Source organism: Ctenopharyngodon idella, chromosome 15 (genome assembly GCF_019924925.1).
Source record: "Ctenopharyngodon idella isolate HZGC_01 chromosome 15, HZGC01, whole genome shotgun sequence".
NCBI lineage: Eukaryota > Metazoa > Chordata > Actinopteri > Cypriniformes > Xenocyprididae > Ctenopharyngodon > Ctenopharyngodon idella.
The window spans coordinates 26,567,282-26,711,460 of NC_067234.1; the positions used below are offsets into that span (position 1 = coordinate 26,567,282).

A 144,179-nucleotide genomic window follows, 5' to 3' on the forward strand; every position below is an offset into this window, starting at 1 on the left:
TTCACATCTTACACACCCAAAATCTGTGAATTTGACTGCCAAATCAGAAGCGCAATAGAACAGTTTTTTAAATTAAGTCACCAGTAAATTGTATGGCTCCTATAGTAAATGTTGTATTGTCTTATATATGTTTTATTTTACCAGTTGTGGAATCTAACCATTCAACCATCTGAGGTAACGTAGTTAGCCTACTTTATTGAGTATTTCCATTTTATGCAACTTTACACATTTATTAATAATTAATAAATTTAAGATCATTATGTTTGCAGCGAACGATATATTTTAGACCTAGTGGAGTAATAGTAGGCTAATAATATCTAGGTCTGAATTGAAATAGGCTATATTGTACGTTTTAATGGATCACGCTACAAACATAATGATCTTATAATACATGATGCATTGCTGTGTCCGTTATCACATAATTCACACTTTTGTACACTTTTGCTTTAACGGACATACAACACTGCAAAATCAAGCTGTTATATTCATATATTTATTGTCCAACATTCCCAATTTTTCTGATGCATGTCCTTAATTTAATTTCATATGTTAGTAATAATTCAGTGTTTATAAGCCTTTTATTTAGCCGATGTTGCAAAGGAACGTTCTATTAAGTATTGCTTCTTGTTAGTGTATATTCTTTGGTTCCGGTCTGTTCTGTTTATGCGGTTTTTCTTTGGCTACCTTGTGAATCGACGCCCCCAGGGCATGGTTGCCACCTTGTGGATAAACTAATTACTGCAAAAAAAATTACATGCGCAAGTGTGACCTGCATGTACAAGTACGCGCGGTTACAAAAATCCGGCGGTGCGTGTACTCTTCTGATGACGAAATTCACGCCACGCGCATTGTACGCTGACGTAAAAAGTGAACTATACATTGGGCTTAAAGGTGCGATGTGTAAATTTTAACTGCAACTAACGCCGCACACCCCTCATACCCCTCCCTTTTGAAGAAGCTACGGTGGCTGTCTGGCTGACACAAGACAAAGATGTCATCGTCTGAGACAGCAGAGAGTAGCCTGTGTGAAGCAATAAGGTTTCTTCTTACTTCTAACAAACCAGACGACTTCTACTACTGCTACAACTTTGTATATATTCAACATAGTGACGATGCAAGCTGCCTCTAAAAACACAAACGATTTAGAAGAACAACAACATAGTGACTAAACGCGTGCTGGAGAGTGTTTGTCCGTTTAGGGCTGCTGTAGAAACACGTCAGCGCATAATGGCGACTTGACAGTCAAGGGGCGGTGTATGAGACAGAAATGGCTCATTCTAAGGTAATAAAAACATAACGGTTCATTGTGTAAGGTCTTTATACACCACTGAAAACATAGTTATGTATATTATATTGCATTTCTGTCAATAGATCCTACAAGTTTCAGGCTCCAGCGGGTCGAATAAGATCAGAGTGAACTCACCGAGGTGTGTCGGTTTTTCCTCTGGCCTGCAGTGTATCTGATCATCTACGCCTCCTTCTGATTTTTTGGTCATGATGAATCTTCTCAGTATTTAAGAAATAGATTTCTGCCTGTTTCTTATTCTCTGCCATTATTCAATCTTACAGACCTCTGAGTTCCAAAATACATTCCACCGCGTACTAAAATGAGTTCAGAGGGGATTTGCGCTTTGTAAGGAATGTTCTAAGAGCACTTTAATCAGCGGGACTCTATTTGCCTTTCTTCTGTCCCTAATCTCTGAACTTTGAGAGGCAATTACCAAACAAAACAAAGAATCATTTTTAATTTAAGATGCGCGCACTCAGAAGCACAGCTCACTTGCACATATACTGTCATAAGGAGCCCCAGAAGGACACATCAAAGGATGTTGACACAGGGAGAAGACGGATCAACGCTGAGGTAAGAGACGCTTGCAGCACCTGAAAATGAACCTAAATGAATTTGTTTTCAGACGTTGTCTCCCGGGACCACTTTACAAATGTCAGCCCCAAGGCCGAGAACAGAAGTTGGTCTCTGTATGTGTGGAATAAGTCTATTGGATGGATTTTTCCTTGAGAGTGATATTCTAGGACCATGACCTCACAAAGCAAAAGCTGTCGCTGTAGATCCATTAAACGTCATATAACACTACAAATCATTGTGAGAGAAGTCGCTTACCCGCAATGTTTTACAGTGGTATTTTTTGTCGTTCTCAAAATAAAAGCACTGCACTCTTGTGGTCAAATAACTCATAGCAGAAATATGTCTGTAGTTGTCACTTGTCAGTTTATAAAGTATCCTATTAGTATTTTTGGAAACTTTGCAACAGCTGAAATTGAACTTTAAATAGCCTACCAATAAACCATAAAACGCATATTTGTATTGTGTAGGGGGAAAACAATTTCCACTGTTAAATGTTACATATTTGTTTTAAAATACATATTTAATTGAGTTAATTTAGAGACATTTCATGTGTAACAAAATCTGCATAATAACACCATACATTAAAGAGGTATCCTGAGATGTAACTGCAACAATATAAAATTTTAACACAAATAAAGTGGCTATATTGAAAATATAGATTTTATTTAACATGTAAAATTAAATTAAATTGTTAAAAATATATTTGATTATATTTTAAGAAAAAGGAAGGATTCTAATTGCGGACCACTTTCTGTGTGGTCATTGCAGGTGATGGTTGATCAGAGGGGTACATGGTGAATTCATTTTTTTTTTCTTTCGTATTAATTTTGCTAAAAATCAGACAATTTTATGTCACACTTCTGTGGTGTCCGTGGTTTTACACTCATAAGATTTTACCTATTTCTATCTAAATTTTGATATTAAATATTTCCAAAATGTCCCAAGATTTTTTAACTTTCGTGATGGCAGTCCACATTTTCGATAAGTCTTGATGTACTAATTTGTCCGTGGTGTACTGAAAGTTTTTTTCAATTCATCTATATTTGTATACCAAACATCATTTCCAAAGCAAAATCATTTCCAGTTTTATAGGCCCTACTGGTTTAAAAGATTAGTTCACTTTAAAGGCCAATTCACACCACAAACACAGTTGTTGGGTTTTGTCTGATCAGTGTTTACCCCTGTTGGCGTCTGCTGGAGTTGGTCGGAGTTTGTTTTCACCTGACTGACCATGTTCAATAAGTGTTTGTTGGTGCCTGTTGGGGCAGTGCGAACATAACAGTTATTTTTCAACTTGTTTGTTGGCGTTTGTCTGTGCGGTGTGAATTGGCCTTAAAATGAAAATTACCCCAAGATTTACTCACCCTCAAGCCATCCTAGGTGTATATGACTTTCTTCTTTCTGATGAACACAACCGGAGTTATATAAATAAATATTCTGACGCATCCGAGCTTGATAATGGCAGTGAACGGAACCAATGAGTATGAAGCTGAAGATAGTGCATCCATCAGGCCAGACTGCCTTCCGTATTCAACTTACGAAGAAAGTGTAATGCCTCTCGCAGTTCAAAACTGAATGTATCTACTTCCTACGCCTTCTGTATTCAGCTTACGAAAAAAGCATAACTGACGCAACGTTAGTTGAATACGGAAGGCGGAAGCTAGATATTTTACTTCATTTTTTTTACACAAATGCATCGTGTTGCTTCAGAAGGCCTTTATTAACCTCTGGAGCCTTGTGGAGTACACGTTTATGATGGATGGATGCACTTTCTTCAGCTTCACACTCGTTGGTCCCATTCACTGCTATTATAAAGCTTGGATGCGTCAGGATATTTATTTATATAACTGATTGTGTTCATTAGAAAGAAGAAAGTCATATACACCTAGGATGGCTTAAGGGTGAGTAAATCTTGGGGTCATTTTCATTTGAAAGTAAACTAATCGTTTAAAAACCAAGACAGTATTTTTGAATGAAACTGCTACAGTTAAAGATGCAGGTATGCTGTTACTGCCTCCCTTGGCAAAATGTAACTAAATTTAAATATATAGGAATACATTTTATTATTATTAAAAACACACTGAATTGAATTAAATTGTAATTATCACATAAATAACTATAAAAAACGTCCACTTGAGTCAACGGCTGTTGCACTGTATGGACTACAGAGGGAGACAAAGACCAGTTGTTGACAATACAACACGCCATCTTTGTTCAATAACGGTATTATATATTCATTAGGCCTGTAGAATATTTGTTCAGTGTGTATCATACGGGCTATGCAAATACTTTAAACATGATCAGTGTTATAAGACAAAGTTTACAGATTATTTTCAAGTAATGCATTATCCTAAAATAACGGCCACAATTTTTTTGTAGCCTAAGTAACACTATACATGTGATTTGTAAGTGCACCCATGACAGCCTTTGAGAAGTGTGATTGTCTGTTGTTTTTCAAAATCTTGCATGCTTTTTTTTTTTAAATAGTTTTTTAATGTTTTTTAGCACCTAGATGCAATGTGTTTAGGCTGAGGGAGAAATGTCTCTAAATAATAAGCAGTCAGGCATCTTTTTTAAATGCATTAATTTAATACACATGACAAGCTTTGACAAGTGATGAGCAGCTCCATTATAACAGGGTAGAGCAAGCGCAGTGTTTGTGTGGTGGCAATGACCTATATGAAACAATGCAAAAGGCAAAGTTAACAGTGAATCAAGCCTGCACCACTGTAAAAAAAAAAAAAAAAAAAAAAAAAATCTATATATTCATAACAGCAACAGTGAAAAAAGGAAATACAACCACATAGTCAAGTGTTATTTTAACAGCTGAGCTGAATAGATTTTGTTACTACTTCCAGCCAACTGTTCAGTCAATCTGAAATGAGTCTGTAGAATTATAAAGCAGATGTTTAAGGTATACAGATCCCACAACTGCTGCTGAACACCACTGAACAAAAGCAAAAGGTTGCAATGTGGCTACTGCCATTGTTGACAAAGCATCCAGTGTTATAATGTAATAATTATGCTGTTCTGTCCAATGACTGATGAATCTTAATCCCATAAACTTGCTTTAATGCAACAAGAATGTCTGCTATGACAATGTAAACACGGATGACAGCATGTGTTCAATCACACAAAGAGCATTCACTGCTGTACACAGTATGTCCTTATTACAGCTGTTTACCTGCCAATTTTACTTATTATTGATTGCAAAGTGGCAAAGCTGAGTGACTTGAACAATTTTTAAAAAATAAAAAACAATAATAAAAAAACAACTAAATACTATAATGAGATTCCTTGTATAGAAAACACGACAATAAAAACCAAGTCTAATTGTAATCCAGACTTATCTTCATCTATTTCTATCAAAAGAGTAAGAACAGCATATACCAAAGAGGGAAAGGCTAACATGGGCATTCTGACGATAATGATTGCCATTTGGTTAAGAAAAGTGCGTGTATAGGCAGTATGATAGCTCTTCAGCTCTGGGCTGCTGTATTTGTGTCTCTACTAAGGCAAAAGTTGAGGACAGACACAGACACATACAGAACCTCAACAGTCTGAGATAAGATGTGTGTTAGTGCGGACTTCCACTGAGTCAGTGGGAGATAATGGACCAGTCGAGAGTTTGTTCCACACATAACATTATCAAGACGAGAGGGATTTGATTTGGCAGGTCTCCTGGTTTCTCAGAGCAGCTTTCAGAGCTTTCAGTGCCTGTTCTCCATTTTAAATCGGTTCCTATTAAGACTCGTCAGTACCTGAAACAGAAAGCAATGTCCAGATTTGATTAGAGTGTATATTTGTAACACAAGTCTTCCATGGTGATGTTAACCAAGCTAACAAAAATACAGTATGCTCTTAGAATGTTTTGCTAACATTCCCATTAAGTTATGAAAATGTTGTTTTTTTAACATTCATTTAAAACATTTTAACATTCATTTAAAAAAAAAAAAGTATTAAAATTTTTTTTTATTGGTTTATGTGAACGTTAGAGGATCATTCCATTCTATCATTTTGAAAAAACATTATTTCTGAAAGTTTTCTGGACGTTCAAAACATCAGTTTTTTTAATGTATTAAGAACGCTTTTTCTTGTTTTATGTGAACATTAGAGGAACATTAGCCTACATATATTATCTATCATATTGAAAATGTTATGAAAACATTATTTCTGAATGTTTTCTGTTTTTAAATGTTTTAAGAATGTTTTCTCTCAATGTTATGAGAATGTTTATCAAGGAAAAAGTAACATTGTAAGGACGTTCTATGAACGTTGTTTTTCGCAAAGTTCTCTTTACATTACAAGAACATTCATTAAGTACAAATTACATTGTAAGGACGTTCCATGAACGTTTTATGATAACATTATGAAAACATTCAGCAAATAATAACATTATAAGGATGTTCCGAGAATGTTATTCTAAAATTCTAATTTTCTCTCAACATTATGAGAACATTCATCAAGTACAAATACATTGTTCTAAGAACATTTTCTCTCAACGTTACGAGAACGTATATTAACTACTAATAACATTATAAGAACATCACTTTAAGAACGTTTTGTCCTATCATTTAAATAACTTTTAAAGAACGTTAGTCAAAGTTAAAGGGTTAGTTCACCCAAAAATGAAAATTCTGTCATTAATTACTCACCCTCATGTCGTTTCCACACCCATAAGACCTTCGTTCATCTTCGAAAAATTAAGATATTTTTGGTAAAATCCGATGGCTCAGTGAGGCCTGCATTGCCAGCAAGATAATTAACACTTTCAGATGCCCAGAAAGCTACTAAAGACATATTTAAAACAGTTCATGTGACTACAGTGGTTCAACCTTAATGTTATGAAGCGACGAGAATACTTTTTGTGCGCCAAAAAAAAAAGACTTTATTCAACAATATCTAGTGATGGGTGATTTCAAAACACTGCTTCATGAAGCTTCGAAGCTTTACGAATCTTTTGTTTCGAATCAGTGGTTCGGAGCGTGTATCAAACTGCCAAAGTCACACCCCCCAGTGGTGAACCATTGACATTTTGAAATGCTTATGACATAACGAAGCCACATTTGCTGAAATCACGTGACTTTGGCAGTTTGATACACACTATGAACCACTGATTCGAAACAAAAGAGTCGCAAAGCTTCAAAGCTTCATGAAGCAGTGTTTTGAAATTGCCCATCACTAGATATTGTTGAATGAAGTCTTTTTTTTTGGCGCACAAAAAGTATTCTTGTCGCTTCATAACATTAAGGTTGAACCACTGTAGTCACATGAACTGTTTTAAATACGTCTTTAGTAGCTTTCTGGGCATCTGAGAGTGTTAATTATCTTGCTGTCAATGGAGGCCTCACTGAGCCATCGGATTTTATCAAAAATATCTTAATTTGTGTTCTGAAGATGAACGAGGTCTTACGGGTGTGAAACGACATGAGGGTGAGTAATTAATGACAGAATTTTCATTTTTTGCTGAACTAACCCTTTAAGGTATTGTTCCCTGTTAGCTGGGAACTTTTCTGATATCCCAAAAAAGGCAGTGTTATCTATTTTTTAAGAATAGTTGGCTTTTTTGGGATATCAAAAAAGTTAACATCATTATGGAACAGCATTTTCATATTAATCAAATCGTGTTTCTAGAACATTCCATACTATCTTCCATCAGAAGAGGATGTTACATAACCCCATTGACAACAAAAAGTCGTCCTCAAATTACAAATCACTCCAGTTCTAGTAAAACATATCAGATGACACTGCAGGAAGCTGCCTAGAATTAAAAAAAAAAACAAAAAAAAAAAAACATGGCAAATTAAAATAAATGGATCCATGTCATTTCACAACTATCTATGCATTCTTATATTTCAAAACACTTTAAACAATGTAAAATCATCGATCGAGGAGTTTACACAGAGAATAAACCCTGACCTCAGCATTATCGCTGCTGTACTTTACCTCTATTGAGTTATGTTGTGAGATCAGCTGAGATTAGTAATTGCTGGACAGATATGGCAATGAACAGAGGAGTGGCATGTGCTTGAGTGGATGAGAATAGAGATCCGGTGATGTTAAGAGAGGATGTGGAAAAGGAAAGAGAGAAACAGACCGTGATGGTGGAGGGGCTCTAGTCAGCTACTCGGGATGAGTGGGGAATTATTGATGATGTTTCTAATTGAGAGGTAAATTCAAAAATACCGTAATGGTGTGAGACTTTTATTCCGTTACAGCAGGGCCCGGGTTTTCTTTATTTTCAGAGGGAATGGCTAAGTAGTCTGTCCTGTAGACACATGGGTACAAAAGAAAAAGGCAAAAACTAAGAGTTGAGGGTGCACTTCTGCACCACCTTAGGTCCCTTCAGCAAAGCAGCAGTCAATTACCATCACCAAATTAAAGGGATAGTTCAACCAAAAATAAAAATAACTCATAATCATGCTTCAAACCTGTATGGTGTTCCCCACCAGAACACAAAACTGAACATTTTTAAAGAATCATTATTCAGCTCTTGCACAGTAAAAACATGTTAACATGTAATTGTTAGGAGCAACCTGATCTAACCCCTAATTTGTTAGGGAAACCTAGTATATTTAGGTTGATTCATTGATGTTAAATAATAAAAAATTATATTATATTATATTACAGTCTTAAAGGAACACTCCACTTTTTTTGCAAATAGGCTCATTTTCCAACTCCCCTAGAGTTAAACAGTTGAGTTTTACCGTTTTCGAATCCATTCAGCCGATCTCCGGGTCTGGCGGTACCACTTTTAGCATAGCTTAGCATAGTTCATTGAATCTGATTAGACCGTTAGCATCTTGCTCAAAAATGACCAAAGAGTTTCGATATTTTTCCTATTTAAAACTTGACTCTTCTGTAGTTACATTGTGTACTAAGACCGACGGAAAATGAAAAGTTGCGATTTTCTAGGCCAATATGACTAGGAACTAAACTTTCAGTCCGGCGTAATAATCAAGGAAATTTGCTGCCGTACCATGGCTGCAGCAGGTACAATGATATTACGCAGCACCTCTCACAAATGTCTCCATGGTTGCAAGGCACACTCCCTGTGCAAACAGGGGGTCACAGGCGCTGCGTAATATCATTGCGCCTGCTGCACCCATGGTACGGCAGCAAATTTCCTTGATTATTACACCAGAATGAGAGTTTAGTTCCTAGCCATATCGGCCTAGAAAATTGCAACTTTTCATTTTCCGTCGGTCTTAGTGCACGATGTAACTATAGAAGAGTCAAGTTTTAAATAGGAAAAATATTGAAACTCTTTGGTCATTTTTTAAGGAGATGCTAACAGTCTAATCAGATTCAATGAACTATGCTAAGCTATGCTAAAAGTGGCACCGCCAGACCCAGAGATCGGCTGAATGGATTCGAAAACTCTAGGGGAGTTGGAAAATGAGCCTATTTTCAAAAAAAGTGAAGTGTTCCTTTAAATAAAATGTTTAATGTACTGTAGATGCTACCAAATGAAGCACATTTTAGGTTAACATTTTTTTTTCAGTGTGCCATATAAGGACAGTTCATAGTGACCAGGTGCTCCAAAAACTACAAATAGACCCTTAAAAATATAATGAAAGTAACAATTTAAGTCCAAATGTAAGTCATTATTCAATAATAGTCACTATGTGGTCGTTGTATGACAAGAGCTGCACAATGATTCTTCACAAATGTCTGAAACACCATACAGATCTGGAATGACATAAGGGTGGGAAAACAATGACAAAAATTATTTTTTGGCTAAACTATTCCTATAATACTTAATGACTCTGATTGAATATTTATGATGCTGACGTTTCAGGGATCTCAGTGTTTTCTTCTGCAGGCAGAGTGAGGACAGCAATATAAATCACATATTCATATGACTGACAAACAAATCAACAAGAAATGACTGACAACAAAGTAAACTATGGTAAAGAAAGAGCAGGAAGAGAGGGTTAAAATGACCCAATGTTGTGTCAAATGACAGTCAGAGATCAATAAGTATCAGTTTGGAATCTGATTATAACCTGATGTGCCACCACTTTATTTTCCATCTGCTGTACATGACTGATGGGATTAGGTCACACTAATGCACGCTCTTAAAGCACTTATGCACACATTACCCATATGTGTGTGTGTGGATGCCTGTGTTTGTGCATTATGGTAGTCTATCAAGTATCCAAACAACTCAATAATCTCCAGAATACAGCGTTAAATTCATCACTAATGATTGAACTTTCAAGTTAGTCAATCATGATGAATGTCATGTCTGAGTAAGAACATGTTTTATCCACCTGTCAAACAGGCCGTACATACGCCTATATTTCCATTATGCTTGGAGTGCATTGAATAATGAAGTAAACTATAGAGACTGGAAGTAAAATTTTGATTTTGATTAGAGTTTTCTTTCACGCTTGAACGGACAAAAACACAAAATTATGCCAAAATGCCGTTTTGTCGAGTATCTTTGTAACAGTCTTAAATGAGATAAATAAAGTCTTAAATGAACGTAAAGAGTTGGATGTGTCAGATCCGCGTCATGTACTGCAGGTCTTAAAGTGACAGCAGCCTAATAAACCTGTTGCAGTCTGTCAATAAAGGATTAGTTCACTTTCAAATGAAAATTAGCCCAAGCTTTACTCACCCTCAAGCCATTCTAGGTGTATATGACTTTCTTCTTTCTGATGAACACAATCAGAGTAATATTAATAAATATCCTGACGCATCCGAGCTTTATAATGTCAGTGAACGGGACCAATGAGTATGAGCTGAAGAAAGTGTCTCCATCCATAATAAATGTACTCCACACGGCTCCGGGGGGTTAATAAAGACTTTCTGAAGTGAAGCGATGCGTTTGTGTTAAAAAATATCCATATTTAAACAAGTTATGAAGTCAAATATCTAGCTTCCGCCAGACCGCATTCAACTTAAAAAGAAAGTGTAAATTGGCGTCACGTCAGTTACGCTTTTTCCGTAAGTTGAATAGGGAAGGTGTAGGATGTAGCATAAGCTTTGTGAACTGCAAGAGTTTTACACTTTCTGCACACGTTGAATACGGAAGTCGGTCTGGTGGAAGCTAGATATTTTACTTCATAACTTGTTTAAATATGCATATTTTTTTTATACGACCGCATCGCTTCGCTTCAGAAGGCCTTTATTAACCCCCCGGAGCCGTGTGGAGTATGTTTATGATGGATGGATGTGGATGGAGACACTTTCTTCTGCTCATACTCATTGGTCCCGTTCACTATCATTATAAAGCTCGGATGTGTCAGGATATTTATTAATATATCTCAGATTATTTTCATTAGAAATAAGAAAGTCATATACACTTAGGATGGCTTGAGGGTGAGTAAAGCTTGGGCTAATTTTCATTTGAAATTGAACTAATCCTTAAATGTTAATCAAAGAACAAAAGAAAAAGAGAAAATCACTCACTGCTCTTGACTGAATAACTTTTATAGCTTTAATATGGATTAATCTATATTTAATTTATAATTTATGCAGTTAAGACTGTGAAGTATTTGATAACTGTATTTATTTCTGTATATTTCCTACCTGTTTGATAAAATATTTAAAATATACTGTCTTTATGTTGTTTCTACACTAATTTGGAGATTAAATGCGAAATTATTATAATATAAAAATATATTAAAAACTTTAATGTTAGGTGCGATTAATCGCGATTAATCACAGAAAAATGTGATTAATTTTTTTTAATCGATTGACAGCTCTAATGCATTTGATGCTTTGCACTATATATATATATATATATATATATATATATATACGCACACACACATACAAAATGGCTCAATAATCTAATTATTTAATTTTTTTTTTTTTTTTTATGCAAATCATGTTTTTGTAAACTTGTGTCTTAGGTTATAGTGTTAAGTTAACATGAAAATGTAATACACACGCAGTGTCCTGCGCCTGTTCATCAGATTTGGAGATCTTCCTGTAGCAGTAGACCATCTCCACCAGCAACCAGAATGTGAGGAACACCAGGAGCACATACATCATGATCTCAGAGTACATCGCCGCGGTGTCTTCACTCGCTGAGAAAATGAAAATATGCAATCAGACAGAATTTTGTACAATTAATTGAGCAATCAGAGGAGGCCTGCCAGACCGATACTGTGCTACTAAGGATGTTTGTGATGAATTCAGTCTTACACTCAAGTGTACTGAGAATGAGGACAGAAGTGCAGAATGCATAAGTGGGCAAGTCAAAATATAGCTGCACTCAAAGCTATTTTAGGTCATCAGGAACTATAGCAGTTAGCAAAAACAAAGTGCTACGTCACCTCAGAGATGAGCAGTCATGCTTTGCATCCAGGTGGTACATTTGTGAGCAACTGGTTTCATATAACAATTTTTTAAAAAAAAATGTTTTAATCCGTTTTATTTTTATTGTTATATGAACAAAAGCACAAGACTACAACAGCATGCATATCAGATCTATAATCAGAATGAATTCACTGCTGAATTTATTTAAATTATCTATGAATTTGCAATTGATGTTTTTTAAATTTAAGTCAGTAAAATCAGTTAGGTGTTAGAAATAGATAAATCTATATTTCTGCATGTCCTTTAGAAGACCCATTACAGTAATTATTTGCATGCAAACACAAAACCACGCAATAATACAAACATGCTCAGATACTTCATGTCAACTTTCACTTGGAGGACAGTGAGACTCAAAAGTTATATTACATACTGTAAGGCATGTAACTGGTCTTTAAAAAGATCGACACAGAGTGACTGTGTGATCAGAGGTTCTCAGCTTCACCCTTCTGAGCAGAAGCCCACCCACATTGATCTGATTATATTCATAATGTATCCACCACAAACAGTTTTGGATTTGAAAATGGGATTTAAAAGGTGAGAACCACTGTGTATACATAGACGGTAGTGCAGCGCATGTGACATTTTAGAGAAAAAATAATAATTGTGTACGATTGTCAAAAAAGATTCTAAAAAGTTTTTTATTATGTATGTCTCATGCACTGCAGTGAATAGATCTAAAATGGCATGAAATGTAAAAGCAGAGTTGTACTGTAAGTTTGTGGTTCTGGAAAGCTGGTTGCAATTCAAAATATCCTCTAAACCCATCACTTAAATACAACGTTGTATATTTCTATCTGCGAATCGAGACACTCACAGATAGAGATGATGCATTGCGGTTGCATGATTAAATATAGACAAATATACATTAGGTAAAGTATATTCGATTGAAGTGAGAGGAAGTACTCTGCATTCAGCAATCTCAGGCATCCAGAGAATAGCATACAAACCAGAATCTTTACATTACCCCTTACAACAGATAGAGAGGTAAGTAGTTGCTTAGATAAAGCCCTGAAAACAACTTCCTGCCTTCCAATAAGTAAGCTTAAATAACAATAAAAACAGAACAGAGCACACCATTACTAGAACAACACAAACAACATGTCAGGACATCGCATTGAAGGAACGACACTGTACTGAGGTCAGCAGTATCTGATTTTCGAGTTACAGCATGTTTGAAAATGGCCTATAGCGCGACCATCCAAAACACTGCAGAGATGAGGTAATCAGATTGAATATGGCTAGACAAGGTACTGTAATTCCAGCGTGACAAATGTCTAGTGTTGTGTATGCTCACTTACCTTTCTTTTTCACCTCCAGTTCGATTTCGATTATCTTGATGGCGGAATGCTCGAATGCATCGAACTTAAAGAAGCGGGACACCTTACATTCGTATTTGCCAGTGTCGTTTAAAGTGACGTTTTGGATACTAATGGAGAGGTCCTGCAGGTCCTTGCTGCCGTTCCACATCAGACGGCCCTTCCACTGCAGTTCTACATCCTCTGGCTCTTGTGGCTTATTGTCATACAGATAGATCTGTAATGGAGAGATGATTATGTGTCAGATATACTCATTTATTAAATACAACATGCACAAAAAAAAGCTAAGAGGTGACCTCACAGGCACTGTTTTATTATCCGGACCGGTGTAGGACCACACCACTTTGGTCTCGGCGGAGATCTCCTCTCGTTTCATGCAGTAGATGCAGGTTAACTTCATGACATGACCTACAATGGCCTCTCTGTCTGAATCCACATCCACACACACCAGCCTGACCTCCTGCACTGAGGAAAGCACAGAGTGTTACTACATACACACATGCAAACTCTGTAAATCAATCAATCCATCAATCAATCAATCTATCTATCTATCTATCTATCTATCTATCTATCTATCTATCTATCTATCTATCTATCTATCTATCTGTCTGTCTGTCTGTCTATTAGTCCAATTATCTATCTATCTATCTATCTATCTATCTATCTATCTATCTATCTATCTGTCTGTCTGTCTGTCTGTCTATCTATCTATCTATCTATCTGTCTGTCTGTCTGTCTGTCTATCTATCTATCCATTAGTCCAATTATCTATCTATCTATCTATCTATCTATCTATCTATCTATCTATCTATCTATCTATCTATCTGTTTGTCTGTCTATTAGTCCAATTATCTATCTATCTATCTATCTGTCTGTCTGTCTGTCTATCTATCTATCTATCTATCTATCTATCTATCTATCTATCTATCTATCTATCTATCCATTAGTCCAATTATCTATCTATCTATCTATCATCTATCTATCTATCTATCTATCTATCTATCTATCTATCTATCTATCTATCTATCCATCTATCTGTCTGTCTGTCTGTCTGTCTGTGTCTGTCCATTAGTCCAACTATCTATCTATCTATCTATCTATCTATCTATCTATCTATCTATCTGTCTGTCTGTCTGTTTGTCTATCTATCCATTAGTCCAATTATCTATCTATCTATCTATCTATCTATCTATCTATCTATCTATCTATCTATCTATCTATCTATCTGTCTGTCTGTCTGTCTGTCTGTCTGTCTGTCTGTCCATTAGTCCAATTATCTATCTATCTATCTATCTATCTATCTATCTATCTGTCTGTCTGTCTGTCTGTCTATCTATCTATCCACTTGTTAAGTCGTGACGTAAGGAACGCGTTTCTGGGTCCAAGCCTTGACTCATTTCACTTGAGAATGGCATCTCCACGGCCGTTTACGAGCGCTATTTATTCATATTAAACATTTAACATTTTAAAGTTAAACATTTAAAATACTTACAGTCTACACAACAGTCTCCGTGCTCACAGCGTCACAGACATTAATATTTTAACAATTTATAAAAGATGAATCACTGTCTGGCCATCTGGGATTTTGGTATGGAGATAAAGGTTATGATTATAATTTTTTGGAAGTATTACACCACATCGAGTGTCTATATTAGCACCATTTGTTGTTTTCTTGTGGTATGAGATAGAGCGTTTGGACCCGGAAGCGCTGCAGCGTGACGTCAGACTTAACAACCAAATCTGTCTGTCTGTCTGTCTATCTATCCATTAGTCCAATTATCTATCTATCTATCTATCTATCTATCTATCTATCTATCTATCTATCTATCTGTCTGTCTGTCCATTAGTCCAATTGTCTACCTATCTATCTATCTATCTATCTATCTATCTATCTATCTATCTGTCTATCTATCTATCTGTCTGTCTGTCCATTAGTCCAATTGTCTACCTATCTATCTATCTATCTATCTATCTATCTATCTATCTGTCTATCCATTAGTCAAATTATCTATCTATCTATCTATCTATCCATTAGTCCAATTATCTATCTATCTATCTATCTATCTATCTATCTATCTATCTATCTGTCTGTCTGTCTGTCCATTAGTCCAATTGTCTACCTATCTATCTATCTATCTATCTATCTATCTATCTATCTATCTATCTATCTATCTATCTATCTGTCTGTCTGTCCATTAGTCCAATTGTCTATCTATCTATCTATCTATCTATCTATCTATCTATCTATCTGTCTGTCTGTCTATCCATTAGTCAAATTATCTATCTATCTATCTATCTATCTATCTATCTATCTATCTATCCATTAGTCCAATTATCTATCTATCTATCTATCTATCTATCTATCTATCTATCTATCTATCTGTCTGTCTGTCTGTCTGTCTGTCTGTCTATCCATTAGTCCAATTATCTATCTATCTATCTATCTATCTATCTATCTATCTATCTATCTGTCTGTCTGTCTGTCTGTCTGTCTGTCTATCCATTAGTCCAATTATCTATCTATCTATCTATCTATCTATCTATCCATTAGTCCAATTATCTATCTATCTATCTATCTATCTGTCTGTCTGTCTGTCTGTCTGTCTGTCTATCCATTAGTCCAATTATCTATCTATATATCTATCTATCTATCTGTCTGTCTGTCTGTCTGTCTATCTATCCGTTAGTTTTGCTATTAGTCCTGCACCTTTGAACCACATGTAAGGCATACAATCATGCCTTGCTTGGCCTTTCCAAAAACGTAGCTTTAATCTGCATATACTTTATGGAGGTCAATTAAATCTGAGGCAGAGTTTTCTCAAGGGAGCACCAGAGAATGAGAAAGAGAGAGATCATTATCCATTACAAGCTCCAATTCCAGAAAGAGCTCACAGCACACCCTACTCCCGGTCAGACAAAAACATACTTTAAAGTGCACCGATTACTGCAGACACATGCTCAGTATTGACGGCAGAGAACACCTCATTGAGCAGGGGCCGGGACGAGGCCTCAACGATGTGAAGATTGTTCTGGAGTGTTCACTCGACTGTGAACATAACCTCTATGCCATTGTTGAAATGGAGGCCATCTTACATAACTCACAGCCCTAAGCACAAGCTGTCAACACTGATCGCGCCTTTTCTGTTTGAAGAGTCATATGGACCAATGGAAACACCAAATGTAGTTGTCCAGCCCACAACCATACTGTAGATGATGCATAATATTGATTAGTTGCGACATATTTCGACACTAGTCAAAGAAATGTGAACTTAGTGGTAGATGAAATACAATTCTAAATCTATTTCAAAACTTAATATTCTGATGACATCAGACTGCCAAAATCTGTGAAAAGAGGCTGTGTGAGTCATTGACACTTATGTTACTGTTTACAGCTGAGTCAATGCCATCTCTGTATGTAGGGATTGTATTTTTTGCGGATATGTAAATTTGTGTCTCATAATGTTCAAGAAGTAACGCTAACGTTCTGATGTATAATTAATTGGGTTAAATGGTTTCTGTATTCTAGGAGATACAGACATTTAAGAGGCTGGGGGAGTGAGTTAGTGAGAATAATTTCTGATTAAAAAAATATTGGGGGTCCCTGCAAATACTCAAGTGTATTGATATAAAAACATCTTTATCTAAAAGCAATATAACAGCATGCTGTAAATAATACCACACATTTATGTCTTTTGCATTTACATGGGAGATACAAACTGTAAAATCAAAAACAAATGCAATAAAAAAAATCTGATAACACATTCGGTTCCTATAAATATATAAAACTGTAATAAAAAATTAATTAAAAATAAAATTATCTTTCTTTCTTTTAATTTTTTAAATGACAAAAAGGTGTCTGTTATAAAAATACTCATTATATATCATTCGAATTAGACATTTAAAATATAAAAACACTTACCAGCAAATAGAAACAGCAATAGCAAATGCAACACAAGTCTCATTTGAGTTGCCATGCTGGGAGTTCTAATAACAGGGCGGCGTCTCAGATTGAGTCTTCCTGTTAGTACAGAGAGAAAAGAAAATCCGACACTGAAACTTCATTTTGAAGAGGTTAAAACCTTGTTTATATATATATATATATATATATATATATATATATATATATATAGACAGATAGATAGATCTATATGATTGATGGAATAGGGGTTTCAGCACCACTGACAGCGCCCAATCGAACGCGATTGTCAATTACTTACTATTTACAGCAGATGTTTACATCACTGACACAGAGAGGTCTGTAAAGATGACACACCATGACTTTAATAACAAACTACTAATGAAACAACTCGGAGCTGAGGTTTACGGGACGGAATGCACGTTTTCATGTTTCTCAAGAAAAAGTTTGAGGTTTCTTACCGAGATACAAACATCCGTAAGCGACTTAAACTAGAAGCGGATGCTGCTGTTCCATGGCGATGCTCGTGAATCTAAAGACCTGTGGATCTTAATGATTCCTGTAGAAAATTCGCGCGAAGTAAAGAAAATCCGGCGCCTCCAAAACGAGCTGTTTCAGAAGATATCAGTAACAGAAAAGGATTACGGTTTCCTTGTGTTTCCTTTTGCATCCATATGAGCAGTACAGATGCTCCATCGTCAAACCTCTGCAGCTACAGAATAAGAGACGCCTGTCTTTGTTTTCTTACTAAGTAGCCACTTACTCATGACAGACATGCTCAGTGCGCATGCGCGGCTGGGTCCACGTTCAAACTGGCTTCAACAAACGTTGCTTAGCAGTGAACTGCAAAAGTCTTAAAACAACAACAACAACAAAATAACTAAAACTTGTTTCGCTGACAAAAAGCTGATATTTTAAAGGTAATTTTTCATATATTTTACAAGATTTATTATTCACAATATTTGCTGGCCAAACAATGGTTTCATATTTTCCATGTTACCTTTTTAGCTCTTGTGTAAATTGTTGCCATTCATAGGCTAATTTTTTACGGCTTAATTTAGCTATAAAGCCTGTACCGTAAAATGATTGTTCAATGCTTTTAAAGTTTACTGAAGTACGTTTTACAGGAAAATACTATTTCTACTTTCTACTTCAAAAGTTCACGTTTAATTCAGTGTGTTACTTGCCGTTTCTTTCTTATAATTGTGAAATTTACTAGCAATTTCTAAGTGTAAAAACTGTTTCTACACTGAAAGATTCTATGTTTAAAGTGCTGGTCTCAGCATTGAAGGAATGTAGACAGGGGGTCTTTTGTCCTCTGTTGAAGCTGGCATGGGTATTGTCAACTGGAAGTTGACAATATTTAGACTTGTTTTTCTGGATGTATCACATTCCTATACCATGAGCTATATGATGTACTCTCTCTTTCTCATTGGTTCAATCCATACTACACCCCTTGTACTCTTTCTATATAATCTCTGACCCAGCTAAATAAAAATGAGACTTTATACTCTCCCTCAGCACTGAGATTGTTAATTCAATTGCCAATTAAGAGGACTGGGATGAGGCACGCCTCGGGACTAATTTCCTGACATACACCAAATTGTTTCCGGTGTAGTAGAGTGTTTAATAGCAAGATTCATTGTGACAACTTACCCCATACAGTGTGACAACATGCCTCGCTATTTTCAATATATATATTTTTATTTTAGTGTTCAGTGAATTGTATAAATGTTCTAGGCAATATCACTGGAAATGTGCAGTGTCTTTTTGGACCTTCAAGAATGAACCCAAATATTCACTGGACTAAAAAGTGAGACAACTAGCCCCTGTGTCCCCTATACTGGATTTTTTTATTCAAGGTCTGATGCCTAATGTGTGATTTGTTCATAGGTGGCAGTGGAGTCCTCATGACCTGGCAACTTACGCAACAGAAAGTGACAGATATGAAGCCGAAGCTTCGTCAGAGCCCACACATTTAACACAGATCAGTGAGTTGTATACCAGCATCCATTGTTCAGTCATCAGCTCCTGTCTTCTCTCCCCTCATAAACAACATCCATCAACCCCAATGAGAACAGCAAATCATGAGCTGTGTGCATCTGCAGGCTTCTATTGTGTCCTGCTCAAGAACAGCATTTCATCATTTCAACCCACACGCTGGTCCTACTTAACCTACGCGTGGTCGGGGAAGCGCAATTACTGCAATTATTATAGTCATACCGAATCTAACCTTTCCAGCTTTCAGTCACCACATGGATGACGACTGCTGAAGAAACTGACAAATGCAAAATGGCATTTTGAGCCAGAATGTGCCATATGTTGAAATAGGCCCCAAAAAATGAAAACACAAAACTTGTAGACTGTATGGCTATTAAGTTAAAATGCTTTCAGTCACATGACTGGCAGAATATAGTGCACATAAGGACAAACACTTAATGGAAAACATCTGAGAATTAGGATAAAAGTGTTTCCTACACTCCAGTAATCCATACGGTCTGAAATACATATGCAAATTCTATATGTTTATGGTCACGATGGCTTAGCCATGCAACAGTATACATTTACGCCCATCTTGCTTTTCTATACAAATAAAATGGATTCCTCTTCCTGGCAGTACCGTTGGGAAGGATAATTTGTTGGGATTAGATCCCTGTTTCAGTATTAACACAAACATAAGATTTGTGTCTAATCTTACAATTAGAATGTCGCAATTTAATCTTGCCAAAGTAGTAATGTATGGGAACCCATGAAGCTTAGTCAGAGGTCAGAGTTAAGGATTACAGATTTCATCATTGGGATTATGGCTGCTTTATTATGTTGACCTCACAGGAATACAAAGAGCACACGATTCACAGACCTAGAATTTATAACAAACAGTCTGCTTGTTGTGTTTCCACCACTGCTTGTTTCCACCAGTCATGCTAGATGCTTTCTAATATTTTCCATCAAACAGGAATTGAATTGTGGAAGAATTTGAAAGTGAACTCTCTCAGTGTGGTGTCTGTACAGAGCTCTAATACAATAGCAGGAGTGCACTGCTTAGAGAGGGAGATGTTGCCAGCAGGCTTGGTCTCGGCACAGACTAAAAATGGCAGGCCTGGTGGTTGCTATACCCACGATACAGGGAAACCATGGCAACAGCAACGCAAAATGACAGCGTGGAGAGAGCAGGCCAGTGTAATGCTTTCATCCAGCAGTGGAGGATGAAACCCTGTGTGTTTGTTTATTAGCTTCAGTACATGGTTTACATTGTATATAATATAATATTAAATTTGACTTGGTGAAACCAGCAGAATATATAATATAATACAATATAACATAACATAACATAATATAATATAATATAATAATAGGGTTTCTGCAGTCTTAAAAAGTCTTAAATTTGACTTAACCAGTACAATATATAATATAATATAATATAATATAATTTAATATTAATAGGGTTTCTGCGGGGTCTTAAAGAGGTCTTAAAAAGTCTTACATTTGACTTGGTGAAACCAGCATGTAATGTAATGTAATGTAATAAATATTTGATATTTATATTTGAAAGTATTTTAAATTCAAAGTCCAAAAGTGTTTGAGGCCACATTTAAAATCTGCGAATCTGCGATTCAAAATGTAAAACTTACCAAAAAAGAAAAGAAAAAAAAGAAGAAAAAAAAGTTTTAGGATTTTTAAGAACGTAAAACAAAAAATGAAGAATAAATATGTCTAAACTATAAAACAGTCTCTTTAGTACATTTAGTACATTTAGCTTTAGTACATTAATATTTTATATAAAATAAAATAAAACCCCATTACTTTTTTAATTGTGTAATAAAACATATAATATAATATAATATAATATAATATAATATAATATAATATAATATAATATAATATAATATAATATAATATAATGTAATATAATATAATATAATATAATATGAGAACATATCTGGATTAAAAAAATACAACTTTAAAAAAAAAGTTTTAGGATTTTTAAAAATGTAAAACGTAATAAAATATAAAAACAAATTCTAAGTCACTAATCAAATAAGCTAATTTGTGATTAAAAGTTTGAGATTAATTTGTAATTAAACTCGAGCTGTTATAATAATATCATTTGTAATGAATAAATCATAAATTTAAATAATAATAAAAAAAAAGCAAAGTAGACATTTTCACTAATGGTCAAATTGAGTTCATACAAAGGTTGCCTTGAAGGTCAAAACCTGTTTTCTGAACCTCATAATGGGACTAGATCAATCCCAGGACAGAGCATCATGACCTGCATGATTCTCAGAATTGCTCTGCATACTGAGTAGGCCAAGAAACAGAGAGGCCATTCTGTCAGTCTGCATAAATTGAAAGGAACAGCAGTCTCTTTGTTTGCTGCTGAAGTGTTTACCAATAAAAGGATGTTTTATCAGCTTTTTAAGTTCCTGCAAGTTCCTACAAGTGACAAAGATGACGTTTCATCCTGTGCTATTCCAAGCCTCTTACTATTGCAAAGAGAGACTATTGCATATTACATCATTACTCGGTTTATGCTTTCAGGTTTAAATGCTATCAAAAACTGGCAACAGGGAACACTTGCCACATCCTACATTTACATCCTACTCCATCTCCCATGAGGAAACACTCCAGCTTTTTACCACCTACCGCTGAACCACCTCTCAATACAAACCTAAAAAAAGATCTTTTCTGACCTCCTCCCATCAATCTCACCTCATCAATCCATTCTTGACCAGTGCATCAGATTTTAACACAAATATGGAACCCCACAAATATTAGTAACCACCAGCAGCAGCTCTCATTTTTATCTGGAATGTGCTGAAAAATCAAAACTGGACAAAAAAACAATCTTTTTTTTTTGGTTTCTATTTGAAGTAGACACATTTTAGTTAACCTGCTAGCCATCTTTATGCTCTGTTATGTGTGTGGCAGTGTTTCCTATTTTATGGTCTGTTGCCAAAGAATGTACAGAGCAATTTATATAATGATGCACACAAAACAAATCACCAGGTCTCAAGAGACATTATAGAGAGCTCACATTCTTTATCACTGAATAACAACCAGGAGCAAGATTACACAAGCAAATCTCACACATCACTGGACTCAAGAAGAGAAATGACTGTCTAGCACTATACCAAGTCTGACGTTATGTGCTACATTACAAAACCTTTCAAATTAAGTCCCTCTGCTCCGAAGGATCTCTGGACCATTATTTACTGGTGCAAACCATTTAAAATAAGAAAACAGATTTCAAGAGACTTGGGGAGATTTCAGGTTTACTTACATTCATTTATGTTTACACTATTGGGAGGTCTATAAGTGCAACAGAGTCAAACTTTTTCAGCGGCGCTGGTTCCGGAAGTATTTTTCCCATTCAAGAGTTACAGTCAAACCAAAAATTATTCAGACATTTGTGATATATTTTACTAGTGGGTGCAGGACACTATAGTTCATTTATGTAAGTGAGGATAGCAAAATAAAGTAAACTGTGACGACATATACCCAAAAATTCTTCATACAGTGGACTACCAGTAAAATTGATAAAAATTTGGAACCAGAAATTATTCAGACACTTTGACCTGACCATGTTATCTGACATAATTAAGATTAATTTTTTCTGACACAGTTTAACTCTGAGATCTTATCATATTTTATTACCATTTTTTTAAACTATAGTGAATAAACTGTATTAATGAATGAAATGTTCAAATTTTGGTTTGACTATATAAGCCATGAACCAAGCCAATCGGCTATGAGGTACATGTAAATCACAACACTACAATTTTTGATTTGAAGCAAAACAGTTTTGAAAATCAAAGGTACAAGACTGTGAAATGAACAGCTTTAGTGAGGGAAAGAACTACAATCCCATGAAGCACTGCGAACAGCATAATACATTTTTTAATTTAGAAATGTTGATTATGTATATAAACAATATATTTTAAGTTTATTGCAAAATATGCGTATAAATATACAAACACTTAAGTATTTTGAGAGATTGACTCGATTCGCAGTGCTTCATGGAAGTGGGTGGAGCTAATGAGCTATTTTGGCATGTGTTGTTTTGTTTTTTTGAATCCCTGATTGGTGTAATTTTCTGTACAGCATCATGGGTAATGTAGTTTTTTTGAGGAATTCTGTTTAAGGGTTAGTTCACCTAAAAATTAAATTTCTGTCATTGATTACTTTCCCTCATGTTGTCCCAAACTCGTAAGACCTTCGTTCATCTTTGGAACACAAATTAAGATATTTTTGATGAAATCTGAGGGTATCTGCACCACACATAGGCAGCAACAACATTGCACCTTTTGAGGTCCAGAAAGGTACTAAAGACATCATTAAAACCGTCGACGTGACTGCAGTGGTTCAACCTTAATATTATGAAGCGACGAGAATACTTTTTGTGCGCAAAAACAAAACAAAAAGAATGACTTATAATGACTTAGTATTGACAGGGGACAGACGAATTTGTTGAATGAATTTTTGTTTGTTTTTGCGCACAAAAAGTATTCTCGTCGCTTCATAATATTAAGGTTAAACCACTGTAGTCACGTCCACGGTTTTAACAATGTCTTGTAATACCTTTCTGGACCTCAAAAGGTGCAATGTCGTTGCTGCCTATGTGTGGATCAGATACCCTCGGATTTCATCAAAAATATCTTAATTTGTGTTCTGAAGATGAACGAAGGTCTTACGGGTTTGAGATGACACGAGGATGAGTACTTAATGACAGAAATTTGATTTTGGGGTGAACTAACCCTTTAAACATGACTGTTTTAAAAATAAACTAAAATAATGCAGGCTGACAACTTCAGTAGAAGCAAATACCATGGATTAACAACCTTGCAGCTCACAGTAGGTCTGTCTTTAAAGGTTTAAAAGGTATTGTTCGAAATCAATTTCTCTATGGAGAAAATGAATGGAGTTTTTACTTCCGGAACCCAACTGCTGGCACTCTATAAAAAAAAGTTAAATATGGCAGCCCCAAACAATATCTTTTTTTTTTTTATAAGTCCAGCTTTGTCTAAAGTATTACAGTAGAAATGTTATCCAAAGGTTATTCTAAGAAATAAGATTGAGAAAAGTACCTAACCTATATCATATAGTTCATTTGTTTGTATTTCTCTATCAGTTTTAATGTAGACAGTTTACTAAGTGGCATTACCAATATATCTTTCTAGAAGATCAAATGGACATAATTTACTTTTTAAAAATTCATATGCCATAATATGAATAATAAATGACAACACTTACGGCAGGATGGTCGCTTAATGGACATATCAATGGATCTTCAGCCCTATAACAAAGGACAATATTTCTGCTAAATAAAACAGCGGTTCCCATAAAAAGCTACACTGCACAGTAGACTCGAGATCTGAACATGAGTTCATTATTCAAGTGGAGTCCTCTCAGGTATTGCAGCTGTTCGTTTGTAATGAAGAGAGCCAGGACAGAAATAGGTATGATCACAGCTACCTCCTCCAGAAATACAGCATGACAACCTGTTCATTAATAATGTATATTAAACAAACACTTAGAACAAGAGCAAAAGCAACTACATTTGCATTTACTGGAGAAAATACAGTGCTTGCCAAGCAGCAAAAGAATAGTGTTAAAGTTTTTGTTATAGTTATTAAGGTTAACTCAAACAGATTGATATGCACAAATAACAGCAAACACAAAAACACTGACAATTATTATTGTTGTTGCTTATAGTTGTGGTGATAATCGTTGTTGTTGCTACCACTACAATTAATATTAATATAAAAACAACAACAAAAACTACTACTACTATTATTATACTGCAAAAATTACATACAATCAAACCAAAAATTATTTTTTATATATTTTTACTAGTGGGTGCAGGACATTATAGTTCATTTATGTAAGTGAGGATAGCAAAATAAAGTAAACTGTGACATATTATACCCAAAAATTCTTCATACAGTGGACTACCAGTAAAACTGATAAAAATTTGGAACCAAAAATTATTTAGACACTTTGACCTGACCATGTTTTGCTTAAGTGTTATCTGACATAATTAAGATAATTTTTTTCTGACATAGTTTAACTCTGAGATCTTGTCATATTTTATTACCATTTTTTTTTAAACTATTGTGAATAAACTGAATTAATGAATGAAATGTTCAAGGTAATTTTGGTTTGACTGTATACTGATATTATATATTTTATATACTGATATAAAAACATTGTATCAGTGTCAATAGAGGATTTCAAAACTTTAAATGCTAAGTTTCTCAAATGAAAATGAATGGCACATCTAGGAATAAATTTAAACATCCACAAAATAAAGTTTGAATGTGAGAATAATAAGATGTATGAGGGCCTTGCAATCACTGTATCTACTTCAGCAGCAGTACACTGAGGCTGACAGGTATGTTAAGTGGAAAGTCTGCCCTGGATGCTGTTTGTTTAATCTAAGCGATAAAAGCTGACGGCAAACAGCCAATGGAAGTTTCTTGAGCGTATCAGCTCGAGGACAGAGAGTTGTAACACTGATAGCGGGTGATGATAGCTACTGCCCACCCCTCCCAATCTGTTCACAGTCTGTTCCCTCTAGAGGAATAGAGTTTAGCCCGGCTCAGAGCATGAGCATGCATGAACTGTTAGATTACTGACTGGAAAACAGAGAACAAAGTATGTCACATATATTACTGCTCAGAAGAGCATAAGGTGTTTAATTAGTAACATTTTGTCCATGTTTTTCAGATTGACTCATAAGAAATTAGATACTTTTTTAGAATAAATGTACTGAAACAAAATTTTTTCTAACTTTAGGGCTAACAATCATGTTCAAAAATGAAAATAAATACTAAATAAAAACACCTACACTAATGTAAAGTCAGTAAGAATTTTTTTAAAGAAATTAATACTTTTATTCAGCAAGGATGCATTAAATTGATCAAAAGTGATAGTAAAGACATTTACATTGTTACAAATGATTTCTATTTTAAATAAATACTGTTTTTTTTTTTTCTATTAATGACATAATCCTGAAAACTGCATCACGGTTTCCACAAAAATACTAAGCAGCACAACTGTTTTCAACATGAAAAACATTTCTTGAGCAGCAAATCAGCATATTAGAATGATTTCTGAAGGATCATGTGACACTGAAGACTGGAGTAATGATGCTGAAAATTCAGCTTTGCCATCACAGGAATAAATATACATTTTAAAATATATTTCAATTTTAATATTTCTGTTTTTACTGAATTACTGATCAAATAAATGCAGCCTTGGTGAGCATAAGAGACTTCCTTCAAAAACATTTTATAATAAAATTTTATCGACCCCAAAATTTTGAAAGGTATATTGTAAATAGCTTATATGTATATGTTAACGGCAATTTAAAAACATAAAATAAAATAAAGCATAACACTGCATCCAAGCTAATGAAAAAGCTACAGGGGTTGGACAAAATAATGTGAACAGTGAACACCCATTAATATAGGGGTTAATATCATTTGTGTAGGCTACAGTGAAAAAGCAAACATTGCGATTACCTTTTATTCATCTTTTTTGTTGTTTATATTCTCTAGCTTGTATATAAGTGGTTACAAGCCATGTGTGAAATCTTCAAAGCCCATTTATCATTTGTAACCTTAACAGCCCAATTGTGTGTTTTATGAACATCAGCGAAGAAGAATAGAGGGCAAAAACCGAAAGTGAATAATAAGGACCTTTGAACACTAAGAACGATTGTGTCCAAACAACACAGAACAACTGCAGCAAAGTGACAGCAAAGCTAAATATTCACCCTGAAGACCATGTTTCCACAAAAACTGAACACAGAAAACTTCACAAAACCAACATCAATTAAAGAGCTGCAATTGCTAAAATTTAATCTCAAACACCACTGCTAAAATGTGAAAAAGATGGTGTGACGATCATAAAACCTGGATGGTTGGAGCACTAACATGAACATAATCATCTGCCCTGGTCTGTTTATTCACCTGACTTGAATATTATCGAACTACTGTGGGAAATTTTGGAGAGAAGAGTGAGAAGCAGACATCTCTGAAACAACTGACAGAAGTTCTGATAAACAACATTCAACTGGAAACTATTCAAAAGTTGTATTAATCTATTCCAATAAGGTTGGAAGCTGTATTAAACACCTAATAAAGAAATACTGCCTATTTCCCAGGTGTTCATGTTATTTTGTCCAACCCCTCTATCTCCTTCATGTAAGTTTTTGTCATAAACAGCCATGACATCTACAAGTCACAAGTAAAAGGACATTTTGGTTTCTGTTTCTATGCCATTTTGCCCTGCTCCTCCTGTACATTAAACATTAAATATCTTCTGACTGGCTGTGACCGTGTCACAAAAGTTTCGCATTCATTGTGTTTTTAGAATCTAAATAATAATAATAATAATAATAACCATTTTCAAACATTTTTCCTCACGCAGTCACATGCTTTTCCTCATCTTTGTCCATATGCTTGCTCTGCTTTTTCTTGTTGCTGGACTTCCCTGCGGCAGGTGTCTGTTTCTCTGGTCTTGTATTGTCTGGTTTGCGTTTGCTGGGTGTCTGGCTGTCTTTCTGAGCTGCTCTGTCTTCATTAGGACTCAGTTTAGAAAGTCTGTCTCTCATCTCCTTCAGCCTCTGCTCCACCGTACACTTCTGTAGCTCCAGCATTATCTGTTGCTCCTGCAAGTGTAGGGAGTGTGAGAGACAGACAGAAGGAGTGAGAAATACATTTTACAATGTAAATGCATTTGGCACTCCCTCCCACATTGTGGGGGTTGTTGGGGTCTCCACTGGCCCTTACCTGTAGCGGTTTGTCAAACTTCTTCTCCGGTGGGCTACGTATGTGCGTTGCCCTGTGAAGTTCAGAGGAGAGCTGCTGGTAAACTTCATTAAGTCTGTTTATTTCTCTCTCCACACACAGCACCTGAAGCAGAGGTAGAGGATAAAAAAGGACATCTCCATAGCTGTATACTCTTCAGAAAAAAGAAAACATAAGATGCAAAAGTGCCTTCACTCACTGGGACTTGAGTCTTTAGGCCAGTTTGCCCTCGTCCTGCAACAATGTACACAAAAGACCCAAACATTTTATTCATTTCCCAGCTATTTGCTAGGCTAAAAATGTTTTCTGTTAAGCACCCTTCTAATACAATCAATCCCTCACCATCATGTCTGTCTTTCAGAGTTGGTTTTAGTTCCTGGAGGAGCTGTTCCAACTTGAAGTATTTATATACTTGAAGTCTAAAATCAATTGAGGAACTGAGTTAAAATGTTCTTAATGTTTTAATATGTTCTTAAAAATCAAATGCACCTTAGATTTGATACTAACCTCTCTGCCAGCAGGTGCTCTGCAAAATGGGTCTCAATAGGTATTTTTACACTGAAGAAGTTCTCTACTAATGTTCCAAAGGCATCCGGTGTGTTTTCTTCATCCATCTATGGATGTACATGTGAAAAAGTCTGTTATAGCTCTCCCTGGATTTCATATATACAGTGCACAGCATAAATGAGTACACGCCCTCTGAACAAATACAAAAGATGTATTTTCTTAATGACCATTAATACAATTCATGGAAAGATGGCAAAATTGAAATGCATTAAACATATACTTAATAAAAACAGAAAAATTTATGTCATTAATATCTGTAAAATATGTACATTCACCAATCTTGTTTAAATGAAGGATTGCAGAAATATGTACACTTTAGATTTAATTCAACAAATGTATAATATTCTAGTAATTAGTATGTCCTCCATAATTTTAAGTATACTTTTTAAACCCTTCTTGGCACAGAGTGTACAAGTTCATGATAAAATGTCACATCTGTCCTGTTTAACTCCTGGATGATGTCCTCCTTAAATGCTCTGATCTTTAATGGGAAGTGTTGCTCAACTCGTCTCTACAGAATCCCCCACAGGCGCTCAAGAGTGTTAAGATTGAGTGCAATACATGTCCACAGAAGGTTTTTCAGCTTGGGAGAACGCATCTCCTTGTCATGTTGAAAAAATGCCCAACAATGAGAATGAGGAAAGGGTAACATCTTCTGTTTCAAGTTTGTGTATTAAATTACACAGTGGTGTGCGAATTCATGACAGCATTGATAAAGCACAACTCCCTCACACCTTCAGCACTCATACATCCCTATATAAGAGCTTTACTACCACTGAACTTTACTGTGGGAACCAGGCACTTCTCACTGTACTCCTCCTCTAGCAGCACCATAACAGTTTGGATGCTGTTAGATCCAAATGGGTTGACTTGGTCTCATTAAACCAGAGTACAGATTCCCAGAAGTCTATATTTTGTAAATGTAAATATGGGCCTTGTAAAAGACTAATTGACTTTATTGTGCTTTGGCTACAGTAGGTAGTTCCAGTGTGGACAACAACCATGCATGTCACTTCTGCAGGCTGCATCTTACTCTGTGAGATAAACAGTCACTCTTTTAATAGCTTTTGCTGGCTCTGAGACACTCGCTTGGTATTTCTCCTGCTCTTTGTCTAGCAAAAAATCACTCATTGCTAAATGAAAGCTTAAAATGAAGGTGTGCCTTGTCACAATTCCATTGTTTTTGAATTTCTGTGTTACTTTTGTTATATTTTCACACTAAAAGCAATGATTTGGTAATCCTCTTGTGCCACTGTCCTCTTTTGTGCTAAGACAAGTCTCCTGACAGTTCTCTCCCAAGTGGTTTCATTGTTGTCAGCATTAAATCTGAGAATGATTCAGTGGGCTATTTAAGTTTCAGAGGGGGTGTATTCATTTATGCTGTGCACTGTATATTTCAAACAGGTGCCTTACCTTTCCTTTTCTCTGGTCTTCAGTGAAAGAGTGATGAAACAACTGCATGCTTAATGCCGATATGGCCAAGTGGAAGGCTTTAATGAAGTCGAGAGATTTTGAACCTGTAAAAATGTAAATGGCAAAAGATTTTAAATTTTAATTTTGACGCTTTTTATGTTTGGAATACATTGCAGATGTCACTGAAATGTGATACTTATATCTCTATCTGAGCTTTTATAAAAATAATAAGCATTTTTTATTTTTTTTTTAATTATTTTATATTATTTTTTGTTTGAATATTTTAATTGACTTATTTTTTGTCTTAGTATCTTTAATGATTTTTTCACTACTGTTCAAAAGTTTGAGGTCAGTAATTTTTTTTTTTTTAAGAAATCGATACTTTTATTCACCAAGGATGCATTAAATTGATCAAAAGCGACAGTAGGCTAAAGAAAAAAAATCTATTTCAAATAAATGCAAGTTTGCCATCATAGGAATAAATAACATTTGAAAATATATTACTATAGAAAACAGTTACTATAGAAAACTCGCCAAGCTTTAATTTGTGGCTCGCATGGCAGTAAATAATACTGTAATAGTATGACCTAACGTGAAAATGAGCGGGGCAGCCAGAAATCTGCCCCAATGGCTCTCTATGAGAGCGCGCTGCAGTTCCATTTTTCACCACAGATTTACGCTGGAAATTTGTGGGGCGCTGTAGAGCTAGGGAGGGCGCCACACATCCCCCGAGAGACCGTCTGCCCACGAATACAAACCTGCCGAATCCATGCGCTACATTGTAATATATCCTGCTCACTTTAGGACTTAAAATACTAGAAAATCCGAAAAACTATAAACATGAACACTATAAAGAGGAAACAGAGAAACTGCCTCACCAATGAACATCTTGCATGCCTCACAAGGATTGCAACAACAAGCTACAAATCTTTCGCTCATCCCAGCATTAAGGTAATCCTGCTTTTTTTTGTCATTTAAGGAAATCATCTTGTCTCAATTACAGATTTGACTGGTAAATGATAAAGAACGATTTTTCCCGACTTTTGTATTTATTACATTGCATATATGTTCAGGGATGACAGATTGATAAGCAGATATGCTAACACATGAAAAAATACTATAGTAATTTACAGTAAATACTATAATGTTTTTGAACCATACTATAGTAAAGTGCTTGAATGAATTTGTTGTGGTAATTATATAGTTGTTGTGGTAATATAACAACTAGGGATGCACCGATCCGCCTTTTTCACTTCCGATACCGATTCCGATACCTGGGATTCAGTATCGGCCGATACCGATCCGATCCGATCCGATATTCAAGTAATAAGAAAAGTGCTAAATTACCTAATAAACTGTATGCCTCACTTAGGGCTGTGACGGTCGGCATGACAACCGCGCCACCGCGGTCGTGGAGTGTCACCGGCGGTAATGTGGCGTGTATATAATATATAATCTCAAAGGTCGCGTTAACCGAAAATTTTCCGTCATTGATTGATTTTTTTTTTTTTAGCAGTGACGGAAAAAATCTGCAGCCTGTCCGTCATTTTGACAGATTATGTAACTTGTAACTGTAATTCCCACCCCTGTCCAGTAGGTGGTGAGTGTTGTGCTCCAGTGTGGCAGCAGAGCGCGAGTTCAGTCTCCAGAATAAAATGAAAACGATGCGTTTGATTACACGCACCCAGTTTGTCCATTTTATTATATATTATATTATAATACTTATGCTTACATAATTAAGTTTCTAATCCATTTTGTTTTAAATAGTTTGTTTTATTTTTCTTGCTGCTGACTATAAGTTTATGGTCAACAGACGTGTTACAGATTTCGGTAAGCTACTGTATCTTTCAACATATTTTTTTGATGTTCATTCATGTTTATTTCCTTCAGTAAAGTAGCAAAGAGGAAGAGATGATCGTGTCACTCACGATCCTCAAAAAGTGTTGAGATGAGATGAAAGATGAAAAATGAAAAGTGACGCAGACTTTGTTTAACTTTTTTTTCAAAATACTTTCTTTTCATAATATAAATAAATGCATAGCCTAGGCCTATTTGTTTATCCTATAAGTTTGTGAATAAACATGAAAATGTGGACGAAATCAGAAGCTATTAAATGTCTAATTAAAATATAAAAATTAAAATGATGCAGCAACATATGATAGATAGGACAAAACAAAAAAATGCTATTAACAATCTTTCATTGTGCAAAAGTATTATAATATGAACGGCTCCCATACAGAGCAGCATAAAGCGCTGTGACTGACAGCCGCAGCGGAGGGAGGCATTTACGTGAACTTTAATTTAACGACTTAAATATTTATCTGTACCTCAAATTAAACTATGGAATGGCTTCAGAACACTTGGAATATAGTGCACAGAAACTTTATGGTGCTTTGTTATGTTTTTGTGCCTTTTGTGGAGCTTAACAATAACACAGAATAGTACACGCACAGTATCGGATTTGGATCGGTCCCGTCCGGCCGATACCCGATCCGGCAAAAATGGCAGTATCGGAGCCGATACCGATCTGAATATCGGATCGGTGCATCCCTAATAACAACTATAGTAATATAAACAAATTACCCAATAGTTTTCTACAGCTATATGGTATATTATACCACAATACACTATAGTTTACTGTAGTAAAAACTAAAGTATACTTAAGTATTTATTACAGTTTATCAGTTCACAATAGTTAATACTACAGTATGCAGTAGCATTCATTAACAAAGTGTTGTAAATACTATATACAGTTTACTACAATTTACTAGAGTATGGTTCAAAAACACTATAGTATTTACTATAAATTAGTATAGTATTTTTTCATGTACTGGATGTAACTTTTGATACTTTGCAGTAAAAGTGGCTCTCATATTGACTTTGTCCTATCAGTGTGCCTCGCATGAAAAAAATAGTGAAGACCACCGGTTTGATGTAATAATATCTCACAATATTACTGTATTATAAATACAGACTTGGTAAGCTTTTGAACGGTAGTGTTTGTCCAGTATATTTTTGGTTTCCTCCTGCCAGACTGTCATCGTAAACAAGTTAAATAAAGGTGTAAAAAGCTTTAGAGATCTTTGACTAGAGTAAACATCTCTTTATGGAAGGATAGAGCAATCTCTCTTACCTGAGGTTATGTAGGCCATAGAGTGCACGAGAATGGAGATGAACTGGCCAGCATTTTGAACCTTCTTCTCTAGGATGTACAGAATTTGATTGGCTGTGTCATAATAGAAGTCTTTATGGCAGTAGGCCAGCAGGTTATCACAGTGCGAGACTGGCACCGTCCTGGCCAACAGCAGCATGACAGGGGGGAAGTCACAAACTCTGCTCAACAGACGCACAACATGGCAGCCAAACAGGAAGACTGCGAAATGCTGAGGGGAAAGGTTGTCAAGGGCAACAGGGATCAGGTGCGATGGTTCACTCTCCGCTGGGCTGATAATTACTGAAGGAGAAGGAAGCAAATGTAGATCATTACAAAACTCGGAAACATTTAGGAAACCTTACATAGCACACAAAACAGACAATTGTGAGGGGAAAAAATATTATATTATTATATAATATTATATTTTATTTTTATGTATATTTATATAAAATAGAATATATTTTATATTTGTATTTTTTAAGTTATTTTGTTATGTATCAGTATAATTTAATTAGTTCATTGACATTCGAAATGCATTTCTAGCCCACTGACCAGGATTAAAGGGTTAGTTCACCCAAAAATGAAAATTCTGTAATTTATTACTCACCCTCATGTCGTTCCACACCCGTAAGACCTTCGTTCATCTTCGGAACGCAAATTGAGATATTTTTGTTGAAATCCGATGGCTCCATGAGGCCTACATAGGGAGCAATGACATTTCCTCTCTCAAGATCCATAAAGGTACTAAAAACATATATAAATCAGTTCATGTGAGTACAGTGGTTCAATATTAATATTATAAAGCGACGAGAATATTTTTGGTGCGCCAAAAAAAAAAAAAAAAAAGCTTATATAGTGATGGCCGATTTCAAAACACTGCATCAGGAAGCTTCGGAGCGCTATGAATCAGCGTGTCGAATCAGCGGTTCGGAGCGCCAAAGTCACGTGATTTCAGCAGTTTGGCGGTTTGACACGCGATCCGAATCATGATTCGACACGCTGATTCATAACGCTCCGAAGCTTCCTGAAGCAGTGTTTTGAAATCGGCCATCACTATATAAGTCGTTATTTTGTTTTTTTTGGGGCACCAAAAATATTCTCGTCGCTTTATAATATTAATATTGAACCACTGTACTCACATGAACTGATTTAAATATGTTTTTAGTACATTAATGGATCTTGAGAGAGGAAATGTCATTGCTCCCTATGCAGGCCTCACTGAGCCATCGGATTTCATCAAAAATATCTTAATTTGTGTTCCGAAGATTAACGAAGGTCTTACGGGTGTAGAACGGCATGAGGGTGAGTAATAAATGACATTATTTTCATTTTTGGGTGAACTAACCCTTTAAATACTGAGTCCAAAAGCACAAATGTGTACTGACCGTCCTCTGTCCTGGGCGTTTGGGCAAGAGTGTGGAGAGATTCCTTTATCTCCTGCAGTGTTTTGGAGAGAGGCGTCAGAGACACACACTTGGCCAGATCCTCTTCACTCACACAGGGGATGGTGCTCTGCTGTTGACCTGACAGATGAGAGCATGTACTTTTAGCACAGCAGCAGCCCTGAAGTGAAAGGTTGCAAACTGGTTTTTAACAAGGTCAAACCTGGATCTGAGGAAGCTGCCTCTGTATCAACACCCACTTTAAACTCCGACATATCTGCAGGGGAAAACTGTAAAATGATACAGAAATACGTATTAGGATAGTTTACCCAAAAATGAACATTCTGTCATTATTTACTTATTCTCGTGTTGTTCCAAACCTGTATGACTTTTTTTTCCCTCTGTGGGACACAAAAGCTGTAAGCTTGCGTCCGGATCAGATTCAGTGTATCATTTGTAAATTAATCATTCAAACTGGCTATATGAACTAAATTAACTGATTTTTTAAAAAAGGATGCAATGTTATTTTAGTATTATTTATATACTATTATAGTATTTATTACTATTTTGAGTTAGCTTTTGTTTTTATATTTTCAGTTTTCATTTTAATTTGCTTTAATAATATTGTAATTTCAGTTTTATTTTTAGCAAGATACGATCTGATCATAAAATGATAATAGCATTATATGAGCATCATATTTAAAGAACAACATTTGTCTCAAGACTGAGCAAATAATGACAGAATTTAAATTTTTCGGTCATCTATCCCTTTAAAGGGTTAGTTTCACCCAAAAATGAAAATTCTGTCATTAATTACTCACCCTCATGTCGTTCCAAACCTGTAAGACCTTCGTTCATCTTCAAAACTCAAATGAAGATCTTTTTAATGAAATCTGAGAGCTTTCTGTCCCTCCATAGACAGCTTCGCAACTACCAGTTGGATGCTTCAAAAAGTTCATAAAGAGATCGTAAAACTAATCCGTATGAATTAAATGGTTTAGTCCAAATTTTCTGAAGAGACTCGATCACATTATATGATGAACAGATTTATTTTAGGTTTTCATTCACATAAAAACATTGATCAGTAAACATAAACAGAAGCTCAACCGAACATGTTTGACGAGTGAGAACAAACCTCTTGCGTAACGCACAAGAATGAACCTCATTGGTTCTTCCGGAAGCTCAAACGTGCTGCGTAACACATGAGACTGAACCTCATTGGTTCTCACACGTCAAACAAACATGCTTGAGCTTCCGTTTACCACAACTGATGTGTGAGTTGATGAATGTTTATATGTGAATAAAGACATAAATTCAATCTGCTCATCATATAAAGTGATCATGTATCTTCAGAAAATTTGGACTAAACCACTCAATACATGAATTAGTTTTACGATCTCTTTATGAACTTTTGAATCGTCAAAGTGTCAGTTGTGTAGCTGTCTACGGGACAGAAAGCGCTCAGATTTCATCAAAAAGATTTAATTTGTGTTCCGAAGATGAACAAAAGTCTTATGGGTTTGGAACGACATGAGGTTGAGCAATTAATGACTGATTTTTCATTTTTGGGTGCACTATCCCTTTAATATCACTAAAATACAATTATTTACATTCATAGCTTATAAACTGGCTCTGTGTTGTTTTATGGGTTTAAATAAGTAACCTGAATGTATCTGGTGGGAAGTTCACTCTCTCGGGTGTCTCTGTGGCTGTTTATAGCTGTGCTGTCCTGTTGCTGCCAGACTTCCCCATTCATCCTGCACATCACTACCTCCAAAGATCTCAGCACAGCCTCCATCAGCCCCATCCACGGCTCTGGTAGAAACACAAATACTTTCACTGACCTGTGACTGATAAGAATGCAGAAACACATGTAAAGTGTCCAAGTTAAAGTAAACTGCTGTCTCACCATGAGCAGTTTCTCTCTTCATCAGAGCTTCATTGTCTAGTATTTTTTTCAATTGGTTCAGTTTTGAGGGTTCCATATTTTCTAGTGTGTCCTAAATACAAGATGCAAAAGCTGATTAGTTATAGAGACTGATTGTGTTATCTTTTTATTTCAATTTTAATGGATTTTTTTGTCTTCCTGTTTCTGTCTTACCCTCAAAGCATCAATTTGCTGGCACATGTTCCTGTAAAACTCCTGTGTATCTTTGCGATGCTTTGCCAGCTGGGATGCCAGATGTAAATTCTGATCCTCTAACTTGTCATACAGTGTTTTCACATTAAACTCCTCCAGCTCCATTAGTGTAGTTCTGAAACCTTCACATGTTGGTTGAATATGTGATTTGACAGAATTCACCAGAAGAGTTTTTGTATATTTATCAGCTCTCCGACATTTCAGATGATTGTCTGTTACCTCCTTTGCAAAGAGCAGGTTCCTCTGATTCTGCTCCCTCTCCCACCCCTCTCAGACCTAGAGCCTCAGAGCCATCCAAACTACAACACAACACAAGCACACTCAAAACTGCACCATGTGCTCAGTATGGTATTGATCGCTTTAAATGCTGAAAGTGAACTTAGGCATCACAACATAATGTACGATATGAAAAATGGATATTCATTTTGAGATCTGGTAATGTATCACGGATATAAAACATTAAGCAGTACAACTGTTTTGCAACCTGATAATAACAAATGTTTCTTGAGCAGCAAATCAGCATATTAGAATGATTTCTGAAGGATCATGTGACACTGAAGACTGGAGTAATGATGCTGAAAATTCAGCTTTGCCATTACAGGAATAAAATACATTATAAAATATATTAAAATATAATAAATTTCACAATATAACTTTTTTTTTACTGTATTTTTCATAAAATAAAGGAAAGATAAATAAAATCTTACTGACCCCAAACTTTGATTTGTATATTGGTCAATATTTGATATTTGTACAATTTCTCACATTTTTTACATTACATTTGCCATTATTTAATGCTGACTTAAAGGGGCTATATGTAGTCAGAAACCCTTATTGTTAGTGACACCGGCGGCCGTTAAGTGAACTGCGGCCAGCAACTTAATGCTCGTGCTTGCACATGTAACGTACAAGAAACGGAACGTGATTCAAGGCCCGATATACAAGCCCTTAACGTAAAAATCAGTCTACAGGCTTTCATAAAAACCTAAGAAATTGAGGAAGGTCTCGTTTTTTACATTTCATTACTAGCTGTCCACATGTCAATAAAATAGTAATTAATACATGAAAATTCTTACATATAGCCCCTTTAATGTTAATCTTTAATAACAGTAATAATGTGATCTTTCGCAAATCTCAAAATGAATATCTATTTTCATAAGGTAAATTAACTTGTAGACTGATTTTAGCAATTTATCAGAATTGAAATACTGGTGCATCCCCAGTATTCCTGTACGTTCTAGTGAACATGCTTGTAACAAATACCAAGTAACCTGAGCAATAAGCAGCTGACTTACCTGTCTGTATAATAAACATATTCAATAGGAACACTGGGTTCACCCAAGCTGCGCCACTTGGGCTTTGGCCTCCCTTGAGCGATGAGTTTGGACCGATTAGGCCTCAAGACAAGAGCAGAGGCTGTCAACACTATTATCAACAACACCAGCAGAGACAAGATCCCTATGGAGAAATACCAAGCACAGTGTGTTAAGCATTCCAGTTAGCAAGAAAAATGCAACTTTTTGTTTCAAATGCACCCTAAGCTCCTCTTCTTGGTTCACCTGTGATGAGCCCCCAGTCTGGAAGCAGGTTTAAGCTGTGTTGTTTGACAATCCCATGTCGCACTAGCTGTGCGGGGGTCGTTGGCTGGAACGAGGCTGTGGTGGGGTTGCACTCAGAGCCTTGCTCACTCACGACTACTATCAGACTCCACTCCGGCACTGCGTTATCAAGGAACACATACTTTCCCGGCTCCATGAACACATGCGCAAATCTAATAAGACAAATCGCATGAAGATCAGATGCAGATCTTTGTTGAAAGCAAGATGTAATATATCTATCTAGTTTTACCTGCTGGAATTTAGCTGTGTGTGTATGACGAGATGCTCTAGACGTCTGAAGGCCCCAAAATCCCAACCAGGGTTACTGCTGAATAGGTGGTCCTTCTGGTACACTGGGAAGTGACTGTGGTGGCGGTCTAAATTGACAGAATGACAGGAAACATGCTAAGTTCACATACTTGCTTCTCTGAAAAACAATGCTACAGCCAGTTCTACTTTTAAATGTGTGTTCTGTGTCAGAATATCCGTTTTTGTTTTGGTCTGTGTGATCCCGCCCAGTGACAGTTTACCCAATAGTATTTCACACCCCGAGTTGCCAATTGGCGGAACACGAAGCGATGGAAGTCAGCAAACAAACTGGGTCAGAGGACGCAAATTCTTGGCAAGAAAAACATTGAAAGCACTGCAAACTGTAAGGCTCGCCACTTTCCATTGTCAATTACGCTCACTTTTGTTGCGTTTACTCAATCTGGCAACTCATGTGAACATCAGGATTGAGGGGTCGGGGAAACAAACTTTTTCCGATATTTTTGAATTTGGACCACAGTACCCAGTTCAACCGCTAGCTGTCAATATTACATAGTGCACCTTTAACTGGTTTTATAGAGTACCTCAGGGATGACGTGTTTTTGTAGGCCAACCCAGAAGTTAGCGGCGCACGGGTTCCCTCGATCAAAAGCCAATGCATTTTTCCCATAGACTTTTGGAAAATCACAAAAAATAAGCTCTGTGTTTAACAAAGGTTATGACACTTACACGTTTTGTCTATCAAGATAATCTTTACAAGTTAACACAACATTTATACATTTTGAAGCCTAAATAAAGTCATCAGATATAAAAAGCTAACAGTAGGCTATAAACGGACTACAGCACACCATGGTCGCGGATCAACGTCACCACCACCAAGCTTCCTCAAACTTTATTTAGAAAACAACTTTATTTAAAAACACGCTCGCTGATTATGATCTGTGCTGTGTATGAATACTTATCCACTTTTTCATGAGAAAAGCTGTCCAAATGTCCTGTTTGTCATGATGACGTCTAAAGTCCCCGCCAAAGGAAGTAGTCCTTTTTAGCAATTTGTTAGCAACCGCCGTTTTTAAGACACAATAAAGGTTTAAAAAAAATCACAAGCGGGTTATAACTGGTGTGTTTTATGTCATTAATCAAAACGTGAAAATATTTAGAGGCTTTGTTAACCACAGACCTTATTTCAGGCGATTTAGCAAAAACCCATTGACTTCAGGGCGATGGAACCGGAAGTCCTAAAACGCTAACTCGCTTCCGGGTTTTGCCTACAAAACACGTCATCCCTGAGGTACTCTATTGAAGTCAAAAACATTATTTAATATTGCTGAATCAACCTAATTTCATTAATGTTTTCATTTTATGGGTTAAATCAGATAGAAATAGCCCTTTAAGGTTACCACTTTTTACCAAAGACATACCAGTGTGGTTGATCGTGAGCTGAAAGATGAGCATGTCGTTTGGGGACAGACATGCTATGGGATTTGGAATCCGTGGAAGAGGCGTTGAAACCTGATTCTGATCAGCATGTCTTCTCCTCCTGTAATCTCTCTCCAGAATTTCAACTGGTTCTGAAAGGAAATACCATAAGCATTAAAGTTTTATGTCTGGACCATCTTGATGAAAGACATACAAGTTTATCAAGTGTGGGTTTGGACCTGTACTTAAAGATGCTTGGGCAAAATGTTTGAGTCTGTAGGTCAGATAAACATTGTGGTGAGCAAAAGCACTGTCAGCTTACCTGACATTAAAGAGTCAATGAGCACAGGGTCTTTTAAAATCCAACCAAACACTCCCTCGGGAGCAAACTGGACGAAGTGGATCCTTCCAATGTTCTTTACGTGAACATCAGGTCCTAGTACATTTATCATACTCTGAGTGAGGAATGAAACAAAGTTACATTTAGGATGAGTTCACATCTCTAAGCACAAGCTCTTCTATCAGTTTAACAACTGATGCATAATAATGAATCCTCATAGATGATAAGGTCCAGAACTCACCCTGCTCCAGGTTTTGCTTTCATCTGTGGTTTTGATTCTCAGCAGCAACTGTCCCTCTGTATCCAATCTGGCAGAGAGCACCGGTAGTGTGGACATGCATGAAGAGTTACACAGCTCCTCCGCTGACACGTACCTCTGACAGTGACAACTGCAGAAAAACATCACATAAACTTCTCATGCTAAAGTTTTAATGAAGGGCAGCACATTATGTGAGGGATATGTACAGTTAGGCGGTCATTATCGCAAAATAAACCCAGACAGTGTGGTCTTGTATTGTCCTGAGGGGGTTTATTTTGTGTTAATGACCAGCTGACTGTATATGATTCTGCTTATTTGAAGGCTACTAAATAAATATATATATGATCTAAAAATGATTACTATTGACCTAGGTCATTCTACTGACCTCAAACTTTTGAATGGTCTTATGTATTCAGCATAAACATCAATATTAAGTGTAAAGTGTATTGTAAAAGACTCCTAATTGGAACACTTTGTGTAGTATGTGAACTTACATGCCCATCCCTACATCCAACGTCCCTCCCTGAGGTCCACACGTAACATTACAGGAGTAGGTGGATGGGATGACACAATCCAGCGTAGAGGCCAGTCTCACTTGACCTGCCCAGCAGCGCTTCTTCACCTTCACAGAATGAAGAGCTCCTTACTGTCTTATCACAGTTATATTAAAGAGACATGGAGCTAAAGTACACATCTTACCTCAGGCTGACAGTCCAGTTCACTGTCTGCAGTGAAGCTTTTGAAGTCCAATTGATCGTAGAAGACAAAACCGGTCTTACACAAGCATGACCCATCCGAGTGCTGAAACGCACGGTTTTTGCCTATGCAGGTACAAGAGGACGCCCCTATAAAAGGAATCAAAATAAATACATTCAAGGTCATGGTTGTTTTTTTAAGAGTATAAGGGGCCATTCACCCAGAACATGTTTTTGCTTTCCTCTGTGCTGCTTCTTCACTGCTTTTCTACGTAAACAAGTGCTAGACGCTAGAAGTTTAACTTTTAGAAAACACATCTTTAGATATTGTAGAGGTACTTAGGCTGGTTTGACAATATTGACTTCTCGTTTTAATCGATTTTCATTTTGTTGAACCAAGATCTTTTAGTCTATGCTGTTTTCAGTTAATGCATGAACAAAACTTAACTGAACATTATTTGTAGAGCTCAAACCATCCAATAATCAAAATAAGCTTTGTGCTTTGTTATATTTTTGATATGAAACAAAGCCTAAGATTTTTACCTCAGAAAAGCCATTCACTGTTCATAAACTTGTTGGTCAGCTAGAACTCTAGAGAGAAGCTTTTTGTTAAATAGTATTACATATTCATTACATTGTACTTAACCTGTTGTCTCGATTATTTACTGTACTTTTAAATAAATCTGTCAAGAAAACAAGTTTTTTTTCCAGACACCATTTAAATGTTTATATTTAAACAATGAACTGGAGTAGATACATAATTATGTCTTATGTGCAATTTAAAGGGTTAGTTCATCCTAAAATGAAAATAATGTCATTTATTACTCACCCTCATGTCGTTCTACACCAGTAAGACCTTCGTTCATCTTCGGAACACAAATTAAGATATTTTTGATGAAATCCGATGGCTCAGTGAGGCCTCCATTGCCAGCAATGTCACTGAACCTCTCAAGATCCAGAAAGGTACATATTTAAAACAGTTCACGTGACTATAGTGGTTCTACTTGTGCACAAGAAAAACAAAATAACGACTTTTCAACAATATTTAGTGATGGGTGATTTCAAAACACTGCTTCAAAGTTTTGTTTAGAAACAAAAGATTCGTAAAGCTTCGAAGCAGTGTTTTGAAATCGGCCATCACTAGATATTGTTGAAAAGTCCTTATTTTGTTTTTTTTTGGTGCACAAAAAGTATTCTCATCACTTTATAATATTGAGGTAGAGCCACTGTAGTCACATGAACTGTTTTAAATATGTTTTGAGTACCTTTCTGGATCTTGAGAGGTTCAGTGACATGTTCTGAAGATGAACGAAGGTCTTACGGGTGTAGATTGACTTGAGGGTGAGTAATAAATTACATTATTTTCAGTTTTAGGTGAACTAACACTTTAAATGTTTATATACAACTCAGTTTTGTTCCACTACCCTGCTTCTTGTGTTTTTGAAAGCAAAAACATATTCTATGTGAATGTCCCCTAAGGCTTGAGAAAATGTCCTTTAGTTTCCTACAACATAGTCTGACCTGCATCTGAGGTGGACGAACTCCCACAGGGGAAACAGGCTCTCTGGGCATGTAAGTGATTGAAGGTGCCTGGTGGGCATTTGTGACATTCCTCAAGTGATTCTGCACTGGTGCGGTTTCCATATGAGCCAGGCGGGCAGGGAACAGGCTCAGAGCTGCCTTGTGGACAAACATATCCTACTGGACAGGTTTGATCACTATAATGATGTGAGCCTAGTAAACAGATCATTAAATTAGTTAACATAATCGCTCAGTGCTGCTATTGTTAGTCTATTGATTGATTGTAATATGAGAGCTCTTCAGTGCTGACCCGGAGGGCAGTGATGTCCTGGAGGGCAGAGGAGGCACTGGAGGTGAGGGGACTGACTAGGCCGATAGGTGCCGGCCCCACACAGCACACAGCTGCTCACCCGAGACTTCCTCAGCCCACTGGTGTTCAGCGGCATCCAGCCGTCCGGACAGGACAGCATGGCAGAGCTGTTGGCTGGGCAGTAATTTGGAAATGTACACCTGCAAAAAGAGATAATTTTGATTTAATCATGTTTACATTTAACAGTCTTATTAAATTACTAGTGTAACTTTAAAAGATTAACTTTAAGTGAGCATTACAATCTAAATGTAAAAATAGAGGAAAGGAGCATCACAATTAAATATCCAATATCAAAAATGTCTAATATCGCCAATAACCGATATTGCACCGATGTATTGTACATCCCTTGTTGGTTGGTGCTTACACTTGCTGTGGTGAGCTGTAGGTGTGAGATCCTTCAGGACAGTAGTATCCTGCAGGACACGGTGTGGGCTCTCCTGTTTGGGGTCTACAGTAAGAACCAGCTCTGCAAAAAATCTCTGTCACTGAGCCTGCAAGATGTATCACTTTGTTAAACTTTATAGTTATAATATGCCTTCTATGAACTTTTTAGTGCATTTGTAAATATGAATGATGCAGAAATTGCATCTACCTGCAGGACATTCGTAAGAAGCTCGGCATGGGATGCCTGCTGTATTAGGCTGGCCTGTGGTGCGAGGGTCTGGGCAGTAGGTACCAGGAGGGCAAAGCTCACACTGGCTGACAGCAGCTGCCCCGGCCTGTGCCCTCATTGTGCCTGCAGGGCAGGGCACTGGGAAACCTGTCCCACTGCACCAATGACCCGGTGGGCAAAGGAAACTTAAGAAATCAGTGAGCCCTGGGGAAACAGTTAATATAGTTTACTGATGAAAGGAACAATATATAATCTAGATAATAATTTTGAACATGAAATGAAGTGGTTATACTAGGATATCTGATTAGATATGGTATGTTATAAAAGGTTTGGGATCAGTAAGTTTCTTATGGTCACCAAGGCTGCATTTATTTGATCAAAAATACAGTAAAATAGTAATATTGTAAAATAGTATTACCATTTAAAAGTAACTGTTTTCTATTTTAATAGAGTTTAATATGTAATTTTTTCTTGTGATGCAAAACTGAATTTTCAGCAGCCATTTCTCCAGTCTTCAGTGTCACATGATCTTTCAGAAATCATTCTAATATGCTGATTTGGTGTTCAAAAACATTTCTTATTTTTATTGTGTTCAAAACAGTAGTGCTTCGTAGTATTTTTGTGAAAATCATGATCATTTTTTTCTGGATTCTTTAATGAATAGAAAGTTTAAAATTTGAAATTGAAATCTATAATGTAACTGTAAATGAAATTATAAATGTCTTTACTGTCACTTTTAATCAATTTCATGTGTTCTTGCTGAATAAAAGTATTAATTTCTTTTAAAAGAAAAACTTACTGACCCCAAACTTTTTAAAGGTAGTGTACATAAATATATGATTATATATAGTATGTTATTTATGGTATGTCGGACCTGTGGAGTTACAAAAAGTGCCAGGTGGGCAGGCAAGACAGTCTCCCTTGCTACCTGCCCCAGATGTGGGCCTGTATGTGAACATGGGACATTGTCTGGGCCCGGGCCGCCCCTCAGACTCATAATCGGCTATGCCATCACAGTAATAGCCTGGTGGACACAAGCGTGGGATGGGATCACCTATAAGTGGGCAGAAAGCAAATAGATACTTATCTTTTCATCCCAATGGATGTAGTAAGACATGTAAAACAACTATATATAAGTATATACTAAGTATACACTACTATATGGACATCTGTCAGGTAATGGGACATATTTACACATAGCATATAGCAATTGACGTACCCTCTTTACACCAGTGCCTTGGAGGACAAAGCAGACAGTCACGTAAAGCACTTGCTCCATGGGTTTCTCTTAGAGTGTTGGCAGGACAAGATAACGGTTCCTCAGTGCCTTCAGGGCAATAAAAGCCTGTACAAATAAACAGCACCAGGAGTAAACACACACTCTGAAGAGATTAAATATCTCAGATTTATAATCATATAAAATAGATCCTTAATCGCTTTATTCATGTATTAAGACTCTTCACTGGATTCACAGAAGGGCTTAGAGGAAGCTGAATAACGTACCAGCGGGACATGGTCCAGCACACTGTGCTCCCCACTCACACTGGTCTCTGTTGAGAAGAAAAGCAGCCTGAGGGGTGAACTCTGAACTGCCAGAGATACACACAAACCCAGCAGCACATAGACCTTTGACCTGTCCAGCCCTGAGGAATAATCGGACACAAAAAGTCATAAAATTCATCAAATGTTCATTACATTCACAAAAAAATGTTTCCACAAACATATTGAGCAGTACAACTGTTTTCAACATTGATAATAATAAGAAATCTTGAGCTCCAAATCTGCATATTTGAATGATTTCTGAAGGATCATGTGACACTAAAGACTGGAGTAATGATGCTGAAAATTCAGCTTTGCCATCACAGGAATAAATTTATATACATTTTAAAATATATCTGTGGCAAGCAGGGCGAGGCCGAGAGCTGTGGGAACGGAGCTCCCAGGACTCTCGGCCCTGTCCTGCTGGCCACAATATTAAGATAAAAACTGTTATTTTAAATTGTATCAATATTTCAAAATATTACTGTTTTTAATGTATATTTGAAAGAATAAATGCAGTCGTGACTCATGATAAGCACAAGAGACTTTTCAAAAACATTTTTCAAAATCTTACCGACCCCAAACTGCTACTGTAGCGAGAGAGTGTAAAGTGTGCTTTAAGTTTATTTTCTAATAGGTGAAGAAACACCCTTATATATGATCGTAGACGTACCTGCAGAACTTTCCTGGCGGACATGGCAAACACTCTCTCTCTTCCTGCAGGCCCCCGACCTCAGGTGGGGTGTATGTGCCATTGGGACAGGGCTGAGGAACCATTGTGGCTGCAAATATTATCAGAATCGGATAATGTAAATTTATTAATGACACCTCAGAGAGTTACAGCAGCACGGGTTACGGGTTACCTGCAGGGCAGTAGGAATGTGGCGGGCAAGGCCGGGGGTCTCCAATAATTGCCTCCTCGCAGTAATAGCCTGGACGGCAGGGGATGCAGTTATCTGAACCCGGATTCGGTTGGTACTGTCCCGTGGGGCAGGGCAAGGCCAGGGGTGAACCCAAGGGACAGTAATGACCCTGAGAGAGCAAAACCTGTCAGTGAGGCTGCTAGGCTCAGATTAAAAAGAGACAGAAGGGTGTGAAGGAGGCCGAACTGACCTTGGGGCAAAGGAAGGCATGTGGGGTGGTGGAGGAGAAGTCTACGGGACAGTAAAAGCCAGCAGCACAGGGCCCAGTTGGAGCATTTAGGCCCTCGCTGGCACAATAATGCCCTGCTGGGCAAGGAAGACAGCTTTCTATGGAGTAACCCCCTGTGAGCAGGTCAATAAATGGTTATACTATAAACACAAATCACTGTATATTAGTAAATAAAATATTAATGTGCAAAAAGTTCCAGAGAATATGGGAAGGGCAACATTTAGATGGATGTGAATAATTTGAAAAGTATATTGCTAGAGTACATTTATAAGAACAACTAAAGTTGAATTTGCAATATTATTTGTGCACTATTGCTACACAGACTATTGTTTTTGATAGCTCATTTATTTTGATACTCTACTGCGCTCACCCTGTTAAATTATTCATATGCATCTAAATGCTGCTCCTCTAGTGGTTTTTGTATGCGTATAATAACTGCCCTGTGAACTCAGGGGCTTTAAATGTTTTATAGATTTTATTAAAATAAATGTGTCGGTCTGCACACACCGGTGAGGTTACGAATGCTGCCTGCTGGGCAGGGCAGAGGCATTAGGGTTCCAGAAGGGCAAAAGTGACCCTGTGGGCAGGGGCCATTCCGGAGGTAGCCAGTCATATTCAGAGGTGCAGGATTTGGAGACCCTCCTTGGCAGAAATAACCCTGCTGGCACTGGCCTACAAACAAAACAACAATTAGTACATATGATACAGTCACTGACCAAAACCAGAGTGTGGTCATATGATATCAGACCCTGTGGTTGTGATGTTCCAGGTGAACTGCAGTACAGGCCTGTGGGGCAGGGCACACAGGCAGCCTCAGATTGAGCCCTTGTAACCTGTCCCAGTGTGCCCACAGGGCAGGGTACAGCTGCAGCAGTGCCAACAGGGCAAAAATGACCTGATGCAACACAGAAAAGACAGCAGATTGTGAGCAAACATAATAGCATACTGTACACTACCTTTCAAAAGGGGTTATTTTTTTAAGAAATTAATACTTTCATTCAGTAAGGATGTATTAAATTGATCAAAAATAACAAATAAATGTTACAAAAGATTTCCACCAAAAATATTATACCAAATCAGCATATTAGAATGATTTCTGAAGTATCATGTGACACTGAAGACTGGAGTAATGATGCTGAAAATTCAGCTTTGCCATCACAGAAATAAATTACATTTTAAAATATATTAAAATATGAATAATATATATCATATATAAAATATATATAATATATAAAAATATAATTTATAAATTGTAAGAATTTTAATACATATATTAAAATATTGAAATTCTTACAATTTATAAATTATATATATATATATATATATATATATATATATATATAAATATATATATATAAGATATATATAATATATGAAAGTATTATTTGTAAATTGTAAGAATATTGTACAATATTATAGTTTTTACTGTATTTTTGTTCAAATAAATGCATCCCTGGTGTACATAAGATACTTTTTTCCCCAAAAACATTTAAAAATCTTACCAACCACAAACTTTTGAACAGTAGTGTCTGATTTTGATTTGTAGCAGAATGGAAAAACATAATTAATTACTCATGATCCACCATAATAATTTCAGCACTGGGCTGGACTCACCCATGGGACATGGGGAAGGCTCCTGTGTGCCAGGGGAAGGACACATAGTGCCAGCTGGGCATGAGAGACAGTGGGCGGCGCCAGGAGCGCTGCTGTATGTGCCAGGCTCACATGGCACTTCCAATGGAGCTCCAATGGGGCAACTGTGTCCGCTCGGACAAATATAACCCTGTAGTCCATCTACTGGTCGAGCACTACGACTGCCGTTCATACACACATATCTGTGAGGGAACAAATAAGGCTACAATTTCAAAAGAAAATCATTATTTTATAACCATATGCCAAGATTTGGATGCCCAATGTATAATCCTCCTCTACTGATAGAAACGAGCCAATTGCAAAAGCACTTCACTGCCACTCCACTGTATCTGTTTTCATTACCGACCACAACTGGATAGAAACTGGATCCACATAGTCATTTTAATAAGTTATCATTTCAAAGCCATTTTCTCACTCATTTGCACTTTACGTAACATTTCAGTAACAGAAAATATTGATAATAGTTACAGCACATCTCAGTAATGGACAATAAATCTTTAACATCTGAAATCATGCCACTAAGATCCATTAGCAATGCATGAGTGCACCCGGTTGGCTCAGCTCAAGTGGGTGTGGGTGTACAGTTGTCAGATGACTGTGTTTAGCTCCTGAAATGCAAAGATATAATTACCCAGCATCACAGAGAGTTGCTTCTGATGGATGGATCATAGCAGTCTGCTCACAGAAGTACCCAGGAGGACACGGCTGGCACTGCTCTGCCCCACTCAACCCTGGGGAACTGGAGAATGTTCCGGCGGGGCAGGGGAGAGGAGAGCTGATACCAGTTGGGCAGTAATGGCCAGGCGGGCACATGTTGTTGCCTGTAGATTCAATCTGCAAATCACACATTATAAATGAGTTTAACTCTTTGTGAACACACACAGTGTCTCTATTAAGAGACAGAACTGATGATATATACCATGTTTCCAGTGCCATTAGGGCTTGTGGCACCCGAAGGGCAGTGATATCCATCCTGGCAGAACCCTGTAGGCTCTGAAAGACCATGCCGAGCACAAAACATGCCTAGATAGACAGATTACATGGATTAGATCCTTTTCCCCACATATTCTAGACTACCGTTCAAAAGGAAAGAAAACAATTTTTAATATTTTGAAAATCTTGTTATTTTCATATATTTTCAGTCTGACCTGCAGGACACGGTAGACAATCCTCCAAACTGGATGTCCCAGACTGTGGCTGCACTGTTCCTGGAGGGCAGGGGAACTGAGTGCCCTGTGATGTGCCCATGGGGCAGAAATGTCCCGGTGGACATGGAAGAGGCTCCGATACTGCTTCCCCTGCATTGTAATGCAATAGGATCTATTGTAATAGATTTATAAGAGCACAGAGATGGTTTTAAACGAATTCTCTTGTAGATAGAAATAATAACGCACCCTGACAGTAGTAGCCTAATGGACACGGCTCGCAGTTTTCCCTGTGGCTGTTGCCCATGACGAAGCTGAAAGTGCCTGCAATGCAGGCCAGGGGCTTTTGTGTGCCTGCGGGGCAATAGAAACCGGCAGGACAGAGACTCTGCTCCGGACTGCTGGAACCCCAGTCACAGAAGTAGCCTGCAGAACATTCACCTACAAGGTACAATACAATTAGACAATAATAACATATGACTCATGGTTGCATCATACAACTCCAAATTGTGCCATAACATCAGTGATTCAACAGTATTGTTATGGTTTTCAATCAGGGTTCTGTGAAACTACCTTATTCCACAAACAATTAAAGAAGCAAATAATTTTATTTAAAAATGTTTGAATTAAATAATAGAATCACTGAACTTGACCAGATCAGGGTGCAAAGAAAAAGATAAAAAATATCCACACACCCTTTATGTGATGATTAAAAATGTGAGAAAAAGAAATGTAGTTCATTTTTGTCTTTGAGACCAATTATAATTCCATGATGATTTATGAACTAATGATCTGATTATATAATGTAATAATGTAATAAAATTAATGTTTTTTAAAGTTATTATAAAATATTAGCAAAAAATATATAAAGACAGTCTGGGCAACTCTGGGTCTGTAAAGATTGAAAACCCTTAGTTGAACAGCTCCTCCACAGCAGTGTTGTTATTGTTAACTAAAACTAAAACAGTTTAAAATAATTTTTGTTCATTTAAATTAAGCTAAAACAATAAAATAAAATATAAATATTACAATAAAAACTTACAAATTAAATGTTGCTTTGAGATCTGAATAAATATATAGAAAAGATAAACAGAAATATTTATAAACAACAAAACCTAATAAAAAAAAATACAAAAGCACATAAAGTTACTAAAACTTAAACTAAAATGGAAACTGAAAAACATAAATAAAATCAAAATATTAATAAAAACCTGCTCTTATTCCCAGAAGGCAGTATGCCCCAGGTGGACACATAGTGCCAGTGCTGTTGTCAGTGGGGTTGGGAACTGTCGCTTGCGCAAAACAGAGGAATCCAGGGGCACAGGGCCCTGAGGGCTCGGAGAGACCATCTGAACCGCAGAAATAGCCCATAGGGCACACCAGGCACTGCTCTGCAATTATACAAAATAAATATATAAAACAAGCATGATAAAAGTGGAAAAATGCATGTAATCATGTTTCTCAGTTACTTTAGAGAATAAATCACCTGCTGAAATGAGGCCTAGAGAATCACTGTATGTGCCTTTGGGACATGGAACTGGGTTTCCAGGCTGAGTCTCATTTGGGCAGTAAAAGCCTTCAGGACAGACCAAAGGAGTGCTGACCCCCGTAGAGCCGCTTGTGAGGTTGATGCAGTGGAAACCAGGAGGACAGGGTTTACACTCGCTCTGACCCCTCTGATCCTGAAACTGACCTGCGGTCAAACAACAACATATAATGAGAACAAACTTTTGTATTTGACCTCTTCTAAAAAGGGTAGTAACTACGCTGAAATGGAGCCCTACAAAGTGAATGGAGCATTACAATTGAGGTCACAGAGCAGACAGTATATCTTCAAAATAGAGTATTACAGTACCTCCAGGGCAAGGCATGCAATCATCTGTGCCCTTTCCCCCACTATCAGAGCGCTGGCTTCCCACTGGACAGGGAGTTGGCACAGTGCTACCAATCTCACAATAGTGACCTGGAGGACAAATATCGCCATAAACGGCTGACAGAGGAGCTGCAGTCAGAGATCCCTCACTGCAGTAAAACCCTGTGAGAATACAACATGTCATATTAATAAGAATCTGCAAGAAGACCTGTGAAGGCCTAAAAACTGTCTGCTGTAGATGTTTGTATTCAAACCTGACAAGCAGGGTCCACTGACTGCAGTCAAGCTTGGTTCTGAGCAATAAAACCCTGGTGTACAGTTTTGGCACTGACTTATGTTGGATAGTTGATGCAGATTGCTGTAAAACAATTACTTTATTATTATTATTTTTTTATTTTTTTTTAATAGAATAAGATTTTTAAAATTTATTTAAAATTATATTTTGTAATATAAAAATATATAACATATACATATATATATATATATATATATATATATATATATATAACTTTTTTATATATAAAATTTTGGTACCTAAATGTGCCCTTGGGACAAGGTATTCCAGCAAAACTTCCAGCTGGACAATAAGATCCAGGTGGACATGGTATTCCTGTCTCATTATCATTTGGGGAAGGAGTGATGGCTCCTCCAAAGCACAAGAATCCAGCACTGCAAGGGCCAGTTGGTGACACACTTCCTGGACAAACAAACAAATATCAGCTCCACATATCAGACCAGAGTAGGATTAGCATGTTCTCTCTGGGGAAAATAATCATTGTTCATGCGTCATACCTGACCCTATACAATAGGTCCCAGGGTCACACTGAGAGCATTCAGAAGATTCAGCCAATCCAGAGCGGTTCCCATAACTCCCTGGAGGACATGGATGTTGACTGGATGCCCCAGTTGGACAATAAAATCCAGGCTGACATGGGAATGGGTGTGTCATACCTAGTACAAGAAACACATTATTAAGCAAAGGCATAAAGAACGGATATATTACATCTGTTAATTTACTGAAATTTTATGTGTACCGTTCTCAGGGCAGAAAAAGCGGATAGGGCACAGTTCACATCTGTGCTGGCCTAGACTGGGCTGAAAGCTACCTGGGAAACATGGCCTCTCCATGATGCTGCCCTGTTAGAGCGACAACAACGTGAGAATATTTTGTAAAGGTCACACTGTCATTTTAACAAACTTAAATTCATTAAAAATAAACATCAGGATTTAAATTAACAAGTCATTTTACTAAATTCATGCCATTTCACTCTTTTGTTAAACTGGCTTTTGTTGTTGTTTTTTTTACACTTTTACAGAGTTTTTAATTTTTGGGTCATTCTGAAAATGTAACATTTTAGTCATAAAAAATACTTATAAAATCACATATATAAGGCATAATTATCTAACCTAACATTTAATTAAATAATGATATGGGTAGATTTTATAATGTTATATTGTAAAAATTGTAAAATAAATAAATAAATAATAAAAAAAATTAAATATATATTTGAGTATGTCCACCATGTCTAGAATATAGCTTCTTTGACTTTTAAAGGTATATACTTTTTTATTATCCATTTAATTTTTCATGTTAAACAAGACCTAAGGAGTGAACAAAAAGCAAAACAAAATATTTTAATAATATAAATAAAAAAGCTTGTCTCTGTATTCTGGTGTCATCAAGGTTATAAATAAATATGTTTAAAGTTGTTCAAATGTGCATATTCAATTGAGCAAAAAGCAAAACATTATATTTTAATAATATAAATAAAAAATGTGTGTCCCTGTATTTTGTATAAACAAATAAATCAATACAAATGCGCATATAGTGTTTTCCACTTACCCTTTCACAGAAGTGGCCTGCACCACACACATACTCTGGTGGTCTGGATGTGTTCTGTCCTCCAGGGCAGTAATAGCCCTCAGAGCACAGACCAGAGGGCTCAGTTAGGCCTCTTTGCTCACAGAAATATCCCGGTGGACATTCGAGGCAATCTTCTGCACCGGATGCTCCAGCAGAGCCTGATGAGTATTAAACAATGAAACATTAAAGCTTCCAGAAGAGTTCAAACCAGAAAACGATAACAGACGAGAAATAAGGGTCTTATCTAGCGAAACGATCTGTCATTTTCAAAAAAAAAAAAAAAAATGTATATGCTTTATATAAACAAATGATCGCCTTGCAAGTGCTTCCGCTAGACCGCACTTTCGTATTCTTCAAAAAGCTTACGCTGTATGTCTTACACCTTCCCTATTTCACTTACGGAAAAAATGGAACTGGCGCCACGTTCGTTCCGTAAGTTGAATAGGGAAGGCGTAGGACATACAGCGTAAGCTTTTTGAAGAATACGAAAAGCGGAAGCACGTGCAATGCATTCATTTGTGTTTGTATTTGTATTTTTTTATAAAATGACCAATCGTTTCGCTAGAGAAGACCATTATTCCTCGTCTGGTATCGTTTAAAGCCCTTTGAAGCTGCACTGAAACTGTAATTTTGACCTTCAACCGTTTGGAGAGAACACTGAAGTCCACTACAATCCTAGAATGTTTTCATCAAAAACCTTAATTTCTTTTCGACCGAAGAAAGAAAGACATAAACATCTTGGATGACATGGGTGTGAGTAAATTATCAGGAAAATTTTATTTGAAAGTGGACTAATCCTTTAAACTACGCCAGAGCACATACACACCTCATGCACAGGATGCTGTGCGCAAGGCAGTTGGACATAGTGGTGTATTAGAGGTAAAAAAGCATATAAATGCTGTTCGGTGACATGCATTATAAGACTGACAGACTGCAACGGTTGGACTTAAAAATCATCATTTGTGTTCTACTGAAGAAACAAAGTCACCTACATCTGGGATGCCCTGGGGGTAAGCATATAAACATCAAATTTTCATTTTTGGGTGAACTATCCCTTTAACAAAATATCCTTCTGGGAACGTTAGAATAACATTATACAAACCAAAAACTAACATTTTGGGAACGTTAAATTAACGTTAGAATAACGTTATGAGAACATTAGATTAACTTTAGAATAGCGTTATACAAACCAAAAACTAACGTTAGATTAACGTTAGAATAACATTATGCAAACCAAAAACTAACGTTTTGGGAACGTTAGATTAACGTTAGAATAATGTTCTGGGAACCCAAAACTAACATTCTGGGAATGTTAGATTAACGTTAGAATAACGTTATGAGAACATTAGATTAACTTTAGAATAGCGTTATACAAACCACAAACTAACGTTTCGGGAACGTTAGATTAACGTTCTTGGAACGTTAGAATAACGTAATACAAACCAAAAACTAACGTTTTGGGAATGTTAGGTTAACGTTAGAATAATGTTCTGGGAACCAAAAACTAACGTTCTGGGAGCGTTAGATTAATGTTAGAATGTTCTGGGAACCAAACACTAACGTTTTGGGAACGTTAGATTAACGTTAGAATAACGTTATGAGAAAGTTAGATTAACTTTAGAATAACGTTATACAAACCAAAAACTAACGTTCTGGGAACGTTAGATTAACGTTCTTGGAACGTTAGAATAACGTAATACAAACCAAAAACTAACATTTTGGGAATGTTAGATTAATGTTAGAATGTTTGGGGGAACCAAAAACTAACGTTCTGGGAGCATTAGATTAATGTTAGAATGTTCTGGGAACCAAAAACTAACGTTTTGGGAACATTAGATTAACGTTAGAATAACGTTATGAGAATGTTAGATTAACTTTAGAATAACGTTATACAAACCAAAAACTAACGTTTTGGGAACGTTAGATTAACGTTCTTGGAACGTTAGAATAACGTAATACAAACCAAAAACTAACATTTTGGGAATGTTAGATTAATGTTAGAATGTTTGGGGAACCAAAAACTAACGTTCTGGGAACGTTAGATTAATGTTAGAATAACGTTCTGGGAACCTTAGATTAACGTTAGAATAACGTTATACAAACCAAAAACTAACGCTTTGGGAACATTAGATTAATGTTAGAATAACGTTATACAAACCAAAAACTAACGTTCTGGGAATGTTAGATTAACGTTAGAATAACGTTATACAAACCAAAAACTAAGGTTTTGGGAATGTTAGATTAACGTTAGAATAACATTAGAATAACGTTAGAATAACGTTATAGGAACATTAGATTAACTTTAGAATAACGTTATACAAACCAAAAACTAACATTTTGGGAATGTTAGGTTAACGTTAGAATAATGTTCTGGGAACCAAAAACTAACGTTCTGGGAACGTTAGATTAATGTTAGAATAACATTGTGAGAACATTAGATTAACTTTAGAATAACGTTATACAAACCAAAAACTAACGTTTTGGGAATGTTAGAGTAATGTTAGAATAACGTTCTTGGAACATTAGATTAATGTTAGAATAACGTTATACAAACCAAAAACTAACATTCTGGGAACGTTAGATTAACGTTACAATAACATTATACAAACCAAAAACTAACGTTCTGGGAACGTTAGATTAACATTAGAATTAATGTTAGAATAACGTTATACAAACCAAAAACTAACATTCTGGGAACATTAAAATAACGTTATACAAACCAAAAACTAACGTTCTGGGAATGTTAGATTAACGTTAGAATTAATGTTAGAATAACGTTAGAATTAATGTTAGAATAACGTTATACAAACCAAAAACTAACATTCCCAGAACGTTAGTTTTTGGTTTGTATAACGTTATTCTAACATTAATCTAACGTTCCGAGAACGTTATTCTAATGTTCCCAGAATGTTAGTTTTTGGTTCCCTGGTTTTGAGAGAGAATGCAAAAGTTTGTGAGCGCACGCAAATGTCTTTGAGAGAGAACGCAAGAGTTTTGTGAAGGAACGAAAATATCTTTGTGAGAGAAAAAACGTTTTGCGAGGGAGCGCAAATGTTTTGTGAGAGAACGCAAAAGCTTTGAAAAATATTTTTTCCTCCCATCCCAAATTTTTTCCACCACCATGTCCTTTTAGGGGACAAATGTACAATTTACAAATTTACATTTAATTTACAAACAAATTAAAACAAGGTTTTAGTACAAAATAACGTGCAAACCCAAATAATCAATAATTAAATTCCTTGTTGATTATTTTAACTTGACAATTATTATTGATTTGTCATTGCAGCCCTAAGAATTAAATAGTTTACTTACTCCTCATTGTGCCTTGTGGACAGGGCAGGGGTAGTGGTGTGCCTCGGGAACAGTAGTGTCCAGGAGGACAAAGCACATCACTGGGATTTGAGGAGCCTGTGGGGCAGAAGAATCCAGCAAAACAGAGGCCTACAGGAGCGTGCAGGCCAGTCTGATTACAATAAGAGCCTGAATCAGAGGGCTGGGGAAGAGACGAACCCACTGGGCAATAAGACCCTGTAGAAAAGATTAATTTAGCTTTAGCTGTCAAATTCGGTCCTGATATACTTTGAAATAGCGATGTTTTTATTTTTGGCTGAACAATCCTTTTAATGCAGTGTTAAAGACGCATTTTATTAACAAATAGATCAGTGTGAATGGTGTACCTGTAGGACACAGGTCCCCTTTGAAGCCAGTACATGATTCTGTGATTTGTAGACGTGATTCTGAATAACCATCAGACTCTGATAAATCGAATAGAGGTCTGGGATCCAGGTCAGTCCAGACTCCGGCACCATCTCCTTGAAAAAGTGTCAGTCAGTTTTAACAGGCTCATCTGTTACCATATACATGATTTAATACCATATCTGGAATCCTACCTGGAATGTGAACTGAACAGGTTATGTTGTGCTTCAGAAGGCAAAGATCATACTTTTGGAGGTGGGATGAAGATATGAGGTCACAAAAACAGGTCTGCTGAGAGAGTGTGGCCTGAGGTGCAGCAGTATCTGCACCTCCAATGCAATAGTGACCTGGAGCACAAAACCCTGCAGAAGGACAAAAATAACATGCATAACTTCTCATCATTCAGCTGAATTATTTTGTGCTTTACAGCGTAATATTTATTATCTGCCAACCTGAGGGCTGAGAGGAGCCTGGTGCAATGCAATATCTGCTTGGTGGGCAAGGGGAGCAGTCATTAGAGGAGGTGGCCCCTTTGTCCTGGAGAATATAACCGACAGGACAGGGTAACGGAGCACTGCTCTGCTCAGGGCAGTAATATCCTGCCGGACATATATCTCCATACATCTGAGAGACTGGGGCAGACTCTGTGGCTCCAGATGAGCAGAAATGACCTTTTATGGAGGGAGAACTAGATGTAAAATTAAGATATACACCACCAGAACAGACTCTAATGGGAATCTCTGTGGCACTGACCTGCGGAGCAGAGTCCGGAGGGGCTGATTAGTGCGCTGGTGTTACAGTAGAATCCAGGAGGACATGGAGAGCAATCCAGCTGAGATTGCAACCCCTCAATCATACTTGCAGTGCCCGGAGGGCAGGGAAGCGGGGTGGTGCAACCCTCCAAACAGTAAAAACCTTGCAGATGAAAATGCATATAGTACTGTTACTGTAAAAATAAGTAATACAATTCACCATTAAGATTCTTTAAAAATAAAAATATGCTAATTTTAATTTAAAGAAAACACTGTAATGAATGTTAGGATGCATTATGGTAAAGAAAATTGGGAGGTAAAATTGTCTTTAAAATGATCAATGCAAAACAGAAATGTAGACTTAATTTTCTTTATAAAGTACAATTTTTTTCTTATGAATTTGGGGAAAAATATGACCCAGACATTTCTTGAAAGTCAAGAAACCTGTCAAGAAAATGTTTAGGTCAAATTTCACTCCAAAATCTAACCATATAGATCTAAATTTTTGTTGTATTACTGTAATGTGAAAAAATACGGTATTATGGTAATGAAAATCATAATAGAAAATGAGAATAGTAAATGTAAAACATTAAATGTCAGCTTATTTTGTAGGCTTCCATTTCTGGACAAGAAAATTTCCAGGTCATACATTTAAAAAAAAAATAAAAATAATAATAATAATAATAATTTAGAAATTTTGCTTGAAGAAAAAAGATTTTAAAAATTAAAATGTGCTTATTTTAATTTTACAAATCCTTGTATTACAGTACTGTTTCACTGTAATGTAAAAAAATACCCTGTGGTAATGAGAATCATTATTAAAAATAATAGGAATAGTAAAAGTAAAATATCAGGATAGTCAGAGTAACTATAAAAAGGTATGGTAAAACATGCGTAATCGCCCTAAAATTAATACAAGCATTACTCGATGCAAAATATAAATGTAGGCTTGATTTTCTCTAGGTAAAATACATTTTCTTATTTGTTTTCTTTATGATATTGTGGTGAAATATGACCCAGACATTTCTCAACAGGCTTAGAAAGAATCACCCATATAATATTTACCTGGTGGGCATGGCTGACAGGAAGGCTGGGATGGCAGAGGCTGATAAGTACCAGGCGAACAGATGGCAGGCTTGACGCTGCCATACGGACATGAGTGACCAGACGGACACTGACGGTCTAAACAGACAGATCATAAAGGTAAGAGACTGGCAGTATAAAAATAGACGATGTCTAGACATCTCATGGCAACAGTACTAAATAATTCAGATAGCACTAGGGCAACCCTGTAGAGATGCAGTGGCTAGTCACTAAGATAAATGAAAGGAGGAAGCAGACACTGTCTCTCTCTATTTATGAAACCTGCTCAGCACTGTGAACATCCAGTAGCCCAGTTTAACTGATGCCCAGAGGACAATATGAATTTCTGCCTCGTCAGTATTGCATCCTACCAGGTTGATGTCCTGTTACAGAACCTGCCGGACAGAAGCTGCCCTCAGGACAGCGGAGCTCTGCAGAGCTCTGGCCCCAGTCTGGGCAGTAGAATCCAGGGGTACATGGATGACACTCTGTCTCAGACACACCACCACTCTGGCCCATGAATGAACCTGTAATATAAAACAATCAGAGATCATTTGGTTAAACAGCAATTAGAAAGAGACATAAGCTTATCTTTAATAGTTTTTTTTTTTAATTTAACAAAATACTGTGCAGTTGAATGTTAAAGGGTTAGTTCACCCAAAAATGAAAATTCTGTCATTAATTACTCACTCTCATGTCGTTTCACACCCGTAAGACCTTCGTTCATCTTCGGAACACAAATTAAGATATTTCTGATAAAATCCGATGGCTCAGTGAGGCCTCTATTGCCAGCAAGATAATTAACACTTCAGACACAAAGACACAAATCTTTTGTTTCGAGTCAGTGGTTCGATTCGCGTATCAAGCTGCCAAAGTCACGTGAACTATTGAAAATTCGAAACACTTATGACAAAACAAAGGCTCGTTTATTGAAATCATGTGACTTTGGCGCTCCGAACCACTGATTTAAAACAAAAGATTCGTAAAGCTTCGAAGCTTCATGAAGCAGTGTTTTGAAATCAGCCATCACTAGATATTGTTGAAAAGTCGTTATTTAGTTTTTTTGGTGCACAAAAAGTATTCTTGTCGCTTCATAACATTAAGGTTGAACCACTGTAGTCACATGAACTGTTTTAAATATGTCTTTAGTAGCTTTCTGGGCATCTGAAAGTGTTAATTATCTTGCTGTCAATGGAGGCCTCACTGAGCCATCGGATTTTATCAAAAATATCTTAATTTGTGTTCCGAAGATGAACGAAGGTCTTACAGGTTTGGAACGACATGAGGGTGAGTAATTAATGACATAATTTTCATTTTTGGGTGAACTAACCCTTTAATTATACTTCTGTAAAGCAAACTGAAGGTGACATAGTACTGTCTCTTCAAAACATTACAAGATTTGCTACACAGTCCAAGGAATAGTTCACCCAAAAATGAAAATTGTCATTATTTACTCACCCTTGCTCTTTTTTCAGTGGAAACGAAAGGAGATGTTTTGAATTACACTATATTGCCGTAAAATTTTATAATGTTTTTGAAAGAAGTCTCTTGTGCTAACCAAGGCTGTATTTATTTGATCAAAAATCAAATAAAAACAGTAATATTGTGAAAAATTATTACAATTTAAAAAACTGTTTTTTATTGTAATATATTTTAAAATATAATTTATTTCTGTGATATCAAAGCCGAATTTTCAGCAGCAATTATTCCAGTCTTCAGTGTCACATGATCCTCCAGGTATCATTCTGATATGCTGCTTTGGTGCTTAAGAAACATTTCTTATTATTGTCAATGTTGAAAAAATTGCATAATTTTGTGGAAACCTTGATATATTTTTTCCAGGATTCTTTGATGAATAGAAAGTTCAAAGAACAATATTTATTTGAAACAGAATAAGAAATCTTTTGCAACATTATAAATCTCTTAACTGTCTCTTTTGATCAATTTAATGCATCCTTCCTAAATAAAAGTACTGACTTGTTTGAACAGTAGAAAATGTGAAAGCATATAGTGGTCAGTGGCTGTCAAGATCCAAAAAGGACAAAAAAGCACAATAATACTAGTACATACTACTTGTGTGTAATATTCCAAGTCCTCTGATACCATACAATAGCATTGTGTGAGGAAAAGACCAAAATCAAGGTCGTTTTTCACTGAAAATCCTCCATTTTGGAGCTTGAAAACTCCTTGTCACTATATGCTTTTACAGTATTGTATGAAAAGAGCAACGTAAACATTCTGTTAAACATCTCCTTTTTGTCCCACAGAAGAAAGAAAATCGTACAGGTTTGAAATTACATGAGTGTGAGCTAATAATGTCAGAATTTTCATTTTTAGGTGAACTGTTAGCTTAAACTCTACCTGGCGGGCAGGGTTCTGGTCGTGCACTGCCAATCGGGCAGTAGTGGCCTGCAGGACAGACATCCCCAATGAAATGAATCTGAAAATAGACATCCTCCACTGTATGAGCCCCAGATTCACCATCTGAAACAAATTCAACTAATTACAGCTGCAATGCTTTCAGATTCATTACCATGATCAAACACTGCGGCAGGTGGAGAAAATGACCTGTGTTGTTGTAGTACTGAGGCGTAGGGGTGTGTGATCCTTGAATACAGTAGTATCCTGGACTACAGGGCCCAGAGGGTGAACTCAGCCCTGGTTCTGCACAGTGCTGTCCTGGTGTGCACGACTGACACATCTCTACGGATGCTGCTCCTATTCAAACACCGACAATGTTAGTTTCATTCATCCATATTGAACAGCATAAGTATGCTACATATGCTGGAATAAGACCTTCTAATGAGCCAAATGTTCCCAGAGGACAGGGCTCCATACGGCTGGCACCCGGTGGGCAATAGAAGCCAGCTGTGCATCTTCCTCCCGTGGAATCTCCAACTGGCTGTGAGAGCGAGGCACCCTGGATACACACATAACTGCAAAATCCAAAACATTAGCATGAGAAAACAGCCCTATATTATTCAACAGGACATTTTAGTGGACATTGCAGGAGCTGAGCTGGCTAATAAACTCACTCACCCTGGAGAACAGTGGCCTGTAGGGGTGTCCAGGCCAGAGGAGCTGCAGTATTTACCAGGGGGGCAGGGGACACACTGATCTTTGCTGGACAGGCCTAACTGACCATTAAAAGTACCCACAGGGCAGGGGAAGCTCACTCCAGACTCTGAGCCTGTTCAAAATACAAAGTATAGTGTAAAAAAAGGGTTAAAGTGTCATTATCTTGTACCCAGAGTAATTTTGTCAGTACCTGGAGGGCAGTAATATCCCCTAGGACATGGCACAGGTATAGAGGTTCCTTCTGTTACTGTGTCTGAACCAGCACAAAAATATCCAGCCGGACACACAGAACATTCTGCCTATGGATGTGAAGTAGATAAAGTATTTATCTTTCATCTTAAAATATGAAATCCCATCATACTAAATAAGATACATTGTATATTTAATGTAATCTATATTCATTTAAAGAAAGTGAAATAATCATTAACCATTTTAATATTTATCTTTTTTTTTTTTTTTTTTTTTTTTTAATATTACAGCTGTCCCACAGCTGTGGAATCACTGAAAAATAATAATTTTATTATTTTAAAAATATCATAATTTAATAAGATATTCTCAAAAACTTGTTTACTAATAAAAAAAATTCTGATCCTGATCAAGAAAAATAAAGAAAAATCAAGGTAAATATCACTTGTATGATGAATATTTTTACTGTTTACTTAAGCTGATATTTTTTTTAATTATGCAAAAATATTATTTAATTTGGATATATGTGACCCTGGACCACAAAACCAGCCATAAGGTTCACATTTTTTAAACTGAGATTTATACATCATCTGAAAAATCTAAATATTGAGAAAATCGCCTTTAAAGTTGTCCAAATTAAGTCCTTAGCAATGCATATCCACTCACAAAAATAATTTTTTTATAAATTTATGATAGGAAATTTACAAAATATCCTCATGGAACATGATCTTTACTTAATATCCTAATTATTTTTGGCATAAAAGAAAAATTGATAATTTTAACCCATACAATGTATTGTTGGCTATTGCTACAAATATACCCGTGCGACTTATGACTAGTTTTGTGGTCCAGGGTCACAAATACCATGCTAGAAAATATACTATATACGTAAGTAGTCTATCATTTTATTGAAATATTGCTCAAATTTAAATTCTACATAAACATAATTTCCACCACAGAATGATGTTAAACACAGTACAACATTTGAGATGTGGTGGAAATCAGTTTTATTATTATTTATAAACTATTATCGTATTTATTAATATTTTGAATTAGCTTTTATTTTTATATTTATAGTAATTTTATGTGCTTTTGTCATTTCTACTTAGCTTTCATTTATTTTTGTCAGTTTCAACTTATTTTTCAGTTAGTTGCCAAGGCAATATTTCTCATTTTCATTTACATTTTTTTTTACGTTTTTCATCTAATATTTATATTTTATTTATTTCAGCTTTATTTCAATTAATTTTTAATTGTTTCGATTTGAATAGATTTTTAATAGTTTCAGTTTTAATTTGAGTTTAACTTAACAATAGCAACACTAGTGGAAATGCTGAAGAAACACCTTTTTATGTCACAAATTTTAATGGGGCATTAAACAAACAATCATGCCTCTCTCTCAGCTGACCTGCCCCTGGAGGTTCTGGAAAGTCCCAAGGGGGCAGGGGATCTGAGAAGGGCTGCCAGGGGGACACATATGTCCAGGTGAGCAGATATAGTTGGCAGGCTGGCTGGAATTTTGACCCTGTGGGCAGTAGTAGCCTATCTGGCACACATGAGAAGGGGAGGAGAGACCCCTACTGGAGCAAGCAGATCCTACAAAGAAAATGTCCACAAATCAGTAGAAACAAAATGATCTAAAAGGAAGTTTGAAGTCTCCAAAAGAAGAGCACTGACCTGGAGGGCAGGGCAGACAGTCAGACAGCTTAGTGTTCCGGCTGCTGTTGCTAAAGCGGCCTAGTGGACAAGGCTCAGGGGATGAGGACCCTACGGGACAGTAGTGTCCTTGAGGACATTTACCACCTGTTCCTCCATCCACGGGTGTGGGGGACGTGGCTCCTGAGAGACAAAAGTGTCCAGCTGCACATGGTCCAGACACAGCACTCTGTCCAGAAGACTCGCAGAAGAAACCTGCCGAGAGGAAAATTTGTAGGACATTTCACGGCTGAGTTTTGACAGATGCTGAAAGCACAAGGGGCTGCAACTGAAAATGGTATTACTCAAATGCTGTGAAGAAATAAGGCAGCGTGACCCTCTGAGAATAAGAGATGCGTAACTCTGAGAAATGACTCGATAGGAGTGCTGTTGCTTGTAGAAATGGTACCTGGAGGGCAGGGTAAACAGTCTTCACGGCTGGACATCCTTGTATGTGGATTAATAGTCCCTGCTGGACAGGGGTGCTGATTTTGTAGATGGGTGCCCGTAGGGCAATAATAGCCTACTGGGCATTCAATGAGCTCAGAAGAGGAACCATTGGCAGGACAGTAGTAACTGCAAGTGAAAAGAGATAATTACTTTACAATGAATGACTTGATGGTAAAGTATGTCATTTTTGCAGTACTGGCTCCACCAAACAGAATGCAAAATTAATGACAGGCTTCCTAAACACTTCAATGTGCGCTATTGGGCGATCAAGCAAATAGCACCACCCCAAACTCACAACAGTGCAACTCTGCTTTTCCAGCGGCCTTGATTCATTTTTCCCATAGAGATTTTAAAAATGTCTTCATTAAAGAGTTATAAGCCATGAACCAGATCAACCAGCTACGAGGTCAATCACAACATTACAAACTTTGATTTGTAGCAAAACAGTATTTGAAAACCAGACAAAAAGACAAAGGTACAAGACTGTGTACTTTAAAGGGCTTTAAATGGCTTTAAAGGGATAGTTCACCCAAAAATGGAAATTTTGTCATAATTTACTCCTGGAGAAAACAACATTATCCATGATTCTGCAAAAAACAATCATGGTTGTTCACAATCTGTGTTGTTCACAATGCTTCACGGGATTGTTGTTTTCTCCCTCATTAAAGGGATAGTTCACCCAAAAATGAAAAGGTTGTCATCACTTACTTACCCTCATGTTGTTCCAAACCTGTATAAGTTTCTTTCTTCTGTTGAACACAAAAGAAGATATTCTGAAGAATGTTGGTAACCAGACAATTGACGGCAGCCACTGACTTCCATAGTATTTTTTTCCTACTATGGAAGTCAATGGCTACCATCAACTCTTTGATTACCAACATTCTTTAAAATATCTTTTTTCATGTTCAACAGAAGAAAGAAACTCATACAGGTTTGGAACAACTTGAGGGTAAGTAAGTGATGACAACATTTTCATTTTTGGGTGAACTAACCCTTTAATGAGGGAAAAAAATACAATCCTGTGAATTCCGCAGTGAAACATGATTATTTATGTCGAAATAATGTGGGCTGATGGCTTCAACAAAAGCGTATACCATCAATTAACAACCTCGTAACTAGTCTGTCTTTATAGTTATGATTCAAATTCAATTCGCCAATGGAGAAAATGAATGGGATTTTTACTTCTGAAAACCGAATACTGCATTCTATTGGTTGAGTCAAAGTTACTGTGTTAGGTTTGTTGTGATGTTTTGGGAGAATTAATCTTCGAATGTCATACTTCAAGCTGTCTCTGCACAATCTGGGATAGTAGAAAGTAATTTACCATTGAAAAAAAGATACACTTCACCTTTAAATGTTAACCATGTGTATGTATAAGTGTATCTACCCCTGGGGACACGGGCTGCAGCTGTCCTGTCTCTCTCTACTGCTGATGGATCCTTCTGGACAGGCTTGAGGAGCGCTGGAGCCTCTAGAGCAAAAATAACCTGAGTGGGAGCAGAAAACAGGATGAGGTGGGCCGGTTTGAGGGAAAGGTGGGTGTTTTTAATCTGCCCTGAATTGGGAATCTGTCATTTACCTGTCGGACACGGTCCTCCTCTGTGATCGTTGATTGGGCTGTTGGGGAGTACGGCTCCCTGTTTGCAATAAAAACCTTCCCAGCATTCTCCGCTGGGTGAAGTCAGCCCAGATATGTCACAATAATGACCAGCAGAACATGACAAACACTCTTCCTATAAGAAAAAGGTATCCATGGTCCTCCTTACAGATGTGACTGCTAGCAATAGGACTTTTAATATAAATAGAGAAATTCTTCTTACCACTTTGACCAGTTTGGTTTTGTTACTGAAAGTGCCCTCTGGACAAGGCTGAGGTTGAGTGGTGCCTTGTGGGCAAAAGTGACCTGCAGGACAAGGTCCTCCAGCTCCTTGGAAAAAAAAAACATTATTACATTTTATTTATTAATATTTTAATATCTATCTATCTATCTATCTATCTATCCATCCATCCATCCATCCATCCATCCGTCCATGTGTGAGCATGTGTGAAAAATCATTTACCATCAAACATTTTTAGGATTTCATAATATATTCATAATTTATATTCATATAAGGCAAAAACAATTTGATGTTGCTTTCTCAAAAAGTGTTCCCAGACATTTATTTTTATATATGCGAAAAATTAAAACACTGTATTCACATCTTAGAGCTTTCATTCAGAATTTTTTAATGTAATAACCCAAAATTATCTCAAATTCTCAAAATCCGTGGATGCAAACCCAGCTACCTGCAGACTGCATGTAAGGCTGAGGTGAGATGTTCCCATGCACGCAGTAATATCCCTCAGAGCATTCTCCTGTGACAGAGGTGGAGTTCTGGAGAGAGCAGTAGTGTCCTCCATCACATTCCCTACACTCAGAGCGGAAACTCAAACCAGAATCAGGACTGTATGTCCCTGCTGGACAAGGTCTCCAGTCATACCCTGTGCCTTCAGGACAATAGAAACCTACAGGCAAACAACAAATAACATCTTAAAAATATGATTGCTGGATTTGGGTGAAATCAGTCAGCATGTTTGTGTATTGTCTCTCTCCACTGTGTGGTGCTGTTCGCAATTTAATTGAGTTTCTTGAAATTAGACATAGGAAGTATATCATTTAAATGAGTCTCTTTCATATACTTAGGAAGCAATCCATTGACACTACCTTCACTACTATTCTAGCTGTATCATAAAATGGATATGTTCGGAATAGCATAGTAGTGTATAAAATTATAGTATATAGTGTACAAAATATTTTGTATAAAAGCTGGAACTAAAAAAGGAACTGATATATATATACACACACACACACACACACACACACACACAAAGCATGATTAATGCACAATAACAATTATTATTAACAAAATGATAACTGGATGCCTCGCAAAGAATCGAATAAGCAATGTGACAAGGACAGCACAGTACTGTTTAAAACATGAACAGTTGCATAATGCATACTGTTTCACATACTTTTATAAAACTGTAGGCAGTATACACTGCACAGCATCCAGTAAGCAGTACACTAGTACTCCATTCCGAACATAGCCAACGAGAGACCAAAGCACCAACCAGCTGGGCACAGCTGCCGGGCTCCATCCGCACAGTACCAGCCAGCTGTGCAGGGCCAGCACCAAGAGGCTTGAGTGACAGTTACAAAAGTCCCAGGATCACATGGAACAGGGTGGGTGGTTCCTGGAGGACAGTAATGTCCCTCTGGACAGATGTGGCCGGAGATGCCATCAGTGGGAGTGGGAGTCTCAGCTTTCTCAGCACAATAAAACCTTTTGGGGACATATGATGCCATAGGTTAAACTGGGCATCTGTGCTGCAGTTGTAATGTGCATATTGTTTGGAACATACCCAGCAGAGCAGAGTCCACTAGGTTCATTCAGGCCGGTAGAGGCACAGTAAAACCCTCCAGGGCATGACTGGCACTCCTCAGCACTCCTTAGTCCTGTACTATTAGACCACGTTCCCACCGGACAGGGCATAGGAATGGCAGTGCCTATAGTAACACAGGGAGACCTTTAAAACACTTTTATGAATGAAATCAAATTAGTAGTATACCATAAGTTCAGATATCATATTAGTATAAGATGTTCAAAAGTTCTTCACATGTTGTGAAATCTATTTAAACAGAATTAGATAAACAGCAAATACTATGTGTACAAAATATCATGTAGAGACACCATCTTTAGCAAATCTCAAATTAAACTTCCATTTTTCACACTGTACATTATTATGTTGTGATATCTAAATTTACTTGTAGAATTTAATATGATTAATATTTGTTTCTTTTTTTAATTTATGTAGACAAAATATGTTATTTAGTGATAACAAATTTAGCATATTTCTCGTAAGACAGGGCTGATAAAGAATAATTTTAGTAGCTGAAAATTTTAAAACACCTTTAGGACAGTAGTGACCAGCTGGGCATGCGGCCCCTGTAGAACCATCCACAGGACTGGGTGAATTGGAGCCCTCTCTGCACCAGAAACCAGCCAAACATAGTCCTACAAATAAGTGTTTGAAAACAGGGCTTGTAAAGCAAGAATATGGGGCATTTGTGATAATGTTATGTCTCAGAATTTTTATTGAAATGCCATCAGTCTTACCTATAGGTTCTTCAAGTCCAACATCTGGACAGTAATGTCCTGACGGACACAACAGACAGTCACTTTGGCTGTCCATGAGCTCATGGGGGTTATAGGTGCCGGCAGGGCATGGGAATTGTTTGGCAATACCAGTTCCTTCAGGACAGTAATGTCCCTTTGGACAAGGCTGCAGGACAGATATATTTGCAGCCCCAAATGTCGCATCACAATAAAAACCTGGTGTAGGGGAAAAAAATAAAAAACAGGATACAAGCTTCAGTATGAATTTCAGAAATAGAAATGTGGGAGTGTGTCACAGTTTGCTTTAGATAACCGCAGCTTGCCTGATTCACAGATTGTACAGTTCGCCTGCTTCTGCTTGTCCTGATATGTCCCAGTGGGACAAAAAATTGGGACAGGGCTTCCTGGGGGACAGTAATGACCAACCAGACACGGCAGAGCTAGGTCATCTGTCTGACCAGGCGGGCACCAATAACCTACCGAAAAAAGGACAAGGACAAGATTGTTTAAACTGCATTTTACTAGTCTGGGTTCAGTGCAGTGATGGTCTGTGCTGTTCTCACCCTGCCTGCAGGGTGCAGTAGGAGCCTGAAGGCCCATGGTAGCACAGTAGTATCCCGCTCTACAGGGCTGACACTCATCCTTGCTCACAAGGCCCACTGCTGGGGAGAAAGTCCCTGCTGGACATGGCTGTGGTACACTGGAGCCCTCGTCTGGTGAAAACGATAGATATTCGAAACTAAAAAGTATTCGAGAACATCTCAACTAAGGCTGGTTTAAGAGACATAAATCAGCAACATCTGAATAACCCAATTCTTACCACAGTAAGTCCCTGGAGGGCAGATGTTGCCTGTAATGCCATCTATAGGCCTGGAGGAAGTGGCTTCTCTCGTGCAGTAATACCCAGGAGAGCACGGCCCACTCGGCAGGGCTAGACCTGTTTCAGAAGGTCAGGTATAAACAGACAGTTTTGCAAAAGCACACAGCGAAGTCATTGCTGCTGATTACACACCGGTTGCATTGCAGAAAGCTCCTGGAGGGCAAGGTAGAGGCTCAGAGGTCCCTGATGGACAGTAAAACCCCTCCTGGCATCTGCCCCCGGTGGAGGAAGCAGGGCATAGGCAGTTAGCGTTAGTGTAGTTGTCCAGGTCAAAGGGCTGAGCGTTCCAGGCAGCAGATACACAGAACCATCCTGTGTGATGAATTCATTGGTTGAAATTCAAAATGAGTTCAATATTAAGTTGAAAATAGTCTCATCCAGGTGGTGTACTAACCAGCTTTACATTTCCCTGACACAGCGGACAGGTGCTCTTTCTCACAGTAGTGGCCTGGAGGACAGGGCAAGCAGCTGTCCAGGCTGTGGGTCATCGGCTCAGGGTTGTAATAGCCTCGTGGGCAGGGGAACTGGGTGGCATGTTTTGTTCCTGTAAACAAAGACCAGCACTGCATAATACTGAGGTGTGGTTTTTTTAATGAAAAGTGCATTTTGTCTAGCGAGACAGTTTTTTTTGTCAATTGTTTTAAGCATAGGAAAAAATCTGCCAGTGCCACAAGACAAAATAAACTTCAATACAAATCCTAAATCTTAATATTAGGAACCCACTGAATGATACTGGCCGATACTGTAAGCCAAAAAATTTTTTCATGATATGGTTGATATTAAAATATATACTATTTTATACTTTTTTGTCTAAATAAACTGACAATAAAACATTTTAAAAAAGGGCATCACATGAAAAACTGATATTTTTGGTAACACTTTAGTATAGGGAACACATAAACTATTAACTACGACTTTTCCCTTAATAAACTCCTAATTTACTGCTTATTAATAGTTAATAAGGTAGTTATTAAGTTTAGGTATTAGGTAGGATTAAGAATGTAGAATAAGGTCATGTAAAATAAGGCATTAATGTGTGCTTAATAAGTACTAATAAATAGCCAATATTCTAGTAATATGCATGCTAATAAGCAACTAGTTAAAAGACCCTAAAATAAAGTGTTACCATATTTTTAAGATATGCTAATGGCATTTAACAGTGTTATAAAATGATTAAGTGTTTTAATGTACAAATAAATACCGTTCAAATGTTTGCGGTCTTTTTAATGTTTTTGAAAGAAATCTCTTATGCTCACCAAGGCTGCATTTATTTAATCAAAAACAGAGTCGAAACAATAATATTGTGAAATATTATTAACATTTAAAATAACTTAATTATTGAATATACTGAATATATTTTAAAATGTAATTTATTCCTGTCATGTCAAAGCTGAATTTTCAGCATCATTACTCCAGTCTTCAGTGTCACATGATCCTTCAGAAATCATTCTAATATGCTGATTTGCTGCTCAAGAAACATATCTTATTATTATTATCAATGTTGAAAAAAGCTGTGCTGCTTAATATCTTTGTGGAAACCATAATATTTTGTTCAGGACTCTTTGATGAATAGAAAGGTCAATAAAACAACATTTATTTGAAATAGAAATATTTTGTAACATTATAAATGTCTTTATTGTCTTTACTAATACTATTCATTTTTGTTTAAAAAAATCTTGATGACCACATATTTTTGAATGTTGGTATAGGTATACAATATCAGCATCCTTTGACAATATATATCCAATATAATAAACCAATATATATACCAGAAAATTAAAAAATTTATAAAATTAATTAAAACTTAATATTGATTGTTAACCCTTATGGTATTGATAAATTGTGCAACCATATTTAATATTGGCCTTATCAGGTGCTATTGTTTTAATGACTAATACTATTTTACTAAAACTAATACTCTATTTTACAATATAACACACACACACACACACACACATATATACATATATATATATATATATATATTTGTTTTTTGTTTTTTTGTTTTTTTGGTATTGTAAGCAATAGTGTATATTTCATTCTGTCTCTTACCATCAGGGCAGTAGAATCCAGGAGGACAGGGGTACAGAGTGTATTTGCTGGTACTCTCTGGACAATAGTATCCAGCGTGACAGGAACTGCACTTAATCTGTCCTGTCAGGTTGGTATAAGTGCCCGCAGGGCAGGGAACAGGCACGGCACTGCCAGTGGGGCAGAAGTGCTCTTGAGGACAGAGGCCACCTTCAGAATCAGAACCTGTACCAACCATAACACCACAGTCAATAGTAGAATACAAACAGACAAAGAGCTAATGACGCTATCAAATTAACAAAAATGGTTGAATGGTCGAACCAGTGGATGACGACGCTCCGGCAGGGCAGTAGAACCCCTCTCGGCAGGGTCCAGATGGTCTACTCAGGCCCACCGAACCGCAAAACTGCCCAGCAGGACACATGGTGCACCCCGATTTCTTACTAACATAAAGACTATAAAGACAAAAAAGTAAACTGTTCATCTGTTCATTCACTCATATTTGTATATTATGATCATTTGACCCTGTAAGGTACCTGTTTGAAAGGGTGCCAAGCGGGCAGGGTAAAGGAAGGCTGGTGCCCTCAGGACAGTAATGACCCACAGGACATGGCCCACCCACCCCTGTGCTAATATTTGCATCAGGATTCTTGAAGTTTATGCCTGCAAAAATCAAGAGAAAGCACATAAACCACAACTGCTTAGATGCCATGATCCAAATCAACAAAATGAAGACACTAATTATTAAAAAGCCAGATGTCAATATAACTGGACATACCTGCAAGGCAAAAATACCCAGCCTGGCAGGGACCAGTAGGTTCAACTAGTCCCCAGTCTTCACAATACATTCCTTAAAATGATAGGTGTGTATGATGAACATTACACTACACCAGTGCTATTAAAACTGCCAAAGGTGTAAGTAAAGCAGGGGCACTGCTCTCACCAGCTGAGCACAGTAAACACTGCTCTACTTGGCTTTGTCCTGCTTTGGGGCTGTATGTGCCTGGAGGGCAAGGGAGGATGTCCTCCACTGTGCCCCCCAGACAGTAATGTCCTTCTGGACACAACTGGAGCTCCTCCCCCTCCAAACACAGCCATCCAGTGGGACAGTCACTGCATTCTGCAGCACCTGCGTTCACACACATTAACAATATAATGATCACAACTTTATTATGCTTTGAGTTGACATTGTGAATGACTTGACATGTGTATGAGCTGAAGGCAAAGAACAGACAAGATGCAAAGAGTTGTTTATAATGAATGTTATTATAAATAATAATATGAATCACAATTTGCATATTTATGCTAAGTATGAAAAGTATATGCTGCACTGGCGATGGTGAAGTACAACTTTTTTGGATATACTATAGCATCATAAAAATGTGTCTAGAGTCCCAATCATAAAACAGAAGATCACAAACTAATCCTTTATCGTAAGTTAAAGGATTGTGGGTAGTATTAACCCAAAGAACATGTTTGGCTGCATACTTCAAAAATCGATTTTTGACCAGTGTTATTTTAGTACTATTTATATACTACTACACTATTTATTAATATTTTGAATTAGCTTTTATTTTTGTTTTCATTTTAATTTTTTGTTTTAGATTAAGTTTTAGTCATTTTGTTATGTGCTTTTGTTATTTTCTATTTGGCTTAAAAATTTTATTCTTATTTCAGTTTTAGTCATTTTAATACTTCAAATTAAATTTATTTTATTTCAGTTATTTGCCAAGGCAACATTTCTAATTTTCTTTTAAGTTTTTTAAGTTTACTTATTTATATTATTATATATTTTGTACTTTATTTCAATTAATGCAAATAATTTTTATAATGTTAGTTTTAGTTAATAATAACATTTTTTAACATACTATGGTTTGAGACAAACTATTCCAATCTTGCATTCTTGTAGACAATCACAGAACAAATGACACTGTGACGAATCACAATTTGCATACTTATACTAAGTATGAAAAGTATGTACTGCACTGGTGGTGGTAAAGTACATACTTCAAAGTATTCTGAATACATCATAAAAATATGTATAAGAGCACAAAACTAATCCTCTAGGATAACATAACGGGATGTGGGTTGTGTTAAACAAAAAGCATGCTTGGATGCATACTTCAGAAAACGAGACTCTTTTGACATACCATTTTCAGAGTACTATGGTTTGAGGCACAGTAATCCTAATCTTGCATTATTGATACACCATCAGATTACAAATAACATTGTGAAGTATGTACTGCACTTGTAAATCCATGCTTAACAGCTAATATTGCCCACAACCCATTGTGCGTTGAACGAGGTTTGGATTAGAACTACAAACACAAATAAAAAGTGTTAAAAAACTACAAACATGGCGGATGCACAAGCTCAACAGTTAAGTAGAGAGGTTTAGATAAAGGTGTTTGAGTGATTAATAAGCAGTATCTAACCTGACGAAAAGATATTTGTTATCCACATTATATTTCATCTGCAAAATACTGAACTTTTATAAAGATACATTTTGTCATTAACTTTTATATGCATCATTATTCAAACACATGAGGAGAGTTCTCCGTATTAAAGACCTGTGGCTGGTTACTACATTTCTCTCCGATACGGTAGAAAATTAAATTAAATTGAATGTGGAGGATTTTAACTGTGACAAGATGATTGACAGGGCAGTTTAAACGGTGACAGGATGCACATAACTAATGACAGAGCTTGCCTACTATTGTGCTACACACTCAAAAATATGTACTTTTTCCTTCACAAAAACAGTACTTACTTTTAGGGCATAGTATAAGTAGGCAAATTGGGATGCAGCATATGTTTTTAATGTACTAGCATTTCATAAAATTGATTATACACCACCAGAGAAGAAAGGAACCAATCCTCTTGCATAACTCAAGTGGTTCTGGCCAGTATTAACTCAAAAAGCATGAATGGATGGATGCAAACCTCAAAAATCAAAGCTCTTTTGACATACAGTACTATGATTTTAAAACACATTAATCTCAATATTCTATTATACTACATAGAATGCATAATATGTTAATTGGAATTCAAACGTTCGCAAATTACACTAAAACAATGTTTGATGTTTTAAAGGAACACTCCACTTTTTTTGAAAATAGGCTCATTTTCCAACTCCCCTAGAGTTAAACAGTTGAGTTTTACCGTTTTAGCATAGTTCATTGAATCTGATTAGACCGTTAGCATCTCGCTTAACAATGACCAAAGAGTTTCAATATTTTTCCTATTTAAAACTTGACTCTTCTGCAGTTACATTGTTTACTAAGACCGACGGACCGACTATTTTCAAAAAAAGTGGAGTGTTCCTTTAAGCCTCACAGATCTTTGTTATAAACTCTGGATATTCAGGTTTAGAACAATGTATAAGTATACCTGTAAATTATTTAAAATAAATGTAAAATATACCTGTGGTATTTGAATGTGTTCCATCGGGGCAGTGTAGAGGGGATGTACAACCCTGTGGACAGTAATACCGCGCCGGACACCTGTTTCCTGTTACCCCATCATCAGGCATGGCCGTTTTAGCGCCACCTGCACAATAAAACCCTATTTGACAGAACAGCGGAGAACTCCAGTCAGTTTTAAAAACAAAAATCAATCTGCAGGGATTATGATTTGAGATTATGAATTTGTACCTGGAGCACATATTCCAGTGGGCTGAATGAGGCCAGAGCTGTTGCAGAAGAATCCAGCAGGGCAGAGCCAACAGGATGACACAGTCTGGGACCCCAGTGCATTACTCCAGGTTCCAGGAGGACAGGGGTACTCATGAGGGTGTCTGGTGCCTGCTGGACAGTAATAACCCATGGGGCATATGTCACCATATCTGGAGCTAATCTGTAAAAGAAAAAAAAATGGATCATTGAGCTCGAAATGAACTCCACTTACTAACGTGTGAAAGACAGTATGTTGTTACCGGAGTGGCAATGTGGGATCCACCAGTGCAGTAAAAACCAGGCTCACAGGGTCCCTGAGGAGCAGTTAGTCCAGGAGCGTGGCAGTACTGACCAGCATCACATGGGCCACAGTGCTGCAGATCCTCCGCTCCTGAACTTGCAGTGTATGTACCCTTCATATAATGATAAAAAGGAATTACTGTATTACTGATTTACTGTATTTTTATTCAAATAAATGTAGCATTGGTGAGCATAAGGAACTTCTTTCAAACATTAAAAAATCTTACCGACACCAAACATTTAATATACATTATTGTATATTAAATGGAAAACAAGGCTTCATACTTACAGGAGGGCATGGGTGAGCAATTAAGGAGCCAGCAGGGCAGAAGTGTCCAGGTGGACACAGGGGCTGCTGGGACAGGCCTGTCCTGTTGCAAAGTCTTCCTGATTGGCACTCGATACAGGAGTTGTAGCCTCTTCCCTGATGGAAAAGAATTAAAACTTTTAATGAAATTAAAATGTTACTTAGTGTAAATTCTCTAATGACGTGGCTTACTGGTTGGAAAGTTCCCAGTGGGCACGGTTCAGTCCTCACAGCTCCTTCTAAAGAGTAGTGTCCCTCCTCAGCTTCATGTTGGACTGGTGTGGCTGAACCTCCTCTGCAGTAATACCCCGCAGAGCACGGACCAGAAGGGGATGTAGAGTTTGTTCCTAAACAATAATAACTGAGAGAGCAACAAAAAAAAATCCATAAGAATTGGAATTCAAGATTTGAAGAAGTTTCAAGGGATAGTCTGCCAAAAAATGAAAATTCTGTCAACATTTACTCACCCTCATGTTGTTCCAAACCTGTATGAATTTCTGTCTTGTGTGGAGCATAAAAGACGATATTTTGAGAAATGTCTCAATGAGGTCTAGTGTTGTTAGGTTCCCAACGTTCTTCAAAATCTCTACTTCTGTTTTCCGCAGAAAAAAAGCATATGGTCTTGGAACGAAGTGAAAAAAGTAAATGGTGACAGAAATTCATTTTTAGGTGTACTATCCCTTTAAGAATGAGAATTGAATGTTTATTTATAATAATACCCTGGAGGACAGCGGACACACTGCTCTGCATGTTGAAGACCCGTGCTGTTACTGTATGTTCCTGAAGGGCACGGCTGCGGGTGAACTGAGCCCGGTGGGCAGAAACTTCCAGCAGGACACACCCCCCCTTTACGACCATCAGGAGGAATCTGTCAAGGCAAGAAAAGAAAGTTTGATTATTAAAATGATCAAAAGCAAATTAAATTAAAGTGAATGTTTTTTTGTAATAATCTTACTGGACTTCTAGATCCCTGTCTACAATAAAATCCTCCTTCACAGTCCCCCGTGGGCTCAGATTTGCCCAGTCCTGTGCAGTATTTCCCTCCGCTACATAGGGTGCACTGTGATGCTTTAGTCAAGGCTGGCCGGGATCCATACGTGCCCTCTTCACATGGCTCTGGGACTGAGCTCCCCTCAGTACAGTAGAAACCCTGACAATTAAAGCAAAATGAAATGCATTACATACAAGCTGAATTTTTAGCAGCCAATACTCCAGTCTTCAGTGTCACATGATCCTTCAGAAATCATTCTAATATGCTGATTTGGGGCTCAAGAAACATTTCTTATTATCACAAATGTTCAAAACCATTTTTTGCTGCTTAATAATTTTGTGGAAGCCATTATTTTTTTCAGTATTCTTTACTGAATAAGAACAGCATTTACAACTTTTTGGTACATGACAAATGTCACTTTTGATCAATTTAATGCATCCTTGCTGAATGAAATTGTTCATTTCTTTCGGAAGAAAAATATCTTACTCACCCAAACTCTTTCATGGAAATGTATAATGTTAAAGAGTAAAGTAAAATGTTATGGCATGCCAACAATCTTATGCTGGGTACACTAAAAGATTTTTAAAAACTTATAAGATTTTCAAAGTGTGAGAGATTTAACCGTTTTGCTCCTATAGTGTGTGGTGTGCCATGATGTGACAAACACAGCACACCACACACAAACAGATTTTCAACCAGAGTCCCGACTGTGAACACGAGAAATCTCGCAAAATCTCTCGAGACTTCAGAATAAACATGACGGACGATATGCAGGAAGAAATTGCGTTGATAGTGTTTGGAATGATTTTGGTATGTTTTACAAGACACTTTGTATAAATACTTGTGCTGTTGCCACAAATCGTCAAGTTGATCCTCCATCTCTGCTGTCCAAATCCATTTAACTTTATGTTGCGCCATAACTGCGTTTGTTATGCTTCTGTCTTCTGTCAGCTCGCTTTCTGATTGGATATTGTTTCGTTTCACATCATAATCTCCATAGCGTGTGCGCGTTTGTCCTCGGGGTTCCCCCCACACTTCAGGATTTCTGATTCGCGATCGGGGCGCCTCCGACGTTCTTCCGAGCAGATTCAGCCACTCTTAACACACCTCACACCACAGGAAAATCTGATAAGATAATCTGTAGAACCATCAAGATAATCGGGACATACCTAGGAGTGTCGGAAGGGGAGAAATCGGCCCAAAATCAGCCCGATTATCTTGTAGTGTGTACCCAGCATTAGTTACATTTACCTGTGGACAGACTGTAGGAGTGTGTGTGGCCAGAGTAGGACAGTAGTGACCAGGAGGACATTCCACACAAGCTTCTCCTCCATGCCCATACGAGTCATTCCTGAAGAAACCCGACTGGCATGGAAACGAGTTTGGATGTCCGGTACCAAGAGGACAGAAGTATCCATCAGGACAGTTTCCTGTCTGATAGGAATAATATACATGTTAAAAGGATAGTTCACACAAATCCAACTCTTTTCCATACAATGAAAGAGGATGGGAACCGACACAGCCGTGGTCACCATTCAGTTACATTGTATGCAAAAAAAAAAGAGCAGCTTGGACATTCTTCTAGATAACTCCTTGTTTATTCCAAATAAATAAATGAAGAGCTTGTGTGCTCGAAACATTACTGCTGTGAGAGTCCATTATTAAATTGTTGTATTTTTTGAGCCATGGTGTTTTACTTTTTAAGAGTAATGCGTTACAATAATGTGTTACTCCCTGAAAAAGTAACTAATTGTGTTAGTTACTTTTTATGAAAAGTTATGTTATGTTACTTTTGCGTTACTTTTTCTCACCTGGGATGGGCTTGCTTGTTTGTTTTATACTAATAAAACAAAATCTAAAGGACCTTTCACTCCAGGAGCCAGATTTACTATCCCTTTAATACGTTAAATAAATCAACAAACGGGTTTAAATGGTTTATATGGAAAACTACAAGGGAGCCATACTGGTTCAATAATGGGCTCTTCCTGGGGATTCTCTGTGTAGCAGTATTTTCCCTCTGGACACTTTGTGCAGTCTGAAGGGTCACGTAGACCTGGCTGTCGACTGTAGGTCCCTTTGGGGCATGGAACAGGATTAGGATCCTGAGTGGGAGGTAAATTATAGAAAAGAAAATAATTGCTATGTTTCGTGCCATTTATCATCTGACATGATGATCGACGATGGTTGTAATGTTTCTGACCCTTGAAATGATACTTACAACACTTCCACCAGGACAGTAAAAGCCTATTGGGCAGAATACCGCTGAGCGCTGGGGTTCTCGATCCATGCCCTTTGAGCAGAGGAAACCCGGAGGGCAAACCATTACTCTGAGCATGGCCTCCTCACTGGTGGTCTCATCGCTGCAGTAGTGACCTGGCAAACATGGCAGACACTCCTCTGATCCCTCATCCTAAGAAAAAAAGTGCAAGACAGAGAACCAGAAGAGAGGGAGATGGATAAATGAAATGTAATTTATTTGTTACAGTAAGACAACACGCATTCGATTACAACGACCTGTCTGGCTTACAGAATAACTTCCTGTTCCACAGACTTTTGGGCTGATTGTGGCTGGATGAGGACAGAAGTAGCCGGCAGGACACACAGAACAATCTTCTGCTCTCCGTCCCCCTTTTATCTGACGAAATGTTGCACTGGACACACAGGAAAAGTTAAATCCACTGAACTCTTACCCAGCTTTATTTCAGCCAATGGGACTGTTACTCACGGTGGACAGGAAGTGGGTTTGGATGTACCCTCTTTACAGTAATAGCCTTCTGGACAGACCTGACAGTCCTCTTTTCCACCATTACCTATCTTTGTGCTGTAGGTGCCTGGAGGGCATGGGTGCTGTGAGCCATATAATGTACCTGTAGAGATACACACACATACACTATATAACATCTCAAACGACTTCAGGGGTCTTCAGCAATATAAATGAATACACTATATACTATATATATATATATATATATACACACATATACATTACTTTAAAGGTAATGATTATTTTAATGGCTTTGCAATGAATACAAATACATTTTTATGGCTCTATTCAGATGTTACTGTAGGCCAGTTAAAATTAAGTTGAAATTAATGTTTTTCTTCAAAGAGGAAGAACATTCAGATATTTCAAAAAGCTTTAATACCTTCAGGGCAGTAGTGTCCAGAGTGGCATCTTCCAGAGGGAGTGCCCACTCCTGCTAAACAGTACCAGCCTCTTGGGCAAGGCCGGCACTCGCGCTCTGACTCCAGTCCACTTTGATCATTCCAGGTACCAGCAGGACACTTGTGCTGAGTGGGGAACATAGTGCCTGCAGGACAGTAATGCCCAGGAAAGCAAAAGAGTGGAGGCCTCTGGACACCACCAGTACCTGTAAAGGCGTGAAATTGTTAAATAGTTAAAAATTAAAGGTAAATAAAACTTATAAATGTATAAAGTACATGACATTAAACTCTGAAGGTAGTCCGACACCTCTAAAACAGGCAAAACGAGCAGGACACCGCTGGCACTGGGAGAGGTCAGTGAGGTCTGTGCGGTTACTAAGGGTACCAGGAGGGCAAGCATTGGATGGGTCGTTTGGTCGGGCAGAACCTGGTGGACACACAAACCTGAAGAAAAAAAAACAAACACATTTTGATCAAAAAGCAGATGTTCAAATTCTGCTAAACAGCTTTCAACCAGTTTTCATCAGCCTGACCAGACCTTTAAACCAAGTACCTGCCCAGAACATCCAACCAACACTGGCCTGAGAAGTCTGAGAAACAAGCTTAGGCTGGTTTTTAAAAAAATTCTCATGTGTGAAAGGCACTAACCCTGGCATACAATCCACATCAGGAAACTTCAGTGCAACTTGTGTGCATGCTTTGCCCGGGTAGCAAGGTCTGCAGTCTGCCAGAGCATCCTGCCCCTCCAGAGGGTTAAAGGTGCCTGGCTGACAAGGCATCGGGTCACTTGTTCCTTCTGGACAATAGAAGCCCGGTGGACACTTTAAACAGTCCTTTACACCTATGATGAAAAGAGAGACAAATATCAACCCAACAGCAGATTTATATGTATGTGCTTTAATGAGATTAAAGATTTTAAGAAAGAAATCTTACTCAGTGCCCCCTGATGTGGGGTGAAGGTCCCTTTTGGGCATAAGATCTCACTGAGTGTGCCTGCTGGGCAGTACCTCCCACGGGCACAAAGCAAACCAGGACCTGCAGAACCTAAAATCAAGGAGGGTTTAAAGTGTTCTGGCTTTTAGCAAATGTCTATTAGCTTTTGAGGATAATGTACTCTTAAAAGTTGACTTTAAAACTCAACTCTTATTAAAAAAAAAACATATACACACATGCATTGTGTATACACACACACATATATTTAAATAACAACTAGAAATCAGTTACTAAATACAAACAGAACTTTAATACAATGCCTTTAGTTTTATCTACGTTTAGTACAACAATAAATCATATAAACAGAAATTGTGGTGTTTTAGCATATGATGAAAAACATCGCAAACAACTTTTCCATCTTCTCTGCACTCCTGACCCACATCACACACTCTCTACAGCACTTTACAGTCAGGAAACAGCTGAGGGCAGGAAACGGTTCAACAGCAGTCGTTCTTGTGGGTTTAGGAAAATAAAAGCTACATTGTACTGTCATTTTCGCTAAACACACTCATAACATTTAACGATTTAGACTGTTTCTACAAACAAGTATTTTTATGGAAAGCCAGTAATCTATCACAGATAATGTAAAGACAACAAAAAGCAAAAGATAATGTATAGTATGCATGTGTGTGTATAAACATGATCATGCATATGTGTGTAATGGGTTCATGCCCTAACCTGAGGGACAGTAGCGACCCTCTGCACACCTCTTGCAAGCTGCCCTACTTGTCTGACCCAGTTGTCCTCCTGCGGTTCCAGCAGGGCAAGGTGACCCGTGCGGCACACCCGTGCCCTCCTCACAGTAATACCCTTGTGGGCACAGAAACTGAGAGCTCGGCCTCCGAGAGGTGCCCTCCAAACAGTAAAATCCTGAGAAGAACAAAACATTTCCAGCTGTTATCATGCATATTACGATATTACATATTATCTAGTTCTGGTTCTCGAATTTGATTGGCTGGGACGTTTGTCTCTTTGTACCACTCCTCTTGTCTGTTTGCATGTTCCAGAATGTCAGTCTGCCTGTTAGTGGTGGGGATTTTACAGCGACTCTTTCTGCAGGTTACATCGTTACGCCAGTAGGTGGCGACAAGTGAGTGAGTCATTGAATTCAAACAACCGATTGGTTAAAAACACTCAAGATCACTTTATTCAGCAACAAAACAGCACAGGGACGTGTATCTGTTCATCGTGCTTCAACTTTGTTTGGAACAATTTTAGCTGGCGGAGCAAAAAAGACTAAAAGATGTTCACATTAGTGAAATTTCGCTGGCAAAAAATTCAAGCCACATTCAAATAAAGCAACAGTCTGTTGGTCAACACAGCGAATTTGCGTGAAAAACCTGTTGCAAAATCTGCATGTGAAATTCCTGATCACACAGATTCCAATTAGAATCAGTGGATTTCACTCGTGAGTTTTTGCCACGGAATGGTAAATGTGAGCTCACCTTAAAGGTACAGTCACATTCCCAAAATATCATTGAAATTTCACCAGCAAAAAAAGTCCATGCTGTACCTAATTTTTACAGCCCATTTGGACAATCAAACAAACAGCATGCCATGTTATATTGCTTAATTGTGATATCAGCAAATAGACACACAGGTAAAATGAAAACTGAGATCACTAAATATAAGTAAAGCTGTAGAACAGTATTAGTACCTGCAGGACAGATTGCACAGTCCCTCTCTCTCTGTAGCCCCTCCTTTGGTCCATAAGTTCCTGCCGGACACTGTATCGCAATATTTGCAACACAGTAATGTCCTGCAAAAAAAACATTACCATTCAAAATGTGGTATTGAATGTGAAAAGCATGCAGCCCAACCTGAAATACTGACTCACCTGCAGGACACACAACACAGTCTGATCTTTCTCCGTCTCTGTATGTCCCAGGGGGACAGGAGATAAGCTGTCTTGACCTCTGACCAAGATGAGACTGTCCCCTTGACCAGACCGGAGTCACTGTACTCCTGCTGGCTGAAGAACCATTGCATTTTTTACACTCAGTCTGGCCCGGCATGTATGAATAATGGCCCACGGGACAAGGAAGAGGTGCGGACATCTTTTTGTACGGACAGTGGCTTCCTTAAAGAGGAAATTGAATATATTTATAGGGATTTACAAGGAATTCTGTGCCTGTAAGTGTGTGTGCCATGTTGTGACATTGATGTGTGTTTATTTTGGCTGTAGTAGGTGCAAGCAAGACATCAAATGCATGTGAATTAAACATGGGAGTCCATGTTTACCTGCGGGACATGGGTGACATTGAGCACTGCACAGAGTGGAGTAGTAGCCTTCAGCACAGTCAACACACTCCGTCTGATTGAAGTTTGGTTCTTCTCCAGGGCCACACTAAAATGGTAAAACAAACAAATAAAAAAGTGTAATATTACCAATATGGAGAAGAAAATTATCTTAAGCAGAACATCAGTTTGTACCCACCTTCATTTGAAAACCCTCTATGCAAACAAAGCCAAAGGGACACGGCAGGCAATGGGTGAGCCCCTCTGGAGAATACTGTCCTGAGAGACATGCTGTAAGGTTGCCTGATGCGCTGTCACAGGAGAAACCAGCAGGACAAAGCTTGCATTCCACACGGTCTTCTGTGCTAACCAAACCTGGGACACAGGGCTTTAAAAGACACCAACAATTACACACACATGTTGGGTTTTTATGTTTTATGGGGACATTCCGTAGACATAATGATTTTTATACTGTAAAAACTGTATATTCTATCCTCTACCCCTAAACCAACCCATCACAAAAAACAAACATCACTTATTATGAGCTGTTTTCCCTCATGGAGACCAAAAAGGACAAGGATTTTAGATATTGCCTTTTTTGTGAGGACATTTTGCCCCCATAAGGTAGAGTATACCTGAACCACACAAACACACACATATGTGTGTGTGTGTGTGTGTGTGTAATAATAAGGATTAATTAATTTGTCGTTCCTCATGTCGTTCCAAAGCATAACACCTTTGTTCATCTTCGGAACACAAATTAAGATATTAAGCTCTCGGATTTCATCAAAAATATCTTCATTTGTGTTCCAAAGATGAACGAAAGTCTTAGGGGTTTGGAAAGACATGAGGGTGAGTAATTAATGACAGAATTTTCATTTTTGGGTGAACTAACCCTTTAAAAAAAAGTAAATACAGTGAATAAATAATATTATTTTTATTAAATAATATTTTTACTAGTGGGTGCAGGACACTATAGTTCATTTATGTAAGTGAGGATAGCAAAATAAAGTAAACTGTGACATACTATACCCAAAAATTCTTCATACAGTGGACTACCAGTAAAACTGATAAAAATTTGGAACCAGAAATTATTCAGACACTTTGACCTGACCATGTTTTGCTTAAGTGTTATCTGACATAATTAAGATTTTTTTTTTTCTGACACAGTTTAACTCTGAGATCTTGTCATATTTTATTACCATTTTATTTAAACTATAGTGAATAAACTGTATTAATGAATGAAATGTTCAAAGTGTCTGAATAAATTTTGGTTTCACTGTATACATACACACACACACACACACACACACACATTTACACACAGATATAAAAAAATAAAAATAATAATAAAATAGAAAAAAAATATATATAAAAATGATACAAAATAAATCTGCTAGGATACCTGGCAATCCTGGATGCTGCTTTTCCCAGTATAAGGGTTAAACATGCCAGTGGGGCATTTTCTGGGTGCAGACACATTGCCAAGACAGCTGAAAAGCCAGGAAAAGGGGGAAAAATCTTTTTTTTTTTTTTTTGAAGTTTGATGCAATTACACAAACTCTTCTATAAAATGAAAATCACACTTACAACTGCCCTGCGGGACACTCAAGGCAGATCCCTGATGAAAAATAGGTTCCCTCCGGGCATGATATTTGTGTCCAATTACAGTAGATTAAACAATCTGAACTCTCAGGCCTCATGTCAGCTCCTGCATCATCAAGATATTAAAAAATAATTACTAACTGCATCAATTACCAATGCTTAATCAGTAACCACGTTTCATTTATTTTGTACACTAGTCTATACCTAATGAATTTCATCTCAAGCTGATGGTGCATACCTGATACAAAGACATTCCATCTCTTTCTGAAGCCACTCCATGTTACGCAGAAGAAAAATAAAAGAAAATATCGGTTCATGGCGATCATTTTTAAGCTCCCCGTTACATCGCAGCGGACTTCTGTCCTCAGTCGCTCTATAGCCCCTTTAAGTCTATCAGTGAATAGGGACACCTCAATAATTGAAAGTGAAATTCAAGCCATGTAACTCAATTCCAGTCAGAAGCCAGTGATACACTCACTGGGCAGAACTGTGAACTTTACTGTCTAGAATATCAGTCTGTTTTTTAAACCATGGACTGTACAGGATCTTATTTACCTTCGGATTTCTTAATGTTAGGAGAATAAATATTTTATGTCTACATGCGCTTACATTTGAATGAACAGTCTCCCCAAAATAAATAAAAAAGAAATATAGTTTGAAACATTTTTGCACTATGGTAAAGACAATTGATTTTCAATTTCATTTTGACCTGAACATTTCTTCATAATATTCACCCACCCACTGTTACAGTGAACATTTGAAAACAAAAGCATTAAAAAAAAACAAATAACACATTAAAAAGGAACACAAACATGTAAAATAGCATCCAGAGCAGTAAATGTTAAAATAGATTGTAGGTTTTTGTGGTAATGCGAAGGCAGGATGTTTCCTGTTCCTTTACATTCAAATGAAGCTTCAAACCTCTGCAGCTGTGCAAACTGTTTTACTCTAAAGTTTCCACTGCAAAGCGTGAAAGTGATCCAGCTTACTGCAGCAATCGGGTGATAAATTAATCAAACTGCTGGGAAAGCCACTTTGATTCATTAACATGGATGTTATCAAGAGTCAGGCTGTGAACTTCTTTTAATATCACTCAAGCAATTTCCATTTAAATTGTTTAGATCCATGGAAAATGTTAATTAGGTAAAAACAACTTCATCATGAACCAAAACCATTGAACCGTGCCATTTTATTGACATTCAAATATAACTTCCATAAGACATGCCCTATATTAATGAATTTATATCTATTGCATAAATAACGTACACATATTTAGTTAAATGATCAAAGAAAACTAGTGCCATGCAAATGAAGCTGCAGAAGACCCAATGACATTTTGCCATGCATCATGATGTACCAACAGCTCAGTTAACCACATTTTCCGGAGGCAGGTGCTATTTGTAAATAAAGCTCACCGTATGGGGAGGAGCCTCCCTTTGTTTTTCACATTTGCTATATACCAATTATCATTTATGCATGCAGATATATGAACAAGTATCTTGAACGAATGCCAAAACATGTTTCTGATTCCTGTGATGCTGCTTTTACAATTAGGATTCCAAGGTAATGTCACTGGCGATGCTATACTATCATTTCTATTTAATATGAATCAATTATATCTAATGTGGTATATTAAATATTTCCATAAATAGGTCTACTTATATAATAATTTAAATACTAATATAAGTGTAATTTCTAGTTGCTGTTAACTTTATGGCTCTTTACAGATGCTGTAAGAAGTATGAGTTCTGAAATTAAAAATGCAAGACTCCAAGAACCTTTTACTTTAAACTGTACCTACAACTGTTCCAGTGGATTCACTCGTGGTGACTGGAAATGGGAAGAAACTCCAGTATGTAGCAAGTGCCACTGGGATCATAAAACATTCAAATTAGGAGACATGTGCACTGTGAGCTTATACACACCTCATCTAATTATGGAGCAAACGCATTATAACTATTCTTGCTTTTCTGAAGAGAGTGACAAACCAGGCATTCCTCGTAAAACAGAGCTTCTGATAATGCTGCAAGTTCACGGTAATTTAAATTTACTGTTAATGATGAATAACCTGTTTACAAACGGCCTTTTCTCACTATATGTGCAATAATTCTTCATATAGATGAATCCAAAGAACAAGTAACACCTCCTAAAGGACCAGCTGGTGAGTCTAAGTTGTGGATCTGTAAGGATAGTTCTACTTACTGTGCTATTTTTAAGACTATTATTGGTTTGTGTTATTTTTTGAATGTTGTCTTATTGGTCTAGGTCCATCTTTGAGAGTAAAGTCGTATAGGGGTCAGACGGAGTCAGATGAGGTACTTACATCATTTTCCACCATTGAAGTGATGGCAGGAACCTCACTCATACTTCACTGTGTTGCCACTGACATCAAACACTGTGAGGTGCAGTGGGTCAGAGAAAACAGTACCCTTCCTTTGACCCAAAAAAATGACAGTGTAATAGAGTGGAGTGAAATCAAAGCAGAGGACAATGGACGATACAGATGCCAAACCAAAGGAACTTGCACTCAGCAGGCTTTCACTGTGGATATAGAGGTTAACACATTAGGTGAGTGTTTTACACTTCCAAAAATATATCAACTCATTTTCAGATTCACATACAACACGGTCCATCAAGTCAGCATTTTGCCATACAGATGGATTTACCTGGGCCAAGGTCTTCGCAGCTTTTGCAGTGTCTGCAGTGGTTGTCCTGACGGCCCATCTGGTGTATCTGTGCTACAGAAGAGGGTGTAAGATAATGGATTCTACTAACATAGTCCATGAAAGGTAATGCATTATTTTATATGTAAAATGAATCATTACGAAGTAGCAAAACATATCAAATCAGCAGTATTTCATCAGCAGTATCTGGTCTCTTGCAGGGTTCCATCCAGAAATGCTGTGGTGATAAGGCCTATCGCTCAAGGTCTCTCTCAATTTATATATATTAATATATATAAAATTATATATATATATATATATATATATATATATTATAAATTAATACTTTTATTCATCAATGATGCATTAAATTGATCAAAAGTGACAGTAGAGAAAGACTAAAAAAAAATATTTTTCAAATAAATGCTTTTTTGATTTTCTATTCATCAAAGAATCCTGAACAAATGTGTATCAAAATATTATGGAGCACCACTGTATTCAACATTGATAATAATAAGAAATGTTTCTTGAGCAGCAAATCAGCATATTAGAATGATAGACTGGAGTAATGATGCTGAAAATTCAGCTTTGCCATCACTGGAATAAATGACATTTTAAATATATTAAAATAGAAAACAGTTGTTTTAAATTGCAATAATATTTCACAATATTACTGTTTCACTTTATTTTTGATCGAATAAATGCATCCTTGGTGGGCAGAAGAGATTTCAGTTCATAAACATTACAAACTTTACAAACATTACAAACTTACACTCATCTGGAAAAAGTTTGACTGGTAGTATGATTAAAGAGTTAACTTTTTTTTAAATTGATTTATTTAACAGACAGCCAGAGTGATCATGAAGTCCCTTATGCTGACATTGTGATCTCCGTGAGGGGATCCAGCAATCCAGATATATCTGACACCTTTAACCAGACTTCAAAAAACCAAAGACCAGTGAGAAAAAAATATATTATAAATAAATACAATTATTTAGGTATTTTTTCCAGCAGGTTTTATTTAATTGCATGGGACCTGATGAGTGACAGTGTGAATGTGTTTTGCAGAGATGGAGGGATGAGACCAGAGCAGGGCTACTACATGCTTCAGCTGACAGACTGCACATCCACTCTAAAGAGGTCACTAGAAAATTAAGCACAACGTCTGAATATGCTGTAATTACCTACTCCTGTGAGGCTCTTAGTTAGTTACTTAAAAAAAACTGCATCTCTAATTAAGAAAAATAGAAGGCAAAATGTGAAAATCTTGAATTGCTGTCTTTACAATTTTTGTTAACTGCAATTAAAAACCTTTAAACTTTGAATGCTTGTGTAAACTTATTTGTGTGTCATGCTTTTATATTCTTGAAGGAACTAATTACTGTATTACATTTGTCTTGCAATTCATAAAAACATACATTTTTTGCTTTGTTGGCATCTTTGCTTTTTTTTTTTTTTTTTTTTGTTCAGGAAGGTCTGACTTAAATGCGTCATGAAACGGAAGTTGCGATAGCCTTATTTTTCCCCACCAATTGTGATGTATCCAAGTAAAACAGTTTCTTGAACAAGAAAAAAATGTAGGGCGGGACTTGATTTTGTCCATTGGGAATTGATTGGATGTTTGTGGTTTGCTATTGCTGTGATGTCATGTGAGTGATAGGTTGTCCTGCCCTCCTGCTAGTAAACAGTCATCAGAGAAGAGAAGAGAAGAGAAGAGAAGAGAAGAGAAGAGAAGAGAAGAGAAGAGAAGAGAAGTCACTGCAAGAAGGTGGGGTAGTTATTGATTACGAGGGAGGGCACATGAATTTAAAAAAAATAATAATAATGATGTGCACAGATAAGTCATTTTTAATAAATACTAAAATAGTCCATAAAAAAACTGAAGTGTCCATTTTGATTTCATGGTTAAAGTCATTTATAGTGTCTAAAGTACAATTACACAAATGTGTTTTTCCCCCCAATAGTAGGCTCCAAAAAAAAAAAAAAAAAAAAAAAGTTGAAACCCCTCTTAAATTATAATGATTTTTGTGAATTCCAGGGGGAACATGCCCCAAACCATCCTACCACCTTACATTGGTATCCTAGCTTGTTGCAGTGCCCTACTACTGATGAAAAAAAAGCCCTTGACTTCGTTCACACTTCACACATTTAGCGAGATTTGGACTCTGAAATGTGTTTATGGTATTTATATGGTAAAAAAAAACAAAAAAAAAAACATGAAAAAAAACAAAACAAATTAACTGCATTTGTATACTGTTAATGTTTTGATACTGTTGGAAAATGTCTTTACCTGCAGTACTTCATGAACTTCATCGCTGACAAACGACAGGGTGCATTTGCAGGTTTGGTTTTAATTGATTGAAAGGGAAATATCCTCTTCATCCAACTTTATTTTTGTTCTTTTTGTTTTAATATATCCCATTACTTTTTTCTGAAGAGACCGCTTTCAACGACTCAGTGATTAGGGAACTGTTTGAATGATTCAGACTGAATTGTGAATCAATTTAGAACGTTTGACCGATTGACTCGCGATTCGCGAATCGAGCATGCACGAGCCGACAGAAAATCACCTGTTACCCATAGCTACATTAATGCTACAGAATACCCAGTAATTAAATTCTAAAATGCTACTGAACTCTTTTTAGTGTTTTGTTTGATGTTTCGCAATAAATAATTAATTAATTTTTATTTGGTTTTGTATTGTTATTATTGTTGTTGTTGTGTTTTATTCCTAAAATTTTATATTGCGTGTTTAAATATCTATATTGGTAATATACAACTAATATTTTAAGCAACTTGAATCTGAATCGTTTTGACCCTATCTGGTTTCGGTAGTTGGAACCACGTGCTGGTTGCATAGCAACGGTTGACAACATTCAGCTCGTTTTAAACGGTAAGAAACATCACACCAGTCCACCTTGCAATATGATTAAATATATATTGTGATTACCGATTTAACCAAACAAGTTGTGGTTGATCAAAATGTGGTTCAAACAAACTGTGGTTTTGATAGAACATGTTTTACAATGTGTCGTTCATTTTACTGATTAAACAAACGCCAGTTTGTCTTTCATCTAGATGACTTTTAGCACAACATATGTCACTGTCAATATGTGTAGCCTATGTCATGCAGTAAAACTAAAACATTTTGACGAGATATAAATAATTTTATTAAATAATTTTTGGAATTATGTGGAAAATGTGCTGTAAATTAGCCTGTCGACGCCATTAATAATTAATGAATGTATGTTATTCCTATTTTTTCCTTGAGGTTCTGTATAAGATGTCTGTTCCCTTCTCCAACACAAACCTGCGGATCCCTAAAGGCTTTGGGAATTTATTGGAAGGTCTTGCCAGGGAAGTTTTGAGAGACCAGCCTGAGGACATCCCTACCTTTGCTGCTCTCTACTTCACAGGGCTTCTTAAAGCTAGAGAAGGTGACTGAGATGGTTTCCTTTGATCTTGATGTTTAATAGTTTTTGATGATATATCACTTACTCATATACAGTATGAGTTCGTCATTACTTGCTTATACGGTATGCCTTTGTCTAAGGCAGAAATTATTTTGTTTTCAACGACTACTATTATTACATCTACTATTGTCAATGCATGTTTGAACATAATGAATGTTTAAAGAATGTATGTTTTGTTCCAGAAAGTGGCCTAGACCCAGCAGAGTGGGGTGCAAAGTTGGAAGACAGGTTCTACAATAATCACTCGTTTAAGGTATCTAAAAAATGAGACAACGCTCTCTGAACCTTTAGATTATATTTCAGTTATTTCTTCTAACATGCATGTTTGTTCGTTCTTTTCAAAACAGCTCACAGCAACACAAGGAAACTCCATTTCACCTAAAATAAATACAAGGTGTGTGGATGAGAAAATGTGATTTCGCTTTTACTCCCCCTAACAGATTTCCAGATGAGAGAAGAATCTAAATGAAGACAGACTGAAGTGAAGACAGAGTGAAAATTTAGACAATAAAACTTTTAGGATAGCCTGTAGTTTTGGTTTGATTTCCTTGATTCTGGTTGTACATTCTTGCAGTGCAGCAGGTTTAAAACATTACAGCAGGATGAAGCTCGGTGGGTGGCTCTCCGTCTCTGAGGCAGGGCTTCGATCATTTGATCAAGCCGAGGGCGGCTTTCAGACGATTGATTGTAGTGTCAGAGCACAGATATGCATCTGGGTTGTACATTAGGATTCATTTATTACTCCTGTTGTACTTGTCTGTGCTTTTATTTACTTATATTATCAATCATTGTTGCATATAAAATTATCCTTGCCTTCTTACGTGTCAAATTTCAGAAACTACGCTGGCCGTTCTGAAACTTTTGGAAACAATGAAACCCAACATTCTGCATTAAAAGACCTCAACACTAATAATAATTCAGAGGACACTGAAAAATATGATTTAGAAAAGAAGCTCGATGAGGAATCCAGTGAGAGGGAACATGCACCTGCTGCAGATATTCCCTATGTGGGAACAGCAGATGTTGATATATGTGCTCAAGAGCTGAAAGACCCTAGCGGGGTTCCAAAACAAACATCAGAGGTACTGAAAGATCAAGAGGTTGCAAAGGAAGCTACAGATATTGATATCTGCAGATCCGAACTTGAGCCTACACCTCTGCCCTCCTTTGGTGGTCTTGCAAATGTGGATGTATGTGCTGAAGAGATAAACCACCCATCTGAATCTACTGAGAACAACAGAGACTTGGAAAGCCCAAAACTGTTGCCTCCAAATGAAGAACAGTCTGAATCACATGATGAATCTTTTGTTGAAACCTCTTCACATATTGAGCAGGATGCTGGCAAACCAGCAGATGAAATGTCTGATGATGATGACGATGATGATGATGGCAATACTGAAGATGCTGAACAGGGAGTCTCAGAAATGGTTGATACTTTATTAGAAGACACTGACCAAGAGGAAAAGAACACTGAGCAGGTTTATGTAGAGGATTCAGCTGAAAGTACCTTTGAAAAAGATGTTACTGAAAGTGCAGTTGAAACAGGGCAGGAATCAGAGGAACATATTGAAGAAAACAATGACTTACCAGACATTGAAGATCAAGAAGAGACCAATCATGAGTACAGTAGCACCAATGACTTTGTAGAAGATGTAGCTGATTCCACATCTGATATCAATAGTAAATCACTGATGGAAATGAAAGACGCGCATATTGACTACAGTGATGAAACATATGACAGTAAAAGCGAAGTCATAGATGTTCTAGATGAAGTTGACCATCAGTGTCTTACTCATACAGATGAGCATGAAGCTGAGAACAGCACTGATGAACAGAGTACATCTAAAAATATGGATGCAATTATGGAGGAAGACCTTTTAGAAACCCCAAAGCCAGTTTCCCAACTAATCATCAGTGAAAATGAGGTAACAGAGGATATGATAAGCAATGACATTTTAAATACTGATGTAACGGAAGCTTCTGAGCAAGATCTAAACACAGAGAATGTAAATGAAGGAAGTGATCTTGACAGTGATGCTGAAGAGATGGATCCAGACATTTCAAACATGCCTCAGCAAAATATGGTAAAAACTGAGGATGAGGAGGATGATGGAACTCATGATACTGAACCAAAGGAAGCTGAAGAAGCTGAGCCCAGGCCTCTAGAGAGAGAAACGGAGGTTATCAGTGAAGAACATCCTACAGAGTCACAAGAACAGACTGAGAATGATGCAGATCAGGAGGATCAGTTGGAGGAGCAAAGAGATAAAAGCCAGGAATCGATACTTGAAAGTGAGAACCAGGAGAATCCTGACAGCAGTGAACCAAAGGTAAGGTTTTTTCTTTTATTTCACCCCCTTCTCATTTGATAAACAAAAAATATGGTATTTGTATAAAAAAAAATATGGGTTGCGTAATTTAGATTTAATGTTGTGATAGAAGCCTCATCCTAAGGTCGGGCTAATCAAATTTTATTTTGAATTACGTTTTTGGCTTCCAACGATTATGAAAAAAATCTTAGAGATACAACAATAATTGTCCCACATTCCATTTTGCAATGATGCTCTCGTTCTGTCTTGTTTAATAAATCCAGCGCACCCCTTTGCTTTACAGTGGTGTGCTTTCGCTCCTCCCTAAATATTGTTTTCAGTAGGCTGTGGAAGTGCACTACAACAACAATGATCTTATTTATTTTGATCTAATTTACTTTTATTTTTATATTATTTTATTTATATATATATATATATATATATATATATATATATATACATTTTTACATTTATTTTTTATTTGTTTTTCTGTTTTTCTATATTTAAAGTTCAAGTAAAAAAACTCTCAATAATACAACTTTTTTTTTTCCAATAAATGCAGGATGTTTCCAAAATCACTGAGTAATAGTGTTAAATAAACATGATCTTAAAGGGTTAGTTCACCCAAAAATGAAAATTATCCCATAATTTACTCACCCTCAAGCCATCCTAGGTGTATATGGCTTTCTTCTTTTGAACACAATCGGAGTTATATTAAATAATATCCTAGCTCTTCCCAGCTTTGTAATGGCATTGAAGAGTGCCCAAGTTTTTGAAGCTCCAAAAAGTGCATCCATCCATCATAAAAGTAATCCATACGACTCCAGCGGGGTAATATAAAAATATCCATATTTTAAACTTTATAAGTCATGTCTTCCCAAACCTGTAAGTCCTTCGTTTATCTTCAGAGCACAAATTAAGATATTTTTGATGAAATCCGAGGGTTTCTGCTCACGTGTACAGCGTCGGCCAATACTGAGCTGGTGTTCGGACGTAAACACGGAAGCCTGCACTGCGTTCACTACGTCAACTGCGTATGACAACAGTTATTAAATTATTAAATAAAGTTGTTATTTTTGTTTTGTTTTTGCGCACAGAAAGTATTCTTGTCGCTTCATAACATTAAGTTTGAACCACTGTAGTCATATGGACTATTTTAACAATGTCTTTAGTACCTTTCTGGACCTCAAAAGGAAAAGAAATTTCATTTTTGGGTGAATTAACCCTTTAAGTGAGAATAGACGGCTCTCGCGAAAACCACGTAACTCTCTCGTGAACGGGCGTACGGCCATTGGCGGAAGCCCGTGATTATAGTTTATAAAGTTTTAAATATGGATATGTCTCTTACAAAAACCCATCGCTTGCTTCAGAAGGCATTTATTTACCCACTGGAGTCGTATGGATTACTCTTATGATGGATGGATGCACTTTTTGGAGCTTCAAAAACTCGGGAACTCTTCAATGCCATTACAAAGCTAGGAAGAGCTAGGATATTTTTTAATATAATCCTGATTGTGTTCGGCTGAAAGAAGAAAGTCATATACACCTACCTGTAGGATGGCTTGAGGGTGAGTAAATTATGGGATAATTTTCATTTTGGGGTGAACTACTCCTTTAATATTACCCAAAATAATCATGATTATGATTCTTGCCATAATCAAACAGCCCTACGTCATCCTTAACTTGGATGCAGACTGTTCCTTTTATTGTCCCAAGTTAATAAGTAAAAATAAAATCTTCAAGGACATGTCTGATCAACAGCATGGCTCTGTTCCTCTCTGGAGAACAGTGATTGAAGATGTCCCTGAAATAGTCCAGCTGGTGAGTACAAGACCGCAAGAGGGTCAAAAAAGCTCAAACTATACATACATCTTACATCATATGCATAAACTTAAACAAATGTTTGCAACATTTCAGAAAGAGATGTTCAAAAAGCTTTAGATCTTTTACCAAGAGGTCAGAATAATATCCATCCATATGCTTCTTTTAAGGGGTTCGAAGGAGACAGATTTGGTGGTGTTTCCATGGAAACATTTTACCGACCATTTATCTGAGGGAGAAACTGATCTAGATTTTGGAGTTGTGTGATTTTCCAAAGAAACATAATACTGTATGTACCCTATTAGCTGCTTTACTTTTCAATCCTCGGTCCAAAGTGCATGTGATTTAAGTTCTGTAGGGGTTAATTAGAGACACACACTAAAGCAAAGCTCTCTTCCTCTCGCTCCAATGTAGGTCATCTAACCTGACCTATATCAACTCTTGTCCAATGACTTTATATGCTGTAGGAGGAGCAAGGGAATCATGTAGTTTCTATTTTCAGGAACAATATTCATGGCTATCATCAATCTCTAGCACGACTGTAAAGTCACCTCATCTTCTTCTTCTTCTTCTTGGAAACTCTGTTTTAACACTTCGATGCTCTGTGAACCGACTTCATTAGCTCCCAGCCTTACACATCCAACAGATGCCAAGAAAAGAGAAGTGATACCATTACAGCACAGAGCTGCATGTTCTCTCTTTAATCTTGGTAGGGTAGGAGGCAGGAGATGGAGCAATGTTCTAGAGAAATAAAGGGCAATGGATTTACTGTCTGTTTGTCATACTCTACAGTATATTGCCACAGGGTGGAGGAGGCACGGACTGTGTGGGACTGACTGAGAAGTGGGGAGCTGCTTCTCGTATTTTCTTAGCTTATGATAATAGCCCTCAGCAATATTTTGGACTGTGGATTTTTAAAGTAATGTTATATAATTGGTTTACACCATATGGTGTGTCCCTTTTCTATCCCATTTTTCTCCACTTCAAGGCTTAACCAAGAATCTCTGATCCTTTTGGTAACAGGTGACAGGAAAGTGAGAATAATGGCGCTGTAAACGTCAACATTAAACAGAATATTTGCAACGAGTAAAGACCTGTCAGTGGCAGTGTCAAAGTGATGATGATGATGATGCTCGCGCGCGCTGTCTCCAGCGCGCGCACGCGTTATCTCTCTCTCCCTCTATCCTCCCACCCTAAAAGACTCTGAATTATAAGGATAGTTGGAGGAGAGGCGTATTCGTCCAAGGTATTTTGCCCTGTGAGGAGGTTTACGCTGTGTTGCACTTGCACGAGACGAGAACACGTTTATCAGCGTCTGTAATTGCGCGTCATGGATTGTCATATCGTAAGTACTACTAGTTTAATCGCTTGTGTGTGTGTGTGTGTGTGTGTGTGTGTGTGTGTGTGAAAAGTATTTAATAAATAATCATCCTTATTTAAACTGAATCGGTTTGATAATGAATGAGTGGCTCAAGGAAACATCGTTTAACTTTTTTCTAGTTCAAGAAATTGAAACATTATACATGTTTGTTTTGAAACTTTATTCAGCAGCGGTAAATTTCATGTTCAGTAAATTTACGAACGGTTTGGTGGGTTTATGTCTTCATATTTTATGCTCATTATCATTTCTCACTTTTTAACCGTTTACTTTTCATGCCTTGAAAAGTGTAAGAATGAGTAAGCTTTATACAGTTTTAAGCTTTAGCTATTAGGGTTCAAAAGATCCCAATTTTTCTCTGTGTTATTATTATTAATAATATTATATTTTAAAAAAATATTTATCAACCTAATCTACAAACTGTGTATAATATGCGGAATGAAAATGAATATTACAATAACGTGGGCTCTTGGTGGCGCTATATACAACAACAGCAAAATACACTTCTACATTTGGCGATATTTCCTGAAGTTTCGTTGTTTATTTATTTATCTATCTCATTTTATTTTATTTTTAGTGGCTATATGGGATTTTTTAAAAAAAACTACTTCTGCCAAGTAGTTCTTTTTTTTTTAAGGTGTAAAATATGTTGAACTTTCGATTAAACATGGTCGCCTATAGCCAGTAAAAAACGCAGGGCGTGGCTATAATCCCTGAATGGAGTAAGTAATTCCGTGAATTTTACAAAGGTAAATTTATGTATAATTATGCAAGAGGGCATATGAGGACATTTGCATATTTTAAAACGTGTCTGTCATCAGCTGCCAATCAGCTTTCAGCAGCTATTAACAAGGTTAGCACTGGCCAATTGCCACAATATCTTTTAAATCCTATTTAAGAGTATAAAGAAACATGCAAAGTTTTATCCTGTTTAGACAAAGTGGCATTATAATAGTGAAAAACATAAAATGAATGTAGTTATTGTGCATGAATTAATTAACAAATTTTGTGAGCTTATAGACTAAAGAGGTCCTTTTGCTGAGATGAATTTCTGCTTGCTGTTTGTTATGCATATGACAAATCTTTAATCATATCATTTAAATGGACTGGTATAGACATGGGAAAGGCTTGTGACTGCGCAGTTTCATTAGAGGTGATCCATGGGTAAGCTTACACTAAGCCTCTGAGGCAGCAGTAAAATGAACAGATGCTTATTTATAGGGGGATTGTGGAACGCCTCTGCCTGTGGCCACATATGAGCATGTTGGCAAAATGCTTGGTTAATATGAAAAGAGGCTGATTCTTAGTTCAAAAGTGGGTGGACATGCTCCTACCAAGGTTTTACAATGGACTTCTGCTCATCACCCTCACACACACTGTTTAAAGACTGCCAACCAGCCTCTCCTGAGCCATTTTACATATGCTATGTTGGTTGTTGTGGGAGAAAGCATGTGGTTTCACAGCTTTAGGAAGACATAATGAGACAAATAACACCACATCCCTCCACACACTTTTTGATGAAGTGTGATGACATGCTTCACAGAGCGAAGGAAGCTGGTCACAGTTGGTCTTTGCATCTGGGTGGTTATGTAGTTTTATTACATTTCAGTTCGTTTTACTTTCTTTTTTTTTTTTAGGTATAGGTTTCTCGCACTTATAAAAATAAAGGTTCTTTGTTGGCATTGGTATGGTTTCATAAAGAACTTTAATGAAGGACATTTAAGGAATCTTTCAATTTCACAAAAGGTTCTTTATAGTGGAAAAGGGTTCTTCAGATTATTAAACTAAGAAAAAATGGTTAAACCAAAATGGTTCTTATGTGGCATTGCTTTATTTTTAAGAGTGTAATAGAGAAGATGATCGTTCACTTGGTGATTGTAGATGTGCATGAGAAGCTGGTCATAAACAAATTTCTGTGGAGCTGATGGATAGTGATTCATTGCAAGGGGGCTCAAATGGGCAGGAGATACATCATGCTAAACCCACTAGGGTGGTATATAAGATCTCAGTAGATAGTCTGAATCATTTTAAGAAAGAGCAAAATCAATATGCAATACATCCCTGCTGAAATTATTGTTCATCCCTGTCAGGAGGAATGCAACCAACCACAAGAGGAAGAGGACATCATGGACATCCCATTGGATGACCCAGAGGCCAATAAGGCAGCCGCCAAAATCCAGGCCGGCTTCCGTGGTCATATGACCCGGAAGAAGATGAAACCCGGTGAAAAGCCTAATGAGGAGGTGAGCAGCAGTGGTGAGGCCCTCAACGGCAGCCAAGGGGACTCAGGTTAGTCACTGTCCCCAACAGTCAGAGTGAACACAAGAACTAGACTCAACACCATCCCACATGGTGCAGAGGTTGCCAGCTCTCTTGATCCAGCTCAGCTTGGCAAAACCCTCACAGATTCTTGCAGAATTTGGAAGTAAACAACTAGAGCTCTGAACTATAATGAGAGTTCAAGAGTGTTGATTCACCTATTTTCTGTACTGTGTATCAAAGATATAGAATCAAAAAGCTGAAAATCTTGTGACCACTATATAGTATATGAGACACAAAAAATCCAAAATGAAACAAAATGAAAAATCAATCAGTTATGCTTAATGAGTCATATCTTTATACTGAGTAAACATAATAAGACATGCTCATGGGTGCTTTTTAATTACCCTCTGAGTGCTTTGGATAATTATTATTATAAGTAATTATTAATGAGCACATCTATCATTTTCCCTGATTGTTTTAAGATTGCAGCCGTTTCACTGATTTACAGACAGCCAAAAGAGTCCACAGAGTAACTCTGTATTCTCTGTTATCTCAGTTTGCTGAGACACAGAACTCTCAAATCTAATTTCTTTTGTGGGTGGTTTAAGCCTCTACAATTGACTCAATATTAAAGCCTCGTGCAGATTTATCCCCCTTTCAATTTTCTTTCGGGTGATGTGTTTTGTTCTGCACAAAATTTTCTAGAGGTGCTGGATAAACTGTTTCCCTCAACTCAGTATGTATGCAAATGGTTCTCGATTGGTTGATCCCCAGAGGTGTGCTGGGATTCTAATTTGAAGCAACAAATAGGCCAGCGCTGATGGAAAGACCGTTAATGTTCTCACACCAAAGCTTCCATTTGAACTACCTTCATCTGCGTCATCCTTTGAGGAGGAACCAAGCAGATCTGGTCATTTGATGTGGAAAGTGGGGCAAGCAATGAGAATGAAGGTGTCCTTCTAACCTCTAGCCGGGCCCAAATATCTCTCCTTCAGCTGTGCCGCTCTACCCCACCTCTGTGCCGAATTTAGGCCTTTTCCAAGCAACATCAACCCAGTTCTCAGTTGCTAAGCATCTTATGTATGGAAGTGTTATTTTTATCCTCAGGTGCATCTGCATCGCCGAAACGAGGCTGTGCTCTGTTTTACTTGGACAAAAATAAAAGACCGGCTAAGATCAACTCATATATTCAGGCAAAATCAATCAATAAGTAATGCTTTGTCACATATATTTGTGAAGAGTGCCAATATAAGCTATCAAGCACTGCAAAAATTAATTTTCTTAGTATTTTTGTCTTGTTTTTTAGTATACAAATATCAAAACATTCTTAAATCAAGATACATTTGCTTAAAATTTAAAAAAGTTTTTGCTTAAAACAAGAAAACATAAATGGGGTAAGAAAAATAATCTTGTTTTCCCGTTGAATCATTTATTTTTATTTTTTTCTTGATATTCTTGAAGAACCTTTAACCTCCATGGAATCTTTCATTGCATAAATGGTTCTTTATAGTGGAAAAAGGTTCTTTCGATCAGTGTTTCTCAACTATAGGGTCCCAAAAGTGGGTCGTAAGACCGTTTTGAGTGGATCGCAGATTCTGTAGTCAAACAAAAACAACAAAAAAACAAACTTTCCTGTCCTGTCAGACGTTTTACTGTGCTCACGCGCAAATGCGAGGGGCGCGCTGTATGTCACTTCACTACATATAAAGAGAAAATTAAATTACGAGCATGCAACGTCTTGAGTTACGTGTTCAATTCATAAGTCATAAAATTACCAAAACGTACCAATAAACTGGGAAGGATTTGCATGCAGGAAGTTCATTCTATTTATCATGATCAGTGTCCATATGTTTAACAGTTCATATTAGTATTGTGTATTTACCATGGTAACAGTTTCCATATCTTTAACCCAAAATACCACTTTATTTTCACTTTGTGTGATTTTTTTAAAAATATATTTTTGATGACTGGTAGCTCATACCAACATACTAACTTTATTGTATAACTTTATGTGTTAAGTAAAGTAGGATGGTACTTGTGTGTGTCACCAATTTTTGAGAAATAAATTTGCTTAGTTTTCCTAAAAATTTGGGTTACGACTTAATGACCATGGGAAAATGTGGGTCCCACAGCCAAACCAGTTGAGAACCGTTGCTTTAAATTATTAAAATATTCCTCAGGCTAAGAAAAACATCTTTTAAGATCTGTTCACTGAAATGGTTCTTCTATGTCTATGGCATCACCACGAAACCCCCTCTTTTGGAACCTTTATTTTTAAGAGTGTATTCTTTTAGATATTTGTAATGGAAAATGACAAAAATACTAAGTAAAAAAAATAATTTGCATAATTTGTGATGTTACATCATCACCCTGTTACTTCATAGTTGATTGGACAGCTGTTTGTTTGCAAACTTAAATATTCAAGTACAGTAAACCTAATAAAAGTGTGTGTTTTGCAAGCAGGGGGAACAGACGGAGTAGAGACAGATGCCACATCTGGTCCAGAGCAATGAAGACCTTTCTCAAGGTGGATGGCTTATAAGACGCTTTCTCCAGGGATTTTTTGTGTCGAAAAAAGTAGTAAAACTAGGCTGGATATGTCATCTGATATGTGAACTCTTTCTCTATTTTCTGCTTCTTATCCAGTCCGGGTGAATTTCTGCTCCAGCATGCTTTTGCATCCCACAGAAGGCATCTGTATACTGTATATCTGATATTTGTACGAGAATTTAACACAGGCTTCTTCAGTCAGACAGTCAAGTAGACTTAAAATAATGCATCATGATTGAGTTTTGTCATTTTTGTTATTTGATATTCCTTTTCTGTGGTAGTATGTTTATGATTGCCTCAATTTGACCATGTAGCTACTATCACAATAAGATGTGAATTTTGTTTAATGTCATGAAACAGAATGTTATCGGTTGTTTATAATTGTGTTGACTGATTTGTTTGGTTTGCACTTTGCACCCTGTAATATGTTAAAAATGAAATCAGAGCTTCCAAAGCAGCATATGGCATGGCAAGATCAACTTATTTATTATCGACTCATTTATTTCCATTTATTTTAATTTGTAAAATGATTTCTTCTGAGTTCCTTAAGGTAGTGCATATCATTAGAAGTATAGAAATTGAGTTGTGACAGCTTAATGAGTGATAGCTAAGATCACCTTGCATGTTGACATCAGCATCAAGCTCTGTATCAGTTGAAAAGCTAATAAAAGCTCAGAAATGTGTGTTGCTTGCATTGAAAATGATTTCATGCAGTCAGGGGCTGATCATTAGTCTTTTGAAGTCCTTATATAAAGAGTCTGATAACAAACAGGCAGTTATATATATGCAGCAGAAATTGAAATATTAACCTACACATCAGTCTCATTAGTCCTGCTGGAGCATCTCACTGGAGGGCTCACAGCTGGAAGGCTGTGCTAATGAGGCCTGACAGTCATTTATCAAGGTCAAATTGCCACATGCCCAATCAAAACAGCATTTAGGCCTATAATAGCTGTTATTGAATCTTACAGGATATACTTTTTATAAATGTGCATGTAGCAAAGCTATAATGAAAGAACTCTCAAAGAAATATTGTTTGATAACAATTTATATCTAATAAGTAAACAGTAAGACATGCGAGATGGTGCACCAATATAGACCGTATGTAGCCCCGCCCCTTTTCAGCGCTGCGCTCGTTGTCTTTCGACTTCCGGATTGTATTTCCACAGCGATCTTACATATTTATGAATGAACTGTTCGTTTTAAAATCTTCCTGGTCTACTGACATTTGTTAAGACAAACATTACAATGCTCATGATAACTTTTGTTAACTCTACAATAAGTAAATCCACTTCACCAGCTAATTATTCTTTGAAAGCGATGCCAAAGAAATATACAGGGCTACCGCAAAAAAAAAAAAAAAAAAACGGAAGTTCAAAGACGAAATTCTAAAGATGGCTGCGCGCACGTTTCTCTGGCGCATAATAAGTGATTATTCACGACTAAAGGCCATCTCAATAGACATGTTTTCATAAAATGTTTACTACATAAATACACATTAATAATCACATAATTTTTGGTCTAGTTCATCACACAAAACTTATGACTTGGAATTAAGTGTGTGAGTCATATGGACCACTTTTATGGTGCTTTCATGTACTTTTTGAAGCTTGAAATCTCCAGTATCCAGTGATTGTAAGTTTATGAAAAAGATTTTTTTTTTTTGTCCCACAGAACTAACTCCTACGAATATAAAACGACATAAGGGTGAGTATAAATGACAAAATTTGCATTTTAGGTGAACTATCCCTTTAAGAATGGGAGGTTTGAGAACATAAATAATGAATCTAATTCCCCATGACAATATTAATCACTCAGCCATTACATAAAGAGCTGCACTTAATTTGACTCTGTACTACGCTTCATAATTAAAAACATACAGCACTCCGTTAATCTTATTTTTCAATTGCGTCTCAGCTGACGTACTCTGAGTACACAATGAATCACATTCCCCAGGTTAAACAAACTGGAGTGACTTCATAAATCCTGCTTTGAATGTTTTATTTCACAGTGACTGATTATACTGATGTTGTGTGGCCTAACCTTATGAAGTTGATTTCCTCAAATCAAGTGGCTTTCGATCAATTTTCGTAGGCTACTGACTTTCAACATTTCTTTCATTTTTTTGGATAGGCAGGAGGAAAAACTGGACAAGATGTCCTCCGCACAGCAACAAAGACCTGCCATAAATGTCATTTCTTTGTGTGGCTCAACTTGTCTTCTTCCCCGGATGAGAAATGAGCGCTTGAACTCAGTCGCCCACATTCCCTCCTCCGCGCGCAGGCCTCAGCTTTAGGGGGCTCCAATGTAACTTCCCCAGAATGAATTCTGTCACTGGCTCCATGACTTCCTAACAGAATTCTTACAGGTTGCCTATGGCAACACAAAGTGCCATAAGACAGTTGTCTCTCAAACTGCTGCTGTGTGTGTCCCATGATTCCTGCCCTCGACAGACTGTTCCTGACAACGCAGTACTGCCGCTGACCTGACAGCTGCCATTCCGCCAAAAACATTCAGCTAACCTGCACAAGCACAACACAGACATGTATTTATAGCCTATGAAAGATCGAATTACACTTGAAAATGTGTGCGTGTGTGTTTTAACACAAAAAAATGAGAGTGGATTTGCATAATTGTGACAGCCAGTTACTGTTTTGCCTCACAGAAACATGCTCAGTTAGCATTAGCACCGACTGGCTGCTACATCAGTAGAATCTCATAGCATCTCAGTCGTGGATTGATGTTGAAAAAACTCTCCACATCTGAAACACCCGTCTCAATCTCAACACTCTTTGAACTGTTCAGTTTTAGTGCTTAATTGGCTCTGTGTTTCACGGTGGCAGTACATCAAAACCTCCAGTAGAGGGAGCCTGTATATAACCAGTTTACCAGCAACAAAAGCACATCGATGCTTGAACTACCTTTTTCCCAAAGCAACAGAATGTGCACATAGCAATGTTGTTCTTGTTAACTATTAAAAATCATTTTTTGTTGATTGAAATAAAACTAAACTAAAATTATAAATATTAGTTAAAATAATCTTAAATGTAACAACTAACTGAAATACAATAGGTTTAAGTTAAGTACTACAATTATTAAAACTAAAACTGAAATAAAAATAAAAAAAAGCAAAGCTAAAATTACTAAAAGAAACTAAAATTAAAATGAAAACTGAAAATATCAAAATAAAAGCTAATTAATATATTAATAAATACTATAATAGTATATAAATAATATAGCCTAAAAAACAACTGACAAATATCGGCTATGTAACTATATTAAAATGATAATTACAGGAATAGTTTTAAAAATTAAAACTTGTGTCATCATTTACTCACCCCAAAAAAATAGATGTTTTGAAAAAGGTTTATGCTGTTTTGTTGTTGTTTTTTTTCCATGTAACAAAAGAATATGATCCAAGAGCTAGCAAACATCAAAAAGCACCACAGATGTCTTATTAAAGTTTGGAAATGATTTACGAGTACATTCAAAGTTTCTTGGGGGAAATTATAAGTTCTTTTCTCATGAAATGTTCTCATGAAGTCTAGTGCATGTGCACTACAGCTTCAAGAGGATATTCTCCAGTGGAGACGTGTGCGAGGATCTTTCATGCTTTCAGTGCACTATTGACCTTGGATGTTCCCACTGACTCCACTTGACAGATTTCTTCACAAGATGAGAGAGTCCGGGAAGACTTTTATCCACCAGAGGACAAAGGCTAATGCCAAGCTTTGTGCGAGTATGTTTGTGTCTCAGAGAGCCTTACTAAAGCTTTGATCACCAAGAACAGAGGAGGCCCTTGAGGATAACAGACTGTATGTTCCATTAAAAAGCTTTTTCTTTCTGTGCCATTTTGCATACATCATCTGCTCTTTTTGCTGAGTGGGAGGCTAACATTTCAAATACTCAGTTTGGATCATCAATTTTAGCTCTTCTAATTTGCTGTCTTGGTTTGGCATATATTATCAGAAATGCCATCTGTTGTTATTTAATTGTTGTCATTGTGTGCTTAACAATTAGTTGTGTTTGCTTCTAGCATCACTATTGCTCATAATTGGCATTAACTATTTGAACAAGCTCCTTTTAAAACGTTAAGTATACATACTAAAGCCTTCAAGTTTTTCTAGATTTACTGGGTACCTAGGGTTTTCTGCTGCAGTCTCTCATAGTGAATCTTTCTTTTTGTCAGTGGGTGTCTGTGACCACCGCAGCTGCTGACCTCTGTAAGACAATGACATCAGCTCCCAGACAGACATGTGATGGCTAGGCCACAGTTCCTGGCATGTTATTTCTTTTCAGCAGTGGAAATAATGTCTTGTTACAATGAAGAGTTACACAAAATAATTATTGTTAAAGGGTTAGTTCACCCAAAAATGAAAATTCTGTCATTAAGTACTCACTCTCATGTTGTTCCAAACCCGTAAGACCTTCGTTCATCTTCAGAACACAAATGAAGATCTTTTTAATTAAAAAAAAAACATAATTTACCACTTTATTTACAAAATATTAAAGGGTTAGTTCACCCAAAAATGAAAAGTATGTCATTTATTACTCACCCTCATGTTGTTCTACACCCGTAAGACCTTCGTTCTAAAAACATATTTAAAACAGTTCATGTGACTACAGTGGTTCAACTTTAATATTATAAAGCGACTTTATTCCACAATATCTAGAGATGGGCGATTTCAAAACACTGCTTCATGAAGCTTCGAAGCTTTACGAATCTTTTGTTTCGATTCAGTGGTTCAGAGCGCGTATCAAACTGCCAAAGTCACGTGAACTATTGAAAATAGTGATTCGAATGATTCGTAAAGCTTCATGATCGCCCATCACTAGATATTGTGGAATAAAGTCGCTATTTTGTTATTTTTGGCGCACAAAAAGTATTTTCATATTAATTTCGTATTTTGAATTAATATTAAAGTTAAACCACTGTAGTCACATGAACTGTTTTAAATATGTTTTTAGTAGCTTTCTGGGCATTGAAAAAGGGAGTGTTATTGCTGGCGAAGCAAGCCTCACTGAGCCATTGGATTTTATCAAAAACATCTTAATTTGTGTTCCGAAGATGAACGAAGGTCTTACTGGTGTGGAACGACATGAGGAGTAATTAATGACAGAATTTTCATTTTTGGGTAAACTAACCCTTTAATCTCCAACGCGCTTTCACGAGAGCACCACGACGTATGCCTGTTATGTTGACGCAAGCCCAAGAGCTAACTCCGGCGACAACACAACACGCATGCGCACATGTTCACGAGACGAGCGCACCAAGACGCACGGGAGTATAGATGTTATTGCGCGAACGCGCTTTGGAGATTAATATTTTGTAAACAAAGTGGTAAATTATGTTTTTATTGCACAAACAAAGCACTCGCGTCGCTTCATAAAATTGAGGTTAAACCACTGGAGTCACATGAAGTACTTTTATGATGTCTTTACCACCTTTCTGGGCCTTGAAAGATGTAGTTGTATAGCTGTCAGTGGAGGGATAGAAAGATTTCAGATTTTAAGATCTTCATTTGTGTTCTGAAGATGAAAGTCATACGGGTTTGGAACGATATGAGGGTGAGTAATGACAAAATTTTCATTCTTGGGTGAACCAACCCTTTAAAATATACTTAGAATAAAATAATAAAATAAATTAATAGGCCTACATTAATCAATGAATATAGTATTATAATATTTTATTGCTCTAATTATTCATTTATTAAAATAAATGAATTTGAAACTGGCCATATAGATCAATTTGAAGTGTTTCTAAGAATTGTTTAAACAAAAACATCCAACTCTTGTGCACAAAGGCCTTTTCGCTGAAGACTGATGCCTTAGCAACCTGTAGGTCCTCTTTTCATCCGTTATGGCCTGGTGGGTCAAAGATATATGGGGCTTACAATGTGCTCATGTGGGAGGGCCTGGTTAGGGGTTGGTGGAGTAGAGAGCTTTTTTTTTTTTTTTTTTTAGAAAAAGCATGTATTATTCAGCCTGAGCACTTATCCTTGAGTAGTTGTATAGCAGCTTCAAAAAAAGTTCTCCTTTCATTCATATTGTAAACTATACGTCAAGTGTCTGAATTAGTCCTCCTTGAACCCTCATTAAAGTTGGGGACTGGAGACGATATCATTGTTAAAATTGTATATTGACTGATTTGCCTAATCGACTTAATGGCTGCCACTGAATAAATGTCTATACTGAATTATCTACATAGTTTCTTTTATATCAATTTTAAAATCTGATCATAGCTACATACATTTATTTTCTATTAAGTGGACACTGTTTTTCTTTCTACTCACCATTGAGTACTTCTAGATGTATAAACTGGAATAGAAATATAAAACAAAGGCTGTCAATAAAATAAAATAACTAATTTCTAACCTTTACAAGACAGAAAGAGCATCCCAGTTTGAAATCCCCTGGTCTAAGAGCCCCGATTTCATTCGTAACTCAATTTTGTCAAAATGTGTCATTGCGTCTTGCTTTTGAACACCACTGCGGATGTATTATATCATGTCACACAAATATGCTCTAATACATGACTGCTCATATCTGCCATGTAACAGATATAACAACAAAAACACGTCTCCAACCATCTCGCACTCATCCTAGTGCCTTTACTGAGGAGACAAGCGCACACATGCACAAATGCACACACACAAAGGGGCCCTGAAAATAATCACTGTGGAGAAGCTTGTAAAGCAAGCAAAGCACACACACACATACGAGATCGCACATAGAGTTGTTGTTCAGGCTGGGGTCCTGAGAGTGGGGTTCAGAGCAGCCAGTGTCCCGTCTGGCAGGAAGCACTCTGCATTCGCAGCGACGTGCCTTGAGTGGACAAATCATGCTGATTGTGTGGGAGAGAAACCCAGCGCTGCTCCCAAGATGAAGGCAGAGAGGGAGGCATCATGCAAAAAGACAGCCGTTCCTTCACTGTTTATTCTCCTATGGCTTTTCATCTTTTCCTTGGCAGGTAAGACAACATCATGACTTTTCTACTGTTCATGTTGAGGGAAAACTTTCTAAAGAGGAAGAAGGAAAAAGTGTACGCTGTTGTCAGTTTCACTTTTCAGTGTGTGTTTTGTTTGTGGGTGGCTGGATGACACATATCACAAATAGAGTGATCAGTCAAGTTTAATTAGGGCACTCAGTGAAAATGTACATTTTCAATTTGTGTTTTGTTTTTTCAGAAACATTGTCTAAAAAATATGAATGTAATAGTAAGAAAGTTAAAAGGCAAATGGAATTATTATACAAAAACTCTTAAAAAATTGAAATTTTTTATAATTTTTTTTTAAATGATCATTTCACAGACGAGTTTTTTGTATTTCAGCAAAAGAAAAAAATGTCATGCTGTCTTTCATCTCCATCCATGCATTAGATTCATTTTAAATTATGCATTTGTGCAAAAAGTACAAACAGCAAGTTCAGAACAATCACAATGGCATTAGTGAGTTGGCATTAGCTTGATGAAATCACATTTTCTCAAAATCAGGTACAGATGAGCCAGGAAAGGGGATGAATGCAAGACATATCCTAACTAAATCCTAGTCTTCCTCAGAGTTCTCTGATTAGCAGAATCACTGGGCCTCACTGTCTACATCCCCCCATCCACAAAAGAGCATGTCTCTTGCACAGCTGCCCCTGATTGGAGGAGAGCAAGTCTACAATCCAGACCTTTGTTAGCTCATCCTGGCAAGACCTCAGCACTGAGAATTGTTACCACAGTGATTGAGCCATGCCACGCTGACTCGTACTGCCCTGGCAAAGCGGGCAAGGACATGTTGGCTCACTCAGAGGCAATAAGCACAAAGCTGTTTACCAGCAGGTATCTCACTGGAGAGTTTAATAATAATAATATTAATAGTTAATTATTTATAATTAATTAATATATATATATATATATAATTATCATATTTATATTTAAACCCTTGAGGTGCCAATATATAATATATTCAATATCTTAATATCAGGCTGCATACTCCCATCTTCCACAACTCATATCTATGCAATTCAAAATAATAGACTTAAAAGGATAGTTCACCCAAAAATGAAAATTCTGTCATTAATTACTCACCCTCATGTCGTTCCACACCTGTAAGACCTTCGTTCATCTTCAGAACACAAATTAAGATATTTTTGATAAAAATTGACAGCAAGATAATTAACACTTTCAGATGCCCAGAAAGGTACTAAAGACATATTTAAAACAGTTCATGTGACTACAATGGTTCAACCTTAATGTTATGAAGCGACAAGAATACTTTTTGTGTGCTAAAAAAACAAAATTGCAACTTTATTCAACAATATCTAGTGATGGGCGATTTCAAAACACTGCTTCATGAGGCTTCGAAGCTTTACGAATTTGTTTCGAATCAGTGGTTTGGAGCATGTATCAAACTGCCAAGTCACGTGATTTCAGTAAACGAGGCTTCGTTATGTCATAAGTGTTTCGAAATGTCAATGGTTCACCACTGGGGGGCGTGACTTTGGCAGTTTGATACACGCTCCAAACCACTGATTCGTCTGATTGTGAATGTATTTTTTTGTATGTATTTGTAGGTGGGGTGAACATCAGCAGCCCGTCTCCTCTAGTGCGAGGTACACTCGGAGGCTCCGCCCTTCTCTCCGTGACCTACACCAGCACCAGCTCCGACCAGCCCGTTATTAAGTGGCAACTGAAAAGAGACAAACCCATCACTGTGGTCCAGTCCATTGGTACGGAAATCATTGGGAACCTTAGGCCCGAGTACCGAGGTCGAATCCTCCTGTATGAGAACGGCTCCCTGCTCCTGCATCACCTGCAGCTGTCTGATGAGGGCTCATATGAGGTGGAGATCTCCATCACTGATGATACCTTCACTGGGGAGCGATATGTCAACCTAACTGTGGATGGTAAGACAGACATGGACATTTAATCTATGTGAAGAGCAACGTTCCTTATTCATGTTCTGTTCTATCACAGTTCCAGTGTCCAGGCCTTTTGTTCACATGGTGGCCTCATCCGTCCTGGAGCTGACTGAGTTCTTCATACTCAACTGCACTCACAATAGTGGCACCAAACCCACTTATAGCTGGCTGAAGGGTGGGAAAACTTTGACCAATGACTCGCGTCTGCTCCTGTCACATGACCAGAAGGTCCTGACCATCTCCCGTGTTGTGATGTCAGATGATGACGTCTACAGCTGCAGGGTGGAAAACCCCATCAGCAGTATGAAGAGCCTGCCTGTCAAACTCACTGTCTACAGTAGGTGTTGAGACTCCACTGTCTCCTTCATCCATGATCCATGACCTGAAATGCCACAATAAATTATGCTATGTTACTATATAAAACACAAACAACTTGTAAGTTATTACAGAAAAAAGTCATGAAAAAATAAAGAGCCGCATGATTTGTCACAATTACGCTGTGTGGTGTAATCCACAAAAGACTGAGACGAAGAATAAACAAGATATATTTTAATGAGCACAGAAAATAAGCAAACCAACTACACACTGATGACAATGAACACAGAACTGGGAAAACTAAGGGCTTATATAGTGAATGATAATTAACAAAACAAGGAACAGGTGTGAAACTATTTAGAAAACATAGTAACAAACAAGGACAAGAACTCAGGCAATCGAACAGTGAAAATGTTACAACGTGATTTTTTTACATTAGTGATAAGCAATTATCAGGTACAGTATATGAACAATCTTTAAAAAAAAAATCAAAAGGAAAAAAACATCCAAGAAATGCACACATATTACAACCTGCCTGCTTAATAAGGAATAAATAATGAGATATAAATATATTTTAAAAAGACATAAACAAATAGAGGTGTTTCATGCTGTTCCAAAAATGTTCTATGGACCACAAAGGAAAACAAAGGAGAATCTTTATGTAGTTCTTTTCCATACAACAATACTTCACAGAGACCACAAGTGAACAAACTCTACAAGGAAAATAAATAAAAAAAATAAAATGGTCCATATGACTTGTGCACTATTCCAAGTCTTGCAAAGCAGTTGTTGTTGTTAACTAAAACTAAAAATAGTTGTTTTCAGTAATTGAAATAAAGCTGAAATAACATAAAGTATTAAAGGATTAGTTCACTTTCAAATGAAAATTAGCCCAAGCTTTACTCACCCTCAAGCCATCCTAGGTGTATATGACTTTCTTCTTTCTGATGAACATAATCGGAGAAATATTAATAAATATGCATCCAAGCTTTATAATGGCAGTAAGCGTTACCAAACGAGTATGAGATGAAGAAAGTGTCTCCATCCACATCCATCCATCATAAACGTATTCCACACAACTCCGGGGGGTTAATAAAGGTTTTCTGAAGCGAAACAATGCGTTTGTGTAAAAAAAGTTATGAAGTAAAATATCTAGCTTCCGCCAGACCGCCTTCCATATTCTACTTCCGAAGAAAGTATAAACTGGCGTCGATTTTTCAAAAGAAAAACATGGAAAAATAGCAGCATATGGCTTTGGAACAACAGGAGGGTGAGTAAACAATTCATTTCGAGTGAACTATCTTTTAATTCTGGCTGGTTGTGTGTGTTTATGAAAAGAGCTGATGAAGGAGAGTGTTTACAGTTTTGCTCCACTAGAGCTCAGCTGATCCTTTCATCCATCTATCTCTCCACTTGCACACATTTCTGTCACACATTTCTGAGCTCAGCGGGGTCCTGCATTCCCTCTGCACAGTCTACCCTTTAAAAAAAGCCCCACGTTGCCCTATTCATTCTTGCACTTGGTATTCCTGGCAACCTGTGCAATCAGTCTTCCATTTGAGGTCTCCTTAACCTTGTCTACAGAATAGTTTGGTTTTCCAGAGCACAGTTTTTTGGAGATGTACACAGGGAGATGTACTATTTCACCCTGTATTCTTCTTTTAAATTTTGCAGGACGGAGTTCTCTATATATCATCCTCTCCACGGGAGGCATTTTCTTACTCATCACCTTGGTGACTGTTTGCGCCTGTTGGAAACCCTCCAAAAAGTACCAGCTCTATTATCCCTATATTCATTATCTTTGATTAGTCTAAAGCAAGCCACAATAAATCTCAGCAGCTCACACTGTACTCGTGAGAAAAGTCTTTGTGCTTCAAATGTTAGGAGGCCAAAGTTCCACAGATCAGATGAAAAACAAAGAGCAAAGCAACTGATTAAATTGGAAAGAACTCATCTTTTACACATTTAGGTTTCTGTTTGTGCACTAAATGTATATGATATTGCATTTGATATTTTGATCACAGTCAGATATGTTGCTAACAAAAATACATTGTTATTCTATCTACAGAAAAAGACAACAGCTTGCCAGACAGAGCAGGCAAAATTTAGCAGAGCAGAGTAACGACAATCATGATGGTAATTTTGTTAATTGTTGCAGAATAACTAATGATAAAACTCAATGTTCTCCTATTTTAATATTTTAAAGGTGCACTCAGTAATTTTTCCCTCATTAAAAAATGTTACTTATAGTAATTTTGTTTTGTGCTATTGTTATTTGTATTAGTTTTAGTTTTTTAAAAATATATTTATATATAGCTTTAATTTACTTTTAAAATTTAGTTTTAGTCATTTTAGTACTTTTTTTTTCATGTTTTTTTTTATTTACATTAGTTGCAGATTTCTTGCTGAGGCAACATTTCTAATTTTTGTTTACATTTTTTAACTTTAAGTTTTTCATTTAATATTCATATTTTATTTTCAGATTTATTTCAATTACCAGAAACTATTTATTTATTTATTTATTTATTTTTTAGTTATAGTTAACATTAACAACACTTATTACATAAAGTAATGACTTTAATATCAGTAGACTAATAAAAAAGTTTTATTTTCGAGTGGGTCGCCTCATGGAGGCAGCCATTTTGAGATCACATAACCAGCAGAATATTACTCTGTTTATCTGTAACCTCCGTAATTGGACATGTTAGTTTAAATAAATTAATCGTGACTGACAGTAAATATATGAATTCTACAATGTCATTAGTTACAAAATTTTTGCTTTTGCGTTATGCTACATCCACACCACAAGGTGTCAGTCCAAGGCCACTTTCATATCAAACAGAGCAACAATAAAAATTACTAAGTGCACTTTTTACACTTTGTGTATAATACAAAGAATTGATTTGCTTTTATTTCATTATTAAATAATTTCTTTTTATTAAAGCTTGAATACTCTCTTTACTGTAGTTGATATCGTGCCTGCTAGAAATTACCATAATCGTCGGAACCCAGGTGGACTATATGTCCTCAATGAAACGGTAAGACATCATTATTAGTATTACTGTTGTTCTTGTTGATGATGTGATGTTTTAAATTCTTTAATTATTTCACATTACATTCCAGGATTTCCCTGAGGGAACAGATGAGTCTTCCTGTAATTATATCACCCCTACTGATCCCCTCAGCCCGCCTTGTTATCCCAACATGGCTCCACCTTCTGCACACTCTCCAGATGCTTATATGCATTCAGGAAGAAGATACCCCCGTACTCCCGTCCCCTCTCCTCCATCAACCCCTCATTCGACTCTCACTCCACCCCTCTCCTGTCCCCAACACCTGGGCAGCTTAACACGCAAGCCCCACCCTCCAAGACTAAGCCCCACCCCTCCACACGGAGAAGAACTTCCAGTTGAACCAGAAAACAATATGCACTACCACAGCCTTACCCGATGAGCAAGACGGATGGAGAGATTTAAATGTAAAATGTCAAGGATATTATCAGAATATGAGATTATGTATGTGGGTATAGGAATTTTATTTAGTCATTTTTATTAGTTATCCTATGTAAATTTTAGTATTTCATGCTTTCCAAAAGCTATAGGTGAATGAATTGTGCACAAGGCCAAAACTTATAATGGCAAACTTAACTAATACCAGAGGATTACATGGATGTACTGGATGGTTTATTTGTTTTTTGTTTTTTAATACTAATAGAGCAATTTGCTTTCATCATTCACTTTCAGGACTTTTTTTTCAGCTGTGGTTTAAGAAATAGCTTAAACTAAACCAATATAATCCTATAAATAGAAAAATATACAGTTTAATTTCAGCTATAATTGAGCATTATTGGGATCTGTAAGGGTTTATATGATTTCTTTATGCCAGTATTAAAATGATTTTATTCTTTTTGTCTTCTTTTTGGCAGAAAACAAAAGTAAATCACTCAAATAATATCACTTTCTTTCTGAATATTTAAAAAGACATAAGGGCATAAAGACACCAGCCTTTACACAATTGTCAATTTACACGTTTTAACCACCAGAGGCTCCCACATCACTATCAATCAATAAAAGATCTGCGTCATTTCAAAGCCTGGACCACAAATAGCCAGAAAGGGTTTTTTTTTTTTTTTTTTTTTTTTTTTTGCTGTAGGACAATAGTAATAATTTTTAATTGAGTCACTTCATCTTGATTTAGAGAGTAAACAAATTTTAGCATTTTCTCCTCAATAACAAAAAGTTCACTCAAAGGATTGTTAGCTAAAAATACTATGTTGAATTAATCAGGTACATTTTATCTTAATGTTTAATCTAAATATTTAGTTAAACGCAGCTGATGTCATGAGATAAATTGCGCGCGACACGACACAACAGTTCGAGTAAAGGTCGAATTACAGTCTTGTCAATCACAACGTAAACGACAAATTACCTCACTCCTGTCCTGTGACAGTCCTCCAGGTAGGCCTAACCTCATATCACCCCAAGTTAACTACACCTTGATTTTTAGTCTCTTTTTAAGGAGATCAAACTTTGAACTTTAGTCTCGTGGAAGTTCAGGAAAATAAGGGACAGTCTTGGTTCTTTATAGTAAAATAAGGGACACTCGAAATATTTGTACTGTACCACATAGTGTATGTCATTTCAGTGTCTGCAGTGTTTTTTTGTTGTTGTCTGAATTAAATGCTTAAATGAATCTCTGACACGAACACATTTGTTTTGCTTCACCTATTTATGTACAATTTATTTCTAAAAAAGTGTAGACCAATATGTTGTTTACCTTTACCCATCTGTTCACCTGTACAGTCCATACTTCTCTAAATTCTCTGTAATGTATGTAATTATATGTAGGCTAATATGCATTTTCATTCATACATGGTTGCAACAACATTTTGGTTGAAAATTTTAAGTGTCATATATTAATTATTTTTAGAATTAAATTGTGCATTTATAGGTTATAGTACAAATATTTGAGTGCCCCTTTTTTTTCCTATAAAGAACCAAGATCTTCCAAGATCTACCACTGTCCAGTGTTAGATGGACAGGTGAGGTATATATTTAGTGTATATATATATATATATATATATTTACCTTTGAAATGTTTTATTATTATTGTTATTATTATTACATGTTTTTTTAGGGAGGAAAGGACCACACAAATGGAACTGACGCTTATAAAACCCATAATATCATATATTTATTGTGTAAGTCTGAAGTTACACACACATTATCATTTGCTCGTGTTTTGTCTTGCTAGTTTACACATTAAATAGATATAAAACCATTCCAGCGCTAGAAGAGGCAAAAGAGGGTTTAATTCGGTATCGCACGCCACGCTGTTATCGGTGCGCAGTGCGCACAGACGCACATACATACAAGGCTCGCGCACACACAGAGAGAGAGAGAGGTGCGTTACAGATAGCTCGCAAACTCCAAATTCATTTCTCTTTCGCGTCCTAAATGCACTTGGATGGACACATACACGCATTATGTCAGTCAAAATACCCCTCTCGGCAAGTATTCTCGTAAACACATTCGGTTATGTCTTAATTGAACAAGGTGAGAATTCGGAAGTGTATCTATCGGATGTGTGCGTGCATGGAGTCTTACTCTTAAAGTGACAGCAACCTATAAATAGCTGCTGTTGTCTGTCATGTAAATCAAACAACAAAACACAGCTTTAACAAAGATTAATCTATATTAAATTTATACATTGAACAGTGTCATTTTACATTTAACTACTACATTTCTGTACACGAAAATGAATACTACAGTTAGACCTTATACTTTATTTGTAACTTATGATGTATTTATCTATGCTTGTAATTGGTGCACAGTATTTGTTCTTTTTACAGTGTTCACTTGCCTTTAATAATGTATTAGTTAGGCTAGTAGTTTCTGCTGTGGTATCGGAGTAGTTAAAGTGGGCTAAGAAATAAATGGAAAGTTACTCCCCACCCCCCAATTTTTTTTTTTTTTATTTTTTTTTTTGTGCTGATCCGAAAAATGATCCGATCCGTGACTTAATAACCGTGATATGATCCGAACCGTGAGTTTTGTGATCCGTTGAACCACTAGTGGTGAGTATGTTGTATCTTTTAGTCTGCTGTCACCAATGGAACGTGCGCATTTGATAACATTTACATTCGGGCATTTTACATTGGCTCTGGCTTCCATTTAAATATAGAATGTTAACAAATTTGAGAAACCATGAATACAATACGGCCAAACATAATATTTTAATAGCGTGCAATATTCACAAAACAATGTAGAGTTATTTTTGAAACATCCTATGAGTTCATAAAGCATTGTTAATTTGTTGAGCATGTCTAACATGCGGTTAGACAACTAGTCACACTGACAAACATTAGGTGTGTGCTCAGTCAACCAATCAGAGCTCAGGCATTGTAAAGCTTAAGACTTCCTTCAGACAATAACTCTGTCATGAAAAACGAAACGAAATGAAATATATAGCTCTTAGTCCATAAATAGCACATTCACATTGTTTTCAAATGTATAAGGATGAGTATGAATGTGTTTTTATGAGAGACAGTAGCTGGCTAAGGATGATGTTGTTAATAGTACTGTTATTCTGTTAACTCCACCAAAGCACTTAACTGAATTATTTAAATTATTGACATTAGATTTGCTTTATCTTACACTCAAGGGTTAGCAGCACTCTTCTTTTGCCTATGAACGCTAGTACTTGATGGTGAAAAGTGTTGTGTGTAAGTGGTGATTATGCAGAATGGTTGCAATCAAGGCTCATGGGAACATTTTGGAGTAGATCCTCTAATCAGACCAGAGAAAAACAAATCAGAATGTCTGATTCTAAATGCAGTAGGATTAAAAATCTTTCCACTCTTTAACCTTTTCTATACTTAGTAAAGAGTATTGTGAAATCATTTGTGCTTAATAACAACAGAACTGACATCAGCATCATTAGGCTGCTTGCCTTTGGAGGTAATATGCTTCACTTTGCTCAATTATTAGTTTTTGTGTGGATTTTACAGTGTAGTTTTGCTTTTCTTAGAATCCTTCAAGGAGACCTTCCACTTCCAAACACAGAGATTGGGTGAAACATTAAGGATGCTGAAAAGCAAAAGGAGAAGATGAAAGGACCCTAATGGAGGAGTTTTCCATATTCCTGCCCAGATCAGCCTCGGACACACATCCATAAACTGAACAACCGTAAAGCCTTTTATTATTAGGATAATGTCTTCCCCTTAGATCCTTTATTATTGAAATATGACTGGACTCCTCTCCTTTGTCCCATGATTAGCTTTGTTGATTACCTGAGGTGTGATTTTCTTTCTCGCCTAGTTGCGTAAGCTTTTAAATTGATGCCCTTTTGTGCGGGTCCTTTTTAATCTGCCTTTGGTAAAAGTTAGACATGAACTTCATTGGCCAAATGGTTTGGAAAAACAATTTTGATTTCTTATCGACCACATTAGCCCAATCCAGTCTTCTGTTCTTATCAAAATCGAGCCCCTGTGTCAGCAGTAAAACAGCCCCTCTGGGCGGCCCAGGCTGCCAATCTATTTCCGCTGTGGAGTGTAGTCAATGGCACATGAGACTCAGAGAATTGAGACGTAGGAGGCTTTTCTGGCCCCTCGGGGATGAGATTAAAGAGGAAGGAGGCTGAGAACAGGTTTGCGCTTGTCTCTACTGTTCACACTTCCATCCCTAGTTTGTTAGGGCTGTTAATGATCCAGCCACACATGCCAACAATGTCACTTCTTCACTGCAAACCTGACTGAGCCAGAAATTTTATTTTGTTTTGCATGTTAAAAATGTCCGTCATTCAATGTTTCAAGTGGTTACATACTAGCCCTTGTCCTTTCCTCAGCTGACCAGAACATATGTTGCTCTGAGTGGACACAGGAGACTGTAGGGCACATTACAATGACAGAAATGTTATTGAATTCACCCACCATTACGTCCGCACATTCTCGAATTTATAGTAATTGCTATGGTTTTATGTTAATTGTGATTGTATGCCATTAGTTTGACCTCAAAGATCTTCTTTTAGCGTTAATAATGTGTTATTTTTCTCCACTAAAGACTGATGAATCTCATCATGTTCAAGCGTTAAAGCTGCATTTGACACAATGGGCCATCATTTTTTCAGAAGTAAATATAGACTCTGGGGTGGGCTGCTAAATTAAGCGAGATGGACAATGAAAGGACTAAATTAAACGATTACAACAGACATCAAGGGGGTTGGGCACTTTTTCGCCGTAGTAACTGTTCCCCCTGACAACAGAGAGAGTGACAATTATATTCAGGGTCCTTCAATGCCAACCAGGTTTCTCTTGCTCACTTGCTCTATTTGGCTCCATTGAGCACCTGGGACGGCTGGGAACTCTGCCTGCACGCGGGGAAAAGCGGGAGCTGCTGACGCCGCACAGGCAAGACTGCTATTTTCTGACTTAAACATTCTGTCTGCAATGCTACGAATAGAACATTTCATTACGTACAGATTAAGTTACATGGTCAGAAATAAACTTGGCCTGCCGTAAGGCTCTATCTTCAAGAAAGTTTCCAAGAAAGTCTTAGGTGACACTATGTCTGTTTGCCATGATAATTGAGGTGTAGAGTAAATTGAGAGCTATTAAAGTTGTATTTATGCACTATAAAGTGTGTACTGTGAACTTAAATGGATTTGATTGAACGTTTACATTTAGTAATTGATGTGCAATTGTGAGAGCATCAATTTGCTTTTTAATGGGATAATTCACACAAAAAATGAAAATCCTGTCATCATTTACTCATCTTTATGTTGTTCCAAACCAACTTTCTTCCTTCTGTGGGAAACAAAAGAATGTTTCGGCATTTTTTTGTCCATAACAATATTGGACCCCATTGTCTCAATGTATGAACAAATAGTATTTTTAATTGTTTGATGCTTGGTTAAGCAAAGTGTCACACTGCTCTTTGACCCTATGTAGCTCAGCAATATGAAGGGTTAACTGATTCTACAATAACTGCTTATTTGTTTGGTTGAAAGTACTAGACTACAGGGTTAAAGACTTAAAAACACTCTACTGTAGATGTGAAAGTCATTCTTTATATGTTTATTTGCAGAGGACATTTTGTTGTGGGCCTTATTAGAGCTGGTCTTGGCAGATCTGCTCCTGGTTAGGGGTACCAGGTCAGGTGGATCACACAGTTCATCCTGTCAGCATGGGGTCTGGCTCATCCTCCTACACTTCCAAAACCATCTATTTGGATGTAGATGGCAAAGTGCAGAAGGTGAGTGTCTTCAATGTTTTAATGAACTCATGTTTCAAACTTAAGGATGCAAGTTAGCTTTTGTCATGAGATTATGGATTACTATTGGTGGCTGACCATATGGGTTTTACAATGACAATAGTGACACCAATATAATGTGGACTATTCATTGTTATTGAACGTACACAAAATTGCTAAAATTAAATTAACACATATTTTACAAAATATTTACTAAATATTTAGTTGAAAAATGCTGAAAACAAAAATTGTTTATTATCTATTGACAAGGATCGAAAAGGCCAAATACAGGCCGGGTTGGTGTATTGGTCTATCACTAATATCTTAGACTAGAAATGCTGACTGTAAGCCTTTAAAACAAGATATTAAGCAGTTTGTCATGGTACTAGTTAATCTGTCAAGAGGAGTGCTGGGAGATCAGTGTGCACAGGTTAAAAATAAAGCTGAAGATGGCGTGTTCCACAGGTGTGACTGACATTGCATGTTGTTGTGACACTTGACACATTGTTTTCAATTGTTTTCTCCTGTTGTTTCCTAGAGAATGACTGAAGAGCTGTTAATGGTTGTGTTTAAGTCCAATTTACAGAGTGTTGTTCTACATATGGAACTCACAGATGCTCAATCATACTTAGTATCTGCACATTGTTATCCATGAGTGATGGAAAATATTTTTCATATTCTAGAAAGTCATTTAGTTTTGTTTGTTTTTTGTCACAAAATGTAGGAGGTTCAACAGTTTGTACAGTATGAAAAGGAAATATGGCAGAACATGCATGTGTCAGTTTCAGCACTTGAAGCTCACACAGTATCCTAAGAGCTCAGAGAGACCAAGTAGACATTGAGAACATTGAGAGTGGCATATGTTTACTGTAGCACAGGATCTGTTGGGGATTTGAGCCTGTCTACCACAGCTGCCTTTCACAATGCGTTATTCTCTTAGTCATTTTATAATTTTTGTTTAATAATAGATTCATTTAAATGAACCTATCAGTACCAAATAAACCATTGGAATATGTAACATTTTCCAGTTACTTTTAATAGTTAATACACTACAATTCAAAGGTTTAGAGTCGGTAAAATTTTTTAAAATGTTTTTGAAAGGAGTTTCTTATGCTCACGAAGGCTGCATTTATTTGATCAAAAAGCCATTACTCCAGTCTACAGTGTCACATGATCATTAAGAAATCATTCTAATATGTATATATTTTTTGCTCAAGAAACATTTCTTAGTATTTACAATGTCAAAAAAAGTTGTGCTGCTTAATACTTTTGTAGAAACCTTGATATATTTTTTCAGGATTCTTTTATTAAATATAAAGTTCAAAATATCAGCATTTATTTGAAATGGAATTATGAATGTCTTTACTGCCACTTTTGATCAATTGAATGTGTCCTTTCTGAATAAAAATATTTTTCAAAATAAACCTGATGACCCCAAACTGTTAAACGGAAGTGTGTAAATTCAAACATATATTTTAAATCTTTCATAATTTGTATAATCCCAGAAGAACATTTCATTGCTGAGAGGTGGCTCTGCCATAGCTCGGGAGATTTGGACTTAAGTTTTATTTTAGTATTGACTTTTTATTGTAAACTGGTGTCTTTGCAAATCTCAGTAAAGAGTAAAACTCTGTAGAGGAGATACATGTCAGATTATTAGGGTGTTTTTGGCAATGAAAGAACAAGAGAAGCAGGAGACTTAAAGGGTTAGTTGACCCAAAAATGAAAATTATCTCATGATTTACTCACCCTCAAGCCATCCTAGGTGTACATGACTATCTTCTTTCAGATGAACACTATCGGAGATACATTTGAAAATATCCTTGCTCTTCCGAGCTTTATAATGATAGTGAATTGGGGGCGAGATTTTGAAGCCCCCCAAAATGCATCCATCCATCATAAAAATAATCCATTTGGCTTCAGGGGGTTAATAAAGGCCTTCTGAAGCGAAGCGATGGGTTTTTGTAAGAAAAATACCCATATTTAAAACTTTATACACTAAAATAACTAGCTTCCGGCAGACGAACGTACGCATACTGCGCAAGTCGACTTGTGCCACAAGAGTAACCCCTGATGCGATGTATGACGTAGGAGTAGTGTAAGCTTAGACGCCTCTCGCGGTTGGGGCTGTGCAACAAATTCAAGCTTTATGATAGATGGATGCATTTTTTTAAGCTTCAAAATCACGCCCCCCATTCACTGTCATTATAAAGCTTGGAAGAGCCAGGATATTTTTGTCTGAAAGAAGATAGACATATACACCTAGGATGGCTTGAGGGTGAGTAAATCATGGGACAATTTTCATTTTTGGGTGAACTATCCCTCTAAGCCAGTCTCAATCTAATCTCATGCTGCCTATTGAGATGTTAAAGATATTTAATTTCACTGTTACTTGCTTTAAAATCCCACAACATTTTCAATAACATTTCACAATTCTTATCTCAAGATACATATTTGAGTTACGTTGTATAGTACGTTTTCTCATTGTAGTGCAGGTATGACGACAAATACAGACATAATATTGCTTACACACCCTTATTTGTCCTTCATAGGTACTTTTCAGTCGTCACTGCAGCCCATGTGATATCAAAGAACTGCTGTGTTCCTCCTCCAACATCCCTAGGTCTGTATATCACTGATATCACCACTAATCAACAGCTCAATCCATTTTGCAAACCTGCAGCGGTTGAGAATGAAGTTCTCTGTAGTGGACAACATGTTCAGTGGTTAACATAATAAATCCATCTAATTTCACTTTTTATTTTTTTTCTGTCTATAGGAACACTGCTATAATAATGGCGAACCCTGAAGGTGCTTTTGTATCCATCGATCCCACAATGCCCACCAACACCCCTAAGTAAAACACCGCCTGGCCCTTGTTGTTTGTATAAGCAGTTATGTTAATTTTCAGTTTGATCTGTCAGTTAATGATCCCATTTTGTCCTTTTAGCTCCCTGTACAAAGTCATTCCTTTGTCTACCGGCCAGCTGGGAGGTAACGTGCATCATTTTTGCTGTTTTTCGCAGTGTTTGACTCTTATTTATAACCTTTAGTTATGTTTCGAGCCAAGAGTTGTTCTGCCCTGATTTATAGCCTGTGTATTTAACTCCACAGAAAAGGAAGATATGTTTCAGAATGTGCTCTCACAGGTAGCAGAGCAGTTCAGCAGGTAACGGACATGTTTGTTTTCCCATGGACTGGAGATGAATCTTTATCATCGTAATGTTTCTGTACTAACAGCAGGCAAATCTTTTTGTTTTTCTCTCTACAGAGCGTTCAGGATCAACGAACTGAAAACGGAAGTGACCAACAGACTGGCTATGCTGGAGAAGAGAGTAGAACGTATGTAATGACAGTGTTATGGTTTGCTTTTGTGTTATTTTTTTCTTGCTCAGACTTAGAGTTGAGTCGGGAATACACTCACAACTTTTAAAATCTAAACAGATATCAAAACACTAAGAATCATTCACTTGCCTATATTGTAAGTGATTACAAAGAAAAACTGGGCATCATACAGTAAATGACTGAGGATCACTAGGAGATGCATGACAAATGAAAACAATAACGTTGCGTACGAAATCGAATACTTCCCTAATATAGAATGCGAAAAACAGTACGGCAACAAAGTACTTTATCCGAATACATAGCATTCGAAAAAAGTACCTAGATGACCTACTACCTTCGCCAAGATTCTCAGAAGTGTGATTCTCATAAGCTGTTTTGGCATCCCTCCACGTCCCCAACTCCACCAACATAATTTAAGCATCTTGGCTGCTTCCTCGAGCCCCTCCACTGCGGACAACAAGCCAAATACGTTTAACCTTAATAGCTTTACAATTTTTTTTGGACAAACAATCTCATGAAACACTATATAATTAACTCATATATGTCAACTTCAGCTGTCTAAAATCTGTAGACTAGCCTTTTTGGCAACTAGCGTTGACTCATCCAGACTGCAAATTGGAACAAAAAGCTAGGCAAAAGTTAGGGATTTAAACTAACCGTAAGTATTTAACTTCGATGTGCATAATTATACCTCAAATCATGCAGCTTGTTGAGGTGTTGTGATATTACTTTTCTAAGCCTTCATGCTTCTGTTGAAGATCCTGAGGAGGAACCTGGGACATATCTAGAGATGCAAATATCATAAAGATTTAGGGTGGGCTCTTTTGATCTAGCAACCACATAGGAACGTGAGAAACAACTGCAACTGCATAGCAATGCAAAAAAACAGCTTGGCTACAAACACTTAGCAACACAATTAAAACACTCTTCTTATTATTTTGATTTTCTATACAGTGGAGGGGTTGAAGGTCGTGGAGATTGAAAAGTGCAAAAACGACCTGAAGAAACTGAGAGATGAGATGACGTCCAGAGCAGGAGGAAGGTAAATGAAAGAAAATGTTTTCCAAAGAATATCAAAGCAAGCGTGACAATCTATCTTCTTATCCATCTAGAGCCACCATCATGCGGCTCTTTTCCAAACTGGAAACATAAATGTATCTAAATGACTAATCCACCAATCTCCTTTTAGAGTAAATTGTCCATGCAAATACAATTTCTCCGACGATGGAAAGAAATTAACTCCTAGACGTGATGTCCCCAGCTACCCAAAGGTGCTTTAAAGTTTTATGACGTGCTTTGATTGAATTATGGGCCCTGCGGGAGAACATTTTGTCTCTCTCTATGTGGTATTAATCTCTATTAGTCTTGATTTCCTCAGTACACACTTTCTCAGGAGACCATTGAAGCGCTAAAGAAACCAACCTTTGATGTTTGGCACTGGGAGCACAATGAAGTGAGTCTAACTTGGTGAGAACTACTGTACATTTAGAGATTAAATGATGCATACATGCTCTTTTTTCATTGTTTACTGTTTATTCATCAGATGCTGAGTTGCCTGGAGTACATGTACCATGACTTAGGCCTTGTGAAGGAGTTTAACATGAACCCGATTACTCTCAAGCGCTGGCTGGTAAGAAAATTAGTATAATTATGTAAATGAAAGGGTGCAAGAATGGTGATTTCCACTGAATTTTCCAGTTTAACAGCTTTGCGATTCTTTTTATATGTTCTCAGCTGGGCATTCAGGAAAATTACCGCAGCAACCCGTTCCATAATTTCCGCCATTGTTTCTGCGTGAGTCAGATGATGTATGGCATGATCCACCTCTGCAACCTCCAGGTGAGAACTTTTACGTACATTGCAATTAGTAGAGCAATTACTGTGAAGCAGTAAAAGTGGAACCTGTGTGTGTGTGTGTGTGTGTGTGTGTGTGTGTGTGTGTGTGTGTGTGTGTGTGTGTGTGGCCCACAGGAAAAGCTCACACTGACAGATCTGGGTATTTTAATGACTGCTGCCGTGTGTCACGACTTAGACCACCCTGGATACAACAACACGTAAGATCTTCGCTTCTGTGTAATTATGCTCTTGAGTCAGTTCTCATAAAAAAAATACAGGTGTACTCAGGTATTTGCCTGCACGTTCGTGATGATAATTTTACAGTCTTATTATATCTGTGCTGTTTATCTTAGTAACCATTCCCATGACATATGATGAGGTAATCTAGCGCTTTCACTGGCTTTTCTTATGCAGGTATCAAATCAATGCTCACACTGAGTTGGCAGTGCGCTACAATGACATCTCGCCACTAGAGAATCACCATTGCGCTGTGGCCTTCCAGATACTCTCATTGCCGGAGTGTAACATATTTGCCAACGTGGACCCAGAGGCCTTTAAACAGATCCGACAGGTATAGCACAAAATATCAACTCCCATTTAAGCAATCTGAGGGGACAGATTTTCACACAGAATGCAGTGGAGGAGAAAAAAAAGCAAGGTCTCAAGAAACTTTTTAAAAAGAGGAACCTCTTTTAACTTGAGCTCTGTGTTTTTAGAACAGATTTTTACTACATGATTATCGTCGTTAAAAGAATTTGCGATAACGATATTATACGTTTTTAGAACATTTTGAAAAAAGCAAATAAATAATGTTATCAGTCAAATTCGTCTTTAACTTTGTTTACTTTGTGTTTTCTCTTTTTTGTCCAATGAATCTCACTTAAAATAGTGAGGGATGTGGAAATAGAGTTTGTAACCATAACTGTACATAAGTGTACAAAAATAACTTCCTGTTAATCAGCACTTCCTGCAGACCGGGGTGTGTAACATCCCGTCTTTTTTATATAATCCAAAAAACTCCCAGCTATGCTTTGTCATTGGCTGTGTCTGAAATCGCCCCCTTATACCCTCATTCACTATTCCCTACATTACTCCACTAATATAGTTCACTTGAGGGAGTGAATGAAAAAGAGTGCGTGAATTCGGACACTGAGTGCGCTGGAAGGGCTGTTGCCTTTGATTAGTTTGTGCTTGCTGTTTGATAATCATTTGAAACTTAGCAAACTGGCAGCTCCAGTAGTAAGATAAATCTTTTCATTTTGAACTTGGTTATGGAAACTATCTTTAAACCTTAATTAAACAAGTTAATAATCAATTAAAAAGGAATTTATACCTGTATGATATTACGCTGTACCCACATTGGACCAGCGGTTTGAAAAATGGATGGATGGAAGATTCAGCTGTGGGCGCCATCTTCTGGTCAGATATGGAAATTCATTTGCCGCACGACTCTCATGGTGCATTATGGGTATTCGCTTGGCGTTGAGTGTACATCGGATGTACACGTTATTGCGGTTCATTGTGGGACTTAATGAGTGCACTCGATAGCATCTACTATGATTTCGGACACCAATACAAATGACCGTCCCCTCAAATAGTGCCCTATTTAAGGATATAGGGGGCGATTTCGGACAGAGACGGTAGCGTAGCAGTGAAGGTGCACTACAGCTACCTACTATGTTGGAGTGTCAACCAAATAGTTACTGCCATGGATTATTTACAATATTATCGTATGTGTAGTATTAACACAATATCAATATTTCATTTTTTAAATATCACTGTTATTGTAAATATAACACCTCTACGCTACATGCTGCAAAAGACGCGAACACAACCATCAAAGACAACCGTCTAGCACATGATAAAAGCACATAGAAAAACAATAATGGAAAAGCATTTGAACACAAAAACACATTCTGTGTGAATGGCCCCAAGGTCTCCGTTTTGCAGTAAATATTATATTTTAAAGGAATTTGTATATATGTGTTTATTATATGACAATGTATCGGCAGGCTATCATCACACTGATTTTGGCCACGGATATGGCCAGGCATGGCGAGATTCTGGACTCGTTCAAGCACAAAGTGGACAATTTTGACTTCACCAATGAGGAGCATGTGACTTGCGTATGTACCATACACCCTCCCTGCCAAAAACACATCTTAAACCAGTCTATGATGGTTTGCTTGTCTTTATCTGGTTAGTTTTAGAGGGGTATAGGGCACATTTTAGACTTTAGAGACCTGCTTGTCAACAAGCTACACCAGCATGACGCCAGTTACACCCGTTATTAAAAAGCTAAGACCAGCCTAGACCTGCTAAGACCAGTAAAAAGATGTGTTTTTCAGCAGGGATATGGCATGAATTTGACAAGTAAAGTTTGACAGGTAAAGTAAAGAGTTGTTGTTTGTCATGTGTTCAGCTGAAGATGGTCCTTATCAAATGTTGTGACATTTCCAATGAAGTCCGGCCTACAGAGGTGGCAGAGCCGTGGGTGGACTGTTTGCTGGAGGAATACTTCATGCAGGTTTGCTGACTCTCCGTCTTGTGTTGTAATTGCTCTACAGCGACAGGTGGGTTTGTTTATGCTGTCTTGTCTTTGTTCAGAGTGATAGAGAGAAATCCGAGGGGCTTCCTGTGGCACCCTTCATGGACCGAGACAAAGTCACCAAGCCCACAGCCCAGATTGGCTTCATTAAATTTGTCCTCATCCCCATGTTTGAATCTGTCATGAAGGTAGGTGTAATAAGTAATCTTTGGTGTTCATTCAAACATTAAAGGAACACTCCACTTTTTTCCTAGTTCCTAGCCATATCGGCCTAGAAAATCGCAACTTTTCATTTTCCGTCGGTCTTAGTACACGATGTACACGGCTGAATGGATTCAAAAATGGTAAAACTCAACTGTTTAACTCTAGGGGAGTTGGAAAATGAGCCTATTTTCAAAAAAAGTGGAGTGTTCCTTTAAAGTAGTAGTTCAGCCAAAAATCCAAATTCTGTCATTTACTCACCCTCATATGTTCCTCTCAGCTGTTCCCACAGATTGAAGAGATTATGGTGCAGCCTCTCAGAGACTCGCGGGACCACTATGAGGAGCTGAAGCAAATTGATGATGCCATGACCGAGGTAAAAGCTCCTCAGCTCATGGTTATAGTTTACTGGTAATGTTTTTGAAAGAAGTCTCTTATGCTCATCAAGGCTGCATTTATGTGGTCAAAAATACAGTAGAAACTGTAATATTCTGAAATATTATTAGAACTTAAAGTAATTGTTTTATTTGAATGTATTTTAAAAAGTAATTTATTCCTTATACTCCACTCTTCATAGTCACTTGATCCTTCAGAAATATGGTATTCAGAAATTCCAATATGCTGATTTATTATCAATGTTGGAAACATTTGTGCTGCTTAATATGTTTTTGTAACCTGTGATACTTTTTTTCAGGATTCATAGATCAATACAAAGTTAAAAAGAACAGCATTTATTCAAAATAGAAACGTTTTCTCACAATACTATCTTTACTATCTCTTTTTATCAATTTAACATTCTTGCTGAATAAAAGTATTAATTTCTTTGAAAAAAAAAGAAAGAAATAAAACCAAAGACCCCAAACTTTTGAACAGTAGTGTATATCGTTACAAAAGATTTCTATTTTAAATAAATGCTGTACTTTTTAACTTTTTATTCATCAAAGAATCATGAAAAAGTATCACAGATTATAAAAAAAAAAAACAATTAAGCAGCACAACTGTTTCTAGCATAAATCAGCATATTAGAATGATTTCTGAAGGATCATGTGACACTGAAGACTGGAGTAATGATGCTGAAAATTCAGCTTTGCCATCACAGGAATAAATTGTATTTTTAAAGTATATTAAAATAGAAAAACATTATTTTAAATTATAATAATATTTTACAATACATCTGTTTTTTCTGTATTTTTGATCAAATAAATGCAGCCTTGGTGACCATAAGAGACTTCTTCTTATTATAAATATTCATGCAAATGTATGTAACTATCTGGGTAGTCCCATCTTGCTAACATAAAGGTGTGGTTTTTGTTCAATGAGGCACAGAAGAAAAAAACAGAAAATATGTCATTAGGTGGGAAGAAGAAATAAGCACTTCTGCAAGTGTATTGATACTGTGTAAGTATTTGATACAGTATTGATGTATTTGACTTGATACATTATACACTGAGTGCAGTGTTTTGTTCTTTCCTAATGCCAGAAAGCCATTCATTTTACTATTATGCGCTTTAAGTTTTATCCCTTTACTTGCATTAAACTGGTATCTTCCTAATCTGTGTTTTTTATAGTGGAGCTTGATGCTCTGGCTGATGTGTGTTTTCATGTGTAATTTCAGGAGGCCCGTCTGCACTGTGTGAACCGAGTTCCGGTGTGAGGATCTGTGAGACACTGTGCTGGTGCTGACGACGGCTGGTTTGAATTCACTGAATCTAAAGGGTCACCTGATCGACTCATGAAATCACGAGTCGCTTCCTTTTGCCAGCAGACTGCTAGGCCAGTCTGATTCTTTCTTTTTGGCATCAATCAGTTATAAAGCCTTTTTGGCTGATATGGGCATATATTCATTACTTCAGTTTTAATCTTGTTTGTTTGGTTTTTTTTTGTTCTATTTACAGTGTTCAACGAGAAAAACAAAATGCATTTCTATTGCATGTACGTAGTATGTAGTCATCTGAATGTTTTGTGGTCCCAAAGCAATTAAGATACCAGATTACAGCATGACGTATAACCATAACTAGTGCCTTTTCAAAATGTGTTTTGATGATTATAAAAGGTCAGCATGATATGATACGGTTCCTTTGTCAACTATTTCTCTCCTGAGTTCCTTTTAGAACATACCAGTTCACATTTTAGGCGGTTTTGTGGTGGAAACCGTAATATCAGATTTTAAGGATACCCGAGAACTCCTTTTGCAGTGTTTTGGTTCAGTTTCCAAACTAGATGTGTTTCCCATTATTTATTTGGTTATTGAGGTTTGAAATCAATGTATTTCCACTAGAACATACAGATAAAATATACAATTAAACGGAAAATTCTATCATAGTTTACTTAATGTCATTACTTTCTTTTTTCTACAGAACACAAAAGAAGATGTTTTGAAAAATGTCTAAGAAAATGGAGTCCAGTGTTGTTTTGGACCCTATTGACCTTTATTGTATGGAACAAAACCAGTTGATACATTCTTCAAAATGTCTTCTTTTATGTTCTGCAGAAGAAAAGTCATACAGATTTTGAACGACATAACATAAATTGCAGAATTTTAATTTTAAACATCAGAAGTCATGCCTTCTAACCACATTAAGTATTTCTACCCTGCGGCTCCATGTTCTCACCTTTTTTTTTTTTTTGTTCTCTGTATCCTATTTACTCTGGTTTGCTTCTAATACTTCCTCAAAATAAGACAATAAAGTCTGTGGGAGTTCTGCCTCCTGGCTGTTCTTTAGTAAGGCTGTTCTTTTCTCCTTTTATCAACGTGGTAATAAAAACTCTTGCCAGGAGGTCACATGTGTTCGCTATTATGACAAGGTTAGGCTTGTACGCATCATTTCATTCATATGCTTCACTGTCAGTGTTTGGCGTCTTCGTCTATAGATCAGCACATTTTGATGGATGGAGATCACGGCATATTTCCTTCGCTAAGGGCTGCTTAACTTGTTGAAACAGGACTGGGGTGCGAAGTTTGTGATTGCAAGCTATCAATTAAAGAAGATTTTGAGAGGTGAATGAAAAGTGGTATATAAATAGGCTTGGTTTTGTGTCACATGACCCTAAACGTAGGGCTAAAGCACATGTACAAATTATATAGTGCAGTTCGTCTGTCATTGTTGCTGGTGCACTGACTGGAACATGTACGTCTGAACCTGTTTTTAAAGTCACGCTTTTTCCATCCCGACTGGAGACGCTGGATATGTTTGTGCCTTTGGCTTGTTTTCATAATAAATGGCATCATTTTATATGAATTTCTTCATCTTGTTGGCTCTATTAGATAATAAGCCTCAATTTAAGCTTTCAATTATCCATCTGCTGGCATGTCTTGCTTTGTCTCCACTCGACTGTGACATATTGAGTTCACAGATTATCAAAGTCTGTTTCATCACCCTCTTCGGAGAAATGAAAACATTTATTTGAATCAAAACAACGCTCATTCTGAATCCAATGCATCCAGGCACACCCTTGCTTTTAGCTACATGCGAGATATATGTATATTTTGATTGCATTTTTTAACAGCTCTCGAGTCCAAAAAGTCCCAATGTTACTTTTTTCCTTCCACAATCAACAACACAGGGTTTAAAATAATTTCAAGTTGTTTTGTATCCCGAAAGCACAGACTGACCCATTAAGATGTGATTTTTTTTTTTTTTTTTGAGTTCTGACACCTTCAGGTTTTGTGTGGCCTGTGCTTTACTGACTGTTCACAGGGTGGCAATATTTCTCTAAGGAGCTCTTTTGTGCTTTCCACTCAGACCCCTAAAAGAAGAGCAATTAGATGACAAAAGAAAAATTCTCAAGAGTGGAAACTGAAAACGGTAAAAAAAGTCACACCCAGACATATAAAAGCCTGGTTTTTGATATATAAAACCTACTGTGTTTGGGATTGTAGAATATGGCACCATTTTCTACATTTACTATATCTTTTTTGACAGATCACTTTTGAATTTTTTATTATCTTTGTATATTTTCAATGTATTGTAGCTTGTCAAATGTAATATTGCTAATTGTTCCATTTAATTTACACCTGGAAATATATATAGGGCCTATATTTATTAAGTATATATTTGTTATTAATTTTGTACATTTTGCCAATTCTTTATTCAGTTTTTAATTATGATAATATAATATAATTAATATTTAATTTTAATTTTAATAATTAATACTTTATTCAAGGGTTAGTTCACCCAAAAATGAAAATTCTGTCATTAATTACTCACCCTAATGTCGTTCCACACCTATAAGACCTTCGTTCCCCACCTGTAAGACCTTCGTTCATCTTTGAACACAAATTAAGATATTTTTGATAAAATCCGAGGGTATCTGATCCACACATAGGCAGCAACAACATTGCACCTTTTGACATCCAGAATGGTTGTTGGAAACATGGTTAAATTAGTCAACGTCATTACAGTGGTTCAACCTTAATGTTATGAAGCGACGAGAATACTTTTTGTGCGCAAAAACAAAACAAAAATAACAACTTTATTCAACAATTTAAACCGTTGTCATACGTAGTGAACTCAGTGCAGAGCTTCCTTGTTTACATCCGAACGCCAACTCAGTATTGGCCGAAGCTGAACACGTGAGCAGCACAACGCATGCATGTGATGCTGACGCAGGATCCGGCCAATAATGAGCCAACTATTTTAACCATGTTTTTAACTACCTTTCTGGACGTCAAAAGGTGCAATGACATTGCTGTCTATGTGTGGATCAGATACCCTCGGATTTCATCAAAAATGTCTTAATTTGTGTTCTGAAGATGAACGAAGGTCTTACAGGTTTGGAACGACATGAGGGTGAGTACTTAATGACAGAAATTAAATTTTTGGGTGAACTAACCCTTTCAGGAAGGACGCATTAAATTGAAAAAAAGTGGCATTGATATTGTTACAAAAGATTTCTATTTCAAATACTGTAAATGCTGTTCTTTTGTCAAAATAATCCTGAAAAAGTGTCACAGTTTTCACAAAAATATGAAGCAGCTGTTTTCAGCATTGATAATAATAAATATTATTATGTTTATATGTTTATATAAATGTTTCTTGAGCATCAAATCAGCATATTAGAATGATTTCTGACGGATCATGTGACACTGAAGCGTGGAGTAATGAATTCATCCTTCTCATCACAGAAATAAATTACATTTTAAAATATATTCAAACAGAGAACAGTTATTTTAAATTGTAATATTTCACAATGTTACTATTTTAACTGTATTTTTTTCAAATAAATGCAGCTTTGGTGAGCAGAAGAGACTACTTTCAAAAACATTAAACCAACACCAAACTTTTGAACGGTACTGTACAATATTTAAACAATTCTTGGACACTAAATGTTGAAGAGACAGTTTACTGGAAACCAGCACACATTATCTGTGTGAAGAACGGCCCCTGGTAATTTGACTCGAGTAGAACTCTCTCTCTGCCCCTTATCACCATTTATCAGTCCAACGTCTAACTTGAAGCCGTGTTTGTCAGTGAAAGTGTTTTGGAGATAAGTTTCCTGGAACGTTTTTCCAAAACAGATTAAATCTGCTTTGTGTCACTGTGGTCGATGTGGTGTAAACAGTGAAGTCTAATTAAAAGTGATTTGGATTCTCTTTAAAGGGCTGCGCTGTTTTTTTGTCATGTTTCCAAATCCCTCCTGCTAATTAGGGGTATTTCCACCAATGAATCCCTTTTATGATTTTTAGGATAGTGTGACAACAACTATGTGTCATATTTTCAAAAAGTTGGGCTTTAAATGGAAACATTTTATGGCAAAATGTCAGTTTATTTGTCACATATGCAACAACACAGACTTGTTGGCAATGAAAATGTGTGGAGAAAAAATATATAAAAACTAGCAATAAAAAAAGAAATTATATATATATATATATATATATATATATATACATATATATATATATGTATATATGTGTGTATATATATATATATATATATATATGTATATATATATATAATTGCAAAAATAAAAAAGATTTTAAAATTAAATGTGATATGTCTACTTGTTAATTAGAAGCATATAGCTCAATATGAGTAATGGACAGCAGTGGAGCTTTAATGACATTCCTCCTCCAGACTCTATTAAACTTCAAAGCTGCAGAACTCTCCCCTCTTACTGTATTTCCTCTCCAGATACTGTCTAAACACATAGGTCTCCTCCGGTCTGCGTCTCCTCTCTGTGTTTTCTTAGAGGGGCCCAGAACTAAGGGTCAGTGTTTGGGCTGTCAGGGGCCTCTCCTTTAGGGGGGACGTCTAGATTTCAGTTGACCACAGATGCATGAATCATTTTCCTTTAGGAGAAGAAATAGTACAGAGCAGAATGTTTCATTTCCTTTGTTCCCAAACTTTTTCACCATCTTGAGACGCACCAAAAGCCATTCAGTGAACTATTTGTCAGAAGGGCTCAATGTAAGTCATTATTTTGTTTTTTTGGCGCACGAAAAGTATTCTCGTCGCTTTATAATACTAAGGTTGAACGTTTTTGGGTGAACTGATTCAAAGCATTAATTCCAGAGTTGTTCAGAAAGTTGATTCACTAGCTGTTCTGGCAAATTCTGTCAGTTCTTTTAGTGAAGGCTTCATCGGAAGGATTTGTCAGACAATGCCCGGTTCAGACTACATGATTTTTGAAGCTTTACGAATCTTTTGTTTCGAATTAGTGGTTCAGAGTGCCAAAATCACATGATTTCCGTAAACAAAGCTTCGTTACGTCATAAGTGTTTCGAAATTTCAGTAGTTAACGTGACATTGCAGTTTGATACGCGATCCGAACCACTGATTCGAAAACAAACTATTTGAAAAGCTTCAAAGCTTCATGAAGCAGTGTTTTGAAATCGGCCATCACTAGATATTGTTGAAAAGTCATTATTTTGTTTTTTTGGTGCACGAAAAGTATTCACGTCGCTTTATAATACTAAGGTTGAACCACTGTAGTCACATGAACTGTTTTAAATATGTCTTTAGTAGCTTTCTGGGCACTGAAAGTGTTAATTATCTTGCTGTCAATGCAGGCCTCACTGAGCCATCGGATTTTATGAAAAATGTCTTAATTTGTGTTCCTAAAGATGAATGAAGGTCTTACGGGTGTAGAACTACATGAGGGTGAGTAAAAAATGACATAATTTTCTCACATTTTTGGGTGAACTAACCCTTTAATAATCTGCTGATTTGTTTCTACATTGGGTGGGACATACTTTTCTCCACATGACCTACAGCTTAAAAGCCGGTGCTCTAAACTGTTAATAACTATGTGTATTTTTTATATAATTCTGTTATCTAATGTTTTTAAAGATAAGAATATCTCAGACAGTGTGAAGGCAAAATGAGAATGCTCTTCCTGTGAGGTTTGCACGGCTTCAGGGGAATTCCTTAGATAAAGTCAAAGCGCAATCTCCTCGACAGACAGCTTTTACAGGACACCTCACACTTTCCAGACAGGGAACACCTGTAGTGCTCATCAGGTCATTTGCAGTCTAAACAGTTAAAGAGTTCACGATACTACAAAAACCAACTGTCTGTTTGTGAACCAGACTGTGGAAATCTGGGACATCTCACAAGATTTGTCAACAACCCGACGGTTAAAAGTCCAGACAATGTGGCGATAAAAATTTAGTTTAAAAAAGAGAAAAAACAACATGCCTCAGAGGAGATGGAACAGACAAGCTAGTTTCCTTAAAGTCTGGAGGACTCCTTGCAGGATCGACCCACACAGCCTTCCTCTGCATGAGATCATACTGCTCATAAAATCACAAAATACACTGTGTCCATAATTTATGCCTGAAGAATCCTGCACAGCGGCCAAACATGCCTCGACCGTGATTTAGGACAGCAAAGTTTATATTTTGGCATTAATGTCCTTGGAGAATTGCCTTATCTCAACCATTTGACTGCTACATTTTTTCACCCCTATCAACCTCTACTGTGCTGTATTTTGAAGATGTTACTGTTTGAAGTGACTACAGTAGACTATTCATCAGCATATTCAAAACAACTGGGTCAAGCTGATTTGGAATGGATTTTGAAATCTCAGTATCATCTTAAAAACAATTGCACATGATTGGTGTGTTTCTCAAGATAGTATTGTCCCATGGCTAGTCTTTATTCTTTTGCCCTACATTTTTATTTCTCAATGCTATGATGAAACATTTATTTTGCTTGCACATGTCCCACAAGAGTTCATAACTTTTTATTTACAAGGTTCTAAAGGTTTTATTTGTCTGCTACCATAGACACTTTAATTTGTGGTTCTTTAAATAAACCAAAAAATAAAGGCTTCAATGGTAATTTAGCACCAGAAAAACACATTAACCATATGTACTTCTGTTGAGATGGACTTTCTTGTTTTTATGTAAAACTAAAAATAGTTTACTTTTAAAACTTTCTCTGACATAAAAATCAAAATCCACCCAGTTGACAGATATTATTGAAGGTTTAACCCTCCATAGTATCTAAAACTTTCAAAATGATTGTTATCTAGTATAGTACATTGCTCTTGTTTGGGCCAATTTGACCCCAGCAAAAGCATTGTAAAAAAAAAAAAAAAAAAAAACAAAAACTAATACCTAACCCTATACATATATATTATACAAAAATTTTATACTATATATATATATATATATATATATATATAGGTCACTGACCTATATATATATATATATATATATATATATATATATATATATATATATATATAGGTCACTGACCTGACGGGTCATTTTATAATAATAATAATAATAATAAAATATGACATCCAAAGTATGTAAGGTAGTACAACTAGATCTCTTTTATTGAATCCAAAAGGTTTTAATTATATTTTGCACATATAAAGGTATTTTAAAAATTTTGAAGTGTCAAAAGGTCATTCGGTTTAACCATCCAAAGGCCAATAGAGCCATTTCATTTGTGTTTAAAATATCTTAAAATGAAATAAATGTATATATTTTATATTCTGGCATGATTTTATAACATCATATATCAACATAGTGCAAAATGATATTAAAATTATATGTAGAAGTCGTTGCTTTGTTATGAAAAAGAATGTCCGGAAAAATGAATTTCATTGATGTCATTTGGAGTAACCAATATAAAGGGACCATTTTGGATCAAGTCATGCGGTCAATATCATGTGACATCATTCAGACACCTGCAAAGGACCACCTGCAAACTTGCTCATACACATGTCCCGAAACATCAGGTAATTCGGTACACCCACTATAAAACATGGAAAATGTAATATTTTAAAAACTTGTACTAAATATAAAAGGTTTGATTGTCCTTTTGCTAGCTAGCTAGCAAGATAACTAGCTAGTTAGCTAGATATCAGCATGTTAGCATTGTTTGAAAATATCGTCATTCGGTATAACCAAAAGTGTCATTCGGTAAAACTGAAACTTTGGTTTAACCAAATGACTTTTTTGATGACATATTTTGTCTATCTTGTCAAAAAATGACTCCACCTTCCCCAGCTCCACCTGTATAGATCTGCTACGGGTAATTCATGTACGGTATATTGTACAGCAGCAGCATGTCTTACTTGCTCACAGCAGCGCGTCGTGTATGTATTGGCAGTAGCAAGTCCCGTACTTGCTCTGCAGCAGCAGCAATAAAAGCAGCAGCAGCATAGCAGATCTATTCCACCAAGACCAAACATATTAACACTGTCATACCCATTACCATGTCAAACACTCAGAGAGTTGTCCTGACAGAAATATATATATAATCAGTTATATTAAAAACAGGAAAGCCAGTTTGATACCTAAATCTTAAATGTCATTTTTTATTAATATTTGTATTTAAAGTGCCTTGGGACCCCAAACAGAACTTGAGGGTTTAAAAAAAAGTAAAAGAAAAAAAAAATCAAGTTGTCTGGGAGAGATTGGGCCAGATGTGTTTACATCTCCCCATTCTGCATTTATCTCCAGCAGGCATCTTGATTGCAGTTTGGCAGCAGATCAACAGCTGTATGTTGGCTTCACCTTAAGACAGCAACTGCGATTATCCACGCCTACTCTGAACATAGTGCTGATATTAACCCTAACACTCTTTACTAATGTGCTAATGAAGTCCTCCCGAGATCCACTGCATCCGAACACACACCGTACAGGTTTTTATTCGGCACATAGTTATCACCTGGGCTTCAGTATGTTCTTTATTGCTTGGTAATAAAAAATAAGTGTGGAAACAAAGATGGTTGCAGAGTATAATAATCACCCACAGTAAAATAATATAGGTATGGAAAGAATGAGAAAATCTGTGTGATTTTCCAAAGGGGGATTTGCCAGGATTGTTGCAACCTAAAAGCCATACTTTTTCCATGCATTTTATAAAATGCATCTTCTCTTGCCACAAATGGCCGAGGGTCTTGTGCCTCCGAAGGACTCAACAGCACCTGATCATGACCCATGATCCTGCAGCACTCAAACCGCACCACTGGAAGAATTTCCTGAGGAATATATGGCAAATTGATGGTTGCAGCAATGACTTCACATGCCGCAGATGACTATTCCCTCAAACTCAGCAGGGAGCTCTTATTTATAACCAGAGTGTCAGTAGATATAATCATTTACAGACCGACGTGATAGAGCGCCAGCCAGATGTGTGCGCACAGGCCTGCGACATCCAGTTCTGTAATTATGAAAAAGCGAAGTCTCACTCATGGAATTGTAAAGACAGGCTTGGAGTGGAGCACCAGCCATTATGCAGTTTAAATGTGGATATTCTTTCATCTTTCATTTAGGTCTGAGCTACCTCTGAGGTTCCTAATGCTTTCCTAGGATGAGTCCAAACATGTTTGTTTGTTTTGTCATCTAAAGACCCTCTTCTTGCTTCCCACTCTTTGGGAATTTCCACAAAGAAGTCTGTGTGGAAAGACAGCTTCCACTAGGCAGGAGAGGAGTTAAATAATCACACTAGCCGCTCGAATGCTCTCTCTTCAAGTACGCTTTGGAACACAACAGGTTTTGCTAGAACAGTCCCATCTGGAAGCCACTTGTTTGGGTCAAGAAGAGACAAATGAGAGCTGGGGGAAGGGGCCTGTAACATAGATGAACCTTCGGGGTGTCCAAATAGACTTATAAATTCACCACTATTTGTTTACCACAAGCAAGTGAATTTAAGGTTGTCTTGTTTCTTGTATAATTGTAGTGTGTTGAATTTAATTAAAAGTAATTTCCAGCTGTTGTTGCAATTCTTTTGGAAAAAAATTTAATTTAAATTTTAAAATAAATGTATATAAATGAAAATTATTATGTCAATATTTGTACTATATATAAAAAATAATTGATGATTTATAATATATATAAAATTAAAACAATACACATTGTTTTAATATTTCAATCATGACAACTCTCGGAGTGAACTATTTCACCAGCATTTATTGGCATATGACGTATGACGGAGTATTTCTGTGCCAAATGACTACTTCCGGTTTTGGTACGGGATTCGGAAATTTTTTTTCTAGTATGACCCTTTCTCACGTAACAAAGGGCGGAATTCCTTGTATAGGCACTTCTCCCTAATAAGCGTGCGCACACACATCAATCAAAACGAGCAAGATCACGCCCATCAACGCGTTTTGTTCGGGATACTGAAGCTGAGAGATTTTTCAACAATGGCTGTGTCCCAATTCAGGGGCTGCACCCTTTGAAGGCTGCATACATCATCGAGGCAGTCTCATTTAAGAAAAATAACTGTTAGATTGCAACGTAAGAAAGAAATTACAGTATTTTACACCTCACAATGAATATCAGTCAATTTTATTACGGTTACTTTTCTTAAATATGACATCTTTGATGAAGTATTCAGCCTTCAAATGCACCCCCATAGCAGGTGGTGCTGGGGAAGAGGAAGGGTAAACAGAAGTTTTCATTATTGTGCAGCAGGGTGATCGAAGGCTAGGGAACGAATACACATGGATATGCGGATTAGGAAGTATGTCTGGTTGGCTAATGCCCCAATGTTAGAGGAACCAATCAGCGCTCATTTAGAGTTTCAAGACTGAACTATGTATTTATGTATAAACGTATACTACCGTTCAAAAGTTTGGGGACAGTATAAGATTTTTTATTTTTTTTTAAAGAAGAAGTCTCTTATGCTCACCCAGGCTGCATTTATTTGATCAAAAATATAGTAAAAACTGTAATATTGTGAAATACTGTTATAATTTAAAATAACTGTTTTCTATTTAAGTGCATTTTAAAATGTAATTTATGTCAAAGCTGAATTTTTAGCATCTTTACTCTAGTCTTCAGTGTCACATGATCCTTCAGAAATCATTCTAATATGCTGATTTGGTGCTTAAGAAGCATTTCTTATTATTATCAATGTTAAAAAAAGTTGTGTTGCTTATTTTGTAAAAATCATGACTTTTTACAGGATTCTTTATGAATAGAAAGCTTGTGTATCATTATAAATGTCTTTACTGTCACTTTTAATGAATTTAATGCTTAATTGCTGAATAAAAGTGTTTATTTCTTAAAACAAAAATCTTATACTGACCCCAAATGTTTGTATAGTGCATAATAAAATTTTATATTGTTACTGTTTTATAATATATGTAAAATATAAAATTAATTATTTTATAGTGAAATATATATATATATATATATATATATATATATATATATATACTGTACACACACACACACACATAAATATACATGTGTTTAATATTATAAATGTAAATATAAAATTATTTAAATGTTTTTTGTTTGGTCCCAGTGAAAACTGTGAGACTTCAGCTTTAGCTACAGTATTACTTATCCTTAATGTTCCTCAGCTTTGAAACCCATGGAAAAGTCCTTGGGATAGAGTTTCGTCTCTGTTTTGAAGGCCTAACACAGTTGTCACGGTGTGCTGAAACAGGGAATGTGACTTGCATGTGCGGTGCAGATGTTGGATTCTTGGTGGAGATGAAAGTGAGGTGGCATTGGATATTCTGTGCCCACTCAGACCTCCCTGAGCTGTTTACTCACAAGCCCACACGACGGATCCAATCCTCATTATAGTATGACACAATGAGAGTGGGTCTACAGACATTGCTTATGGTCTGGATTGAGTCCTGTTCTCCATTTGTGCTTTTACTCCAGGGGGTGAAGTGCTCTCACAGAAGCACACATGTAAGGGGATACCCCTCCATCCAGGATCCACAGACCAAAGCTGTGCAGACAGATATTTCCACCATATGGAAGTGAATCAAACCAAGCCAAAAGGACTTTTTTATATATATAAATCCCTCTTTATGTTGCTCTGAAATAATGATCAAGCTCCAGAATTCAAATCTTATCCATATTGCATGCATCTAGTGGAATGAGCTGTCATGCAAATATTCTTTTTCAATTTTTCTGCCAAGTTCTGTAAATGGGGTTCTTGAATCATGTTAATTCAGTGATTTCACATATAATCCAATGAAAAGTTATTCAAAGAACATGATTTATCATCAAGGGACATCTTTTGTTTATCTAAAAACAGATTTGCTGATGTCTAAAACAGGAGCAGGATGTGTTTTTTTAAGAGCTGAAGAGTAGTTCCATATGCAGCTCTTATCTCCATCAATGTCAGTACTTTCATTATAAATCTTACCACCACCAGGGAGAGGATTTGAATGCCAGCACAAGTTTTGTTTGCAATTTATGCTTGCGAGTTCTGCTGGGCCAGCGGAAGAAATCCTTACTGTTGAGCCTTATTAAATAATTATATTAAAGCTTATGATACTAGTTGCTCTCGGTATGGCACTTGTTAACCTTAAACCTTCCTGAACCAATGCAAAATCTCCTTTAGGGCTTTTTACACTGCGCTTAACCCCGGGTTATCGTCGTTCTAAACTCCGCTTTTAACCCAGGGTTATGAAACCCTGCGGTGTTAACCCCGCATTGCGTTGCCAAACTTCTACAGTATGAAACCATGCGGTGTAGATAGCTAGACGCTTAGCAACAGACAACCAATCGCGTTCTCGTATTTGCGCGCTTTGGACAGTCACGGAAACACTGCGCATTGTATATAAACAGTAAATTTAGCGTTTGAGAGGAAAAATGTCAAATGCTGACAGAAAACGCCACAGTTTGAGTGAAGAAGAGACCGTTTCATTCTTACCTTTATAGTCCGAAATGCCCATTCAGTGTAAACTTGATAGTACAGTCGGCAACGCAAGGTTGCAAGCTATGTAAACAGGTCGCGCGCTGCGTTTATCCAATCAATGACACTGACAACGCAAATATGCAAATAAGAACGTTAACCCGGGGTTTAGGAATGTACAGTGTGAAATGTCAGCTTATGAATACCCACGATTAATTGTTAGCCTCAAGTGAATTATGAGCAGTGTGAAACGTGAAGCAAGATAACCCAGGATTCTGTTTACCTCGGGGTTTAGAATGACCCAGGGTTAACTATTTCAATTGTGAAAAGCCCTTTTGTGGTGTAAATCCTCTGTGTGGGGAATTCTGCATTAGAAATCTTCAGAAACAAGCACAAGTTTAACCCAAATACCACACAAACATTCTTGCCAAGCATCACATTCTCAGGACATTTTCTTAAGACAAACATTTCTTTGTTGTTACTTTGAAAGAAGAAGAAATAGGTGGCAGAATGCTTTATTTCTATATTGTTTCCTAAGTTATTATGTCATTGCAACACCTCATTGTGGATGTTTAGAGGAATTCAGTTTGAATGAATGCACCTGCAGACCTTTCAGGCTTTACAGGCTCATTAGACAGAGCACATCCGTTAAGAGACAGTCTGGGTGAAAACATACAAGATGTCTTTTATGTGAAGGGTTACCTGGTTGTCACCTCATTATAGGAGCTATGCCTACACAGGCCTTTATTACATACATGTGCATGTATGAGCTCTAAATCTTTGAATAGGGACGAATGCACACAGCAGGTAATGATGATCCTAAGGTGGTATAGATGACGATTACAATGGAACAAAAACAGTGGCTAGACTCGTCGGTGCATGTCCTACTCATCGTATTTCTGTCATTGCTCTACGTATTGAGACAACAAACCTCACACTCATGATCAAACACACCAAACGCCTGGCACGCAACAGCATTGGTATAGATAGGGACAATGTTGGGGAACTGCAGTTTTCGAAGTAGCAAAGTGAAGCTAACCTTTTGAAAAAGTGAGAATATTTCAGAAATAACTCAAAATAAAATCTATCAGTCAGAGTAGCCTATTTGTCCGGCACATGAGAATCTCAATTAGGGTTACTCCATTACACATAAATTGAAAAATGTAAACTAAACATAACTAATAAAACTAGAAACACCCTAATCTAAATAACTAAGACAAAACATGATGAACATCAGATTTTAACAAAATATATATTTTTACAAAAAAGATGTAAATGCCGCACAGGTACTTTTGGGTAGGGACTCAAATGAACTTGTGAATTGTTCTGTTTAATTAATTGTGCTTCCCACCGCTACAAATGAATCAGTGATTGGTTTATGAACCGAACTGTAAGGTGCAGTTACATTTACCTTTGTACAGCAAAATTCCATGTGTGAAACGCAGCCATCTCAATAGGAATCTACACGACTGAGAATTTCAAATGAGGGATGCAGAAGGCGAAACATTTCCACCACTCAGATTTCATATCAGATTCAAGTTTGTTAAACTCTGAACATGCAAATTCACCATGTTTACCAATATAAAGATGCTTCGCTTGGAAATGATCTCTGAGTAAGTGGTGCTTCATGCATCGCTACACTATTGACAATGGAAGTAATTTTCGTCTAAATGAGCATACAAATTATTGGTGTAATCCACAACAGGAATCCATGTGATTGGGAATTTTGTGTGAAGAAGTTTGTCATGTGGATTCACTGCATTGACCAACAGAAAGGTGATTGGTTTGATAGTGACTTCTGTGTAGCTGTGCTTCATACATATTGACAATCAGTGTTGGGGAAAGTTACTTTTAAAAGTAATGCGTTACAATATTGCGTTACTCCCTGAAAAAGTAATTAATTGCATTACTTAGTTACTTTTTTATGGAAGGTAATGCATTGTATTACTTTTGCCTTACTTTTTCTCAACTGGGCTAGGCTTGCTTGTTTGATTTAAAAAAAAAAAAAAATTCTATTTATGGCAAATGTAAAGACCCTTTCACACCAAAAGTGAAATGAATAAGTCTCAGGCTGAGGGAAATGCAACCTTACTCTCATGATGGGGACAGGAGAGGTGTCAGTATCTAAATGGGAAAACAAAGTAATTTGCGTTACTTTTTTGAAAAAATTATTTGTAAAAATTATTATTTTGTTTTAAATCTAAAGCCCGGAACACACCAAGCCAATGGTCAGCCGCCGGGCAGTTTTTGTTTGTCGGCCGACTAAGTTTTCTCAGTGTGTTCCACACCATCGGCTGAAGTTGGTCCTCGTCTGCTTTTTTCGGCCGATTCGACATGTTGAATCGGCGTCAGAGCTCGTTGGTCAGTCGGGCCATCTGATCATTCTGATTGGCTGTTCAGCTACTGCCACCTGCTGGTATGGAAAGGCATTTCTTCTTATTTTGTTACTTTACTAGTTATTCGAAAAAAGTAATCTGATTACGTAACTTGCGTTACTTGTAATGTGTTACACCCAACACTGTTGACAATAGACAATTGACCTTTTTTGCACATGAAATTTAGCTAATGTGACCACATCAGTTGCGAGGCAAAAACATCACAAGTTATGTCACATTACTTACTGGAAAAAGTAGCTCTTTACTGAAAAGCTACATACATAGCTGAACTACTGTACTGTCACACTGCTGAAAAATAGGGCAGTCGTGGCCTAATGGTTAGAGAGTCAGACTAGTAATCCAAAGGTTGTGGGTTTAATCCTCCA

General features: G+C 36.9%; 8 protein-coding genes and 3 long non-coding RNA genes across 16 annotated transcripts; 4 read left to right on the forward strand and 7 right to left on the reverse strand.

The window, feature by feature from the left end:
- Window positions 1–4,431: 4,431 nt before the first annotated feature.
- scn3b (sodium channel, voltage-gated, type III, beta) lies at window positions 4,432–24,846 on the reverse strand. 4 transcript variants are annotated; one of them, XM_051863319.1, is made up of 8 exons: window positions 17,893–18,145; window positions 17,733–17,771; window positions 17,435–17,533; window positions 13,817–13,980; window positions 13,498–13,732; window positions 11,769–11,907; window positions 8,051–8,132; window positions 4,432–5,625 (listed from the first exon to the last, which is right to left on the reverse strand). In XM_051863319.1, the coding sequence occupies exons 3-7, from the start codon at window positions 17,487–17,489 to the stop codon at window positions 8,069–8,071; spliced, it is 657 nt and encodes a 218-aa protein (XP_051719279.1). In that variant the 5' UTR covers window positions 17,490–17,533; window positions 17,733–17,771; window positions 17,893–18,145; the 3' UTR covers window positions 4,432–5,625; window positions 8,051–8,068. The 4 variants fall into 4 exon arrangements, with proteins under 4 accessions (XP_051719279.1, XP_051719277.1, XP_051719280.1 ...); XM_051863317.1 differs by lacking the exons at window positions 17,733–17,771; window positions 17,893–18,145 and adding an exon at window positions 24,686–24,846; XM_051863320.1 differs by lacking the exon at window positions 17,733–17,771 and having other exon boundaries at window positions 17,893–18,146.
- A 1,255-nt stretch (window positions 24,847–26,101) lies between these two features.
- si:ch211-286b4.4 (multiple epidermal growth factor-like domains protein 6) lies at window positions 26,102–57,009 on the reverse strand. The gene is made up of 48 exons (XM_051863316.1): window positions 56,890–57,009; window positions 56,525–56,740; window positions 53,192–53,370; window positions 52,383–52,485; window positions 52,141–52,299; window positions 51,883–52,045; window positions 51,603–51,706; window positions 51,331–51,510; window positions 50,962–51,168; window positions 50,687–50,866; window positions 49,725–49,916; window positions 49,479–49,628; window positions 49,250–49,353; window positions 48,962–49,164; window positions 48,292–48,512; window positions 47,426–47,572; window positions 47,185–47,349; window positions 46,639–46,790; window positions 46,389–46,557; window positions 46,199–46,307; window positions 45,490–45,629; window positions 45,206–45,331; window positions 44,861–45,040; window positions 43,966–44,190; window positions 43,738–43,864; window positions 43,314–43,513; window positions 43,004–43,216; window positions 41,487–41,632; window positions 41,282–41,409; window positions 40,770–40,917; window positions 40,511–40,643; window positions 40,191–40,340; window positions 38,753–38,879; window positions 38,464–38,675; window positions 38,200–38,362; window positions 37,124–37,203; window positions 36,866–37,026; window positions 36,674–36,764; window positions 36,428–36,579; window positions 34,988–35,054; window positions 34,768–34,905; window positions 33,362–33,682; window positions 30,229–30,332; window positions 28,756–28,862; window positions 28,591–28,667; window positions 28,448–28,482; window positions 28,231–28,353; window positions 26,102–28,109 (listed from the first exon to the last, which is right to left on the reverse strand). Exons 2-48 carry the CDS (start codon window positions 56,529–56,531, stop codon window positions 27,861–27,863), a joined length of 7,017 nt encoding a protein of 2,338 aa, XP_051719276.1. The 5' UTR covers window positions 56,532–56,740; window positions 56,890–57,009; the 3' UTR covers window positions 26,102–27,860.
- Window positions 57,010–57,055: 46 nt separating this feature from the next.
- On the reverse strand, window positions 57,056–61,451 carry LOC127495587 (multiple epidermal growth factor-like domains protein 11). The gene is made up of 7 exons (XM_051862521.1): window positions 61,312–61,451; window positions 61,105–61,227; window positions 59,115–59,270; window positions 58,726–58,842; window positions 57,662–57,823; window positions 57,361–57,579; window positions 57,056–57,270 (listed from the first exon to the last, which is right to left on the reverse strand). The coding sequence occupies exons 1-7, from the start codon at window positions 61,442–61,444 to the stop codon at window positions 57,056–57,058; spliced, it is 1,125 nt and encodes a 374-aa protein (XP_051718481.1). The 5' UTR covers window positions 61,445–61,451.
- Window positions 61,452–65,536: 4,085 nt separating this feature from the next.
- On the reverse strand, window positions 65,537–66,633 carry LOC127495895 (uncharacterized). Its single transcript, XR_007925205.1, has 4 exons — window positions 66,439–66,633; window positions 65,973–66,079; window positions 65,732–65,885; window positions 65,537–65,639 (listed from the first exon to the last, which is right to left on the reverse strand). It is a non-coding gene; the product is annotated as an uncharacterized LOC127495895 (long non-coding RNA).
- A 640-nt stretch (window positions 66,634–67,273) lies between these two features.
- Window positions 67,274–68,522, reverse strand: LOC127495894 (uncharacterized). Its single transcript, XR_007925204.1, has 4 exons — window positions 68,310–68,522; window positions 68,103–68,207; window positions 67,555–67,699; window positions 67,274–67,475 (listed from the first exon to the last, which is right to left on the reverse strand). It is a non-coding gene; the product is annotated as an uncharacterized LOC127495894 (long non-coding RNA).
- A 563-nt stretch (window positions 68,523–69,085) lies between these two features.
- Window positions 69,086–71,656, reverse strand: LOC127495588 (platelet endothelial aggregation receptor 1-like). The gene is made up of 5 exons (XM_051862522.1): window positions 71,542–71,656; window positions 71,242–71,445; window positions 69,584–69,733; window positions 69,322–69,501; window positions 69,086–69,246 (listed from the first exon to the last, which is right to left on the reverse strand). The coding sequence occupies exons 1-5, from the start codon at window positions 71,642–71,644 to the stop codon at window positions 69,086–69,088; spliced, it is 798 nt and encodes a 265-aa protein (XP_051718482.1). The 5' UTR covers window positions 71,645–71,656.
- Window positions 71,657–72,019: 363 nt separating this feature from the next.
- On the reverse strand, window positions 72,020–78,059 carry LOC127495893 (uncharacterized). Its single transcript, XR_007925203.1, has 9 exons — window positions 76,983–78,059; window positions 76,457–76,651; window positions 76,221–76,369; window positions 75,694–75,862; window positions 75,484–75,618; window positions 75,155–75,307; window positions 74,874–75,075; window positions 74,644–74,784; window positions 72,020–72,349 (listed from the first exon to the last, which is right to left on the reverse strand). It is a non-coding gene; the product is annotated as an uncharacterized LOC127495893 (long non-coding RNA).
- Window positions 78,060–85,928: 7,869 nt separating this feature from the next.
- LOC127495483 (uncharacterized) lies at window positions 85,929–88,481 on the forward strand. Its single transcript, XM_051862390.1, has 8 exons — window positions 85,929–86,056; window positions 86,221–86,529; window positions 86,613–86,654; window positions 86,759–87,061; window positions 87,150–87,282; window positions 87,378–87,421; window positions 88,002–88,114; window positions 88,225–88,481. The coding sequence occupies exons 1-8, from the start codon at window positions 86,011–86,013 to the stop codon at window positions 88,363–88,365; spliced, it is 1,131 nt and encodes a 376-aa protein (XP_051718350.1). The 5' UTR covers window positions 85,929–86,010; the 3' UTR covers window positions 88,366–88,481.
- A 1,516-nt stretch (window positions 88,482–89,997) lies between these two features.
- Window positions 89,998–101,632, forward strand: spa17 (sperm autoantigenic protein 17). 2 transcript variants are annotated; one of them, XM_051863850.1, is made up of 6 exons: window positions 90,428–90,593; window positions 90,812–90,882; window positions 90,977–91,023; window positions 91,465–92,959; window positions 98,228–98,426; window positions 100,863–101,632. In XM_051863850.1, the coding sequence occupies exons 1-6, from the start codon at window positions 90,440–90,442 to the stop codon at window positions 100,910–100,912; spliced, it is 2,016 nt and encodes a 671-aa protein (XP_051719810.1). In that variant the 5' UTR covers window positions 90,428–90,439; the 3' UTR covers window positions 100,913–101,632. The 2 variants fall into 2 exon arrangements, with proteins under 2 accessions (XP_051719809.1, XP_051719810.1); XM_051863849.1 differs by lacking the exons at window positions 98,228–98,426; window positions 100,863–101,632 and adding an exon at window positions 89,998–90,049 and having other exon boundaries at window positions 91,465–93,216.
- Window positions 101,633–107,666: 6,034 nt separating this feature from the next.
- hepacama (hepatic and glial cell adhesion molecule a) lies at window positions 107,667–114,075 on the forward strand. Its single transcript, XM_051863853.1, has 7 exons — window positions 107,667–107,919; window positions 109,509–109,841; window positions 109,912–110,193; window positions 111,846–111,939; window positions 112,240–112,307; window positions 113,139–113,209; window positions 113,295–114,075. Exons 1-7 carry the CDS (start codon window positions 107,832–107,834, stop codon window positions 113,622–113,624), a joined length of 1,266 nt encoding a protein of 421 aa, XP_051719813.1. The 5' UTR covers window positions 107,667–107,831; the 3' UTR covers window positions 113,625–114,075.
- A 5,182-nt stretch (window positions 114,076–119,257) lies between these two features.
- On the forward strand, window positions 119,258–131,503 carry pde9ac (phosphodiesterase 9ac). Of its 2 annotated transcripts, none has more exons than XM_051862220.1 (19): window positions 119,258–119,422; window positions 121,972–122,042; window positions 122,199–122,276; window positions 122,370–122,413; window positions 122,534–122,588; window positions 122,691–122,761; window positions 123,719–123,806; window positions 123,954–124,035; window positions 124,143–124,217; window positions 124,308–124,394; window positions 124,499–124,603; window positions 124,736–124,818; window positions 125,015–125,171; window positions 126,613–126,726; window positions 127,023–127,127; window positions 127,208–127,336; window positions 127,630–127,725; window positions 128,676–128,747; window positions 128,965–131,503. In XM_051862220.1, the coding sequence occupies exons 1-18, from the start codon at window positions 119,354–119,356 to the stop codon at window positions 128,718–128,720; spliced, it is 1,554 nt and encodes a 517-aa protein (XP_051718180.1). In that variant the 5' UTR covers window positions 119,258–119,353; the 3' UTR covers window positions 128,721–128,747; window positions 128,965–131,503. The 2 variants fall into 2 exon arrangements, with proteins under 2 accessions (XP_051718180.1, XP_051718179.1); XM_051862219.1 differs by having other exon boundaries at window positions 128,670–128,747; window positions 128,965–131,502.
- Window positions 131,504–144,179: the final 12,676 nt, after the last annotated feature.

Coding starts and splice junctions, on each gene's coding strand:
- scn3b (XM_051863317.1), bottom strand. CDS start 24,710: ATGTCCATTAAGCGACCATCCTGCC. Junction 17,534..24,685: donor CATTAAGCGACCATCCTGCC/GTAAGTGTTGTC, acceptor CTGTACTAACAG/GAAGACTCAATCTGAGACGC. Junction 8,133..11,768: donor GAACAGGCGCAGGACACTGC/GTGTGTATTACA, acceptor ATGTGTCTACAG/GACAGACTACTTAGCCATTC.
- si:ch211-286b4.4 (XM_051863316.1), bottom strand. Junction 49,354..49,478: donor TTGTCTACCGTGTCCTGCAG/GTCAGACTGAAA, acceptor CTGTCTATCTAG/GCATGTTTTGTGCTCGGCAT. Junction 38,363..38,463: donor AGACTGGGGGCTCATCACAG/GTGAACCAAGAA, acceptor ATTTCTCCATAG/GGATCTTGTCTCTGCTGGTG.
- LOC127495587 (XM_051862521.1), bottom strand. CDS start 61,444: ATGTGTCAGTCGTGCACACCAGGACAGCACTGTGCAGAACCAGGGCTG. Junction 59,271..61,104: donor ACCAGAACCCTGCCCGCCAG/GTAGAGTTTAAG, acceptor TTTATATTACAG/GTTCATTCATGGGCCAGAGT. Junction 57,271..57,360: donor AGGCTCCTCTCAGCCCTCAG/GTTGGCAGATAA, acceptor GTCCTTCTGCAG/GGTTTTGTGCTCCAGGTCAC.
- LOC127495588 (XM_051862522.1), bottom strand. CDS start 71,644: ATGTGTCCTGCTGGGCAGTTTTGCGGTTCGGTGGGCCTGAGTAGACCA. Junction 71,446..71,541: donor CGGAGCGTCGTCATCCACTG/GTTCGACCATTC, acceptor TGGTTGGTACAG/GTTCTGATTCTGAAGGTGGC. Junction 69,247..69,321: donor AGCTTTCTGCAATGCAACCG/GTGTGTAATCAG, acceptor CTTCTGAAACAG/GTCTAGCCCTGCCGAGTGGG.
- LOC127495483 (XM_051862390.1), top strand. CDS start 86,011: ATGTTTCTGATTCCTGTGATGCTGCTTTTACAATTAGGATTCCAAG. Junction 86,057..86,220: donor TTTACAATTAGGATTCCAAG/GTAATGTCACTG, acceptor GGCTCTTTACAG/ATGCTGTAAGAAGTATGAGT. Junction 87,422..88,001: donor GATAAGGCCTATCGCTCAAG/GTCTCTCTCAAT, acceptor TTTATTTAACAG/ACAGCCAGAGTGATCATGAA.
- spa17 (XM_051863850.1), top strand. CDS start 90,440: ATGTCTGTTCCCTTCTCCAACACAAACCTGCGGATCCCTAAAGGCTTT. Junction 90,883..90,976: donor ACAATAATCACTCGTTTAAG/GTATCTAAAAAA, acceptor TTTTCAAAACAG/CTCACAGCAACACAAGGAAA. Junction 92,960..98,227: donor CTGACAGCAGTGAACCAAAG/GTAAGGTTTTTT, acceptor CATCCCTGTCAG/GAGGAATGCAACCAACCACA.
- hepacama (XM_051863853.1), top strand. CDS start 107,832: ATGAAGGCAGAGAGGGAGGCATCATGCAAAAAGACAGCCGTTCCTTCA. Junction 107,920..109,508: donor TTTCATCTTTTCCTTGGCAG/GTAAGACAACAT, acceptor ATGTATTTGTAG/GTGGGGTGAACATCAGCAGC. Junction 111,940..112,239: donor TGTTGGAAACCCTCCAAAAA/GTACCAGCTCTA, acceptor TTCTATCTACAG/AAAAAGACAACAGCTTGCCA.
- pde9ac (XM_051862219.1), top strand. CDS start 119,354: ATGGGGTCTGGCTCATCCTCCTACACTTCCAAAACCATCTATTTGGAT. Junction 119,423..121,971: donor TAGATGGCAAAGTGCAGAAG/GTGAGTGTCTTC, acceptor TGTCCTTCATAG/GTACTTTTCAGTCGTCACTG. Junction 124,218..124,307: donor GGCACTGGGAGCACAATGAA/GTGAGTCTAACT, acceptor TTTATTCATCAG/ATGCTGAGTTGCCTGGAGTA.